The sequence below is a fragment of the Lepidochelys olivacea genome (genome assembly GCF_965140295.1).
Source record: "Lepidochelys olivacea isolate rLepOli2 genome assembly, chromosome: 7".
NCBI classification, from domain to species: Eukaryota; Metazoa; Chordata; order Testudines; family Cheloniidae; genus Lepidochelys; species Lepidochelys olivacea.
In genome coordinates this window covers 20,899,168-21,021,063 of record NC_140417.1, presented here as the reverse complement: position 1 = coordinate 21,021,063, position 121,896 = coordinate 20,899,168, and the positions used below count along the sequence as shown (strand labels likewise).

At 43.2% G+C, this 121,896-nt stretch overlaps 4 protein-coding genes across 6 annotated transcripts; 2 read left to right on the top strand and 2 right to left on the bottom strand.

Moving 5' to 3' along the window:
* Positions 1-946: 946 nt before the first annotated feature.
* CHCHD4 (coiled-coil-helix-coiled-coil-helix domain containing 4) lies at positions 947-20,724 on the bottom strand. Its single transcript, XM_084634013.1, has 3 exons — positions 20,375-20,724; positions 13,952-14,050; positions 947-2,137 (listed from the first exon to the last, which is right to left on the bottom strand). The coding sequence occupies exons 1-3, from the start codon at positions 20,394-20,396 to the stop codon at positions 1,845-1,847; spliced, it is 414 nt and encodes a 137-aa protein (XP_084490139.1). The 5' UTR covers positions 20,397-20,724; the 3' UTR covers positions 947-1,844.
* Positions 20,725-20,833: 109 nt separating this feature from the next.
* TMEM43 (transmembrane protein 43) lies at positions 20,834-38,701 on the top strand. Of its 2 annotated transcripts, XM_084634011.1 has the most exons (12): positions 20,884-21,092; positions 22,018-22,167; positions 23,856-23,990; positions 24,935-25,029; positions 27,967-28,016; positions 29,501-29,570; positions 31,715-31,785; positions 32,003-32,124; positions 33,016-33,090; positions 33,183-33,284; positions 35,087-35,204; positions 36,407-38,701. In XM_084634011.1, the coding sequence occupies exons 1-12, from the start codon at positions 21,081-21,083 to the stop codon at positions 36,607-36,609; spliced, it is 1,203 nt and encodes a 400-aa protein (XP_084490137.1). In that variant the 5' UTR covers positions 20,884-21,080; the 3' UTR covers positions 36,610-38,701. The 2 variants fall into 2 exon arrangements, with proteins under 2 accessions (XP_084490138.1, XP_084490137.1); XM_084634012.1 differs by lacking the exons at positions 35,087-35,204; positions 36,407-38,701 and adding an exon at positions 33,404-35,080 and having other exon boundaries at positions 20,834-21,092.
* A 3,987-nt stretch (positions 38,702-42,688) lies between these two features.
* Positions 42,689-63,075, bottom strand: XPC (XPC complex subunit, DNA damage recognition and repair factor). 2 transcript variants are annotated; one of them, XM_084635345.1, is made up of 16 exons: positions 62,348-63,075; positions 58,885-59,077; positions 57,707-57,825; positions 55,982-56,105; positions 54,951-55,035; positions 53,279-53,436; positions 52,911-53,028; positions 51,157-51,246; positions 49,418-50,317; positions 48,737-48,897; positions 48,520-48,601; positions 47,837-47,971; positions 46,983-47,152; positions 46,493-46,586; positions 45,484-45,573; positions 42,689-44,492 (listed from the first exon to the last, which is right to left on the bottom strand). In XM_084635345.1, exons 1-16 carry the CDS (start codon positions 62,460-62,462, stop codon positions 44,280-44,282), a joined length of 2,847 nt encoding a protein of 948 aa, XP_084491471.1. In that variant the 5' UTR covers positions 62,463-63,075; the 3' UTR covers positions 42,689-44,279. The 2 variants fall into 2 exon arrangements, with proteins under 2 accessions (XP_084491471.1, XP_084491472.1); XM_084635346.1 differs by lacking the exon at positions 51,157-51,246 and having other exon boundaries at positions 62,348-63,070.
* Positions 63,076-63,547: 472 nt separating this feature from the next.
* On the top strand, positions 63,548-68,867 carry LSM3 (LSM3 homolog, U6 small nuclear RNA and mRNA degradation associated). The gene is made up of 4 exons (XM_084635348.1): positions 63,548-63,670; positions 66,117-66,227; positions 67,992-68,087; positions 68,445-68,867. Exons 1-4 carry the CDS (start codon positions 63,650-63,652, stop codon positions 68,523-68,525), a joined length of 309 nt encoding a protein of 102 aa, XP_084491474.1. The 5' UTR covers positions 63,548-63,649; the 3' UTR covers positions 68,526-68,867.
* The last annotated feature ends 53,029 nt before the right edge of the window (positions 68,868-121,896 follow it).

Here is a 121,896-nt window from a genome sequence, read left to right as displayed (position 1 = left end):
TTGGCAACTGTTTTGCTGACTGTTTCATGCACAGACTGAAACTTTCGCACACTTTGCTTCTTTTAAAGTCTGCCCAGAATACTTGCTATTCAGCCCCCCAGGACTGAGTTATTACCAACTACCTAATCCTGAATGAAGATTCAACTACTATTGAAATTCAAAGAGGGCAGACAGTGCTTTAGAGGCTAGCAGAAGAGAATAAATAGGTCCATTTACACTGAAATAACTTAATAAGAAAAGGAGTATTTGTGGCACCTTAGAGACTAACAAATTTATTTGAGCATAAGCTTTTGTGAGCTACAGCACACTTCATCGGATGCTCAGGAAAGCTTATGCTCAAATAAATTTGTTAGTCTCTAAGGTGCCACAAGTACTCCTTTTCTTTTTGCGAATAAAGACTAACACGGCTGCTACTCTGAAACCTGTCATTAATAAGAAAGTAACACTAAACCAAAGTATTGATATAGGGCATATCAACAGTGTTGAGTGATGAAGCCAAAGGCTTTCAGCCCCCCAAGGGAGGCAAGTATCTAAACATTATCACACCTGCTGGAGCGAAACACCTGCTGGAGCGAATTAGTGCTATTGTAAAATGTACTTTGCTATATTTTGGTAACAACCGATTAATGAGCGTAAAGGCAAGTTACACATGGTACTTTCATATTATGAAAGGGATCTTACCCAAGGCTTCAGTATCACATTGACTATCATGGCCGTCTCTTTGCTAGTGGAAAGGGTGGTAAATGTATTATCCCTTTGACCTGCAAGTTGTAATCCAATGTAATTTTTATAATATACTGTCCATATACAAATCTAAAGCAAATCATCATATCTTTCATGTTACATATACTTAACTTCACATGATTCATGGACTATGGCAAGAGGTTCTTGTTGCTTCATAGCCACTATGGACTTCTGGGAGGTGAGTAAAAACAATGAGACAGGCTTCTAAGCAAGGTAAAAAGATTTTGCTTTTTTAATATCTGCTCAAGTCACAATATCTGCTCTGAGGGTGTTACTCCGGGTAACATTTCAATTTTATTGTCAATGGCATATTGTAAGAACATGTCTATACAGAAGGAACAGGCACTAACAGAGGGACCCCAAAAGCTGGGCTTTCAGAACAAAAGAACACAGTGATCAGCATTCTTCCCATTCACTTGATAGTTTTATCAAAAACTGCTCAACACACCACCATTTTCAAAAGGCAAGAGCCATATTCAATTCATAACATTTAAAAAGCCACACATTTTAACTTTAGTTTTCAGGAAATCTTTACCTGGAATCAGTAGTATATGCAGCCAATACCTTTTAGTGCCATTTGAAATTATGGCGTTTGCAACTTTTAAGCTTAGCTCCTTTCCAACTTTAAGGGCTACTCCCCAGCAGAGAAGCTTTAAGAAATTCCACAAAAAGCTTTTCCTATCAACAGCACAGAACACATTGAAAAGGAACAACTACTGATCAGAATGAACTGAAATGGATATAGACCTGACACACTGGCTAATGGAACTTTTTGGTTGAAAAAAGTATGTTTTATACTTTTACAGACATTATTCAACCCAATCTGCAAACTGAGAACTGGATAAATTTTTTTTTAAAGCAGTGGCTGTACCCACTAACAGTTTACACAGTACATACATATAGACTTGCTCTTTCTGCAGTGTTTACTTTTAAGACCACAGGGCTGAGGTCTCTGCTCCTGTAATAAGTTATTTCATACAACACAGTGTATAGAACATTAAAGGTGAAACACTTCTTGAAGACTCAAAAGACAGACACTTTTCAAAACGTCCATGTGTCTGATTTTAAGGAGTGGAGACAAGAGCCTCCATGCATCTTCATTAGCTAGATCCCTTCTCCTCTTTGGCTACTGCAGCCTCTGTAGGAGTAGTTTCCAAATCTTTGCTCTGATTTTCTCTCTCTTCATCATCTTCTTGGGGGTAAAGGTCTGGATACTTCTGCATGCACTCCTGCATAGCCCGGAACTGGTCCACACAGTCCGATCCCTTTATTTCTTCTGTGCTATAGTGGAAACAGGAAAAGGCCGATTTGAATTGTTCCCCACAGGGACCACTAGCCATTCCACCAAGGCACGGGCAATTCCAATTGATATCTCCATTCGGCAATATCAATCCTGAACAAAAAGACAAAAGACAGAATAAAAATTAGGTGCCCTATAGGTTTTCTTCTTTGTTTTTAGGTGAATTTTGTTCTATGAAATGTACTGGGCGACAGCACTGAAGTCTGAGGTTCTTTATTATATCCACAAAACCAGTACAGAATCAACAGTGGCAGTGCAAGCCACCCTTTATTGCCTAGCCTTTGTGCCTCAACTCTGACCTGTATGACTCACTGCTGAGAAAGGGAAAGAGGAGAGGTTAGCTCATGTCCCAATTCAGTCTCTGGGAGAATAAAGAAATGATAGGGAAGGAAACAGAGAAGACAATGTACAGAAGAGAGGACACAATGACAACATCACAGGAAAAAGATATCAAGATCTATTCTAGGAATGAAAACACAAAACGTGAAGGCAAGAAGTTAAACAGCTTAACAATATCAAGAAACGTAAGTTTGTAAAAAAATAAAATAAAGTAAATTGGTAATGTTATTATAGGTTGTGCTACTAGCCTTCATCCCCCAAGAAGATGATAACTTAAGGTCACCTGATACTTACCACTATAAGTCCCTGTTTCCAGTCACTTATTATGTTGCCAAACTTTTAACTGTTTGAACTGAAGTTTTCCTTGATGAGTGTCTGCCTCAGTTGAATTTATTTTTTGAAAATTTAAGCCATAAAGCTTCAGCCATTGCTGAGAACAAGGCTAGGAAAAGATGTTTTGCCCATGTTAAAAAAATTTGGGTGACTTTTTCTTTGAAAAGCTTTAGTGACAGGGACTTGAAATTTGGAAGGACAGTGGCCTTTGTATCAGGGATGTGTCTTTTGCTGTCCCTGTGGAAATCTGCCCAGATTTGGCTGAGTTATATGCTTTATTTATTTATTTGAAGTTTGCACATGCTCAGGAGAGACTTCTTAGAGTTTAAGATTCTCTCTGAAGATTCTATCTGCACAGGGCCTATAGGTTATGTTACCCCAAGTGCTCGAGGGCCACAATTCATGTTTTATTTTTAAAAACAAAAATGAACAAAGTAGGGAAAAAAATAGCTAAGCACTCACTGTAGTATACACACTTAAAACGTTTACTATTTTTTGCTCAAGAATCTTGTGAGTCTCTGGAGTTCACGTCCATTCAACCAGATCAGGCCAGGAGAAAACAGCTTTTACAACTGAAGCAAAGTGGGTTTGGTTCAGCACCCCAGAAGGCACTGAATTCAGACTATCTGTTTTACACTAAGCCTAATAGTAAACTGCACAGTCCCCGTTATACCATTTCTGTGCTGGAAGTACTATTTACTACCCAAAGACTGGAACATTGTCATGCATAGGTCTTTTGGACATGCTCACAGAATTGTCACTTATCCTGCTGGAAAAAATTCAATCTCCTTCATGGACAAGATGTAGCTAGTACAGTACATCATGGCATCTTTGGCAAACTATAGCTGGGGGGTTGGGGGAGAGAAAGCAGGAGGTCATAAAAAAAGGTGGACAGCCTGTTGAAGACTCTCTATTGCTAGGGATGATATCAAGCAGAAAGAATGTAGATTGATCTTGCAGTGTAAAATAAATATGGTTTTGCTTTGTAAATAGACCAAACTAGAATTTGAAGTCACTGAGGGAAATTACGGAATATCAACTGTTAAAATGACTGGCTGTGTCTCAAATACTTTAAGAACATAGAAAAAGTTTTCTGAAAATAACCTGATCAGGGCATTGCAGTAATAAAATTCCTTGTCATATAACTCTCCAATCTGAAACAGAAATTATTAGTTTTAAAACTCAAGACTGCATGGTGATGTAGAAAATTCAATTGTAAATTATGACTTTCCACACATGAATCTTTGGCGCTTACTCCTGGATATTTTAAGAGTAGAAAAATAGGTATAACTCCACTAATCTCATCATTAAAAGACACAAGCTTCTAATACCAACTGCACAGAAACCACATTTTAAAAGAAAGCTGAACAAGAGTAAGAGCTTTGTTCCCAGTGGACCAGAGGCACAGAGGAGTCTCCCTACACTAAAAGTGATATAGTATATTAGCTAGAATTCTACCCAGACACCACTAGGGGCACATAGAACATCCTTTTACATGAAGCAAGTGGGCAGGATTTTTTTTTTTTTTTTAATGTAATCTCTGAACTAATAGTAAATTGCACTTTTTCTTCTGGAGGTAGTCTGCAGCACATTGATCCTCTAATCCAGACCTACTGTTAAATACTAGTTGAGGCTACGCTTGAAAACCACTCAATTGGCATCATAACAGATCCAGGGCTTAGGCTGGCAATTCGTTGCAGAGCTCATCCAACCTAAACCCTCTTAGATAATGGAAATTGATATCACAACCACAAATAAAAATGTCTGCACTTATGGTAATACATGTTTTGTCCTCTCTAACCTACTTAAGTGCCTATAATTAGGTTGTATCAGAGATGCAGAGATCTGCATTAGGATTCCCTTTAACATTATAAATTCATTCTTGGAATATTGACTTTTGTTGCAGTTGGCTTGTAATGTGAGCTTGTATATCTATTATCTATTGCACCTCTAAAGTCTTCCCTTTATTAAATGCTTGTAAGTGGCGTTCTGCTGGGCATCATTTTTTTAAAATCATCCAACGGCGTTATAAGAACATAAGAATGGCCATATGGGGTCAGGCCAAAGGTCCATCTAGCCCAGTATCCTGTCTTCTGACAGTGGCCAATGCCAGGTGCCCCAGTGGAAATGAACAGAACAGGTAGTCATCAAGTGATCCATCCCCTGTCGCCCATTTCCAGCTTCCGGCAAACAGAGGTTGCCCATCCTGGCTAATAGCCATTGATGAACCTATCCTCCACGAATTTATCTAGTTCTTTTTTGAACCCTGTTATAGCCTTGGCCTTCACAACATCCTTTGGCAAAGAGTTCCACGGGTTGATTGTGCGTTGTGTGAAAAAATACTTCCTTTTGTTTGTTTTAAACCTGCTGCCTATAAATTTTATTTGGTGGCCTCTAGTTCTTGTGTTATGAGAAGGAATAACTAACACTTATGTACTTTCTCCACACCAGTCATGATTTTATAGACCTCTATCATATTTCCCCTTAGTCATCTCTTTTCCAAGCTGAAAAGTCCCAGTCTTATTAATGTCTCCTCATACAGCAGTCATTCTATACCTCTGATCATTTTTGTTGCCCTTTTCTGAACCTTTTCCAAGTCCCAATGTATCTTTTTTGAGATGGGGTGACCACATCTGCACGGAGTATTCAAGATGTGGGCGTACCATGGATTTATATAGAGGCAATATGATATTTTCTGTCTCATTATCTATACCTTTCCTAATGATTCCCAACATTGTTAGCTTTTTTAAGGCATTTGACTTGGTATTGCATGACATTTTGATTAAGAAACGTGAATCATATAAAACGAACTTGGCACCCATTAAATGGATTAAAAACTGGCTAACAGAGGTCTCAAACGGCAAACTGCGAATCATTATCCAGCAGATGTGTTTCTAGTGGGGTCCCGCAAAGATTGGTTGTTGGCTATTGAACATTTTTATCAGTGACCTGGAAGAAATCATAAATTATCACTGACAAACTTTGCAGATGACACAATAATCGAGGGAATGGTATATGCTGAAGAGGATAGGTCACTGATACAGACCAAGTGCGATCACCTGGTAATCTGGACGCCAGCAAACAATATGCGTCTTAATACACCTAAGGATATATCTAGGAACAAAGAATGTAGGCCACACTTACACGATGGGGGACTCTATCCTGGGATGCAGTGACTCTGAAAAAGATTTGGGGGTTGTGATAGAGTCACTGCACATGCGCTTCCAGTGTGATTCTATGGCCAAGAGGGCTAATGTGATTCTTGGATGCATAAACAGGGGAATTTTGAGTAGAAAAAGAGTTATTTTACCTCCGTTTTTGGCACTGGTGTGACCTCTGCTGGAATACTCTGTTCAATTTTGGTGTCAATAATTCAAGAAGCGTGTCGATAAATTGGAAAGGGTTCAGAGAAGAGCCATGAGAATGATTAAAGAATTAGAAAACACACCTTATAGTGACAGACTAAAGGAACTCAATTTATTTAGCTTAACATAGAGAAGGTTATGGGGTGACCTGATCATAGTTTATAACTACTACATGGGGAACAAATATTTGATAATGGGTAATTCAATCTTGCAAATGTATAACATGAGCCAATGGCCAGAAGCTGAAGCTAGACAAAACCTCAGACTGGAAAGAAGACATAAATTTTTAACAGAATATAATTAATCTTGGAACAATTTGCCAAGGGTCATGGTTGATTCTTCATCACTTGCAATTTTTAAATTAAGATTATATCTTTTAGAAAAACATCTACTCAATAATTATATTGAGGAAGTTCTATGGCCTGTGTTACACAGAGGTGAGCCTGTATGAACACAATGGTCCCTTCTGGCATTGGAATCTAAAAATTTAAAATACCCAGAATGCAAGAAGTGAATATGAGTTTGGCATATCTTGTATATTTTATAAGGGCACTTAATATTTATGTTTTGTACACCTTTAAAACACAGGAATATAAATTGCAAAAGGTGCAATGATGATGAGTTAACATTCTTAGGAGAACCTTTGTTTTAACTTCCTTACTTCTGAATATTTCAAATTCAAAACATTAACATTTTAGTTTCTCAATCCTCTTCAGACACGCTCCCCATTAAAAAAACCTCAGGAAAACCCCAAAACAATTAGCCTTGAGGAACTTGTAGGCTCTTCAAAATTAAGTTATTGAAGACTGGGAGCTTAAAAAGCTCTGCTGGTTTCTTTAGCAAGACTGGAAAGCCACACAATTCTCTCTTGCAGTGCAAAGAGGAAGTCAAGTCATAAATTTATCCTCAAAACTCACTTCTACTGTCTCACCTATGAAAAGTTTAAAAAACCCACAAAAGCACTAAAGTTAATGGAACTGTCAAGACATGTACCCAACTTGATCTTGTAGCATCCTTTCCTTCCGCTGATTTTTTTTTTTTTTTGGTCTGTTTATGATCCTCGTTTGTTGTGTAATGGGAAATTTAAGGGAAGGGCCTGTGCCTTCACCGGCAGTTTTGGGAACCACTCCTGCCACTAGACAATTATTTCAATACAGAACCTGCTTTTACACTGAAATCTATTTATTTAGAATCTTTTGTGATTAACTAACTCTTTCTACGTAAGACATTAGTTATGCTAACAGTGCTGTAACATTCACAAAAGTCACCTGGCATGCACAAACTATTTAAAAACAATTATAACAGGTTTCTCAATTTTAAATTATATAGATTTTGCAAGTGATAGGAACAGGTCCTCAGTTAGGAACAGTCACCCTGAAAAATTTGACACCTGTAATATTCATCTGTTTGCATGTGGAAGCAAAAAGCAAAGTCTTAGATTGGGAAAAATATTTTTTCATCTTTCGGTAATTCAAATGCTGATGACGAGATTCTTAGGCAATTTGCCCTGCCCACCCCTGCGAAGAAAGGATGTTATAATGAGAGTCACAATGTAACTTTAGGTACTGCTTTTATGTTCTAAAAGCTATAATTAAAATCTCTCACACACTTTGCCATCCCACTTAGTTGGGAATCATCTGCAGCTTTGCCCATTGTACTTTTAATACTTCTGGCTTAGAAAGTGGGCTCCAGACATTTTAATAATTGTAACTGAATCCTCATAACTGACAGTGTAGAAGGGGAGAAGAATAATACACCTATATCTTACCCAAGAGAAACAGCATATAATTAGGATTTTCCTATGCAAACTATTGATCAGAAACTTAATAAAGATAATCTTTGATTTAAAAGAGGAATTTAACAACTGGAGCTACAACAACAATTATGTTTTGCATTGTAATACCATGCGTTAGGAAGGCTGCAAAATAATGATCACATTCTGCATAAATGTAAAGGTTTACATTATATTAGGACTCAGTGCAGATTAATGCCTTAATATAATAATCATATTCCTCTTTAAATGTGATTATTCTGTGTATAGTACAGTAAAAAAAGATCAAAAGGGCCATTACTGTGAATTATGCCACAGAAGTTGAACACTGGAAATCATATCTCCTGTTCAAAGTATAAGCTAAATTAAAAAAACCTGCATGTTACTTTATGATCGCCTAAAGACTTTTCCAAATTTTCTTTTAAATAAAAACCACACAATAAACTAGAGCTCCTGCCCTACAATGCTTCAAAATGTTTTGCCCATGTCTTTCCTCTCCATAGATTTCACTCCACTCAGATACAACTGCAATCTGTGATATGTGAATTGTTTATTTTTTTTATTTGATTGTTTTATTGTTGTAGCTTTGGAAAACTGAAGTGAGAAACTTTGAGAAAACCCTTAAATTTTGGCAGCAACTCACGGCATATTCAAAAAAGCATACTACAGTATTTAATGCAAAAACCACTTTCATGTTGGATCATATGTATTTCTAATGGAAAGGACAAGGATAAAATATCCTTTTCACTGCAAGATTTTCCCAACACAACTAGCTTCTGGCCTTTTCTCTCTCCTTCCCCACCCATAATAGGCCTGGACAGGCCAAATTGGGAATATAAATCCAGAGTACAGCTAGCAGGTGGTCTAAAGTGCTGGAATTACTGCTTTGTGAGAGGATACATATCTCCCTCCCACCAAAGCCCCTCCACATCCAACATAAACATGGCAATTTCACTGGCCCTTCCAGATGAGTTGTCTTGGCCACCTTAAAATTCTGCCCAGGCTGTCCAACTGGGAAAGAATCTAGACTCTATGACATACTAACTTCATTTGTGCAACCACTGCCATGAAAGAACAACACAGAAACTTGTCCTTACAGGTCCCAAGAGAACAACTATGCTCAGAGTTCATGTTCGAATCACTTGCATGGCTGTTCTGCATCACACCAACGCCAAGAGATCCTTTTCTTCCCTCTTTTGATCTGGCACTGACAATACAGCAAACCTCACTGGCTTGCTGGACCATAATTAGTAATATAACTCAAAATATCCTGAACTGTTATGGCTCAGTTCCAATAAGGTAAGTTTAAATTCACACACCCCATTACTAGAGAAGCCCTGGTTGTTGAAGACATGACTTCTAGTGCAGAACAGAAGTGTCACTTAAAAAAATTCCAACACACTGTCTTTACAATGATAACGGGAGATATTCGAAGACTTGAAGCAGCTTCCTATATCCCAAGACTGCATGAATGTAAGAATTTGCCAATATAAGCAGCAGTCTTTTTTGTTCAGTTATACACCACGTAAGGTGACTTATCAGTCTATGAACTGTTAACATGCATTATAACATCTCCAAGAGCTTATATGTTCTCCAGATGTGAGGTTGTGGTGGGATCTTTATTTCTGGTAGTCTAGTTTTGCAGAAGAGAGACAGGCCAGGCAGAAGGGAGTTGGGATCTTACCACCGCTATATTAATCAATGAAAAAGATCACCCATCACAGGCTATTAACACTATACTTAAAACGGCTTTTTCTAAAAATTTGAGACAGCATTTAAATACATTTCCTCATTGTTTTTTCCACAGAGTACAATAACTGGCTGATCAGATAAATTTCTCTCAGAAAATGCTTTTCATATAAGGGTCAACTGTATTACAGAACTGACTATTTGTAGATACTGTGGGCTCTATTCTCCTCTCCATAATCAGGGAGTTGTATATACAGACATAAATTGAGAAGAAAACAGATGCAAATAGTTTGGATTTCATGGCCAGTACCAGATTCTACTTGAAATCTTTAGAAGCTGATGCACTGTTTTCATAGAGGAGATGCTGACAAATCTTATTGTGCAGATTGGTGAAAACAAATCTGCTGTTTGAGCATTGGCTCTTAGCTAGTAACACATCCTGCCTGAAAATATGAGGGGTAAAGGAACTCCTGACAGACACTAAACTTTAGCTTCAACACATCTTTCAGAAAAAAGACACACACACTGGAAAGTTTAAGGGGGAAACCAGCTATTTCTTTTCATCTCAGAAAGGGTGTAAGGTTAACCTCAATCACACCAAGCCTGCCAGTCCCATATATTGAGAAAGCCAATTGAACTTATTTTGAGCACCTTATCTGAGGTACATCATCAAGTACTGTGTAAGAATGTCTGTTTCTACTTACCTGTTACTGTGAAGTTATGTTTAATCATCTTTTATTACTAGCTTTCACAAGAAGTTCCACATGGGCTGTTCTCTCAACCTACCACCTAAACATAACATTGTCTTAAATTCACAGATACTGGGCTAATACTAAATGTCTTGGGTTAAACAACTGCACACACCAGGGTTAAATGTTCTTTCTAACATACATATGCTATCACATCCTTACTGAGCAATACCTCAGAATATCGCCCCACTTCATAGATTCTAGCAGCCTTCTGAGTGGGTGAACTGACTGATGGCCGAGAGATTGGGGTACAGAGCATCTCTCACCGTACTGTCCTAAACTTCAAAAGAAACTTTTGACTTTGAATCAAGAATGCTATGGGAAGGAGTCTGGTAAGTTACTGTTCTATCTGAAAGAAGTCTGTTCACCTGACATACATGTAGCATCTAAAGTCAAAAGATTTCTCTATTCCCTTGTCCCAATTTTCATTTAGATCATTACAAAAGTCAAAGGATCCATGTTGAGGATGTGTTCACTCTGAATACTGCTGTAAACAGGTTCAGAATCTGTGCAGGTATGTAATGCACGCTCATTTTAGCACAAATCTATGTATGAAAACAAAAAAGTTTAATTATACAGGAAAAGATGGTTCAAATTAGATTGTGTACTGTATGTTTGTTTGTACCACCAATATCCTTTTCTGAGTGCTAAATGATGTGTGAATACTGCCCCCTGGAGATTAAAATGCTAGGGGCAGAGTTTCTGCTAACTACTGTATGTTTAGCAGATTTTCAGCTGGGAAAAGAAACAACTTAGCTCAACTTCAGTCAAAGTTGGAGGCAACAAGACTTGATACTTAGTATACCTCAATTCATGCAAACTGAAGTAGACATTACAGCCAAATTTCAAACTGGAGTACCTGAACTTATGCACCCAAATAAAAGCAACCAATTTTCAGAATTGCTTGAGTGTCCACAGTTCCAATTGATTTCAACAGGAGCTGTGAATAGTAATAGCACCTCTAAAAATGAGATTGTTTCCATTCAGGTCCCAACTTCTGGCACTCATATTTCAAACAGTTGCCTTTTGTGCCTGGTGAACATAAAAGCAATCCAATAAATCCCAAATCCAGTCTTAAATTTTCACAGACATTTATTAGCCTGGGTCAAAATATATCCACTCAGCTTTTACCATGACTATAAACTAAGATATTTTACTCACCGATTTTAAGAAAAAAAGATTACTTGCCCAAGGCAACCATGATTTTACAAGGCTTAATCCCATGTTATTCTGTCTCACAAAAAGCAGAATAAATAGCAATAGTAAAAGCAGAGAGTTCTTAAATTTGTTCACTTGCAGATGTGAACGGTTTAGCAACAGTACTGGTTTATCTTGCATGATATTTTGGCAAACTTCAGTTCCAAACGGCAAATGTTAAATTACTTGCCTCTTAAAGCATTAGTGCCAACTGGATCCCTTTAGAGTGGTCATTATGTGACAGGAGGAGGAAAATAGTTTTAGTACTTGTTGAAATGGGTTACTGGGTGTAGAATAAGTAGTTGAGGCTGAAGGGGGACCATTAGAAAACATGCAGAATAAAGAAGTTAGAGAAACACTAAGCTACTGTATGGCATTAAACTGCGTTAACTCCTCCTCTTAGACCTGTTCAAGACATGATTAACGGTCTTTGGGGGAGCGTACTGTAACGCCCATATTCCTCATTTTCATGGAATTGTGATCTCACATATAAAGCATGCCTTGTAAGGTATCAGGGGAAAGGTTATGCTCTGCTGAAAGTCATTCTCTATCCATATTTCCATGATATGCATCTGAGGAAGTGAGCTGTAGCTCACGAAAGCTTATGCTCTAATAAATTGGTTAGTCTCTAAGGTGCCACAAGTACTCCTTTTCTTTTCTTTTATCCATATATGTGTATCATTAATGCATATGAAGTTATGAGAAGTGTGTTGTATGGTGGTCACTAAAACATGCTGTAAGTTGGGGAATCAGCCAGATATTAGCTCCCCAGAGGCAAAAGCAAAGAAAGTAACCAACGCCCAGGCTGGGTGTCAAACAACCCATCAACAGCCATTGTCCAGCAAGGGAGCTACAATGCAATGACTCACCTGCATGAGGCCACACCAGGGGAATTGCTCAACCTTGCCTGGAGAGACTCAGCAATGCCCCCCAGACATGCCTGGACTTGTACTCCCCAAGCACATGGACTGAGGATATAAAACAGACAGAGTGGACACATACTGGGCCCTTCTCCTGTCCCCACCTTCACTGCAAGCAACTAAGGGCTTGGCTACACTTGCGAGTTACAGCGCAATAAAGGAGCCCTGGGCACACTAGCTCACTACCTGTCCACACTGGCAAGGCACGTAGAGTGCTCTGACTCCGCGGCTAAAGCGCTGCTGGTACTCCACCTTGGCGAGTGGAATAACGTTTGCTGCGCCCCCGCTGGAGCGCCGCGGAGCCAGTGTGAACGAGGTGTTGCTTTACTGCGCTCTGATCAGCCTCTGGAAACATCCCATAATCCCCGAAAGTCAAGTGGCCACTCTTGTCATTATTGTGAAATCGGCTGCAGGAATGCGGAAATGCCCTTTCAAAGCTCCATTCTGGAGAAGCCAGCTGCTTATCAGCTCTGAGAAAAAGCAAACATTTACTGTTTGCTTTGAGTGAGGGGGGGGTCTGAACTTACAAGACAGCATGTTGACACACTCTCCCCACCACATACACACAACACACTCCACCCCACCCCACCCATTTGAAAAGCACGCTGCAGTCAGTTGCATGCTGGGATAGCTGCCCATAATGCACCGCTCCCTATGCTGCTGCAAGTGCCACAAATGTGGCCACGCCAGTGCGCCTGCAGCTGTCGGTGTGGACAGACTGCAGCGCTTTCCCTACTGCGCTCTCCGAAGGCGGGTTCAACTCCCAGAGCTCTACTTATGCAAGTGCAGCCATGCCCTAAGACACTGAGAAGAAAACAAGACTCCAACAGAGGTGACTGGCCTGCAATATCCAGTGGGGTGTTGCCCAGTCTAATAGGGTTGAGAGTTTAGACTGCGTGCTTTTATTTTATTTTGGTAACCACTCTGACTTTTTGCCTATCACTTAAAATCTACCTTTGTAGTTAATAAATTTGTTTGTTTATTCTACCTGAAGCAGTGTCTTTGATTTGAAGCATGTCAGAGACTCCCCCTGGGATAACAAGCCTGGTGCATATCAATTTCTTTGTTAAACTGACAAACTCATAAAAGCTTGCAGTGTCCAGCGGGCATAACTGGATGCTGCAAGACGGAGGTTCCTGGGGTTGTGTCTGGGGCCAGAAATATTGGCTAGTGTCATTCGGTTGCACAATCCAAGGAGCAACTTACATGCTAGAGGCTGTGCGTGAACAGCCCAGGAATGGGGGTTCTCACAGCAAAGCAGGGTAAGGCTGGCTCCCAGAGTCAAGGATTGGAGTGACCTAGTAGATCACTGGTCCAGATAATATGAGAGGGGAACACACACAGACAAGGATTATGTCTCCATTTAAAAGTAAAAAGTAAGTTAAAGTTAAAGAGTAAGTTTAATGGTACTGCATTAGGAAAAAGAATGACCTAGCTTTTAGAGATTCTCTGGGGACTTACTCCACTAATTTAAATGGGAGCCACAAAAATACTTTAGATTGTTAAATATATGTCTTACCATCCTCTTACCAAATGTTACTGACCTTGGTCTTCATAAGGGTCATTGGGGTCATCTGCTACCAGTTCTGCACTGCTTGGTGTCTCATGGTCCTCTTTGGTTACGAATATAATTCTGTCTTTTCCTAACATTTTAAGGAAAGACAAAAAGCAAGAGTTCAGAAAAAGGATTAAGCTGAGACAAAACAAGCCACTTACAAAGCCGCTGCACAGTACGAGCTTTTGAACTGTTGTGCATGTAAACAGATGCATTCATTTTAAGAGCTAATGAGTCTGCTCTACTTGACCCTGGTTAGTCTTCAATTGGAGCAGTGTTCGGTTTTGGGCATCACATTTTAAAAAAGACAAATTGGAGAGTGTTCAGAGGAGAGCCGCTAAAAAATGACAAAAAGATTTGGAAAATAAGACCTACAAGGAAAGGTTAAGAGAATCAGGCTACGTTCAATCTAGAAAAAAGGTTGACTGAGGCGAGACAGGATAACTGTCTACAAATACATAAAAGATGGTATGAAGAGGACAGGAATCACTTATTCTGATTAATCAACAAGGACAGAGCAAGACATAATGAGCTTAAGATACAGCAGGGTAATTTAGGAAAAATAGTCACATCTTTATAAGAGCCGTTAGGCAATAGAACTTGATGTCAGGGGAGATGTAGAGGGGTCCTCATTGAAGGGATTCAAGGCTACTATAGGTGTCCATCTATCAGAGATTCTGAGTCAACTCTTAGGATTCATGGACTTGGGGTTAGAAATTACTCCAGGACCCACTATTATTTGTATTTCAGTGACACCTAGGAACGACACTAAAAAAATTAGGGACCCTTTATGTGAAAAGACCTTTCAGAATTAAAGTTATAAAAGAACACAACAATGGCCATACAGGGTCAGACCAATAATCCATCTAGCCCAGTATCCTGTCTTCCAACAGTGGCCAGTGCTAGGGGCTTCAGAGGGAATGAACAGAACAGATAATTATCAAGTGATCCATCCCCTGTCACCCATTCCCAGCTTCTGGCAAGCAGAGGCTAGGGACACTTCAGAACACGGTTTTGCATCCCTCCTCACCCTGGCTAATAACCACTGATGGACCTATCCAGTTCTTTTTGAACCCTGTTATAGCCTCGGCCTTCACAACATCCTCTGGCAAAGAGTTCCACGGGTTGATTGTGCATTGTGTGAAGAAATACTTCCTTTTGTTTGTTTTAAACCTGCTGCCTATTAATTTTATTTGGTGACCAGTAGTTCTTGTGTTATGAGGAGTAAACAGTGCTTGCCTATTTATTTTCTCCATACCAGTCATGATTTTATAGACATCATATCATATCATATCCCCCTTTAGTCATCTCTTTTCCAAGCTGAAGAGTCCCAGTCTTATTAATCTCTCTTCACATGAAAGCTGTTCCATACCCCTAATCATTTTTGTTTCTCTTTGCGGTACCTTTTCTGAGATGGGGCGACCACGTCTGCACGCAGTATTCAAGATGTGAGCGTACCATGGATTTCTAGAGGCAATATGATATTTTCTGTTTTATTATCTATCCCTTTCTTAATGATTCCCAACACTGTCAGCTTTTTTGACTGCCGCTGCACATTGAGTGTATGTTTTCAGAGAACTATCCACAATGACTCCAAGATCTCTTTCTTGAGTTGTAATAGCTAATTTAGACCCCATCCTTTTATATGTATAGTTGGGATTATGTTTTCCAAGGTGCATTACTTTGCATTTTTTAACACTGAATTTCATCTGCCATTTTGTTGCCCAGTCATCCAGTTTCGTGAGATCCCTTTGTAACTCTTCACAGTTTGCCTGGGTCTTAACTATCTTGAGTAGTTTTGTATCATCCGCAAATTTTTCCACCTCACTGTGTCCACTCTTTTCCAGATCATTTATAATGTTGAACAATACTGGTCCCAGTATAGACCCCTGGGGGACACCACTATTTACCTCTCTCCATTCTGAAAACTGACCATTTATTCTTACCTTTTGTTTCCTATATTTTAACCAGTTATTGATCCATGAGAGGACCCTCCCTCTTATCCCATGACAGCTTACTTTGCTTAAGAACCTTTGGTGAGGGACGTTGTCAAAAGCTTTCTGAAAATCTAAGTACACTATATCCAAAGGATCACCCTTTTCCACATGCTTGTTGACCCCCTCAAGAATTCTAGCAGATTGGTGAGGCACGATTTCCCTTTACAAAAACCACGTTGATTCTTCCTCCAACAAATCATGTTCATCTATGTGTGTGATAATTCTGTTCTTTACTACAGTTTCAACGAATTTGACTGGTACTAAAGTTAGGTTTATTGGCCTGTAATTGCCGGGATCACCTCTGGAGCCTTTTTTAAAAATTGGCATCACATTAGCTATCCTCCAGTCATCTGGTACAGAAGCTGATTTAAATGATAGGTTACATACCACAGTTAGTAGTTCTGCAATTTCACATTTGAGTTCCTTCAGAACTCTTGGGTGAATACCACATGGTCCTAGTGACTTATTACTGTTCAGTTTATCAATTTGTTCCAAAACCTCCTTTAATGACACCTCAATCTGGGACAGTTCCTCGGATTTGTCACCTAAAAAGAATGGCTCAGGTTTGGGAATCTCCCTCACATCCTCAGCCATGAAGACTGATGCAAAGAATTGTTTTGTTTCTCCACATTTTGTTTCTCTGCATTGAACTTTAGTGTCCCATTAGACAGTAAAGACAGGACCCAAACCATATTCTCTTGAGGCATCTAGGCAGGATTTCCTCTAGGATATACTAAGGCAGCTAAAAACGGCAAATGTAGTGGCTAATTTCAGGTGAGCTTTGAAGGTCAGAGCCATAAGGCACCACTGGCTTGCTAAGAACACCTGCAAACCCCCTATCGCACTCGCCACATATGAAGATGCAACATAACTTAAAAGCAAAGTAACTAGCTTCCTACTGATCTTTCCCAGATGTCAAACACCAGATAACTTTTTTTTTTAATAGTTAAAATATTAACTAGCTAGCACTGGTTAAAGTTTAGCATAGAAAAAACAATGACCATCAGTCAATTACTAAGAAACTATGTACCACATTACACCATTTATTCATGTAGTTCAATATTCCTCCTCCAACAGAGAAAGCTAAAAAACCCCATAATATATCTAATCAGCTGTAGCCAGATTTTATTAGGGTGCACATCACTGGAGTAGAGTTCCACAATGCTATATGTTTGGAGCTGGGAGATGATGTGGGGCAGACACCACAGGGTTTAGGGAGGAGTTTATCTTATGCCCTGAAGCATTCAAAGTGATTAGTCTTATCTTGGCAAGCATGGCTACCGTCAAGGTGACCTTAAGAATTACTGCTCTTTGTGGAGAAGTTTCTTTCTAATATGCATGTAAGGTAATTTGCTACAGAGCAGGTAGTACTTTTAGGCAGTCTTGACTGTGACTTGTCAAAAATTTATTGATTTTTGCAATTGAGTTACCATAAGAACTAAAACTCAGGTGCACCTCTGTATATATCCTGTTTACAGTCTAGTTAAACAAGAAACTGGCAGCTCTTAATTTGTAACCCAAGGTCACAGCTCATTTCACTGAAGATCAGGGACATTGAAAAGTTACAGGTTTCAGAGTAGCAGCCGTGTTAGTCTGTATTCACAAAAAGAACAGGAGTACTTGTGAAACCTAGAGACTAACCAATTTAAGAATGGCAATACCACAACTTCCCTACAGTAGCCAGTAAAACTAAAGCTTATGCTCAAATAAATTTGTTAGTCTCTAAGGTGCCACAAGTACTCCTGTTCTTTTTGAAAAGTTGAAAACTGGCTTGGATAGCAATATCATCAAATGGACAGAGTTGGCTAAAGGGACACAAACAAAGGGTATTGATAAATGGCACATGTGCCGAGTTCCAGGCAAGTGTCTAGTGGACTATTGAGGGGATCTTTTGTATTAGGGATGGATTTAATATTTTTATTAGTGATTTACATGAACAAAGTAAAGAGCACATTAAATTTGCCGATTATATTAAATTGGGAAGTGCTGTGAACACTATCAAGGATAGAAAAATACAGTCTGCATAAGATTTGAAGGGTGTAAACACTGCAAAGATAGAACTCACTGTGAAGGTCCAAGGGTATACAAGTGAGCTGTAGCTCACGAAAGCTTATGCTCAAATAAATTGGTTAGTCTCTAAGGTGCCACAAATACTCCTTTTCCTTTTACTCTGAAACTAGAGTAATGGAAAGTTTAGGGGAAATTTAGGATGATTCTCAGGGTAAATTTTTCTAACTGAAGTCTATGAGACTGCAGAATAGTCTCCCAAAAGGAAATGTTGGAAACTTCATTGGGAAATAATCTTTCATTTGCGAGGGAAGAGAAAGGGTGATATACAATAGCCTCCTTCTATCTCACATTTCCTTGAAGCTACCACAATGAGTCAACAGGGAGGGTAGGATTAGAAATTAAGGCTTTCCTAGCTCTCGGTAACATGATTGCCATTAGTGGACACATACAAATTACAAGATGTATAAACGTTTGGTGAAATATTTACTAATCTTCATTTCGATGTGTCTGAAATATACCAGTTAGATGTGTGAAGTGTCTTTGTGGCAATTGCTATTTCAAACACCGTAGAGTGCATGACTGCAAACCCTTCACCCTGTCAAGCAAACTTTGCAGCCATGAATAATACTGGAACAAATTATTAATCCATATGTAAGCACCTAGAGGATAACAGGGTTATAAGGAATAGCCAGCATGGATTTTTCAAGAAAAAAATCATGCCACAACAACCTAATGTCCTTCCTCGACAGAGTTACTGGCCTAGTGAATAGCGGTGAAGCAGTAGGTATGATATATAGGGTCCTACCAAATTCCTGGCCATGAAAAACGTGTCACAGACTGTGAAATCTGGCTACTGTAGGAAAGTTGTGGTATTGCCATCCTTATTTCTATGCTGCCTTCAGAGCTGGGTGGCCAGCAGCAGGTCCGGCTCCTAGGCCGGGTTTGCGGGAGGGAGAGCGCGCATGGGGCTCCATGCGCTGCCCCCCACACCAAGCACCAGCTCTGCACTCCCATTGGTCAGTTCCCGGCCAATGGGAGCTGGGGATGGTGGTGCCTGTGGGTGAGAACCACACAGAGCCGCTTTTGAGCCTCAGCCAACGAGCTGGACCTGCTGCTGGTCGCTTCCGGGGTGAGGCGCAGTCCTTGGTGCCACTACAGGCAGGAAGCCTACCTTACTACCCCCGCTGCACTCCTGACCAGGAGCTACGCGAGGTAAGCCTGAGCCCGAACCCTGAGACCCCCGGCCAACCCGGAGCACCCTTCTGCACCCCAAACTCATCATCCCCAGCCCCACCCTCGAGCCCGCACCCAGTAGTGCCATACTAGGATATCAATGTGGAGCCAAACTGGCATGCTCCCGGTATGTCTTACACACCATCCTGTGCAGCTTTGGGGTTTTCCTTGTTCTCCCATTTGAGTACTGACCCAGCTCAGATAGCGAGAGCTACCACAACCACAGTGCAATCTGGCTAAAAGACATAGAAATTACAGTGCCAGATTGAATGAGTGGTCCATATAACCCAGTATTGCATCTCCAGCACAGACAGCACCAGCCCTTCACAGGAAGGTACAAGGTAACCAGATAGTGGACAATTAAGTCTCATCTACACAGTGTGGCAATGCGCACTAGAGGGGTGTGAATCCTAAAATGCTTAGGGCAGAACGTGGGCATGTTTTAGAATTCACCCAACCCCCTGAGGCACCACGTAGACTAGCCCTGAGAGTAGGTTCTTATTTAACGCTTGCTATAAAATGGCTTATGCTGCAAAGTGCAAGGGTTTTATTTTTTACATTGTAGCATAACTGGGTATTTTTACCATGCGTACATATGCCTGAGCCTTATTTGATGCCTACTAAACCTCTGGCCTCAGGGACATCTTGTGCCAGTGAGCGATCAACTCTCATTATTTTATCACAAATCTCATGATAGGCGACGTATTTCTTAACATCGCAATTGCTGGAATGAAGAGACTCAACTATACATATATATATATATATTTTTAATAAAAGAAGCTCCTAGCGGTCATGATTGAGAGGAGGGGGGAAAAAAACATGAAAATGGGACACGAGCAAACCCTAAAGGCTCAAAAAACCGAACGCAAACACGGGGGACGGGCTCCTGGTTTTACCACGCCCGAGGCTAGCCAGCCGCACTGCACCCGTGAATTATGGCCCTCGAAGGAGTACTGCCCGTGACGGCTGCGCAGGGCGCCGCTTGTCCCCACGTGCGGGCAGGAAGGCGGCTCCGCGTGCTCTCTACCCCACGCGGGGTCACCGTGGCCGCCCTCCGCCTCACGAGCCCCCAAGCCGCGCCGTGCCCCGCCCCTGAGAGCGGGCCCTTCACACAACGCCCCCGCGGGCCCCCCAGCACTGAGGGGAGGGCCGGCCCTCCCCCCGCCACGCACCTTCTTGCCTGCAGTAGGACATGGTGAGGGACGGGGTGGTCTCTCCGCAGCTCCGGCCCGCGGCGACTGACTGACCCAGCCAGCGACCCGTCCGTCCCCGCCAGCGCCTGAACCAGCGGCGGCCGGCGCGCCACACTGCGACCTCTCACTCCGCTCCCAGAAGGACCCCGGGCTGCCCGGCTCCGCGCCTGATTGAGAGCCTGAGAGCGACCTCAATCGGTCGCAGCTCAACGGAGGAGCCGTTAGGGAAGCCGGGGCCGCAGCCAGGACCCGGAGCTTTGCCGGCCACCCTTCCGCCTATCCCGGCGTGCTTTGCGTTTTGCCGCGCTTCTTACAGAAACAGGACTGCGTTTCCCATCGGGCCCTGTGACAGCGAGCTGTCCCGGCTCGGATTCGCCCGAAGCACCCTTCTCGCGCGCGTGGACTGCATTTCCCAGCAGGCCCCACGGCGGCGCCACACCTTGAAACTACCTTTCCCAGCATGCCCTACGCCAACTCTCAGTTTGGAACCACGCTTCCCAGCATGCCTTGCTCTGGGGCGTAGCTGCCGGGCTAAAGTTCTGTAGGCGACGTTGTGTCCTAGGGCGGCACGTTTCTCGCTGCGCTCGGAGCCTGCGCCTCGGAGCCTGGCGGGGCGAGCTCAGCGCGGGTGGCCCGTCTCTGCTGCGTTAGCCCGGGCTTCAGCCGCGCCCGGCTGAGGCTGAAGATGTCCGGGCATGTAAGTGTGTGAGTCCGGGTGGGGAACAACTCACGTTCCCGCCCCGTAACCCCGCTGCCGACTCGCCCCTGCCCGCTGGCTGCTTCTCCCTCCGGGCTGCGGTGGCACCTCGGAGTCTCCTCGCCCCTCTCCCGTGTTGTGTTTAAGCTGGGTGGCTTCATGGTGCTGCGGGAAGTGTGTGTGTGTGGATGTAAGAGTCAGTCTGCATGTAGGATATAAAAATGGTGTTCTAGCCAATGCTCAGATCGGAACAGAAAGTGGTGGGAGGGCCACTCCCTTCCTGAGCATTTTCTAAAAAACATCCCCAAACCTGCGAATCTTATTTAGCTACCTAAAGCAATTATCAAACTGTTTCTAGCTATTCCTCACCACCAACATAAATACCGAGTGCCTCCACTCCAATATTACCTTGCTTTTACTCTGAAGACAATAGAATAATATGTGTTTAGATCAAATCAGCTGTCTCCATTTATTGCCCTAGATGCTTCATAAGAGGGAGAGAGGTCTTTACTTTTGAAAAACACTCAGTTATTCCATAGTGATGTAAAATATTATGTGTTAGTCTCAGCTCCACTTTTATATGGCAGGGACACCAGGAATATAATTGAACCTGCCAAGGCCCAAATATGTGATATTGACACAAAATGAGAAACCTAACAAACCGTATCTCAGGCAGCTTTAAAGAATACACTGGGCTATTATTGTGTAAATTACCTTATTCAATAAACCTCTGTTTATTTACAGTTTTTTTCTGGTATAAATAACTAAAAGTAATAAAAGTGAGATGAGACAAATGTTTAACTGGGACAGAGATCAGGTTTGCTCTAAATCAGGAGATGCGCCTTTTAAACAAGGGACCCCGTGAGTGGCAAAGCAATTTCTGCCTTAGCTAAGAAGTTATTTAGTGTTTGTTTTTCTTTATCAGTTCTCTGACACAAGCAGCAAGAAAGAACATGTGAAAATCACAAGTGAGCCCAAGCCAGGGTTTCTGGAGCGACTCAGTGACACTGCTGGAGGGATGCTAATTGGACTTGCGGCATTTTCTCTCTCTTTCTACCTTCTTTTTACCAATGAGGTAAGTAAAACAATATTGACTTTTGAATTCCTTGTTCACCTCTATGCCCAAACTCCAATGCTATTCAAGACAAAGCTCTTCTTGCTAAAATATTTGTAACACTAGGTTGCTGAACAGTTCAGATTGTCTCCAGGATTCATTATTAATTTACACTTGAGAGAGGTGTCATGCATGTGGAAGAGCCTGAATTGTAGCCTGATCCTTGGTCCTGTAACACCCCCTAGAAGGTGGGGGTGTTACAGGGGGATATGATATGGGATGGCAGAGCTGTATATGGAGATTTTATCTAGAACTGAGTGTGGAGAATAGAGATAGGATATGACTGAGTAAAATAAGATCCATTGGCAGAGGAGTGGATTGATTGGGAAGTGGGGAGAAAGGTGGGTCAACAGCACATGACAAGTGTGATTGGAAGAGTTTGTTTGGACTTACATGTGTCTGCTATGTGCTAGTGCACCTCCTCTGTGTATGTAACTTCTGCTTTGTGCTGTACAGCTGAGGGGCAGTTGTAGTGAGAAGGGACTTGATGTGCTGCAGGAGCACAGAATGAATCACTATTGAATATGGGAATTGGAGGTTATCTAGCTGACTTGTTTCACCGGTCTCAGAAAATGACTTACCATCAGCGAGCAGGGGTGATCATTTTTATCCAGCCTGGTTTTTACTCTCTCATTGCTTCCTCATTCTCTTGGTATATTGCAAGGCTAAATTTTCAGCTAACTTCATTGTACTTACATGAAAGGAACTTAATGCACCTAGCCAAACTGGGCAGATCTATTTTGATTAATTCCTAGGATAATCTTGGGCCCTGTCTTCTGCAAACATGCATGTTCTCAACTTTAGTACCATGAGAAGTCCCATTGAAATCAACAGAACTACTCATGGTTGTAAAGTTAATTGCATACATAAGAGTTTGTGGGATTGAGGCCATAATCTGTTATCCTGAAGGTATTTATAGTTAGAGCTAGTTGGAAACTTTGGGGTGGGAGCAGAATTTTGTGAAATTTCATTTCAGATTTTCATCAACATTTTCTAACCATCAATGTATAAATGAAGGAAGGGAACTGTTCACAGGTTTAGGAGATAAGGGAAGAAAAAATTGCTAGATCATAAATCAGAACAATTGGACAGTGGAACAGACTCACAATGGTACCACCATTGCAGTTATTCAAAAACAACAGGTAAGGTAAAAGGTGAGGAATAATTTCAGGGTCCTAGCCTTCAACTTGTATGTGCCTGCAATGTCCATCAAAGTAATTGTGAGTGTTACATACATAAGGATTGCTGGGCTGATAGCTCATGCTAGTGTAAATCGGGAGCAGTTCTGTTTTCTTCAGTAGAGCTACATGTATGGGTAGTGGGTGGTTGTTGTTTTTTAAGGGTGCCACCTGCTACTGCTAGTCTGATTATCCCACAAACTATTACTCATGGGAGTAATCCCTGTGCACATGAGTAGTTCCACTAACATCGGTGAGGTTAGTTTCACAAATAAGTACTACTCTCAAGTATCAGACATAAGATTGCGACAGCTGGGAAGTGCAGATGTGTTCCTTGGTTACATGCATGGAGGCCGAACCTATTAGCACTTAATGGAAGCTGTGGCTCCAACTCCTACTAAACTAACACAAAGTGGCAGTGTGTGACTATACCTCCACATGGTTTTTTTTCTCTTTTTTAATTGACTACAGGGACGAGCCTTGAAGACAGCCACTTCCCTTGATGAGGGGCTTTCTCTTGTGGTCCCTCTTGACAATATTCACAGTGTGTCCCAACAGAACGAGGGAAAACTAGTGCACTTGTCGGGTGCCCTTAGAACATCAAAGGTAGGTAAACAATAGTTGGTTTGAAAATAATGCATGAACTAAAAGGAAGAAAAACTCTTTACCGCCAGATTAAACCCATGCATCCTTGATATGAAATATTACTGTGGGCTGTAAACCTCCCATCTGAAAATGTTCCTCCCCATTCCTGTGCTGTGTGTTTGGGAGCCAGCTGTGCATTCCTGAAGACACAAAGTCCTGAGGATCTTACATTGCAGAGGCTGTGCATCTTCTGGTTATTCCAGAGATAGTGATGTTGTTTGTCAGCTCTTTTTGAAAGAGAGAATGTGATGGAAAAGCAGCTGGCAGAAAAGAATAAAAGTTTCTCTTCAAATGGGTTCATGCATGGTTTAATGGTTAGAAGTGTGAACCAGGATTCCTGGTTCTATTTCCTTGCTGTGCCAATGACTTGCTGTCTCAGTTTCTTCAGGTCAAATTCACCAGTGGTATAAGCAGATAGGGTGTAGTGCTCCCTTTTTAAAAAAGATTTGTACAGTCTGTCCATCACTGAGATATCTCTGTGGCTTCATGGAATTTCACATACTTTTGACAGTGATAAATGTGGTGTCTCATCCACAAAATGGATCTTATCACGTGATTTTGGGAAGCTTAGTTAATGTTTGTAAAATTCTTCCAGATCCTCAGATGAAAGAAGCTACAGCATAGAAATGCAGAGAAATAACTGTTCCTGATGCGTTGTTATACTTTTATTCCATCGTCTGTCTTGCTGCATGTCACCAGGGCCTTTTTCTTTTAATTTTTATTTCAGAGTGTTTTTGAAAGAAAAATTTTACATGACACCCCCTTTACTTTTTCATCACAATAAACTGAGATTTCGCCAAGATAAATTTACAGGTATCTGCTCTGCTGGAATCAATAATAAAAAGTTGGAGTTATCTGAGATACAGCTTTTTAGACTGACTTGTATTTTATTTATATCCTAATAGCCTTTGTTTGATCCCAGCTATGGGCTCTCCATCCACGCTGTCAAACTGAAACGTCAGGTGGAAATGTATCAGTGGGTAGAATATGAAGACTCCAAGTAAGTCGTAGGCTCGTTATTTTTACTTCTTACCAGAATCCAATTACCATTTAAGGAAAAGGTGCTGGCTAATTAACATTTTTTTGTGTGTGTTTTTTTTTGGGGGGGGGAGGGGGTTGTAACGTGATGACCCAAGAGCCCTTGAGTTTTCAGTTTCCTTTAATTTTCCCTACATTTAATTTTGGTTTAGTGATTCTGGCCCCAATCCTGTAATGAGCTCTATGCGGGTGGACCCCATTGCAGGAGCAGAGTCTTAAGAGAATCCCAACAACCTCCAGCAGTAGGTGAAATGTTTTCCCACCCCCTAACCTCATATAGTACTATATCAGACCTCTTGCAATCTAAGATACAGCTGTGGCTTTTACCTTCTATTTTCTGATACAATTCCATAGGCTCCTGGAATATTAATTTGTTGTAGGCAATGTCAGTAGAATCTATACATGCATAATTTATTATAATTTACAAAAACAGTTGAATACACTTTTCTAAAAAGTATAGAAATCAATTTTTTTTTAAAAGTGGCACTAAGGATTTTACAGACTGATCAATGTGGATGTGCCCCTGCGGAACCCTGCTGACTCCCATGGGTCTTTGTGGCTCAGTATTGCCTAGGACAGGGGTGGCCAACCTGAGCCTGAGAGAGAGCCAGAATTTACCAATGTACATTGCCAAAGAGCCACAGTAATACGACAGTAACCCCTCATCAGTCCCCCACTCCCACTTCCCGTGCCTCCCACCCACCGGCAGCCCCGCCGATCAGCACCTCCCCCTCCCTCTCGATCTACTGTTTTGTGGCATGCAGAAGGCGGGGGGAGGGGTGGAGGAGTGAGGGCACAGCAGGCTCGGGGAGGGGGTAGGAAGGGATGGAGCAGGGGCAGGGCCTGTGGCAGAGCCAGGGGTCGAGCAGTGAGCCCCCCGGCACACTGGAAAGTCAGTACCTGTAGCTCCAGCACCGGGGTCGGTGCCTAGACAAGGAGCCGCGTATTAACTTCTGAAGAGCCGCACGTGGCTCCGGAGCCCCAGGTTGGCCACCCCGGCCTAGGACTTCTCCCTGCATTCATCATTTTGCAGCCCCTAATCTCGAAGCAATTGCTCCTGATGTCTTAAGTTTTTTAAGCGCAAAGTCTAGCTGCAGAGTATAGAACGCTTTCTGGTATCACCCAGCTGAACTCTCCCCACTGTTGAACTCTCAAACTCCAGAATGGAGGCACAAGCTCATTTTTGACCTCCTTCGCCAAAAAGTAAATGCATTTTAAATGGCTTCTGCTGGATCTGGAAACCTCTCCATGTTAAACATAGATTCTTCCTTTCCTCCCCTCAAGCTCAATAATGATGAACTTTCTTAGAACAAATAAAAGCCACAATTTAAAATGTGAATTCTGTGGTAAACTACAGCCCTTGATCATTGGCTGGAATGCAATGAATGGGTAACTAGGTGAAACGTAAACAGATTAGATGATCTAAGGGTCCCTTCTGACCTTAAACTCTATGGAAGTGTCTAGTCAATACCATGCTCTGAACATAACCTAAAATGTTTTAAAATATATTTAGTGTGATATACTGGTTAGAAAAGAGGCCTGGGAATCCAGATTCATGGGTAATATTCTCAGCCCTACCAACAGCCAGTAACTCAGTATGTGGCCTTGGGCACATCACTTAATTCCCTCTGTCTCAATTTGCCCATCTATAAAATGGCTACACAGGAAAAACCGTGTCTGAATTTGGGATTATCCAAACTTCTTCTTCCCCTCCCCCCTGCAATTTCAACAGTCATATAAAAACCAAAATTAATTTCTGTAAATTCCAGTTTCTTGAATGTCTCAGGGTCATCCAAAACTTTCAGTTCATTGGAATTTGTCTGTAATAATCTTAGTGGTACCTTCCTCCCAGTGGGCTGTGCAGCTTTCAAGAGTGAATGTAGGAAAGGTCTTTTAGCTGCTTTGCTGACAGGTGCAATAGAAGAGCAAAGCATTATTATTATTATTTATTTTATTATTTTACTGACATGAAACAACAACACGTAATTTGTTATAATAAAAACCTCATTATGGATGTCTGTAGCTTTGGGTGTGGAATCAGGACTCACTGTTTGGGAAACTGTTGTCATAACACACAGAAAACAATCATCTAGAAAATTTTGAAGATGCAGAAAACAAGAGGTCCCCAGTTTAGAGAGAGTCTGCGTTTACGGCACTGTGTAAAGTACAGGCACCACACATGTAGCTACGCACTGCAGTGAAAGGCAGGCTACATCCGCACTTGTCGCTGCAGTGTGTAGCATGCCACAGTGCAGGGCTTCAGCTGCGGGGAAAGGCTCTGGTAGCTCCCCTCTGCCAGAGCCTTTCCCCGCTGCCGGAGCCTTTCACTACAGGAGGGAAAGGCTCTGGCAGCAGGGAGGCAGCAGTGTTAGACCTGGGAGGCACTGGTTGGGTGTGGTATAGAGCTGTGTAAGGTATATCCCTGAACCCTACAGTGTGTAGGAATCTCTGCCCTACTCGCCATAGTTGTGCCTCACTGTCTACTCCGCTATTTATACCTGTGCTAGCTGGGTACTGTCTCTACTCTAGAATAGGTATCTATACTCTACACCTGGCCATAAGAGTAACTACCTATAATGTGCATATGATGCTAATGCCAGTAAGAGTCCTTGGTTTAGGGCAGTGGTTCAGTCCTTCCCATATTGGGCTCCCTGGCACTAATTTAGTGGACGCCTCCCTTCCAGTTAGCTATAGGGGAAAGGCAGGGTGTGTGCCACTTCATGATACCTGTCTGCAGGATCCCCCCAACCTTGCTGTTCAGAATCTATTATTTAGGGAAACGTTTACTTCATTCTAAAGATAAGTTTGGCTTGTGCTTCATTTCCCATGGGCTTCCTGTATGTTTCACTTGTGCGGTGGGCCCTGTCCTGACCTTCATGCTGTGTGTTTTCTTCTGCAGAGAATATGAGGAGAATGGTGAAGTTAAGAAAGAAACAAGATATTCATATAGTAAGTTCATCAGTGCACAGTACAAAAGCATTTCTCCCCCTTTGAATTCAAAATGGGGTTTGCATGCGGATTTAAAAATAAGTCCTATAGTACCCTGCTAGGATGAGAAGAAAGGGGTTTGGAGGAACAGGGAAAGATTCATTCCATGCTCCCTTAGCAAATGGCAGAGACTTTGTTCCATGAGGTAATTGAGATGGGGACCAACTGGGACGCTGTTCATGAATAACCTACAAATCCCAGGTTTCAGAGTAACAGCCGTGTTAGTCTGTATTCGCAAAAAGAAAAGGAGGACTTGTGGCACCTTAGAGACTAACCAATTTATTAGAGCATAAGCTTTCGTGAGCTATGTCTTCAGGCTTGGATAGTCCGAGTGGGTGACTGGGAGGAATGGCATGTGTATTTCATGCTCTATGTTCAACGTATTGAGAGACTGCTCAGGCACTGGTATCAGCCAGTGGAAACGCCCAGTATCTTGAGTGCCTCCGCCTTTTGACAAGCATTTGGCAAAAACTATAATGCCCATCTGGCAGAAGCTGTAGAGAGGATTATTTCCCTCCAATTCTGAGCTACCCGATGGCAGAAAACAAATACTCTGAGTCTCTGAGCCTCATTTGTCCCTGATTCAAGCACGTGGGCATGTAATGTGGGTATGTAACAAGCCATGTACATGATTATAAAAAATACTATCAGCCTGTTGGAATACAGAGCTCCTTGCTATGGAGATATATCAGGACCAGAACTGGTGGCTGTGAGCTAAAGGAGCTGCTTTACATTAGAAGGGAACTAATATAGACTGGTGTATTCCAACCAATAGTTGTCAGTAGGTCACACATGAGAGCATTCCATGCAAGCACCCTCACTTCACCCTTTAATGAGGATCCCTTGCTTTGTCTTTGTCCCTGCATGGAAATATGGAGCTTTCCTTATTCAGCAGATGAGCTACAGAAAGAAGGGGGAAGAGATGATGATGCTGCAGGAGTAAGAAGGAAGCTGCCAGAGCCAGTGCTGAAAATCTCAAGAAGCTGCTTTGTGTTTCTTTGCTGTGAAGACAGTAGCACAACATTGTGTCCTACTGGGGCTTCTTCCCCTCTCTGTCTGCTGTATCACCACACTGAAGCAACTTATTCCAGCAGAACAGTTATTCCTTTCTCAGCCAGCCAGAAATCGTCCAGTGATGGGAACCAGGGGTGGAATCCTGGCTCCACTAAAGTCAGTCTGAGAACTCCCATTGACTTTAGTGGAGTCAGGATTTCACACCAGGTAGCCTTTCCCTAAATCTTTCCATTCCTTTATAAATATGTCATGAGATGCAGGTGTATATATGGTACCTTTTTTAAATATATACCTTGGTGTAAAGAATGTTACTGCAAGTATAAGGCACGTTGCCTAAAACTTGTCAGTCCTTCTGTAGCATTTAAGCAGAACATTCTTGATTTTAGTGTTTTTAACTCTTCTCTTCCCAACTTGTATCCCATTTTCCTTAGACACTGAATGGAAATCAGAAGTTGTGAACAGCAGAAACTTTGATCGAGAGATTGGCCATAAAAACCCCAGGTAATTCTGACTTCTGTAAGATAATATTTTTGAATTTGATACCCATGCTAACTGACTAGTCCTTTCAGCTCTTTGTGAGGTAGGTGAGAATTATCGCTATTTTATAGGTGGGGAAACTGAGGTACAGACAGGGCGGGGGAGGGGATTTTCCCAAGGGTACCACAGTGAATCAACAGTGGAGCCAAGATTAAGTTATTTATATTTTAGCTAATAATTAATAGGCAGGGGTCTTCCTGACTTCCAACTGTATTCTTGTGCCTCTGGAGTGTGCTGCCTCCAAGTAGGAAAACTAGAAAGGATTCCTTTCTGACTTTCATAATCCATCAATGAAGCATGGAGCTATTAAAAATACAAAAATAGAATGACATCTCATGTGACTGTCATGCCAGATGCAGTAGTGCCTGCATCTTTTGACAGAGCATATGCAAGATCACAGACTTGTTTGTGTCAATCACTCAAGGCATAATTTATTTTTAATTACTCCCTGCTGCCACATTTTGACTTATTGACTTATTAACTTTTGAGTTATTCTTATAAGATCCTTGGGGCAGGGACCTTCTTTTTGTCCTGTGTTTGTACGGTGCCTAGCACAGTGAGGTTCTGATTTACAAACTCCTAAGCACTATGGTAATACAAATAATATTCCGTACAGGTTCTGATACCACCTTCATCATGGTAGTATCTGAGCATTTTCCAGTGGTGCGATGTGGCAAAGAATGTCTATAAGGATAGGTGGGAAAAATGGCATTTGGGGTTTTGAAAAATCTCTGCATCTTTGCTTTGGAGATTTGGACTTTCACAAGTGTCCCATAAACTGAAGCATTTTTATGCAAGTGGAATTTTGTTTCCAATATATTCAATGTATTTTTAACAAATTGGCACCCTGAGCTATGCAAATAACTTAGAGCTGGTCAGAAAACATGGCAGGGTGGAGGGACTGTTATGTGTTAGTTTTCCTTTGTTTTTTATTGACATTTTCCAACCATTAATAATAATAATAATATTATATTATAATATAAATTATTATTATTATTATTATAAAATTAATAATTAATAATAACCAAAGATTATTATTTTAAATCAAATCACATTCTGCTTCTAGGGCTGCCACAGGAATAACAATAAAATACGTAGCAGCCCAGAGTCAAATGGTGCAAACCATAAAAGCTGTGAATGCCATTGTAAATGAGTTACATGCCTGACTCAAACCCACCGATTTGAACACTAAAATTTACAGTTCATGCCTTTCTGATGAGAACCTATATCTTTCAAGTCAGTTCTAAATGTGTCAAAGTGCATTATCACCTCATTAGCTATTACAAGTGTAAGAGAGACTCAAATTCTAAGAAACAGTTTGTAGGGAAAAGATGTGGCCTTTGAATTTATTCTTTCTTTTGTAGGGTGGTGCTCAATTTGTATGTATCTTGGGCTTTGATCCTTCAAACACTTATACATGTGGTTTGCTTTACAGCCATGAGTTATCAGTGGAACTACTTATGGTAGTAAAATTAAGCATGTGTAGGTGCTTCCAAAATTACTGGGGCTTCAGCTACTACTATGACTTGATCATGGTTTTTAAGTACCAACTTGAGGAAAAGATTTCTGATAGAGGGCTCTTTAATTTAGCAGACACAAAGGCATAGCAAGATCCAGTGGCTGGAAGCTAAAGCTAGGAAAATTCAGACTTAGAAATAAGATTCATTTTTTAAACCATGATGGTAATTAACCCTTGGACCAAGTTACTTAGGGATGTGATGTATTCTTCATCATGTGAAGTCTTAAATAGCTTTCTAAAAGAGATGATCTAGCTCAACTAGAAGTTATGGGCTAGATGTGAAAAATCACCTGGTATAACTCTCTGACCTGTGTTATGCAGGAATCAGACCAGATGATCATAATTGCCCCTTCTGACCTTAGTAACTACAGTAATAGGACCATTAATAGTATCTGAGCACCTAACAATCTTCTAATGTATTTATCTTTACATCATGGCAGTTATTTAACTCACTGGTACACTCTCACACTCACAGGTTTTTGTCTGTCAGCATGGATCAGTATTTTGTGCTTCTGTGTATTCTATGTTGTTGGTCAAGAGTGTGCTCATAATACTAGAATTTATACAGAGATTATTTCTTTTCCCCAAGTGCCATGGCTGTGGAATCTTTCACTGCAATTGCTCCTGATGTCCAGGTGGGCAGTTTCTTTCTTTCAAAAGGTAAGGGATGTTTTTTACTTATTATAACAAATACACACTGGGTCAAGTTCATCACTGGTGTAACACCATTAAGCTCATTGGAATTGCACTGCAGATGGCTTTTGGTTCATTATCTTTTGGGATGGCAGACTTTTAAATGGCTGTCTAGGGCTAACACAATGGATCCTGAAGTCAATGCACCACCTGAGACCTACATTTGGCTCTTTATTCTGCTTAGGTCTTATTGAGAAAATTGACAGTTTTAAGCAGATGAGCCTGTCGAAACTGAAGGATCCGCATGCTGACATCACTCGAAGAGAAGATTACTTTTATCACAGCGAGAATCCCAGGCGTCCAGAAGTAAGATGAAAGGGCTTTGCAGAGATCATCAAGGCAGCAACTAAAATCTATTCATTGAAGAAAATGTAGGGTTTTATCCTGCAAGATGCACACCACTCTCATCTCCCATTGAAATCAATGCATGTCATAGTGCTGAGCAGCTTGCCCACTTAGCTCTGACTGCAGAGCTAATGGAAGAGTGATTAATTTCTGTATATCAAACGAGCTTCTTATCCTGCCCTTACCCTCCTCTTTCTCTTCTTGAGTGTCTTCTTCCCGTATGTTAGACTGACAGGCTAAGAAGATGCTTTTAACTGGAAAGAAACAGGAGCAGGGCTACTGCTATTCTCACATAGGTGGGTTTCATTAGTGTCTAACTGGTCTGTCTGAGTTAGGTCTACTCAGTGCAAGTGAACTGAACGCAGTAATGAGTGAGCCAGGTCACTGCTGGCTGGCGCTGCCTGCCTGCGGCTGAGGATAGCTAGCTGTAACTCTCTTTGGGAGCCCATCCTTGCCACTCCTAAATCAGACAGGGGAAAGTGGCATAAAGCTTGCTCTCCTTTGGGACTTGAGTTATGCTGTCTCTGCAGTCCTCACTTTCTGCCAACCCAGCCTGGAAAAATCACAAGCCAGGAATCCTACCTGGCTGTCTCATATACTGGTGCAAAGCCTTATGGCACAGCATCCTCTCTTAGAAGTTTTTTAAGGTCAGGCTTGACAAAGCCCTGTCTGGGATGATTTAATTGGGGATCGGTCCTGCTTTGAGCAGGGGGTTGGACTAGATGACCTCCTGAGGTCCCTTCCAACCCTGATATTCTATGATTCTCCCATGATGTTCCCGTGCAGAGTGGCTTCACTGGGAATTTTTTGTTGAAGTAAATTTTTATTAACTTGTGATTTACGTATTTCCAGGTGGGAGACCTTCGTGTTTCATTCTTCTATGCGGGTCTGAGCGGAGACAAGTCCCACCTGGGCCCAGCAGATGTGGTAAATCTTCAGGTTCTCCAGTGATTTGCTCCCTAAGGCCCCAGTGCTGTAACGAGTAAAGCTCTTTGATTGGTTCCTCTGCCTCTTGTAAGGTGTCCGTGATTGCTCGTCAGCGAGGGGACCAGTTGGTTTCATACCAAACTAAGTCTGGAGATGTCCTGCAGATTCTTTATCCTGGTGATCTCTCTGCTAAGGTGAGTTATCCCACAGCATGAGTAAACTATTGGAGACAGCTAGCATTGAAACTGGAGGAGGTAGCAAGAAGCAGGGAATGGGACAGTGAGTTTCCTCCCTCTTCACGTTTCATTTGCAGGGGAAAGATCGGGTGGTAAGTTACCAGTCTGATGCTGGACAGAGGAAATCTGGTCTGAGTATTGCCTCTCCTGCCTCTAATCTCACTGCTGGAGGACAAGACAGTTGTGAGCCTGTGTCCACCTCCCTCATCCCCCCACCCTGGTCTTTGTGTGTGCCTAACATTGACTTTGCCTCAGAAGAATGCAAATGCTGTGTACTCTTACCCTATCAGCAGTAGCCAGTTAGGCTGTTTCATTCCTGCTCATTAAAGTGTGATTTGTGGCAAAAGTTACCACACAAAATAACTTCCTTCTGCTATTGCTTCCTTCTGCTGTAAATGAGAGAGCGACTGTGGGTACAATAATGTCTGTTGTTGGACCGAAGATATTACCTCACCCACCTTGCCTCTCTCATGTCCTGAGACCAACTCAGCTACAACAGCTCTGTTGTAAATGGCATTCTTTGTCCCCCTGCCCCCCCCCAATTGTTTGCCATCTGTTTGTTTCATGATCACCCAAATACTTTCTAAAGGTGATATTTTAAAATAAGTTAGTTTTTTAATTAAAGCCTGTAATTCCATCCTCACCCCTTCCAAAATCCATCCCTTTTAAGGGACCTAAAGGTTTGAAATACAATTATTGTTAGTACAGTTGGGTGGGAACCCTCTGGCAATTAACTGGGTTGCAATAAACCCTGCATGTTCCAGCAGTTTGATGATTCACTTACTCCCCTGGCAGGTTGGCTTCCATTAGTGATTGTTTTGTGCCTTGCTGCAAAGATCCTTGATGCCAAGTATTTGAGTTCCCAAAAGCTGGTGAACTGGCTCTTGCTTCAGGCTGGTCTTGAAAGAGATAAGAAATAGTAACAACTTTTGTTGTAAGATGTGACCCTTAATATATTTTTACTTCAGCAGAAACTGAGACACCACCAATGTAGAGATTGGTCCAAATAGGATACAAGTAGTTTCCAGGAGGTGTCTTCCTACTATAAAATCTTTATAAGCAGTTGCAGAGCATCTCAAAGCATGTATGAACTTAATTCATTAATGTTGTACATGTGGTTCTGAAAATCTCCTTTACTAAAACTGTTTGCTAGGCAGTGTCTTGTTTTTGAAACATGCCCAAATTTCTAGTCAGCAAAACACATGCATCTCTTCTGAATAAAAACAACACAATTAATTAATATGCAAATCTTCTATAATTTTCCCTGGTCCCAGTGGAGGTTGCTGATTTTAGTGCATGTGTTTGGATAAGGAGAGAGAGAAGGCAGCAATCTTTACAGAAGTGTATACAACCATTTAATAAACTAGTGTATCTGATTCTTCCTTGGTAGGGAAATGGATGCTCCTTATTTGAGTTCATCAGCAACAACACGTGTGCACTTTTCAGGTGTGTTCTCACCTTTAATCACAAGGTGTGACAGAAAATGTTGTGGACCAAGTTAGGACTCCACAAAGATGGCCTTGGCCCTGCCCTTTGGCCACTGTTGTAACATGTTGGGCTGCTGTTGAGGGAGGGGAAAAAAGCTACACTTTTAGTAGCCAAGATAGTATTGCAAATGGCCCTGTATCTCTTGGGAAGCATTAATATTGACAAGCATGATCCCCTGTGATGTATTTATTCATAAGGTTCAGGAAGCAGCAGGATTTGGGGCTTGAAGGAACCCCAGAAATGGGCAATGTATAACAGTGTTTGGGTTTCAGGAGGTGTTTCAAAAAGAGCATGAAAGTAACACCATGAAGACCTGGGGTCTCCGTGCAGCTGGCTGGCTGGCGATGTTTGTAGGCATCAACCTTATGACCAGAATCCTTCACACTTTGGGTATGTCTGTTACTAGAAACAGAGCTCGGTTTAGAGACGGGACCTGACTCAAAATGCTGGATCCTAGTGACAAAATGACCAAAACACAAAAATTAATTTTTTGGCGGGTGCAGAATTTGAATCTGGATCTGAACTTTGCAATTGGCTTCTAAATCAATAAAGATCAGAACCAAAATCCCAGATCCAAACATCTGCTTTGTGGATGTATGAAATCTGGATCAGAACTTTGAGATTTGAACCCATGTAATTTGAAATGTGGATTAGGTCACAATTCATAGTCTCGTCTCTCAGTCTAGTCCCCAGCGGATGCTTACCCTGTGCTTACCAGTCACAGACTGATAACACAAGCTGGGCAGGTTCTTTAAAGACTTCCCCATGCAGCTCTATCAGACCTGCTATTGTTTCCAAATACAGAACTGCTATGTACCTGAAGTCTGAATTGTTGTGATTTGTATTGCAGTAATGCCTTGAGTCCCAGGCCACCACTGTGCTAGGCGCTGTACAGACACTGAACTAAAAAATGGTCCTTGAATTTTGTATTTTAGTTTAAGGCAAATTTTACAAGAATAAACTTGGCAAAAGAGCATTTTTTACATTAAACTTGTTTAAATTGAATTCCAGAGCTACCTCTTGCTCTGAAATAGCATCTATCCCATATTTTGAGAGAAACATTCACGATGCTTGAGACTCTTCAGAGAAGTTTATGCAATCTCCAGTTCTCAGTGAAATGTGACCAGTTATACCTAGTCTTTCCTCTTGTGACTTTCACACACCTCTGTCCTATGTATTTTATACATAAGCAGAAGGATGGCCTTGTAGCTTTGGGACAGGCTTGGCCATTAGGAGGCTTTGAATTCTATTCCCAGCTCTGCCATACATTACTGTTGTATCTTGGAACTGGTATTTAACTACTTTCCCTGACTTTCCCCTATCTGAAGAGAAGGGGAATGACACTTAACTGCCTCCCAGAGATGTTGAGGCTTTGCTTGTCAGTGTTTGTAAAGTGATCTGCGATCCTCTGATTGAAAGGACTGTGGAAAGACCTTATCCATTGTTCATTGAAATGGATGGGAGTCTTTTCGTAGATTTCACTGGCAGCTGGATGTGGACTCTAACCACAAATTTTTAGCAGTATAAAAGCTTACAGCTGTTCACACTGTCAAATATTTCATTTTCTGTTTAATTCTTCTTCCCACCCACAGTGGATTGGCTTCCTGTTGTTCGAGATCTGGTTAATATTGGACTTAAAGCTTTTGCTTTTTGTACAGCCACCTCGCTCTCCCTGCTAACTATTTCTGTGGGGTGGCTCTTCTACCGCCCACTCTGGGCTCTACTGATTGGGTTGCTGTCTGCCGTTCCTATTGTGATTGCAAAATCCCGGGTTCCACCGAAGAAGCATCAGTGATGATGGAAGAATTCCTTTTTTTTCTCTCCCCTTGTACTTGAACCCTATTTTTTTAACCCTTTGAATCCTAGTGCATTTATCATGTTTCAAGCTATTATGACATGCTTAAGGCACATTACAGTTCAGAATCTTGACTCCCTGCACCAGAGAGTCCAGTAGGAGACAAAGGTGCAATTTTTTGTATGTTTATTACACATCCATGGGAAAACGTAACTGTAGAAGCTGCAGTTTGGAGTGGGTGATATTCTGTGTATTTAGAGGAGGAAGTAGCATTTGTTACTTAACTGCTATTTGCCAATCTTTACTTATTAAAAGAGCAATGCTGTGCCCTATCCACAGGGGAACAGGGACAGATTTAATTATGCGATCCATGATGTGCAATCTCTACCAGATTTTGTGTGTTTGCCTCTCATTTAACTATTCCCTCTTATTTTCTTATGTACATGGAGAAATATACTTATGTTGACAATGTTTTGAAGTGCATGTTCATAGACAAAATGCTGCTTTCACATGAGTGAAAGCTGTGTTACGCATTTAATTTTTCAGTAGTTAGAAAACCAGGTATAATGTATAAGGTTTTCAAAAGTAACTAGGGATTTCGGCTGCTCAATTTACCTTTTAAACGGACCTGATTTTCAGAAAGGGATGAGCCTTCACTGAATCAGAACCCTGGAAGCGGTCTCATTTGGGCACCTAAAATTGCTAGCATGTCTACCTTGTTTTGTAAAACTTTAAAACTGATTTAAAATTCCATCTGCTTAAAGGGATAGTCTAAGGTCAAAAAACATAACCGGTTGAAACTAAGAACTGATGTAACCTGTAAAACTAATGTAAACTCCTGTACTTAAAAACTGATTATTTCCCCCTTTATTTTTTTCATTTCACTTAGTTTGGCTAAGGAAAGATGTCTGAGAAACAAACTGAGTACTTATATAAGCTGTAGTGTTTGGATTTAAACGTTCTCCTTCGGGGTTTGCAAGGGCCTCATACTTAAAAACCTTAATTGAAATTAATCATTAAAAAATTGGTTAATGTTTTGTAAACCTAAATGTTAAGCTTGGTCATGTTAGGGGAAGAAGCAACTCTACATCTAACCTCTCACTAATTCATGTTTACGTTTTTCTGCTAACACCAATACTTACGTTTTTGGAACCCCTTTTGTATTTTTAAGTGTATTTGCTCCTAACAACTTAGGGCTGTCTTTCAGCCTGCTTTTTTCCTGTGCTTCCACTTTTGTAAGCACAACTGATGTTTAAGAAGAATACCTAATTCCATGGAGGAATATGGTAGCTCATTGACCTCAACCTTGATTTTCAAAATCTTATCCCTTAAAGTCCAGTTAAGAACTTCAAGAAAGGTTCCTTCCCCTTGCTACATTATTTATTTTACTTGAATATATCTGAGAAAGGGTTTTTGTTTGCTCAGGATCTTAAACAGGAGAAACTAAACCAAAGCTGAGGAATGTGGAAGGTATAGACCTTAAATCCACTTAACACATAGTCAACATGTTTAAGGAATCAGACCATGTAATTTTAAAATCAGTTACTATAGTTACCAAGGTTATTAGCATTAGTAACTTATCTAACAGCCCAAGGACTATTTAAAAGTTGACTACAAGATGAGAATCCAAGTCTTTAGTGATGGGGCAATTTTTGAATTTTTTTTGCACAAAACTATTAAAAAGAATGGCTTGTAAAATATAACTTTGGGCAGTTGCTACTTGAATGAACAATAATCATTAGGCAATGCACTTTTATTCCTGTTGATATCCAGCCATTGTCAGTTCAGTTTCAAGGCTCTAGGGCCCTAATCTGCCCCCAATGAAGTCAGTGGGAATAGGCTCTTGGGCAGGTTGCCTGGATATACAAATAGTCAATTAATAAACTTATGCAGTGTTTGTCTGCTACTTAATCATTGCAGTATATCTTCCAGTACCTCAAATGGTGTTCTTTTGGGGAACACTGTGTTGAACTGATACTTTCCAAACTTAAACCCCAACCAGCATTCAGCTACTGTATAATGGAGACTCTTGAAATAGTTTTCTACGGAAGTGCTGAACTTTTGTATGTTTTATTAAAAAAAAATTCTCAGATGGTGTGTGTGTTTGGGTTTTGTAACTGGGCTTTGATGCTAAAGGTGCTGTAACCACAGCTGGTCTGAACTCTTCTGGAGACTATTAAATACAGGGAGACATACAGCTTTTAGCTCCTAGACAAACCAGCTCATTACTAAAACTACACTGAGAAAAAGGCAACTGTTTAGTTGTAGATTTACATTCAAATACTTCACTCTCAGGAGGCATGTTCATATTACCTGAATTACTAGTATCCAGGGTAAGGTACTTTATATATAAAAGGCAGCACAGTGGAGTGGTTTAAGAAGAGCACTAGAACTTGAAGACAGGTTCTGGTTCCTAGTTTGCCACAGACTTGCTGTGAGCAAGTTGCTTAAACCTTGACATTTCCTTATCATAGAATATCAGGGTTGGAAGGGACCTCAGGAGGTCATCTAGTCCAACCCCCTGCTCAAAGCAGGACCAATCCCCCATTAAATCATCCAAAACTTCTAAGGAAGGAGATTCTACCACCTCCCTGGGTAACACATTCCAGTGTTTCACCACCCTCCTAGTGAAAAAGTTTTTCCTAATATCCAACCTAAACCTCCCCCACTGCAACTTGAGACCATTACTCCTTGTCCTGTCCTCTTCTACCACTGAGAATAGTCTAGAACCATCCTCTCTGGAACCACCTCTCAGGTAGTTGAAAGCAGCTATCAAATCCCCCTCATTCTTCTCTTCTGCAGACTAAACAATCCCAGTTCCCTTAGCCTCTCCTCATAAGTCATGTGTTCCAGACCCCTCATCATTTTTGTTGCCCTTCGCTGGACTCTCTCCAATTTATCCACATCCTTGTAGTGTGGGGCCCAAAACTGGACACAGTACTCCAGATGAGGCCTCACCAATGTCGAATAGAGGGGGACGATCACATCCCTCGATCTGCTTGCTATGCCCCTACTTATACATCCCCTAATGCCATTGGCCTTCTTGGCAACAAGGGCACACTGCTGACTCATATCCAGCTTCTCATCCACTGTCACCCCTAGGTCCTTTTCTGCAGAACTGCTGCCTAGCCATCCGGTCCCTAGTCTGTAGCTGTGCATGGGGTTTTTCCGTCTTAAGTGCAGGACCCTGCACTTATCCTTATTGAACCTCATCAGATTTCTTTTGGCCCAATCCTCCAATTTGTCTAGGTCCCTCTGTATCCTATCCCTGCCCTCCAGCGTATCTACCACTCTTCCCAGTTTAGTATCATCTGCAAATTTGCTGAGGGTGCAATCCACACCATCCTCCAGATCATTTATGAAGATATTGAACAAAACTGGCCCCAGGACCGACCCCTGGGGCACTCCACCTGACACCGGCTGCCAACTAGACATGGAGCCATTGGTCACTACCCGTTGAGCCCAACAATCTAGCCAACTTTCTACCCACCTTATAGTGCATTCATCCAGCCCATACTTCTTTAACTTGCTGACAAGAATACTGTGGGAGACCGTGTCAAAAGCTTTGCTAAAGTCAAGAAACAATACATCCACTGTTTTCCCTTCATCCACAGAACCAGTAATTTCATCATAGAAGGTGATTAGATTAGTCAGGCATGACCTTCCCTCGGTGAATCCATGCTGACTGTTCCTGATCACTTTCCTCTCATGTAAGTGCTTCAGAATTGATTCATTGAGGACCTGCTCCATGATTTTTCCGGGGACTGAGGTGAGGCTGACTGGCCTGTAGTTCCCAGGATCCTCCTCCTTCCCTTTTTTAAAAACTGGCACTACATTAGCCTTTTTCCAGTCATCTGGGACTTCCCCCGTTCGCCATGAGTTTTCAAAGATAATGGCCAATGGCTCTGCAATCACAGCCAATTCCTTCAGCACTCTCGGATGCAACTCGTCCGGCCCCATGGACTTGTGCACGTCCAGCTTTTCTAAATAGTCCCTAACCACCTCTTTCTCCACAGAGGGCTGGCCATCTATTCCCCATGTTGTGATGCCTAGTGCAGCAGTCTGGGAGCTGACCTTGTTAGTGAAGACAGAGGCAAAAAAAAGCATTGAGTACATTAGCTTTTTCCACATCCTCTGTCAGTAGGTTGCCTCCCTCATTCATTAAGGGGCCCACGCTTTCCTTTGCTTTCTTCTTGTTGCCAACATACCTGAAGAAACCCTTCTTGTTACTCTTGACATCTCTTGCTAGCTGCAGCTCCAGGTGCGATTTGGCCCTCCTGATTTCATTCCTACATGCCCGAGCAATATTTTTATACTCTTCCCTGGTCATATGTCCAACCTTCCACTTCTTGTAAGCTTTTTTATGTTTAAGATCTGCTAAGATTTCACCGTTAAGCCAAGCTGGTCGCCTGCCATATTTACTATTCTTTCGACACATCGGGATGGTTCGTCCCTGTAACCTCAACAGGGATTCCTTGAAATACAGCCAGCTCTCCTGGACTCCTTTCCCCTTCATGTTAGTCCCCCAGGGGATCGGACCCATCCGTTCCCTGAGGGAGTCGAAGTCTGCTTTCCTGAAGTCCAGGGTCCATATTCTGCTGCTTTCCTTTCTTCCTTGTGTCAGGATCCTGAACTCAACCAACTCATGGTCACTGCCTCCCAGATTCTCATCCACTTTTGCTTCCCCTACTAATGCTTTCCGGTTTGTGAGCAGCAGGTCAACAAAAGCTCCCCCCCTAGTTGGCTCCTCTAGCACTTGCACCAGGAAATTGTCCCCTACGCTTTCCAAAAACTTCCTGGATTGTCTATGCACCGTTGTATTGCTCTCCCAGCAGATATCAGGAAAATTAAAGTCACCCATAAGAACCAGGGCGTGCAATCTAGTAGCTTCTGCGAGCTGCCGGAAGAAAGCCTCATCCACCTCATCCCCCTGGTCCGGTGGTCTATAACAGACTCCCACCACTACATCACTCTTGTTGCTCACACTTCTAAACTTAATCCAGAGACACTCAGGTTTTTCTGCAGTTTCGTACCGGAGCTCTGAGCAGTCATACTGCTCCCTTACATACAGTGCTACTCCCCCACCTTTTCTGCCCTGCCTGTCCTTCCTGAACAGTTTATAACCATCCATGACAGTACTCCAGTCATGTGGTTATCCCACCAAGTCTCTGTTATTCCAATCACGTCATAATTCCTTGACATCACCAGGACCTCCAGTTCTCCTTATTTAACTGCAGCAACATTCCTACCTCCACAACCCTTTGAAAGGCATTATACAATGGAACTGGAACTATTATAATGGTTCTAATTCCATTGGATTAAATATTTAAGAGCTTTAGGCTTAATTATACAATCAGAACAATTTTAAGTATGCATCCACAGTAGCTTACTTTACACACACAAATAATGTGAAGCAAAACTCCATGTTACCAGAGGTGCATTTTTTTTCTAAGCAACATAGCCAGAATTGGTGCTTTTATTGCATATATACAAAAGTTTCTATAGTAACAACTGCAGCAATAAAATTTCTCTTATGCTGGCTGTACAGGTTAGGAACCTCCACCAGTGATACAGTCCAAAATTCAATTTATGTGAAGCTCTGTTAGATCTCCTAGGATATTGGTTGACCATGCAAATGGATTCCATAGTCATCTTCCATTTATTCCTAGCTGTTACTTAATTTCAGATCCATTTAAATTAATGGAAAGACTCACAAATTTCAGTGAGTTGGATTCTGGTCCTTACCCTGAACCATTTTCAGTGTATGAGCATGTCATCATGTATTTGCACAGCATATAGCACAAGAGGACCCAGACCCCAAAGGGACCCTCTGGTAATTACTGCAGTATTGTCAAATCTTGCAATACCTAGAGTTTTTCTTGAAGCCTCATCTGCAGTCAAGTACTTACCTGAGAATCTCAGCTTTCATTAAAAGCATTTCTAGTCTTTGTTCAAAAAAAACTTAACATAAACCTTAAAAAGCTCAAAGAACAGAATGTAAAGAAACGCAAATTTACATGTTTTGAACACTTAGGACTGGTGATACTGCTGCTGTAATACAAAAATGACAACTAAGCTGTCTGAGGTCACTGCTTTTTCCTTTAATAATTGTTCATTGGGAATACAGATAAATGCACTAAAGAATGACCCATAGAAATAACAGGGACCATGCATAGGATTGATCTTTGCAAACACTATTTTTTTCCAAAAATTCAGTATAAAAATATTTTTCTAAATATACATAAGTACTAAAGCTTTTTTTCCTTGCATTTTTAACCTCTCTACTGGGGTTATGAGTTTGAGCCCATGGCATAAGGCAAGGAAGCAGCAGGCTCTTAACATTGCTGCATTCCCTCCATAACCAGGAGTTTTCTTAAAGAGAAATTTAGGTCTGTTTAGGCCCAACTATAGGTTTTCTAAAAATAATTAGTCTAGATCAAGTACTATTTCATTAAAAAAAAACCCCATAAACAGTTTGCATGGATTTAAACATTCTTTTACAGTGTTTAGAATACAAACCCAGAACTATGCTAAAGAGAGAGAAAGTGAAACTTGCTATAGACAATAGGTAACAGTTTCAAAAGTGCTTAAGTCCCACTGACTTTTACTTCTGGCAATGGCGCTCTTGCAAATTTTGCCCCAAACTGAAAGTTCTTGGTCTGCTTTTGTTGTCCAAGCTATGCCATATGCAGACAGTAAATAAACATTAAGGGTGAAAAGTTATTTTAGTTAAATGATAAAGGCGGTGATGTAAAAAATCAATAGCACCTCAAAACCTGGCAGATCGCTAACATTTACATGTTTTGCAAAGGACAGAAATTTCTTAAGTGTAGTTTTGACTTATTTTACTTTTCAGTCCTTGATCTTTTCCCTGCCTCCATAATCCTTTTGAGAGCGCGAGAGAGAAAAGTCTTGAGATAATTTGGGACACTGTCATGTTGCATTTTTTAAAGATTTTTTTTTAATCATTTCCACCCTTGTGATGATGGACTACAAATGGGAATAAAAATTTATTGCACTGCTGATTTGAAACAATATGGGTTAACTACCAATAGCGATAATAGGCCAGTAATAGAGTGCAGGAGGGACTCCTGAATAGCAGCTACACATGCTTCTGTTTGTTGGTAAACAAGACTTGTGGGAAGGAGATTGTGAAAGTGATGCAGCAATAGGTGTACTGCAGGGGTGACAATACTTGTCAAAGGGGAAGAACAGCTGCAATGGGTCACTCTTGTGAGAAGGATATGATATCTACAAATCTGTCCCTCAAAGCTCCACAGATAAAAAGGTTACCCATGACTCCAAAAGAAATGATAAAATAAATCCAGTTTCACCTTTATAGAACTCTCAATGCTAGATCAGAGAGAAGGGCTTGACATTACCCTGTGGAAAGAGTCCACCTTTGAGCATCAGAAATACATATATACAAGAGAGCTGAAAGCACACACTGGTTGGTATGCTCCTGTTGTGATGTATTTTTATCTACCTCCACATCTGCTCTTTGCTCTATTTATATAATTTTGACTCATTCAGTATCAAGCAGGCAACTGGTAGAAAACATCAAACATTTTCTAGCTTTGAAATTATTTACAAGATAGTTTTAAAGAAACCAACCACCTTCATCCTTGCATCAGGAAATTGAACATAAAGAGTTTAGGCCTGGGTTCTGGTCATAACTTCTCAAAGGGGAACAAGTGTGCTACTTCTCCCTTCTTTTCCCGCTTGCTCTTTCTGCCTTTTTTCTCTTTTCTTTGTTCCTCCACTTGCCGATTCAGAGGCCAAGAAACCACCACATCTTCAGCTGGAGTCTTTGAACTTGGCTCCCCTTCTTCATCAGAAGAAAATCCAGCTCCTTTCTCAATCATGGATCCGGATGCCTCACTCTGGAAAAAATAAGCATGAATGTTAGAGGCAAACTTGCCAAACCCACAAAAAAAAAAAAAAATGCAGAAATTGGGCTTGTTTTTGGCTTAATTGATTTGGGAGTTGCTTGTTGGCTAGTTTTTGGCTTATAGCTTGTTTGGCTTTTAGCTTGTTGCTATTTTTTTTTTTTTTGATTGGCTCCTGGCAAGCAGAGGGGAGATAGTCAGCGAGGCACAGCAGGCCCACCACAGTCCCACACTGCACGCTGGGGGGATCTAGTCACAGTGTTGGGGTTTTTAGGGATTAGCTTGTTTTGGCCTTGTTTTGAAATGGGATTAGTTTGATTTTTGCCTTATTGTGAAAGCCTGGGTGCTTATTTACCATGTGAAAGTTGGCAACTGTGGTTAGGGGGTGTTTTTTAAGAGTCCTTTTTTGTCATAATAGTCTCATCACCATGGAAGATGCTGCTCTAGTTATCAGGAGTGATCTATAACAGACAAGCGGTACATTTTATGTAATTCTCTACACAAAGCAGTATCAGTCCATGTCTCGTATGTGCAGCATTAATTCAAGTTCAGAAAGAATATTCACTAGTCAAGAGAGTGTAAGAATAAACCGGCTTTAAAATCTGACTTATCACCGAGCATGATGAAAAACATATTTAAGGACAGAATCATTTCACTTCATAACCCAAACCAACACAGGTCACTTTATGCCTCTGAAAACTACATTTGTGGTTTGGACTAAGAAATCCAAAATATGAAGTGGATATGATGTCAGAACAATAGAGCCATAATATAAAACCATGTTGCCTGGTTGCAGAGTGCTCGTGTTATGTTAAACAAGGATGAGATTTCAACTGACATGATTGAGCTAAATTCTTGTTCCAAACCCAGTACAAATTCCACTGCTACCATTTTCCTGACAGTCTTAGCACTACCTGGCAGGCAAATTCTGCCTTGGAAAACTCCTTAGTCCTTACAAGTAGCAGATATACACACAGATTCTTACCTTTCTGCAGTAGCGTTGCTTCAGTCTCTCTCTTATGAGAAGTCCTTTTGTCAGCAATTTCCAGTTACCCAGTGCTCTCTTCTCTCTTTTCTATGTGGAATTGTTATTTCAAAAAAAGAAATCCTTAAAGTCAGGAATTCTGATATATTCAGAACCATACAAACAGTCTTTGGTGTTTAAACAAAACGGAGAAATTCTGTATATTAATTTAAATGTATTGCATCACTCCTGAGCATTCAGTAGGCCTATTAACCAAACATCATTATATTTTAAGAGGTATCTGTTTGTACAGGAATCATTGTATTTATTCCATCATATAACTTTATACCATTTTACTCACTATCAGCAGCCAACATGGCTTTTTGCTGTCACATCTCACAAACTAAGCAGTGTCTTATATAAGTATTTATGTAGGAGGCCCCAAAAGATCATCAGTAGATGCTGCAGGATATGGGGCATTCGTCTCTGAGTCAATACTGAATTGGGCACTTTTCTCAAAGTCAGTACTGAATCAATGCCCCACTATCCAGGGCTGCTGGAGGGGCCATCATTTGGATTAAATGTAACACCAATATCATGGCCATTTATAATTATTTGTGAATGAGCAGGGTTGCTGACCCTCATTCCCTGGCAAATTCCAACTTGGATAATTATATTATGCCTAAAATTTAGCTCAGGGTATGGATTCTTCACTTTGTTTTGAACAACCGTGTAACGTTGCTGTGTGCTGTTAAACAGCTGCTGTGGTCCACCTCAGAGATGGCTGCATTATTATAATGGATCACGTGCATCCCTGCAGTTTGGATATCAGACAGAGTAAAGTGCTTTAGGAATCCATCTGGACAAGTGGTTCTACTGAAATGTAAGATTGTGACCACTACACATTTACATTGGCTCAGCTCTGTGTTTAATGCTTGCAACCCCGTTTGACTGTTATTTTACATAACTGTAAGTGAAGGTGACTTATTGTTCAATATAAAAATAAGGACCCTGTGAAAACAATTCTCACCTCCTTTTCCTTCTTTTCTATCTCTGCCTGTTCATTCTCCCAGGCTGCGACGAGCACCTCTTTGTATTCTTCACAGACTATGTAGCCATCAGTACTGGAAAGGAGAATACATTCACCTATCAGTTTATGCACCCACAATATAGGCCAAGTGCTGGAGGAAGAAAGGAAGCAGGCCAATACGTATCGATGCATCATAGACCGAAGACTACTGAGTATTGACAGAGAAAGCAGAGTATCTCACATGATGCATTTGCAAGGGTGGTTTCCCTACTCTTCCAGAGCAAGAGCAGGCTGCTAATGGAAATGAAAGGACATGTGTTGAGCTGAATTCTGTGATGTCATGTGCCACAGCTTGCTCTGAGGTGTCCTGCCTCTACAGCAGCTGACAGAGAAAATGGCATGGAATATACCCTTAGCATGGAGCACCCACCATGCAATATACAAAAATCCTCACAGGTCAAACAAAACAGAAAGCAGGCACATCACGTACACTGGGTGTGAGTAGCCACCGTGAAAATCAAATCCAGTGATGGCTTGAACACAGTCAATGTCCAGTTTCCGTGCCACTCTATGCAGATTGGGAAGTTTTAGCTGCACACAGCCTATTGGTAACATGCAGGGCAGGAAGAGATACACGTTTCCATATTCATTCCGGGGAACCTGTTATTGAAAAATGAAAATAAAAAGTGAAGCCTCATGCTCAGTCAGGAGATGAATGGAAATTCCTGCTCTTATTCAGAAATAGATACATTACAAGTATCTGCTTAGTTATCCTTATTCTGAGTGTCTGATTAGCGACACTGGCAACAATTCTTTAATATTCAGGACACAAGCCATATATTCAGACATTGGCCACACTTTGCAACTACATTTTAGCTACATAGACAACCCTGATTTATGGTTACCATCTGTGCTTTGTAACTATGGGCTTGAAAATTAAAAATGAAAATTAATCCAGAATAAGGTAGGATGGGAATTTCAAGCAGATTAACTATTTACAATTTTCTCCATAGGTGGATGCTCTTACACTGGAAGAGAGTGCCTTATTCTGAATTAACTTAATTCACTTACAAAGTTAATCAAGAATAACTCCGCATGTTTGCAAGCCCTGAATTGCAGGCACAGAACTCCATAATTATTTCCAATCATAAAAATGGAGGCCTACTTAAGGTGGGACTAAAATTTGGGCACTTAACCAATATAATCTACAAATCCCAGAACTTTGGGATCCAGAAGCTGATCTACCTCTAACACTCAAAGATGCTCTAGGAAAATAAAGCCTATGTCCTTGTTCCAGATTTTTGCATTCAACACACACACCGCCCTCTCTTCCCTCTTGCCTACCCTTCCATCCACTGCCACAGGAGGCTGGTACTCCTCCGTCTGCCACAGGCCAAACAGCCCCAAATCATCTTTCTCCCTGTTCGAAGGCTCTGCCAGTCGTGCTTTCCTTGCCTGGTTGGAATATCCTTTCACCATCTGTGCAAACACAATGGCTGCATTTGTCACACTTTAGAAACAAACAAACAGACACTAATCTGGGATCTCAGATTTTATTTGGGAGACCGAAAAAGAAGGGTCTGGGAGGAAAGGGGTGCTCATTCCATAGCTTTGACATCTGTAATTTATAGCTTATGCTCGATGCACCTAGGCATGTTGTGAGCAAATTGGGGCCAAATCCTCCAATTCAAGGAAGGGTCCTGGAAGGCTCTGAACAGAATCAAACGAGTGCAGTTCTGCTAGGCAGGAAGCCTCCAAACAGGGATGGTCCCTGAGAGTGTGAAGAACACATAGTGGAGTTCTGGGTAGAGCTGGTACACAGCTGGCTGACGGATCCACAGCAGCAGGGCAGCTCCCTGCAGCCTGGAGGGAAAGAATTGCATCTCTCTGACTCCTCCCACTCCCCTCACCGCCCTGGTCACAGAGTCCGCTGTGCAAATCTTGTCTGTGCAGAAGGTATAAAAGCAATGACTATTTATCCAGAGAGCGCAGTCACATTGCACTGACATGATTCCAAGCTCCCTTACCTTATAGGGCACTTCCCCAATCCTCACCACGCGAGCTTCCTTCAGCCAGGTGTCCCGGGAGTGCAGTGTGTGCACACAGTCTCTAAAGAGGCCAGAACAAAGCAACTGTCTACACTCTTTCAATGGACTGCAAAAATACACAGAACTGTCTTGCTGACATTCAATCAATTTAGCTACCTGTATAATTTTTACAATATGACAAGCAGGTAGGTCTCACCTGGAATATACCGCCTCTCCTCTGCAGTATCCTAGGATAGCAGCAGTCTCAGGGTAGATGGCCTCATATTTCAGGATATGCCTCTTCAATGCATAAAGAGGGTGATTTTTATACTCTCCAATGGCTGTCGGCAGAGGTTGGTCTTGAAGCTTAACTAGAAACTGTGTGAACCATGCAAATAATAGTGAATTCAATGATCTTTTGCATTTTACAAAAATTTACCAGCATTTTACAAAAAGACGACAGATTGTATTATAAACTTGATCGGGGGGAAAAAAAAAAAAATCAGAAACCCATACAAAAGCAGGTAATCCAAATGACCAAAGGCATCCCTGGTGTATCTCCTTTGGTGATGATGGAATTACACCACAGATTAACTTGGTTCAAAGTGTTTCATGACAAGGGCAATGCTATTCTATGCAACAAATTACAAATGGGGTTGTCCTCTGGATTTGTTCTCTCCAGATTCTCTTCTAAACAGCTTCCATTTTATTTTATTTCTTGTAACATACACATATGTTCCCAGATTTAAAACACCCACATATGAATACAGCAAATATTCTGGCACCAAATCCCAGCATCCCTTCCAAGGGAAAATCTCCCAGGGAGCTTTGCCAGACTCAGGATGTCAGAATTTGGCTCTCAGTATGAAATGACACTGAATGTCTGGTGTCCATTTACCTCCCTTTCTTCCTTCTTCTCTCTTTCCACAAAGGGGCTTCTATATGGTTCCAGCGTGTCTTCCCACCACTGAGGATCCACACGACATTTCCTTGTCGAAGTCATCCAGGCTGGGTCGTACCTTTGTGTTACGTCCTTTACATGCCCATTGCTGTCAATTCCCACAATATAGGAAACTGGCTTGGTGGCATATTTAAAACACAGAGAGGGCTGGCCAACGATGCCACGAACACAGTCCACACACACCCACCTGTCTTCCCGCTCAACAAAGATTTCCAACCACTGATCTGTGCCTGTCACTTTCACCACCTCCTGCTCCCCATCATCGTCACTAGAGATTATTTTGTTCCTCTTCCTGGGTGTATTAGAAGAGCCTGGAGAAGCTGCTTTTGCCAGCAATTGCTCATTTCCACCTGAATTCTTGGGCCCTTTTGGTTCGGAAGACCTGGCTTTCCTGCTATTTTCAACTACTACCCTTGCTTTATGGGGCCCTGATGTTCTCTTCTGCCTCTTAGAGACAGTTTCAAAATCCTCATCAGAGAAATGACTGTCTTCCTCCTCCGAAGCCTCAAACTCAGAAACACTGCCCTCGTCACTTCCACTCTCCTCTTTGTAAGACACTTTCAAGGTCACTCTTCGTTGGCATTTGTTTCTGGGCCTGCGTGCTCCTTCCTCTTCCCCCTCCCCCAAGTTGCTTTCATCATCGCTGGATTCCTTTTGTTCCTGGCAATCCTTGATCACCCTTGACTTACTTTTCTTTTTGGACCCAGAGGTGTTTGGTTCCTTGTCAGCTCCTTCACTCCCTGACAGAGTTTCCTGTTGCTTGGCTCCTTTGCAGGAGCTTTTTCTTGACGGAGCCTTAGGTTTTTTGGCAGAGTGCTTCTTGCAGGAGCTCTTGCCCTCAAAACAAAAGAGAGGCGATTTTGATTTTTCTAGAATAAATAATGTTTGTCTAACAAACTCCAACTTCCACTAACTGGGTTAGGTGGAAGCAGAACAAAGTTTTGTGAGTACAGTAGTCCTGTTAATATGCAAGCTTTAGGGAACCATAAACCTAAAGTCAAACAGCTGGGTAGGGCCATTTGGTGGGCTTCAAGAGGCTGTGTTCTGTGTTCCCAACCCAGAGATGAGAACACTGCCTAGATACACAGGCTGGCTGTCTTTAAAGGATCTGAGCTTGTTAATTAGTCTCCATCACAGATGTCAGAGATGGAAAAGACCTATTGGATCATTCAGTCCAACTCTAGTTTCATCCAGCCTAGTTTTAAAAGTCCCAAGCAACTTGGTCTCCAAAGAAAAGTGGTGGAAGACATTCTACAGCTTAAATCCTTGTCTCAGTCGCATCAGTTCAACTTGAGGTGTGGCTTTAAACTTATTCAATTTATATTGGTGCAAAGGCTGTGTGGACACTCTTATTTAAGTTTAAACCTCGTTTATTTCTATTCATCTTAATTTGAAAAGAAACATGTATAAACTAAACTGAAATAAGACATTCAAACCAAAATAAGAGTGTCCACACAGCCTTTACTGTTAGCTAAATCAGTTTAACATCACATTTTACGTTAAACTCTGGCAACTCCGCCCTAATACAGCTCATTGTCAGGAAGATTTCTCTGATATTCAGCCTATTTTTTCCCTCTTCATTAACATCATGTGACTCCTAATGATCACCCTCTGGGCCAGAGTGTGGACTCCTAAAATAGTCAATTCCTTTATTTCACAATCCCAATTAACCCTACCTTTCCCGCTGGCTCTTTCAGGGGAATGGGTCGCAAAGACAGCACAAGCCGGCAGAGCAACTGTAACGCTCGTAGAATAAGTAAAAATATCTGTTTAAGAAAAAAGAAAAAACTTGAGGGTTGGGGTTTTTTTTTGGGGGGGGGGGGTGGTTAAGTATGAACAACTAGCTTAAAACCACATTGGAGCCAGAGTTCAACCCAAAAGTCAAGTTTCATCCAGATCTTTAACCTGGTGCAATGTGTGCTGATAAAGATTCATTTCAATTGTCTCTGGTACTTACATTGCACCCATTACTACAGTGTCTGAATGTCTCACAATATATGTATTTATCCTCACAACATCCCCATGTTATAGATGGGGAACAGAGGCATAAAGAAGTTAAATGACTCCCAAATATTACAAAGGAAGTCTGTGGTGGAACAGGGCCTTGCACCCTGTTCTCCCAAGTCCTAGTCTACTGCCCCAACACTGGACCATTTTTCCTCTCAGTTCCTCATTCCTGAGGTAAACAGAGCTAAAGGAGACAAAGTGGCACCTCTTTTAAGGATGGATTGAATAAATTATGTATGCTAACAAGATGTTACTATATAGAAACATCTGCCATTCATATGGACACTGCAATGGTAGTTTAGTGACTGTAACCTAGTATCAGTGGTGACCTGCTGACTGTTTTGTTATGTGGGAGTTCAGCAGAAATGGGCAAAAATAGATAAATTCAAACCAGAAGTGTTCAAACTCAGGCATGGTTCACTTTGTCTGTGGTCCTCTCCCGCCAGCGTATGTAAGCTTAATTCCTCAGTTCCTAGCTAGAGGTATTTTTACATCTCCAGCCACAGCAAAGACATTCTACAACTAGACGAAGGCTGCAATTTCCCAGGTTTCCAAGGAGCATGACGGAGTTGTGGGCAGAATGCCTGCAAAATGGCAGTTCATATGCTGCTCTCCCAAAGGATGGGAAGCCTTCCCTCAATGTTCGGTTTTCCGCTCATGAATTATTTTTCTTTAACCAGCAACCCCTATAAGAACTGGAAAGACATGACTAGTTTGCCCCTACTCCAGTTCCAAAGTCACAGGCTGACTTATTGCCAGATGTCTTAAAAAGTAGTGGTCAGTTAAAGCCTTCAGGCTACTCTAAATCACATCTGGCTGCCCTTGGCCTCAAAGGGTCATTCTGACTGCTGAGGATTGCCTCAATGCAGTAACACCTTCATCACAACTCTTTTTTCCAGGTAAACCCCCTAAACTGGGAACCAAGAAGGGGCTGTGACCCCCTAGGAATTGCTTCACAAAAGAGGAATAGGGAGCTGGTTAATCTGACTTTGTAGTTGCTTTGCACTGCCAGAGCAGACTCAGGGGTAATGATTTTGAACAATGCACATACTTATTGTGAAGCCACCAGCATCAGGACCAATTACACATTAAGGCAAGTGGATATTGCCTAGAACAGAGGGCCAAAATCATCAGGCCTTCAGTTGGGTACAGCTTAGAATCAAGGGCTAACCACAGCAGGATCCCAGTGGGTGCTTCTTCAGGTTATAAGGCACATATGTCATTCAAAGCACCAGGGCTACGTTCAAAACAGGAAAAAATAAAGAGAAAGCTGAGGCCCAGAGATGATCTATCAGTTTTCTTCAAATCCAGCCCCACTCCTTAAGCCTAACCTGCAACCTCTACAGCAGCAATTCTACCCCAGTGATCTGGCATCCAACCCCAGCAAGTAACCTTGGGAGCTTCCAGACTTCAAGTCACTCACATGGATCAACTCTTCATCATCTCTTGCAGCATAGATGGCGAAGCGCCTCTCTAAAGTGGACTGCAGGCTCTCTCGATCAACAGAGAGTTCAGCGTTGATAGTGAAGGTTGCAACAAACCTTGAAGAATGACAAATTCACCTTAGTGTCTAGTTTCCTGAATAACTTCTTCATAGTTCACCCCTCTTTTAAAAAAAAAAAAGTGTGTGTGGGGTGGGGGGGGGGTGGGATTTTCCCCACACTAGTATTTAACAAGATAAATCACTTGAGTCTGGATGACTACACTCATTCAGCTTGATCTCTCTCCTTGTGCTGCATCAAAAATTCAATAATTAACATGAGAGAGCTAGATTACAAGGAAGGTTCTTACCATTTCACCAAGTTGGAAAGGTAGAGAAGGTCTATACGACCTGCAGGCACTTTAGTGAAGTGGGTGGGAATGATGGAAAAGCCAATAGCCTGAAGATCTGGCTGGTTGCAGACCCTGTTCCTATGGAAACCATTTGCTAGCAAACATAGTAGGTGAACCTGGAGCAGATAGAAAATAGGTTTTAAGATTGTACCAAACACACTGGCTGTTTCAATGAATGACTTTACTCCTCCATCAACAGCCAGGGATAGGGCAAATACAAAGGCTCTTCAGCTAATACAACAAGCCATATTAATTCAGGTGCAACTCCATTACAGTTAACATACCAGTGTGAATCTGACCCAATAGCTATACGAGGAAGGAGATACCAAGATTCTCAAAGGAATTGTGGCCATGTAAGCCAGAGGACAATGTGGCCTTTTGTGACTACAATTTCTGTGGCCTCCGTTGGAATTCTGTCTTCAAATTGTCAGTTCTAAGATCTTTGTTTCAATTCCCTCTCCATGGCACAATTATTAGGGACGTGAAATAAAGATAGCTAAAAAAGGAGGAGCAGATTTTAAACTATACCTGAAATTAATGCAAAATGAAATGCCAGTTAAGTTCCCTTTTTGACAGCCATGCATCCATCTACCATCTGGAAACACTGATGAGCTTTGATTTAAACACTTCACATCGTTTGTTTTCTAGGACTAGGCACAAAACAGATACAAAACCAACTTTGTGTCTTGAACATTTGAAACAACTGTCATTGCTTCACCTGAGAGCAGAAGCAATATTCATCTCCAAAGACAATTTTGAAGTCAAAAGCTAGTCCTTATTTTAAGTACTTTTCATTGTACTGGATTTCCCACCCTTTTCCCATAGCCAGTACAAAAACTGGAACAGAAGCTGGAAGGAGATCTGCCAATAACAAAACAATGGTAAAATTATGTACTTATGCCTTCCTAATTTAACTCAATGTATCTAGGTACTTATCTGGCCGCTTTCATCGTATCTGTGCACTACACAATAATGGGTTTATTCTTGCAATGCTCTTGTGAAGTAGGAAAGTCATATCCTTGGATCTAGCAATAGGAAACTGAGGCACAGAGGAAATCTGTGTCAAAACAGAAATTGAACCCAGATCTCCTGAGCTCCAGTGCTTTGAACACAAGGCCATCTTACCCTGCTCCAGAGGAAGGTGCTCCAGAGGAAGGTGATAAAGGCCCTGATCCTCAAAGGTATGTAAGTACTTAATTCCCATTGATGTAAATGAGAGTTAGGTGCCTACATACCTTTGAGGATCCGGATCAAAATCCCTTTCATGCTCATCAGTATCACCAGCCTCAAATGTGATGAATAGTTTAACTCCATGAATATGAGTGGGAATCACTCCAGTTCAGTAACTAATCCTATATACACCACTGACATCTATTTTGTTCCTGAATTCCAGAAATGCAGATTCTCCAAGCGGCAGGGGATTCCAAATGATGATCAGAGAGAAACCTGTATGTGAATTTGATTGGAACTTTGCTTTCCTTTTTCCCTTTAGTTTCTAGGCATGTCCATGAATCATACAGATTAGAATTGGCTCTAAATGTCATTGTGCCTTTTCAAATCACATACCACAACTGTTCCGAAGTCTTCATGATCTGTACCCTCTCTGCCATGTTGCTTCCGTGACCCTCACCTTATGCGTATCTTCATGAACCTCCTTGTTGAAGCGTTTCATCATTCTCCGGAGATAGGTCTCAAACTCAGCTTTCCTTTTCTCTCTGCAGTGTTATAAAAAAATGAATGCTGTAATACCCTGTGGACCTACCATTCCAGATTCCTGACCAGGACTCGGAATAATCAAAAAAGAGAATGCGTCAGAGAATCAATTCCAGGTTTTATGCTAAGATCTGTGCATGCTTTGGGAGAATTCAGTCAATTCTATGCAAATAGTCATGAGGTGCAGATGTGATTAAAAAACTGTGAGCACTATATACCTTACTATTGAGACTTAGTGCCTTGATTTAAAGAGCTGCCAGTGTAAGGAGGTACAAACAAACAATAAAAAATACTTAATACTTATTTAGCACTTTTCATGAACTACCTACCTACTCAACCCTCCCAAATACCCATGTGAATTAGGAAAGAAAAATTCAGCATACAGGTAACACGATTCCACCTATAACTAGTATTCATATATCTATAAGACCAGATGTAAATTCCTAGCCTCACTACCCAAACTTGTGACAGGATCTAAGAGGGCTGCTGCTAACTGAATTTACTGAAGGGGTACTACTATATTAAAAATGGGAAAAGACAAAGAAGATATATACAGTCATAGTACTGTATAGTTACATTACAACAGCCCCAGATCTCAAACCACTTTACAAAAGTAAGTATCCCTATCCCTATACATGGGGACACAGAAAGGCATAGTGAAGTTAAGGGCTTGATTTTCTAAGGTGCTGTGCACCCTGAGTTCTCACTGACTTCAATTCAGGTTTTGGATGCTCAGCACATCTAAAGATCAGGGGACAGATCCTCAGCTGGTCTAAATGATCATAACTCCAGTGACTTCAAGTCAATGGCGCTATGACCATTTACCCCAGCTGACAAAGTCATACAGCCAGACAGTGACCAGAGTTGGAACCTGAGAGGTCTCCCAACTCCTGGCCCCCCTGCTCTACCCACTGGCCTATGCTGCCTCCTCTGTATAACTGATCTTACCTTCTCTCTCTTTTCTTTGCCTGCTCTGGAGTTTCAATCTCTATCTCAACTGGTTTGCTGGGCAACACTAGCGCAGGAAGGGCAGCAGCTGTTCCTGATTTATCCAGGACAGGATCTTCAAGTTCTGGAAATGTAAAATTAAAATTAATACCCATGGAATCAATGGCCCTGGGGAGTCTCCTCTCTGGTTCACCTGTTCAAACATAGCCAAAGTTGAACTGCCAAAAGTCACTGCCATTTGGTGTCTCTTCAGTAACCTGTGTTAAATGAGCAGATATTCTGTATCTAAGGTATTCATGAAATGCCAGTCGCTTTAGTATCAAGGTATTGACACTGTCCAGTTTCTAGCAGACAGGTCTCCCTTTCACAATACTACCATCACAATCAACCCCCTTTAGCAGAAAGTCCAAAGAACAAATCATTACTTCAGAAGTGGATTGAGGAACACTGGTGGAGCAGCATAAGGGAAGCTTTGCATTGCTATGGGCCATGCTGTGTTTGTTCTGGGGACACAATACTTAGGTTTCAGAGTTGTCTCGATGGCACCTTACAGGAACAATAAATTTAGACAGTTATTTGTAAAATAATCTTCATTAGTATTTTTTGAACTGGGTACTCCACATTAGGTAGGAGCTGAGAATGCAGCCTTCTCTACAGCACTGCTGCCCTATTTAAAGTACCATGTTCTGGGACTCTACCATGTGTTCTGTGGTAGAGGGATATTATTACGTACGGTAACAATGTCAAAATTCTACCATAACTTTGGTATTCTTAACTTCACCCTCTGTCTGTTGGAGCTCCTCTTCCCCTGGCACCTTATTCCTACATTGAGGCTAAATCCTTCTCTATCAGTTCAAAAGCACTGACAAGACTCAGGAGTGTTTTTAAGTAGGGAGTTCACTTTAGTAGGCATGCATTTACAGCTAAAATACAATACAATTCTGGTCTTCATAACCTGGTTTGATGGTCAACTAACTGGTATCTGACTGAATGACTTAACTTGCCCAGTCTCCATCTCGATCTCAGTAAATCACAGTCTGATTCTTCTGTTGGACTCACTGTAAGCTTCTCTCGGCATAAGGTGATATTTCATATTTACAAATAGCTCAGGGAGTGCCACATGTTGGGTAACAGCATTGCTACACGTTAATAGGTATCAGGTGCATAAAGATGCAGAGCTGTTCTGCTCACAGACACTGGCAGCTAAACTAGGTGGGTCTTAGTAACACCAACTACCATACATAAAAGGGTCCCTAGTGTCTTTCTGAGGCAGACTGAATGAGGGGCAGGATAGAGAGGTTCTGCAGGGAGCAATCCTAAACTCAGGGGCAAATTCTGCTAGGAATCTTATGTTATTTAAGTAAGCAGTAAAGGAAATTCTAGAAGAGGGGCAAGGCTGCCCCTTTATCCACTGTTTGTGGATGAATAATAGGAGGCTAAAATGCCACCCGCTGGTAAGTATATTGATTTTAGTTTGGATCCATCTTTAAACACCCATGAACACTGGAATGTTCAAAATCTTGATCTGTATATTAGATTAGATCCTTTATAATATTAATAGAAGAGATTCAATTAAAAAAAAATCTATAGCTGTAATACTGAGTATAGAAACTATCTGAATTCAAGATTGGTGCACCAGAGTCAAATAAATCATCACTGAGAACAACAGTATATGACAATATTTAGAGCATAATAGTTGATAAGGCCACTGTAAAAGACTGTTACCTTCCACATCCTCCCACTCATCCTCACTTCCATCTCCATCATCATCTTCATCCATTTCTTTTTTAATAGTTGATTTTCTCTTCATTGTCGTCTCCTTCTGAGAGGGGCTTGGTAAAGCACTATAAAGATTACAAAAGACAACAAAAAAAGGCTTTAAGAGTTAGTGTAGTTTGTTTGCTAGTTTGTTTAAAAATTGGAGGAAAACAACATTAAAATAATAGAAAAACAAATACAATATATCTGTATTAAAAATAACAGCTGCAAAGCTTTAAAATATTTGACAAGCAAACTACAAATGCAAACAATGCATCTGTACTTGTAAAGTAAAATATCCTACCATAAATAGAGGTAGAACAGTAAATATAGGGAAATATTCTTCCCAGTGCAGTATGTAATGTTAGGTCCCCATTCTGTAAGGATCTCCAGGGAGATGGATACCTGCACCCTCAAAAGATCCCAAATCAACAGGGCTCTACATAGATGCAGAGGTTCTGTCTCCATATAATATTTTGCAGGATCAGGGCCTTAAAGAATTCAAGAACTGTTAATCTTGCTGAAGCATCATCAGTATAAAAAGAACAGGAATTAGAACTGTCTGTTTTACTATTTTAGTAAATTTTGTTCAGGTTGGCCAGTGAAACAAGACTGATCAGTTTCACTTCCTGCTATTAGTCCACACAAAAGCTTCTTTGACATTTTTAAATACAAATGTCATAGAATCATAGAAGTGTAGGACTGAAAGAGACCTCAATAGGTCATCTAGTCCAGTCCCCTGCACACAAGGCAGGATTATTACTTCCTTTGTTGCAATTTAAGCCCATTTCTTCTTGTCCTAGGTTACATTCCTCCTCCCTACCCTCATTTAGGGACAAACAAACCTGAATTTTTGGCCTAAATTACTAGGCAACTTCCATATAAAATTTAAATTATTTGCGCTACATAAAACTCGAAAACGTCTCAAATATTAGCTTTCCACCCAGAATGAATTCCAACAGCCTGATCCTGCAAACAACCATACACCTGAATAATTATGCTCAAGTGCATAGTGGAACTATGAGGTTACTAGTGTGAGTAAAGGAACCTGTGTGTATTTGCAAGATCAGGCTCTAACTAAACACATTTAACAGTGAATACAATATTGTCCCAGACTATTATGCTGATGCTGTAGATTAACTTACCGGCACGTTTCCCCTTTGTTTTTTACAGTTATGTTATTTTCCTCCTTCGCTACTGATTTTCCTCCTTTTTGCCTTGAAGATCTACCTGGTAGGCTATGAACTTCAGTGTCACAATCTCCTTTCTTCTTCTTATTTCCACCAAGAACTTTTGAGAGCTTCTTCTTCATACTGGGCTTTTCCTCTTCAAAATCATCTGCAATGGATCAGAGGGGAAAAATACATGTCAAAGAGCGAAATCCTAGCCCCACAGAACTCAGTCAATAATAAAACTCCCATCAACTTCAATGGAGCCAGCACATCACTCACAGGTTGCAGGGGAAAATGCAGGCTTAAAATGAACACACTGCCTATGAGAATATTTTCATAACAAATGTGAAGTGTTTACCAAAAAGTGCATTTGAAGCAAAAGTATCAGGGAAATTTAGCAGCCCAAAATACACAAGATGGACAATACCTGCCCTTACATATGATGGTGGATGAAAAACAAATATTGTTCTCACCTATCTCAAAAGAGTTACTTTTCCCAGACAAGTGGAATTTTGCAAGATGGATTTAAAGCATTTCTGAAGATTCTCCTGTAACAATAGCAAGATGCTTTCCTCATCACAGTGAAACCACTGAGCCCACTGTGATGGGTGCACTATGTACATATGAGATGGGATTGATGGGCACAATCCCGTCATGCAATGTGCCAGGTTTTCCTCCTTTTTCAGGATATGGCATGGCTCCACAGAATTTATTTTATTTGGTATCCAGTATATAGGAATAGCTATTTTATATCTATAAGAGGTTTCCAAAGCCACTCTATGTAAGGAAAAAAATGCCAGTTATTTAATCCCTTATGGGTTATTACATATTCCAGGGAGACTGCTGGTGTCCAAGCTGACATACACACTGTTCCTGAAAACACTCACATATATAAGTTACTCTAATCATGCATGTACTCCCTCTGAAGTCAATGCATGAGTAAAAGGGCTATTTGCATGAAGTCACTTATGTGCTTAACTGTGTGCAGGATCAGGCCTACAGATCAATGCATTCTGGGTCAGTATAGCAGAGAAACACCAGCCAATGTACGGTAATTTTGAAGGAGATGATTTTTTTTTCCAACGCTACATTTACAGTAATTTACTAGCTGAATATTCCTCTGCCTGTGGCTGTCCGACATTCACCTCATTAGTTTGTAATGATCCCACTTTGGAGAAAGCTTTGAAGGTCACTTTTAAGATCCTCTGCATGTATAGAGCTAGCTAGGATTAGGACCTAGATTTTTATTTCCTAATGAAGTAGAGATTATCTGTTATAAAATTACAGCTTCTGGAAGTCTGAGAGAAGCAAGAAAACTGGAGAGATCTCTGTTGACTCTGTTTATCAATTTTACTGAAACAAGCTTTCTTATTTCAAGTCAATTCACATAGGACCAAGCAATTGCAAACCAGTGCAATTGTAAATACATATCAGAAGCAGAGTTGCCAACTCTTATGATTTTATTGCAAGTCTTGCAGTATCTGCTGCTGAAGGCACAGCAGAACTCACAACCCCGGGGGGAAAATGGGGGGGGGGTCTAAGGTGCCCCTTTGCACCCTCTTCATACTGGACTGCTATGGAAGCTAGAACAACCCCCAGCGTAACATAGGCAGTCAAGCAAAACTTGAAAATGTGACCCAAATGTACGATAAATAATAAGTAACAACAACACTCCAGAAGGCAAACAAGACAACCTTCTTATGTTTTTACAGTCTCATGATTTTTAAGCCAATCCCATGCATTCTGGGGGCCTGAGTCATGGTTCTGAACATCTGAGGTTGGCAATACTGCATGAATTGGTGGGCATCCACAATGGACCCTATTCTGAGACCAGTAAAATTGGTTCAAATTCAATGAAATTTTTAAAAAACAACCTTGTAGAGAAAATTTACTGAGGAGAGAGGCTTTTGTACTTTAAACATTCCATTTAAAAAAAAAAACCAAACACACAAAGGTCCCAATCCTGTGAACTGCTCTGTGACACCACACTCCTGAGCCCACAAAGTAGCCTCCTGTCTTTAATAGGGTTTTACATAGACACCAGGGTCCAATAACATTGTATCAAGACCTACACAGATTCCAAAACCATTATTTCTTAAATGGTGTGTTTATGAGAGGCCTGATTTTCTGAGGCTCTTCAGGTATCCTCAACTCTCACTGAACAGGAGTTAAAGGTGCTGAGCACTTTGCAGGACCAAATCCAATATATTGGACAGAGCAGTCACAAAAAAGCAGGACACCATGTGAAAATTTAGGGTCTCTCTCACAAGTTAAGGAATGATACAGATTGCTTGGAACTCTCACCACATCATCTTCTACACCTATGTGAAATCCAGAGAGAAATTATGCGCACGGAAGATGTGGTGAAGGAGTAGAAGATACCATAGCATAATATTAATTATGAGCCTGAGTGTTGGTTGCACAAGAAATACAGGATCAGGCCTTAAGATTTTATAGAATTTCTTTCAGTTAGCCTTTTCCACAAGCAGATGTACAATCAAACTCTACTATCATTTGATTTAAGAATGGCCTGAATTCCATGCTTATATTTTACACAGAGCATAATGCCCTAAAGATCTGTTGAAATGACATACATTTACTAAAAGCCACCAGCAACAATCCACCCTAGAACTTTCATTCTTCTTAGCTGCACCTGTCAGACCAAATCATTTGATCCTGCCTTCTTTCATTGTGACAAAGGAAAGGTTTAGAAACCTTGGATTGTCTACCGACAGCAGTAAGCACTTCTCTAAGTTCTAGAGAGGAAACTATCTTGCTTAGGTAACATCTGTATAATTTAAATGAGGCGGACAAAAAAATGCTAAATCAGCCATGATCTCATGACTACATACTGTATAATAGACAACAGATCAGCAGATGGAGTGAAATACAAACACTACACTATTTAGTGGATATGAAAACAGATTGTGTTTTTAAAGGGGGTATATCTGCTCTTTAAAATATTTCAAAGGCTCTATTCAGCTCTAAACAGACAAATAGAGACAAAAACAATTCTAAATAAACTTTTACTTTTTTTTTTTAACTCCTACAAAAACCCTACAGGAAAACGGATGTTACAGAATGAATGCAGCTAGAAATAAACACTAAGGGGGAAATTTGGTTTGTTCTTCACAATCTAATTAGAAATGCACTTTGGACAGCAGGCCAAAGGCTTGCAAAAACGGTAACATTTAAATGAGGGGAAAGTCCAAAAAATCAAGTGAGATTTTAAATGTCCTTCAGCATAGAGGGAGCATTTTAAAGTCATTTTTAAAGTAATAACAAAGGAGCATGTTGGGGGAAAGTGGCAATCTCCCTCCCCCACTCTGCAATCTGGTGCCAGGTGCTGCTTCGCCTTCATTTTATATTCTCCATGATGCTTATGCAACAGCTTGTAACAGGCTCTGGCCAAGAGAGAGTCTATTTCTACACTCACCCTCTGGTTCTTGCCTGGGAATTTGGGGGGCCCTGGTGGCTGCTGCAGCAGGCTCTCCCTTTAATTTCTTGCTGGCAGTCTCTTGCTGCAGGGAACCTTTGCGCTTCTTTCCCATGCTGTTTCCTCTTCAAAGCTGCGTCTTTCAAGGGGTGCAACCAGAGACCGGCGGGGGACACAAAGCAAACACGGCGGAGGTGAAGGCAGCCCGCCCCTCCTTTGGCAAGGCCTTTCCACGCTTTCCCCGCCTCCGAAGAGCATGTGCCCCCGAAGTCTCCCGTAGCCGCAGAGAGGCCCTGGGAAGGCCGGGCTGGCACAGCCGGCTCCTACCTCTGCTCTCGCCTCCCCTTCTGCCTGACGTCTCTTCCGGCCCGGCCGGCTGGGCTGCAGCCCGCAAGGGCGGGAGACAGCGCCCGTCACATCCCACTTGCGCAAAGCTGCCTAGGGCAGGATGGCGGGGCGGCCGTTGTTCTGTGCGGGGCGCTGCAGGGGCCCGTTGGACGGTGCTCACTCGTGGCCCCTTCTTGGCAGAGGTTGTTCCCATTGTCTCCGCTCCGCCCCAGTCCGGGCGAGCGCCGTGTGCCCATTGCCTGCCCCCCAGGAGTGACTGCGGGCAGGGGCTGGCGAGCTGCCCCGGTCACACGTGCCGGTCGCCCGGCTGAACAGCCCCGAGGCGGCCTCGCACTAACACGTCCCCCGTGCGCCTGCCGGAGGGCAACGCTGCTGAAGCACTTGGCCACTGCGGGGCAGACAGGCCTTGGGCTGACCCACGCTGGCCGCTCCTGCGCCTACTGAGGCCGTTATAAAGTAATTCCAAAGGAGCCTCAGTTTGCCCATCTGTAACGTGGGTCTACCAGCATTTGCTTCCCTTCGCCACGCCCGTTGGGAGCCCAGCGCTACACCCTACCTATCCCCCTGTGGCGGTCAGGGGAGCGGGGAAACTGAGGCCCAGTGACCGGCCCTGTTCGCATAGAGCGTCTAGGGCAGAACAACGCGGGGGGAGGGGGTTGGGGAACCATTGAGAACAAGCCTGGGCGCCCCCTGGCTTCTCTCTCCCTCGCCCTGCCTGTGGGGCGGGCCCAGACAGCGCCCGCCCCGCCCCGCCTCTGCCAGCCAGGCCCCGCCTCTGCCAGCCTGGGCCGACGAACGGCGCAACTGCCCCTCCCCCGCTGGGAGACCGCGCCACGCCTCCTCCCCGACGCAATGCGTGGCGCCACCCCCCTCCGTTCCTACGCGCCGACTCGCCGGCGCCTCCCGGAGGGGTGACAGAGTCTCGCGAGAGGAGGCGGGGCTGGCGTTTGAAAGATGGCGGACGAAGTGGACCAGGTGAGCGGCTCGCCCCTTTCTCACTGTTTGGCGGGAGCCACGTTTGGGGCCCGTGCGTGGGGTCGAGCGAGGCTCTCCCCTTCCTCCAGAGGCTGGGTCCCCTCTCCTGGGGACTCCCCCCGTCAGCGGGGTCGCCCTCCCGCCTGGTCGCTGTCGCTACACGCCCCCTCTCTTACTCAGCTTCTCCCCTGCTCAGACCGTGCCGGGGCGGTTAATGAATGAGGCTCACCGGGGGGGGGTCCCCTCACTGTTTGCTCTCCCCAGTGTCCCCTGTCTCAGCCCGCCCCAGCTTGCCTCAGACGCTCACTGTCTAGCTGAGCTGCGGCCCTCCAGCAAAGAAGCGCTGGATACAGCCCCCTCCAGAGCAGCGGCCTCCGACCTTTTTATGCCCCAAATCACTTTTTGAATGTAAGGGATCTACCCCCCCCCTTTCCCAAAGCCCTGCCCTGCTCACTCCGTCCCGCCGTTTCTCCCTCGCTGCTTTCCCCTCATTCGCTTTCACCAGGCTGGGGCAGAGGGTTGGGAGAGGGTGTGGGCTCTGGGCTGAGGGGTTTGCGGTGTCGGAGGGGGCTCCGGGGTGGGGCAGGGAGCTGGAGTGCAGAAGGGGGTGTGGGGTCTCAGAGGGAGTTTGGGTGCAGGAGGGGCTCTGGGCTGGGGCAGAGAGTTGGGGTGCAGGCTTGGAGAGGGAGTTAGAGCTGGGGTAGAGGGTTGGGGTGCAGGAGGGGGTGTGGGGTACTGGCTTTGGGAGGGGGCTGGGAGTTGGGGCACGGCCTCCCACCAGGCAGCACTTACTTTGGGCAGCTCCCAGTCGGCAGTGCAGTGAGGCTAAGGCAGGATCCCTGACCCCATGCCACTCCTAGAAGGGGCCAATGTGCCCCTGGGGGAGGGGAGGGCATGTTGCTCTGTGCACTGTTGCTCTCTGCAAGCACCACCCCAGCCGCTCCCATTGGCCATAGCTCCCCGCTACTGGTCAATGGGAGCTTCAGAGGTGGTGCTTGCAGGCAGGAGCGGTGTGGGGAGGGAGACACCCCCCATCCATGGGGCCCGCTGTAGCCGGAGATCGCTATCGACTGGGAGATTCTCTAGGATTGGTGACCACTGCTTCAGAGCATGCCTCCACCACTCTTCAGTCCTTGCTCAACCAGAGGGACTTGCTCAAGAGTGACATGAGATGCTTTTTTCCCCCTGAATTAGTAAGCTAAGGCAGAACAGAAAAAGGATAGTTGCCTTCAACTACCTGAAGGGGGGGTTCCAAAGAGGATGGAGCTAGGCTGTTCTCAGGGGTGGCAGATGACAGAACAAGGAGCAATGGTCTCAAGTTGTAGTGTGGGAAGTCTAGGTTGGATATTAGGAAGAACGATTTCACTAGGAGGGTGGTGAAGCACTGGACTGGGTTACCGAGGGATGTGGTGGAATTTCCATCCTTAGAGGTTTTTAAGGCCTGGGTTGACAAAGCCCTGGCTGGGATGATTTGGTTGGGATTGGTCCTGCTTTGAGCAGAGGGTTGGACTAGATGACCTCCTTAGGTTTCCTCCTAATCCGCTATGATTCTATGTCAGAGTGGAGGCATGACATAAAGAAATAGCAGAAAGCTGCAACCTTTGACGTGAGGCAGACTGAATGTTCCCTATGGAGCAGCAAATCTTTAACCTCTCACTACTGTGTTTTACATCAGAATTTTTTCCTTTGTTTCAGTCTTTACTATGATCTTTATTAAAAAATAAAAATCTAACTTGCATTGTTCTTTGTGGTCTTAGTGCCATTTCAGTGCTGTTTTATGTCTCCTGGAACCTCAGTATTGGCAGTGCTATTATCAAGCTTAAGAAATACATGGCCTTGTTTCCTACTTTTATTGCAGTTTGTTTTGTTGAAAATGAAGCTGAAGGAATAATTGTGAAGGAATATAAAATACAGGACACTTACCCCGGAGACCCCAATGCATTATCTCTTTGGGGCAAGGACCACCATTTTGTTCTGTTTGCACAATGCTTAGGACAGAGGGGTCCTGGTTCATGACTAGAGCTGCTATGTGCTACAATAATACAAATAATTATCCACCAATGAGAACAGCATAGTCAGTGACACTGTAAGCTTCTCTACATCCCCTGCCAAGGTATCTCAGACCTGACCGTGCAAGCTCAACTTTGAGGGTGAAAGGCGTATTTGGTTCCCTTTCTGTTCAGGTTTCTGGCCTGTCACTAAGGCTGCCAGTAAACGGTACCAATTGTGGTGGTAGTGCCTGTCCACTAGGAAGTGGACTGAAATTCGTGTCACTTCATACCGGCCACCAAATGCTCATCTTATGGTAATGATTTTTGATTGTTACCAGCTTGCGTTGGATCAAATGACTGAGATGAAGGTGAGGGGTACTTTATCCTATCCCTGAGAGAGAGAGAGACTGCTTTTGAACATAAGTTACTGTGAAAACTGCTTTCTGTTTTTTTAGCAACAAACAACAAATACTGTAGAGGAGCCACTGGATCTGATCAGACTCAGTCTAGATGAACGAATCTATGTGAAAATGAGGAATGACAGAGAACTTCGAGGTAGATTACATGTAAGTGAAACACTGGAAAGATTTAACACTGGTGTACTTTTAACTATGAAACAGTAGATATAAAAGTCAAGGTAACTTATACTCAAAGGTTGGTTGCTTTGTGGCATTCCATTCAAGTTCATTTTTACGATCTATTTAAAGTGTGTAGAAGTTTTTTTTGTGCCTGACACATTTTCTGAGCATTTCTTGGTATCTGAGTATGGGTACCTGTAAAAGGTATAAATCCTTGTCTTTTATTCTGTTCTTAGAATGACAAGGTGCTGGATTTTCTTTTCTGCCATTACCAGTTGTCTTTACAACATGATGGTTTAGGAAAAATCTAGTTTAAACTACTTTAGAGCAGTGTCGCTTAGTGGATAGAACTCAGGACTGGAACTCAGCACACACTTGGGTTTGTTTCTTGCCTCTGCCACTGACCTCCCGAGTGACCTTGGGCAAGTCACTTCAGCTCTATATACTGCAGTTTCCCATCTGTAAAATAGGGATAATGATACCAACCTTTTTATAAAGCACTTTGAAATCTACCGATGAAAAGAGCTTTATAAAAAGTAGGTATTGAAACATTCTCTAAAAATAATGGTATTTGGGCTCAGGCTGATATCCTACAGAAGTCTAGTCTGTATTCAAGCAACTTTCAGTGATAATGACATGTCCCTTACTCTCACAAGTTGATATCTGGCTTTTTGTCAGTCAAAGCATCCCTCCTGAACGCTGCAATGTGGTATAGTCCTCACCTTCAAAGTCCCAAATGGGCTATCCTTGAAATGGCTTCAGCACCAGTGTGGTTTATGGCATGTTGATGTAATGTGTTGAGAATGGTCATCTCTGATTAGGCCTTCTGAGCGCTATGCTGGGTTGGCCCCAGGTAGATCCAGTTTCAGTGTGCATACTGGAGATTAGGGATGTAAAAGGTTAACCAGGAAGCGTAGTCTTACCAGTTAACCGCTAACCTCAGCTGGGCTGAGCGGGGCTAGCTGCGCTGCCCGCAGCAGCCTGAGCCATGTTGGCCATATGGGCCCCAACTGCTTAAAACGGTTAACCGTTTAAATGACATTTTTAAATCATGTAAATGGTTAACTTTTTAAACTGTATTCACACCCCTAGTGGAGATGATTGTGTGAATTTTTACTGTTCATACACGACTAAATTAAGAGAGCCACTTTAAGGCCTTTGCCTAGGTTCTTTTATGACATCTTGAAAGCTTCAAATCTTCAAAGCACAGAAGTAAGGGTGGCAATACCACAACCTCCTATAATAGCCTTGCAACCCCACCCCCACAACCCCATTTTGGGTTGAGACCCCTACGGTTACAACACCCTGAAATTTCAGTTTTAAATATCTAAAACCAATAAATTTATGATTTTAAAAATCATATTACCATGAAATTCACCAGAATGGAACCTAAATTTGGTAGGGCCCTACCTATATAACTTTAGTAATCTTAAACCTGTGCAACTATAATTTGGTAAAAGTATGTGACAGCTGAAACAACTATTTGAAAGAAAATTAATTTGTAAAAAGAAAACAGCTGTACTGTGTTCACTAGTGCAGGTGAAATTAACACTCCAGTTAAAATACTGGTATATTTGACAGTCAAAGCAATTGATTATTCGTGAGTCCAAGTTGAAATACACTAAGAAAAGTTACGTTCATTTTAGTTAGTTTGTATTTGAACTGCTTTGATCTACAAAGATTTAAACACTTTTTTGTTGTATGTGGTACAGATTATAAAGAAAATAATTGAAACTGGTCTCATTCGCACAGGCTTATGATCAGCACTTAAATATGATTTTGGGTGATGTTGAAGAGACTGTGACAACGATAGAGATTGATGAGGAAACCTATGAAGAGATTTATAAAGTAAGGGTTTAAATGTATTTGTGGTTGAGAAAAGAAAAACTGAAAGTACTTTCTAAATTAAATGTTTTATCTAAAAAACTTAAAATTGACAGATGAAAATTGATTTTTGCTAGCTAGATTTGAGCAGGACTTGATTTAAAGCAACTTCAGGCAAATTGTTATCAAAGTAAAAGCTACAGCAAACCTGCCTGCTAACTGTATTGCTCTTTTCAGTGTGTGGATAAGACTCTAAGTTGTATTTCCTCAAAACTTGCTTTTTATGAACCTTTGATATCTCTTTCTTTGAGCATGAATTTAAAGCTGGTTACATTTCTCAGATGCGTTGTGTAAATTACGTTTTCCTTTCCTTCCACTTAGTCTACCAAGAGGAATATTCCAATGCTTTTTGTCAGAGGTGACGGCGTTGTGCTTGTAGCTCCCCCACTGAGGGTTGGCTGAAACTACAAAGGATTTGCCCTGGTTGGAAGCTGCTCGCTTTGAGATAAGGCTCCTGTTCAGCTCACGCTTCTGTGTAAAACTCTGCATATTTTTATATGATATTGTTGGTTTGTGTTTTGTTTTTGTTTTTTTGTACCTCCTTGGCATGTGGATCTTTGAAAATAACCCTCAAAAATGACGAAAGACAATGGTGTGAGACAGTTTAGTTTTCAAAGAGTAAATTTAAATGCTATAATACAGGTGTCTGTCAAATCAGTAAATTAATCTATTCAGTTTTGCAATCTTGGCAATTGCTGAGTTTTGAATTTTTTTTTAAATAAATATGGTTTATCTTTTGGATTATTGATTTGTCATCAATTTTTGGTATATAAAAATAACCTTCAACATGCATCGTATTTACAAGTTACAACTTATTGTGGAATTAAATGCACTTATAGTTATTTTATGGAAGAGGTTAATTTTTTTAATGTTGCATTGCATCTTTGTTTCCTCTAATTTGCAAGGGTTGCAGCTTGTACTGACTCTTTATACAGGGCACTGTTGTATCAGTCATACAGAGGTGGCTGTTTTGTGCTCAGTTTCTTAACATGTATCCTTGTGTATGCACATACCATTCATGATTTCTAAAGCATGGAGTCTTCTGCTTTACACTGGGATAGTCCTAGTAACTAGTATCCAAAATCAGTTTTGAAAGGATTTGTTGTCTGAATATCAACCATTTGTGTTGTCCAATTTGTATAGGTAGTCACCAGTGTCTTGCAGTCTAATTGGAAGGTGTGATCCTGGTAAATGAAGGGAACTTGCTTTCTTTAGACTCTTAAACCTAGCAAGCACTGACGCATGGGAGTCGTAGCATCTGTGTCTGAAATTGTGGCTTTGTTTAAGCCACAGTGCATAGCAGTTTCTGCAAGACCATTAATCCCCATCTGTAAAATGGGAATCATGATACCAACCAAATTTGTAAAGCGCTTTGAGATCTACTATTGAAAAGGACTGTATGAGAGCTAGGTATCTATGCAAATTTATGAGTTATAAAAGGCCAGCTACCTAATTGGGGTATATTTCCCATTTCAATAAATTTCTCTGGGCTAGATTGAGGATGCTGATTCTGTACTGGGCCTGTTTCTCAAATAGTGTATGTTTAGCATTTTAGTTTATAATATTTGCCAGTACAAGCTGCTGTCCTGAATAGCTTTCTCCTAGAAGTGAACATCCTTTCTGATCTACAGTACCCCTAGTTTATGTGGCCAGAGTAATAAGAGTGCCGGATGTGTGAGACTCTACTTCTGGGTTTGTATTCTAAAAAGAGAAAATGCTGCCTTTTGTGCCAAGGATTGTCAAGAACCTCCAGGTTGCATCTGTTCTGTATGTTTCTGCTCCCCTCATTTCAAGAGAACCTGGGCAGAAAGCCAGTTATAGTTTCAGTGGAATATCTCAACTTAACTTTTCTGTATTTTTCATGATATGAGGAGCTCTCGTATGATTTTCCTACATTTACAGTGAGAGGTGTATCTTCAAGTATGTGAAATGGAAACAATAGCTGAAACGAAGTTCAAATTACTGCAGGTAACTACAGTGCATTAATTATGCCATTTAAAAAATAGAGTCTTCTGTTGACAGCCGTAGAACTTTTAGAATGTGGTGCAAAGAACATGCTAGGTAGGCAAATTGTTCTAGTCCTCTCCACATGCAAGAATAGTTAATCTAAGAATAATGCTTTTGTGTTTAGGCCTCTCATGTAGCCTTATATGCTCTCTTCTACTGAAGGGAAAGGGAGCAGAACAAGGTTGGTGGAGAAGGGAACCAGTGACTTTCTAGCAAGCTTCCCTCTCTATGCTGTGTTTGATTATTGCCTTGGAAGTTCTGCTGCTCTAAGTCAACTCTGTTGTGAGGTAAGGAGAGCAGCTGCAGTCCATGACCTACATCCATATCCATGCATGAGTTAATGCTGTTCAAGTTGCACTGACTCCAATTCACTACCTGTATTGCCTTTGATGAGGTGTAGGATGCCCTGCTCCCATGTGCAGTTGTGGAGAGCTCCTCTTATGGAAGAGTCTGCAGCTTCCTTTTACTACTGATCTACAGTGGAGGCAATATGTCCCATTTCCACTGTGGTTTTCAAACCTTTCCTGCAGGTGAACCTCATTCAGCACAGCAGACTAGGAAATGCTCATAACATGTAAACATCTAACCTTCCTCACTTAATGGCTTCTTCTGGTGCAGTGCAACTCTGCCTTATTACTGTCTGCTGCTGGTATTTAATGTGGTGTTTCAAAACAGGTGCAGCACTTCCTGCCAATTGGCCCCAAAAGGCCTCTCCATAGGATGGGTGTTCGGTTTACAACTGCTTCTTCCCCCATGACTGTTTGTGATTTTTCTGTGTAGATTAATTTGAAGCTGATCTTTGAATTTTAACTCACCCAAAACACTAGATGGTGCTCTGTTCCCTCAGGTTTAAGCTTGATTCACCTTGCCTGATTTTATCAGTGATATATATTTGAGCTGTGCCTATATTTCTCAAATTAGTCATTTGTTTTTAATTTAAAACTGCCATCAAATGTGATTCTAATTACTTATGCTGAGCAGGAGAGTTAGACATCCAAATATGTCTTGATATTTACATAGGCACAAATGACTTCAGGGGCAGAGTAAATATAAAACAGTTTAGTACATGTGCCCTGCATTCATAGGCATAGTTTGACTTCTATATTTGGGGGGACAGCTCCAGTCAGGCCAATGGGACCGTGCGTGGGGGGCAAATTCCATGGCTGCCCAAGGTTTGCAGTTCGGGGCAGGGGGCAACGTCCCCTTCCACCCCATGCCTGCATTATGACTGATTCAAACTCCTGAAATCCTGACTGGCTACTTTGCTAATAGCACCAGTGAAACAAGTACACCATTTAAAAAACAATTGTGGTTAACAGCTTAGCTTGAAGAACGGCAGCACAGAAAGCATGCATGTGCCAGTTGTGCCTATCACCACCATTGACTTCAGTGTTCTGTAGAGAACCAGCCTTGGTGTGATTAAAGCTCAGCATTAGAAACAGGTTAAGTTTCTGAGTGTACATATATCAAATTCTGTTTAAAACATGACAAACACTTGTTATTTCCAGTTACTGTCAACATATTGTTCTTTATTTTCTTTCTGAGCCGATGGAAATGGCTTGGATCAAATCTGGCTTTTTGAAGGAGGAAGGACCAGCATTAAACATTCAGTTGATAACTCTTACCTACAGACAGATTGTATAGGCTATGTTTTGGTTCACCAGAGTTTCTCATTCTGTATCTAAGGTAGGCTCTACTTCCACACTATACTGTCAGAAATATAATTAAGGTGGGGAGGGGCTATGGGTAGGATAGCCTTCATCTTTTAAATATCCTTCCTCAAATCTGGGTTAGATTACATGCGAGTTTGGGTGGGCTAAGTCTGTTACCTCATTATCATTATGGCAGGATTGGTACTCCCTGCAAAGGAGAGATTTGGCTTGAATAGTAAGGGAACATAGTACAGGTGGGTTAATGTGTTGCAATGGCAGAGCTATGCAGGGGCTCAGGCATAGAATAGCAAAGGAGAAATGTGCATGTCATCCACAACAGGGAAGTTTGCAAAGCACTTGGCTGCACAATGCTGTGCTCCAGGTTTCTAAAGAGGATGTTCTTTTTATATACTAAACAAAAAGAATGGGAAAGGCAAATAGAAAGTTCAAATGAAAAATGATAATATATAAGCCAAATTTTTATGCAGGATGAAGGGGGGAAACAAAGATGGGTGAAAGGAAGGGACTAGATGATGTGGCCTGGAGAGGGAAACAAACTATTGAAGGAAAGAGGTGCAGTTACCTGCTTCTGAGGTAAATTTTGCATTGCTACCTAAATATGTTTGAACGAGAGAACGGCCCACTTTCAAAATTTGGATCACCTGGCCTTTTGGGAAAATGACTAACTGCCTCTGGGGGCAGAATAAGGTATTTCAGAAAATTCTGCCTAATCCTATGAAAAGATTTGGTGGGAATCACTTATTCAAATGAGCACTTTCTTTGGGGCAAAATTCTCTTCTACTATCCACAGGACTTCTCTTGACTGCACCACGCATGGAGGATAATAGAATAGTGGAATCTAAACCTACTGTGTGAATCAGAAGGGCGAATTTGACCCTTAGTGTATATAATGCTTTATAGTCAATAATACACATTTGTATTGCAATTACTAAAATAGTTTAAACTTTAGAAAGAAAGCATTAACATTTTTGGACCTCAAATGATTTCTGGAGATATATGAAATATTTTGCAGTGGGCAAGATCCTCAGCTGTAGTAAATTGGCATAGCACCACTGACTTCAATGAAGCTTTATCTGACTTTTGCAAGATAAGGGTCTGGCCTTATAACTTTTATGTAGATATGCTATTGTATATTTTAGATTGTGAACTCTTTGGGGGCACAGAGCTCGTCTTTGTCTAATACCGGGTACAGCCCTAATGCTATTATATAAATAATAATTCTGCATCTCTAGTTTCTTCTTAAATTTTAAAACTAATTGTTCATTATTATTATACTTTATTCATCTGACACCTTAGCAACAGAGTGCTTTACAAGCATAACTTCCTCAAATTATAGCCGGTTGAATCATGTAATCCAACCCCCTGCCAATACAGGATTGCTCTTTACAATATATTCTCTAATAATTGCCTAGTCCACTTTTAAGTGACCCAACCAATGGGGCTTCACCACTTCCTTGGGAATATTATTTATGGACTGATTGTAGTCACAGACTTAGCCAGTGGCAGCACATGGCTCCTCATTTAAAGGGACTCTATGGCAGCCCTGGTCTGTCTTGATCTCCCAGTAGCAAGCCATTTCTCTCCAGCTGGTGCACCTTTGTCATAACACCCCACTGCTCAATTGAAGGGGTGGAGGAGGTGTTCTCTCGGTGGAGGATCTCTAATTTGGGATTGGGTGGGTGCAAAATCCTATAGCTGTCAAGGGTGCTGATGCATTAAGGGATCCTCCATCATTCACTGTCTAACAGACCTCACAACTGAGACACTTTCCTTGCAATTTTAAATTTTCCTTTGCTCTAATTTCATTTTATGAACTTCTTTGGGCAACAAAATCCCCACAAATGCCACACAAGTCATTACGCCAAATGTGTTTGTGAGTGTATCGCTCAACACAAAATGCTTGTCTAAAATTTTGTCATGAATCACTTATTGGCTTCCCCAATGCACTCTATGTAAATTACAGAGAACCTTGATAAAAACAGTTGTTTGATGAAACTGAGATTCTCTCCTTTATAAACTCTTAATTTAAAAGACTCGTAATTCTGAGCATCAGCCTAACTGTAGCTGTGTACCCAGTCTTCCTCTAGACCTTCAAATTATGATTGTAGGGAAGAAACTTGAACCAGGGAAAGGGTGTACTTTAATTCATCTCTGCATTAGGTGACTCTGACTTTGTCATGTTCATCCTTAACAATTAATTGCTATAATCATGTTTCTTCCTAACATCATAAAAGTTGACAGTTTGTTTTTCTTTTCTTTACATAGCAGTGACACAGGTTAGTCACAATTAAAGGAACATGGTTTAATTTTTTTGCCTCAAATAATTCCTGTGGCTTCCATCTCAGACTGTGGCCCTTGCCGTCAGAAAGTCTGTGAAATGATTTGCTATGTTCTAGATTGTCCACTTCCAGGACTTTAAAGTAAAATTGCTACCTCTTCCAGGTGTATAGATGTTGCATGCTTCTGATTAGCAGAAATCTGGGGAAGAACTGAAGTGTTAACAAGTATGGAAGCTAATCTGATTTGTCTTAAATTAGATATGTTTATGATACATTCCTCCAGGCTAAATTTTAGTTGCCTGCTTAATTAAGGCAAGAGAGGAAGTTCTCGTGCAAACCAACAGAAGACACTATATTAAAATTAAACAGTTCTTAACAGGGTCCTTATAATATACTAGTTAAAGTAGCCATAGATCACTATTGCCCTCTGCTGGTGCAATTCAAACCTGCTCAAGTGTTATGTTGCTTTCTAATGGCTGCTCTACATATATGCTAAATGACTTAATACTGGTAAATGGAAATTCTCCTTATAGTCAAATGGAAAGATTTGTAGCAATTACTTGTCCTGGCTTCAGTCCCCAAACCACATCTGTAAGCTTAAATGAAAACCATTGTGTCCTTTTCTTTCATGTGTGAAAATGTGGGTGAGGTAATATTTTATTGGATCAACTGCTGCTGGTGAGAGAGACAAACTTTCGAGCTTATATATTTCAAGGGACCATTCAAGGTGAAGTAGTCCAAAAACACCTCTCCAGTTGTAGGAGGGGGAAGTGTGGGGGGGAGGGGTAGGTTGGGAGGGCAGGGGTAAGTGGATTATAGATTGTTGTAATAAGACATAAATCCTGTGACTTCATTCAGTCCATGATTTTTAGTATCCAGTGTGGCAAGGCACCGCCTCTGCCTCAGCAGGCTCAGTGCTTCCCCCTCTGGCAGTGAGCGCCTAGGGTAAGTAACCTCCACCCACGCTGGAGGGTGTTTACTCTCCCACTTGGCAGTTTATTTCCCGGTATTCTCTAGAGAAGCCTGGGGTGGGCTTGATGGAATGCCCCCTGCCAAAAAAAAAACCACACACAAAAACAAAAAGAAACCAATTCAAACTGAAGACAAGGGAAAATACCTTTTCTTCCCCTCACTCTGAGGGTGGATGGCCTTGTTATTGGCTCTGGGGTGCCAGCCCTTCCCACGGCAGACAGTCTGTTTTGTAGCTTCCCCTGTAAGGAAGAGAGCAGCCCTCCATCCTGGAGCAACCTTTCTTCCTTATTCCTACTAGCCCCACAGCAGCTTGTCTCGCTATCCCCTTCTCTCACCTGAGGAAGAGTTTTTAAAGGTCTCAGGCAGCCCTTAATTGGACTCAGGAGTCCTGAACTGGCCTGAGGTAACCCCTTCTTGGCTTATGGGGAAAAAGGCCTTTATCATTCTGGTGCTAATATATATGCCTTCCACCACCCTCTTATAGCTGCCCAGGCTGACTTTGGCATACTAGCATCTAGCCAAGTTATGAGTTTAAGCTTCCAAGCTCATCTTTGGAAGATGTTGTGTAGGTCTCCTTTGAGGATGGGAATGAGAGCTCAGATAGAGAGTGATCGCTGTATGAAAAGCATACACCTACAGGTGATATGGTGGTTATGTCTTCTATAATTTTCTATGCGAGTTCATTCGAGAGGACAGTGATTGTCTTGTTTCACCCACATAGTAGTTGTTCTCTTTCTACAGCTGGTTAACTGCAGCACAAAGAGATGAAGTGACTTGCCATAGGTAAGAGTCAATGTAGAAAGCAAAGATCTGCTGATTCCTGATCCAGTGCTTTATCCACTGGACCCTGCTGCCGTGTCCTTTAATATAAGGCAGCATCTTGTAATCTCTAATTCCTATTTGAAAAGGAGGCAAATCCTTCACCTTATTCAATACTAGTGATTCTTTTGTCTGATTAACACAGAAGAACTTTTAAGAAAGTAAAGAAAAACATTGAACTAATCTCTCTGGCTCTTTCTGTTGTAGCCAAAGGCTAGTAAGAGTGTTGTCAGCTGCAGCATACTCTGATTGCAGCTGATATAGTCATTCATTTGTGCTTCTCACTCTTCTGACTCATAAGCAGCCAAGGAGGGAGAGCAATCATAAGCATCAGTAAGCACTTGACAAACATCTGCATAGTGATAAAGTTTCTATGGACACTGCACTGATTTCAAAGAAGTGATGTCTGATGGAGTGGGAATCATGGGCAGCCTAGATCTATCACATTAAGCAAATCTCTGAAGCTCTATATAAACTATATACGTAAGAGACAGCTGCTTTCTCAATCTGAACATAATGCTTACGCACCGAAATGCGATGCATGAGGCTGGTGTGACGTTCATGGGGCCCCAAGCAAAAGCAGGGCTCCAGTCTCCCACAGTGGGGAAGGGAAGGAATTATGTAACAAACTGCCGCCTTCTCGGATCCTGTTGCTAAAGAAGAGATCAGCCAGTAGATTGCCTCCCCAGTCCTTTTCTGATACTGAAAGAGAAGATGAGGGAGTGAAAGGTGTCAACTTTCTTTTAGCTGCTCCAAAGGGAGATGTGACAAGCTCCTGAGTTGCAGAACATGCACTGAACCAGTTCTCAGATTGCTTGGCTTGTGCTTAAAGTAGCCCTTCATAGGAATGGCCCTACTGGGTCAGACCAAAGGTCCATCTAGCCCAGTATCCTGTCTTCCAACAGTGGCCAGTGCCAGGTGCCCCAGAGGGAATGAACAGAACAGGTAATCATCAAGTGATCCATCCCCTGTCACTCATTCCCAGCTTCTGGCAGTCAGAGGCTAGGGACACCATCCCTGCCTATCCTGGCTAATAGCCATTGATGGACCTATCATCCATTAATTTATCAAGTTCTTTTTTGAATCTTCTTATGGTCTTGGCCATCACAACATCCTCTGGCAAGGAGTTCCACAGGTTGACTGTACTGTTCCACAGGTTCTCTGTGGAAGCAACCGTCATATCTCGTTCACACTTTATCCTTTTAACACTTTATTTTTTCTGGTTACAGTTAATGATAGCTGAACCTCTGAAGCTGTGACATTTCAGTTCCAAAGAATATCCAGATTTTTGGAAGCCTCTCTGAGCCTCCAGCTGGGAAATCTGGCTTCCTTGTGAGAGCCATTGATACTACAGAAATAGCTTTCTTGCTGCTTCTGCTTCTAGTTGGAGATGAGGCCAACCCTCCCTCCCACCCACACACTTACCTGATCAGAGAGATCCTGCATTTTGGGGAAATTTGAAATCAAACCCAATTTTGCCACTTGAAACCATGATATTGGGGGCACATGATTTTTTAAAAATGCAGAAATCACCAAATGTGTATGAGCTTTAAAAGTAAATCATTCAAATTAAGTGTGGGGTGAAGGTTCACGCAGGGTATTTTATTTATTTCATCCAAGCCTATTCACCCATCTCTAGTCGCAACAGAAATGTGAAAATCTTGCAGCAAGATATTACAGAGCATGAAAATACATGATGTAAATGGCCAATTTGCCTTGAGCACTTTTTCTCTTCCATAAGGCCTCGTTGCATAACTGTTCCCTTCAGTGTCTCTCTTGTGTTTATGAGCTGGATATTTGTGAGGAAATAATCAGAACATTTTCCACTTTAAGGGACCAGTAGGCCCTTGGGAATTTTGAGAGGTTTGAGGCAATAGCAGGCAGATTAGCAGGGGCTGGTCTCCATTGGGTCACTAGCCTAAGTTTCCTGCAAATAAAGATTTGTTTTGCCAGTTTGCGTAAGGGTGGGATATACTCTGTGTTTTGCTATGCTGAAAGCCTGATGCTGTCTGGCTCAGGGCAAGGGGCAGCAAGATTGTCTCACCTCTTGCTTTGGTATTAAATCATCCTACGGCTAGACAATTCCTGACCATCACCTTGTACCTTGGAGGGGTTCCTTCTCAGTTTTAGATTGCTCAGAAAAATGCTAGAGTAGAGTAGCAGCCAGTTTACAGAGATGAAGAGCCCTCACGTGAATAATAATACTAAGGACTTATGCACACTTCATCCATAAACATGAAAGCATTTTACAAAGGTAACCATCATTATGTCAGTTTTTATAGATAGGGTAAATGAGGCACCCAGATTAAAGGACTTGCCCAAAATCACATAGTGAGTCAGTGGCAGAGCTGGGAGTAGAACCCAGATCCAGTGTCCGTAACTGGCACCACTGCCTTCCTCAAGAGAAGTCCTACTGAGTCTTACATGTAAGGGCTGCATTATTAGGTGCTATGTGATTCATTGTGGAATTTAAAAGTTTAAAGGACCTGGAGCTACACTCCTTACAAATTACTGAAGCCACAGTTTTGTATTAGAGCTTCAGTTGGCACCCAGATACCATTGTACTGGGGCCAAGGTTGTTCAAGAGCTAGCCCTGCCTATTTTTCAGATCTCTTTTTGGGTAACTGATCTGTTTTGGAATCAGAACTCTGAGCCTCAATTTTCAAGAGTTAATTTGTCTATCAAAAGTCAGTTAGTGGTGGAACTTGTCATGCAAATAAAACAGCGGAAAATTCTATCTTCCAGCTACATCTGTGTGGATTGTGCTGGGCAACCCTTTCTCCTCCTCTTCTATACATCTTCTCTAATTAGCCCCATGCAAAGGAAAGAATGGTAAGAGATCATCAATATGGCTGCGTCAAGAGCTCTTTACAGACCTGCAAATAAATTTTAAAAAAGTGGAAACAATGACAATTGCTAAGAATGGGTATAAACGAATAGCACAAGCCGGTAAGGACGAAATCAGAAAGGCTAAAGGCAAAAAAATGACTTACAACTAGCAAGGAAAAGAATAGGTTCTATAAATACATTAGGACTAAGAGAATAATGGGGAAAAGAGTAGGCCCCTTACTTAATGAGGGAAGGAGAGCTAATAACAGATCATATAGAAGATGCTGAAGTGAAGTGCTCAGCTTTGCTAAAAAAAAAAAAAAAAGTTAATGGTGACCATATGCTTAGCACAATTAATATTAACAAGGGAGAAGGATCTCACATCAAAACAAGGAAAGAACAAATTAAAGAATACTTAGATAAGTTAGATGGTCTTAAGTTGGCAGGGCCTGATGAAATTCACCCTAGAGTATACATAAACTAGCTGAAGCACTCTGAGCCGTTAGCGATTATTTTTGATAACTCATGAAAGGCAGACATGGTCCTAAACAGGGTCATCCAAAAGGGGAGAAAGAATGCCTTGGGAGTTACAGACCACTCAGCCTAAGTTGGAAAGATACTGGAACAAATTATTAAACAATCAATTAATCAAACCTGGAAGATAAGTAATAGCTAACATGGATTTGTCAATAACCAATCATGGCAAACTAATATAATTTCCTTCTTTTACAGAGTAACTACAATAGTGGATGGAGGAAGCAGTAGATGTGATACAACTGAACTTTATTAAGGTTTTCGACACTGTCACACATGACATTCTCCTAAGGGACACATGACATTCCCTAAACTAGGGAAATACGGTCTAGATGAAATTACTATGAGGTGGATATGCAACTGCTTGAAAGACCCTACTCAAAAAGTAGTTACCAATGGTTCACTGTCAAGCTGAAAGGACATATCAAGTGGGGACCTGCAGGGGTTTGTCTTGGGCCTGGTACTGTTCCATATTTTCATTAATGGCTTGGTTGATGGAGAGGAGAGTATGCTTATAAAATCTGTGGATAACACCAGGCTGGGAGAGGTTGCAAGCACTTTAGAGGACAGGATTAGAATTCAAGATGATCTTGATAAATTGGAGAATTGGTCCAAAATAAATATGATAAAATTCAATGAAGACAAGTGCCAAGTGCTACATGTAGGAAGGAAAATTAAAATGCACAAATACAAAATGGTAAATAACTAGCTAGGCGGCAGTACTGCAGAAAAAGATCTGGGGGTTGTAGTGCATCACAAATTGAATGTCAACTGTGCAATGCTGCTCAGAAAAAGACAAATGTCATTCTGTTCGGTATTAGCAGGAGTGTTGTATGTAAGATATGGCAGGTAATTTTCCACTCTACTCGGCACTGGTGAGGCCTCAATTGGGGTACTATGTTCAGTTTTAGCCACCAAACTTTAAGAAAGAAATAAAGCAATTGGAGAGAGACCAAGGAAAAGCAACAAAAATGATAAGAGGTTTAGACAACATGACCTATGAAGAAAGGTTGAAAGAACTGGCCCTGTTTAGTCAAAACAAGAGATGGCTGAGGTGGAACATAAGTCTTCAAATATGTAAAAGGTTGGTGGTAATCAATTGTTGCTAAGTCCACTAAGGGTAGGACAAGAAGAATCAGCTTAGTTTGTAGCAAAGGAGATTTAAGTTTGATATTAGGAAAAACTTTCTAACTATAAGGATAGTTTAGGCTTGGTAGGATTTGATTTGTACCGTTAATCATCTTTAAACATCAATTTCACACACACAGATAGATGAATCAATGAAAAAAAATCCTTCAGTAGTAATCAAACAGGGTCTCCGCTTCCCTGGAGGGCTCAGCCTCCCCTGTACCGAGCATCTGCAGGGATATGGTAAACTGGGCCCCTCAGCTGCACAGGGAGCCCCCTGAAAACCCCACTTTCACTGGCCCCATAGCTGCACCAGCATCCCCCTTTTGCCCCTCCTGTGAAACCATGACTATTTAAATTGTTTAAAAATAAAAATAAATATTGATATCTGTTGAAATTACCAAAAAAAAAAAAAATCAAATTCTACCAAGCCTAAGGATAGTTAAGCACTGGAACAGGTGACCTAAGGAGGTTTGTAATCCCGGTCATTTGAGGTTTTTAGTAAAAGATTAGACAAACACCTGTCAGGGATAGTCTAGATATACTTTGTCCTACCTCAGCACAGAGGGATGGACTAGATGGCCTCCTCCCTTCCAGCCCTGCATTTCTATGATTCTATGATAGTGGTGAAAAACACTTCTTCTGCAGCACAGGAATTGTCTAACTGCTTATCCCTTTTGACATAATGTCAGGTATTTTCTACACAGATAGGCCAAAACTGAGAATCTGGACCATCTTCAAACACTGAGGAAATTTACATCTAGATCCAAATTTTGCAGCGTGGGGGTCATTTCTAGTATCTTCCAAGCTACCTCTGAAATAATATTTAATTTACAGTTCCAGATGAAATTTTCTGATCTCTAGTAATCTCTGGGCTATATCTGTTTACATACCTTTACGGTAGGGCTGATACTTTGGATTCCACAACAACCCAAATAAAGCTGAATAAATCTGCATTTGTGTTTATAATTTTCATGAGGTATTTCAATGCTTCAAGGAACCAGTTATAAGGACAATATAACACACCATTTTTTTCTTCCCACACTACTTCCACCATCCAGGAACTAAAATACTGTAAGACTACAACTTACATTTTTTATTCCCATACATTTAATGAAAATTACAATATGTAATATTTTAGACCCTACAAAATTACAATCTTGTATCCATCCCTTTTGGTTCTACAGTGGCAATAAACTCACAAATACTATGTGAACATCTGTACCGATATCATGGATGAAGCTGGTGCACCAACAAAGAGGTTCTGGCATGGTAAGGCTTTATAAATATGGAGCACATAAGAAGAATCAGTGGGCTGAAGGGTAGCAAATTTAGTGCAACTAAGATCCCTTTTAGTTACTTGCTAGCTATCTGCGGTTCACACCTAGGGTTCAGTCCTGCTCCCACTGAAATCAGTGGCAATACTTGGTTGTCTGAGTGCAATAAGATGTAGTAGATTGCAAGTGTACTCATTAACTGCAGGGCCCATCATGCAATGCCCTGTTTCTGCTCAGAGCAAGATGGAACACTGCATGCTCAGATCTATAACCTCTGTGGGCTTCTCCTTTGTACTGAAGATTAAAACTGCCACATTGTGGAACTCTGTGTGGGCTGTATTTGGCCCACAAGGTGCACGTTGCCATCCCTCATATGCAGTGGAATGTAAAACTTTCCAGCCTAAGACAGATTTTGTTTTGTTTTTAATTCTTTAACAAAATAGAACTTGAAATGAGATGGATTTAAGTGGGAGTTTTACAATGCATGAGCCAAGGCTAAAGGAATTTTCATTTCACTCAGGGCTTACATTAATCCCTGAACTTCTCTTCAGTGTTGAGAAAACCACCAGCTTAACTGCATGATGAACAGACCACTAGCCTGGTCACATGATAAACTAGATGAGACAAATCAGTGGAGAATATGCTATGGAGAGCAATCCTACATTGCTTGAGGGTGGATGGACTAGGTGAGCCAACAATGAGTCTTTTCCATAACTTCTATGATTCTCTGATCAACAGACCATTCTTACAGCCATGTGATGGGATGATGAAAATGATCCTGGTTTTTTAGAAACTTCTCAGATGTCAAGATTTATAAAGTTCTGGGACTTTTGCCACTGTATTCAGAGGAGCCAAGATTTATTTCAGCCCTTGGCTTATAACTAGGTTAAACAAATAAAAACAATAGATCTCTTGAAAAAAAGTGTAGGAACTTTATTTTAAAATGTTATGAAGATGCAAAGATGCCCTGTGTGTTTTATTCAGGAACTTGAAAATATGAACCAAGAGTGGTGAAGCTAATGCTGAAAGTACCAGGGAAAAGTGAAGATTTAATTATATAATTTATTGCTAAGCATGTATGACATATACAGCAATTCCCAGATCAAAGGGTCTGGTCCTGCTGTCTTTAGTTAGGTGAGTAGTCCCACTGATGCCTGATCTTGTCATATGTCAGATCTATAATCCTGCTGTATCAGATGACTAAAGAAATTTCAGTTAGACAACGTGGATTAGTTATGTTCATCACCTCTCCAAATCTTTTTTGGTGTCTTATATAGTGCAGTTAAAAGATATTTGTTTGGCTTGTAGCAAAACTCACATTTTTCTTCAGATTTAATTCTTAACTGCAGTCCCAGCTAACATTATGGGCAGGTCTACACTACGGGATTAAGTCGACCTAAGTTAGACAACTCCAGCTATGTTAGTAATGTAGCTGGAGTCGACATAGCTTAGGTCGACTTATTGTGGTGTCTACACCATGCTGGGTTGATGGGAGAAACTCTCACGTCAACTTACCTTATGCTTCTCATTCGGGTGGAGTTGGGAGAGTGATCAGTGGTCAATTTAGCGAGTCTTCGCTAGACCCGCTAAATGGACCACCGGTGGATCAATTGCCGCAGCATCAATCCATGGTAAATGTAGACAAGCCCTAAAGACTATTCCCATGATAGGAGCAGCTTATTTCTGAAAGAAAAAAAGTCCATTGTCTTGTGTATGTTTCAGACCCTACATGATTGATCTCCAATAAACCCAATTTACTTATTTATAACCCTTCCCTGATTGATCAGTATAAAAAGTTTCACTTCCAAAGACAGGCCCTACCTAAACAGCGAAATACCCTTTGAGTGTGATGTGCAATGCAGATGCTGACATAAGCATTTGCATTAATTTCTGCTTTTCTTCATTTCTTCCCAGGAAACTGTGCACTCTCCTAAAATTGTCACAAAAAAGCAGTACACTCAGGTTTTCTTACCCTTCATCTGAAATGGCTGTTGTTAATTCACTAGGCTGCTGTAGGCGGCAACAGTAGCTAACACAGACTGTGCCATAGTCATTTCACTTTGCTTGACTTGTTTCTTTGGCAGAATAAGAGAACTGTTGTGAGTGGGAAGAGAGGAGATTGTGCGCTGAGAGGAAAGGAAGTTTTATGTTTGCATCCATCTGTGCAAGTATTTCAACATAGCTTTTTGCAGCATGCTGTCCCCTTACAGCAGGGGTTTTCAAGCTGGGGATCAGGACCCTTCAGGGGATCGCAAAGTTATTACATGGGGGGTTGCGAGCTGTCAGCCTCCACCCCAAAACCCCCTTTGCATCCAGCATTTATAATGGTGTTAAATATATTTAAAAGTGTTTTTAATTTATAAGGGGGGGGTTCACTCAGAGGCTACCTATGTGAAAGGGGTCACCAGTACAAAAGTTTGAGAACCACTGCCTTACAGTAAATGCAACGACATGCAGAATGTAGGATGCAATGGCTAGACGTGGGTGATGCTCAAAATGCCTTGAAGTTCCAGAGTGATAATCAAGTTTTGGGTTCTTATCTGGGCATCTTCAGTCTTGACATAGGGCAGGGAATATCGTCTGAAGAGGTGTTTTTGAGTGATTCCCAACATTTCCTACTCTTGAGGATAACTCTTCTTTCAAAAATCCACTTAATTATGTATAAGACCAAATGTATTCTCAAAATTACTCTAGCTGTTATTTAAAATTATTATTTAATGTAGTATTGAACACTTAAATGGCAGTGTCCAGTGTTGTGTCCCAGACTACTGGGAATTCCTAATTTTAAAATTTGATCGCATTGGTTTGTAGTTAGGAGTATTGTTAATCCTATTTGTATGGCATTGGTCTCCATCAGTGCTTCCTGAACTCCCAAAGTCCTGTCCCAGCATGCACTGGAGCAAGTGTAAACCAGGATGGGTATTCAGGAGGGACACTCTCTAGTTGTTACAAAGTCCTGAGGTAGCATCTTGACCCCTCTAAAGTCAATGAGGCTAAGATTTCACCCCAGTCAGGAATCCCCAGATGATTACATTTTACATCTTCAAAGCACCTTGCAAACATTAACTAACCCTCACAAACTCTTTTCAAATAGACAGGAATTCCCAGAACCAGTCCTAGATATTTTGGCAACAGGCAGATTAGAGGTACAGAAATGAAATGCAGAGGTTAAGTGATTTACCCAAGGCCACAACTGGAGGAACTATATGAACCAGGATTAGGATTAGCCAGACATTCCTTGTATTCAGTCCTATTCTCAGACCACTGAACCATGCATTTTTCTGTTATTGTTATTATTTGTATTCTGGTAGTACCTGGAAGCCCCAGTTGAGATCAGGATCCGATTGTGCTAGACTTTATGTTAATACCTAGTAGGAAGCAATCCCAGTGTTTCTGTTTCTAGTCCATCCTGAATTCAGGAAGTAAATGGAGATGTGTAATAGGTTCCTTATAACATCCCATTATAACAGGTGCTCTGGAAACAACTGACTGCTTGGGGATCTAAGAGGCAAAGGCCCAGAGGTGCCAGTACACTGGGGGCTTGTTTGTGTCCTACAAAAAAATGCCAACAGTAACATCTCTGCGCATAACTTTTAAATAACTGTGCTTCTGCCTCTCTTTCTAACTTGAAGGAGGCAGAAATCAGGACATGTGGCTTTGCTGCTTACATCCCTGCCTGTCAAGAGAAGCAGGCAAGGAAGAAAATATCTTTCCTCACTTGAAATCCTTTTCATGTGATGTTTATAAGGTCTCTGTAAGTGAAAACCTTTGCCATAAAGGAGAGGCATCCAATACTGGCTAGTGCTAGAGGCAGGATGTCAGACTAAATCAGCCTCTCCTCCCCTATTTTTACTATGGTGGTGGTAGCAATGATAATGGAAAAGGGAAATAATGATATTCACATATTGTCCAGCATAACCCGTATATGCCCTAGGCAAGAGGGTGAACACAATTCTTCAGGACTAAATTAGACTGGACAGTGGTCTGACCTGAGATGGAAAATCCTATGATTATTTAAAAAAATTCTGCCATCTCTGACTCCATAAGAAGTGTTATTCTCTAATCTTGTGTAGGGGGCCAGAAGCTTCAAGGCGACCTTGCTGAACAAAGACCACCAGCTGAAAGAATAACACCCATTTACCTGCAGTGTTGAACTAGACTCTTCAGAGAGAGAGAAGGTGAGCACATCAGCCTACTCCAAAATAATATAGGATGTACATGATAATAGACAACTTTTTTCCCTTATGGCTATCAGGCAGGGTGCCCACTAAATTCTGTTATTACCATCTGATAAAGTGAACTGCTTGCAAAAGGGTTGCAGTCCACTTAATCGATTCATAGATTATAAACCCAGAAGGGACTATTGTAATCATCATGCATAATATGAGCCAGAAGACTTCCCTGTATTAATTCCTGTTTGAAATAGGGCATATTTTTAGGAAAATATCCAATTTTGATTTAAAAATTTCTAGTAATGAAGAATCCATCACAACACTTGGTATATTGTTCCAATGGTTAATCACCCTCACTGTTAAAAATCTTCACCTTAGTTCTAGTCTGAATTCTCTAATTTTGACTGGTAGCCACCACTAGATCTTATTATACCTTTGTCTGCCAGATTGAAGAGCCCTTTATTATCAAATTTCTGTTCCCATGTAGGTACTTACAGCCATGGTGTAGCTAGGAGTGGACATTTGGGTGGGCCCCCATTTATAGTGGCTAGGCCATGACCAAAGGTCTGATGTCACAGAAAGCACATGAGCCATGAGGGCCCTAAATCACTGCTCCACCAGGCTGCCCCCCAGCAGTGTGCCAGCCCCACGGTCCCTTTGTGGCTCTCCTTCCACCATGGGTTATTCACACCAAGACCCACAGATCCATGCAGGAGCCACCCCACTCTATGGCCCCCTTACCTGGTACAGGCTAGTAGGGGAAGGAAGGAACTGCTGGTCTGAGGGTCCCAGGATTGGAACCTGGTTTAGCGGGCCGGCCTGGGATCCCCTATGAACTACTGCACGAGTAGTGCAGTCAGCACCATGGAGATAGAGACTGCCTGAGACTTTGAGGAAGAAGATTTTGATAAGACCCCAGAAGGGGAGAATGATAGTGATTTGGCCGGAGGGCTGAGCCATGAAGAAGAGGCACTGCAGCCAGAGCCGTCCTTACCCATACACAAACTACACGGCTGTGTAGGGCACCAGGAAATTTGGTGCCTCAAATTTCCTGGTGCCCTACGCAGCTGCATGCTGCTCCAGCGGCCAGCCCGATCCCCTGGTGACCTCAGCTGGCCAGGAAAGCTGCCCCCACTCCTGCCCCCACTGCACCCCTTCCCCAAAGCCCTGGCCCCTGCTCCGCCCCTGCTCTGCCTCTTCCCACCCTTGCTCTGCCCCAGCCCCACCTTTACTCCACCCCTTCTCCAAAGTCCCGGCCCGTGCTCCATCCCCACCCCGCCTCTTCCCATCCCTGCTCCACCCCCAGCCTCGCCCCCACTCCACCCCTTCCCCTGAGCTATGTCTTGGGGGATTGCAGCAGGAGTTGGGCGCAGCCTGCACTCACGGAGCGGCAGGAAGTGGGGCGACCCGGCTCCAGCCCACTCCACACCACCGATGAGTGCTGGGGGGCAGTTCTCCTGTACCCCCCAAGTCTGAGAGCCAGGGGAGCAGAGAGGAGCAGGCTGGGGCCTGGTCACTCCACTTCCCACCACCCCGTGAGTGCGACCCGGCCCCAACCCACTTCACTCCACTGGCTCGTGATGGGGGGCAGTTTCCCCTTACCCCCCAAGCCTGCTGATGCCCCCAATAGACCTTGGGTGCAGCTTCCCGCTCCCCACAGAGGCCTGGGGACACGCTCCCCGCCTCCGCCCACAGGGGGGTGTTGCGTAGGGCACCAAAATGTCTAGGGATGGCCCTGACTGCAGCTCCTATCCAGAGTGAGAGGGGCCACAGAGTGAATGACTGAGGCAATGGGCTGAGTGACTTCAGGAGAGGACATGGACAGTGGCAAGCTAATTCCCCAGATGACCAAGAGGAGGTGCTGTTGAGCAGTGAGTAGCATGCACCCCATGACAACCCCCTTGTATTGGAGTGCAAGAACTGGCCCCCTCCCCCAAAAACACTGGGTGCTCCCTTATAACAGTGCCCAGCCACACCACCAGTGTGGACCCAGAAGCCGCACATAGACACTTCTCCTTTGCCCCAATGGAGTAACTGCTTCCTGCTGGCTGTACCATGCTTTGCAGACCCAGAGAGAACCTCAGTCAGTGTACAACCTAGCACATTGGCTGGCAGATCAAAGCAGACACCAGGGTCCAATCCTGCTAGCTCATCCCTTGGAGGTGTCATGTTATTGCCACGACTATGCTGGGCCCAAGAAATGCAGACCATGGCTTTCCAGCCCCTTGCGGGGGGTCATGATCCCAGGCTGGTTTGACTTTTAACTCCATCAGCTGATGTGGGCGTGTGGGGGGCACAGGCCGCAAGGGAGAGCAAGCCCCAGATTCCCTTCCATTGACAGGCAGGAAGGGCATGGCACTGCACTCGGTCACCAGTATGCTGTGGTTCTGCGTCATGAGCCAGATTGTCAGGGCTAGACAGGGTGCGATTACAGAGCACCCAGTCTCAGCACCCCAACAACCTACCCCTCGCACTGGATGGGGGTGCATGGTCACAGCCCCATGAGAGCTTGAGATGTCTTGGGCTGTCTCCTTCCACATCCACAGCAGCCTCAGTGACACCAGGGGAAATTGAGGCCAAGAGAAAGGACGTGGCCCAGCCCCAGCACATGCAGCCAGCCAGCAACAGAGGAGGGAATGGAACCCAAGAGTCCTAACGACCTTGCTATCTCTCCAAGAAGGCCAGAGAATCCTTTACTCGGACCCAGAACTGGCACATACAGCAGCTGGGCTGCTGGCATGAACCTCCCTGAGATAGGCATCTCCCGACTTGTGTGTCCTGACGACGAGGAGCGCTCACATGGCTAGGAGGGGGTGTCATCAGCATGGCAGGAGCCCTCAGCCCCAAGGGAGGGAGCTTCTGTCAGTACAGGGAAGTGGGTGATGGAGTCTGCACTAGTGAGGCCAGCCACAAGCCCCAGTGCTGAACTGGGCATGGGGCAAGGCCCTGACAGCACTGGGGGCATCTGGATCCTGGTCCAATGCCCCCAGTCCTGGGCTCATTACACCCCTCTGCCTCAAGAGAAGCTGGATCCCATTCCAAAAAAGCCACTGAGCTGGGCTGGGAGCTAGTGGGAAAGGGCTGTGACTCACTCCAGGCATGCAGCCAGACCACGGCAAGGGCAGGAACACAGCCCAGAAGCCCCATAGCCCAACCCCTAACCACAGGCTGTTGGGAAGCATCACTGGCCAGACAAGGCCTGCTCCCGTAGTATCAAGGTCAGCAGAGCCCAGGGACGAGGGTATGCACAGCGCTCTGTCCAAGGGGACTTGCCTGGAAGGGCCAGCAGGACACAGCACTAGTGGGGCCAAGGAAGGGCTGGCTCCCCTGCTGGATGGCACTTTTTCAGCTGGCATTCATACAGGTTCAGATGTTGGTGGGCTAATTGGTTAGGCCCTGGCCATGCCCCTGACTTATAGACTCTGCTCAAGTCACCCGTTAACTTCCTCTTTGATAAGCTGAGTAGATTGAACTCCTTGATTCTCTCACTATAAAGTATGTTTTCAAATCCTTCAATTGTTCTCGTGGCAATTTTTCAACACCCTTCTTGAATTGTGGGCACCTGAACTGGACACAGTATTCCAGTAGTGATCGTATCAGTGCCAAATACAGAGGTTATTTAACCTCTCTACTCCTTCTCAGTGTTCCTTTGTTTATCCATCCATAGGTTGCATTAGGCCTTTTAGCCACAGCATCTCACTGGGAGCTGCTCTTGTTCAACTGTCTAGCCATCATGACTCCCCAAGTCTTTTTCTGGAGTCATTGCTTCCCAAGGTTGAGTCCCGCTTCTGTAAATATGGCCTGCATTCTTAGCATTTCCCCTTTGGGGATCTGAGTTTGTTTTGTACTACTTTGCATGCCCTTGTGAATTTCCCAGTTGCTGTTTATTTTCTGCCAGTCTCCGTGCTTGTCAATCCCTGGTGACTGGTATTGTGGGTAATGTTCACAGCCATGGGGCAGGGCTATTTTGTTTTGGGTGTTATCTCAACCAGCTGAAATATGTCAGAATAGCACCCAGCCCTTCACACGCACACACCACCCACTCTCCCCGTCGGAAAAACACAGTGCATAACCTCAGGACAGAGGCCAAGGAATGAAAGAGTCACTCAGGCCTACTTGTGCTCTCTCCAGGTATGGTGGAGGTATACGAATGGGGCCGTGTGCATAGGAAACCTGCACTACCGCTGCCTCTGTCTGTCTGCTTGGTGAATAAACAAAGGGCTTTCGCGTGTAGCACTGCCGCTACCGTGAGGAATGCGTATGGGTGCTAGGTTTGTATCATTTTTGGTGGTGCCCAGAACGGGTCCAAGCAGAACAGACTGGGCTGGGAGCTAGCGCCCCGGTCCCCGTTCTTTGTGGGGGGAGGTGCCACGCTTCAGGGGGATGCGGGATCCAGGGCAGCCTGGGGATTTAGCAGGGGTCCTGGCGCTGGCAGCAGTGAGTGACTCAGCCCCAACCCTCCCCACTCCGCTCTGCTCCACCCTGCAGGCTCCCTGTGTTTCTCAGGGAAGGGTGCAGGTACTGGAAAGAGGCAGGGCAGGGGCTTGAGGGAAGGGGTGGAATGGGGATGGGGTGGGGGTGTAGCAGGGACAGGAAGATGCAGGGCGGAGCTGCTGCTGTGGCCAAGCCCCCCCTAGCCCCTCAGACCACCCTGGACTCCGCGTCCCCTTGAAACACAGGGCCCCCAAAGCACGGGGCCCGGGGCGGTTGCCCCAGTCCATCCTATGGACGGGATGGCTCTGAAAATATAAGCCCCAACATTGGTGGAGCTGGGCCCATGTTCCTGAATATTGGTGGAGCACGGGCACCATGGGCCCAAATAACTCGCTGCCTACATGAATGCTTTATAAGTGCTGATGGATGGACTGGTGAAGGGATAGGAAGATAAATGGTCGGGTGCCTCTCCCCAGCACTAAATTCTTGTACAGATTGAAAAATGAAAAGTAATTACCACTCAGATCAAATTCTTTCAAAAGTCAAACCTGGCTAGCCCAACAGCGGATATTTGTTTTTAGGGTTGGTCTTTGTGGTTTTTATTAGCAATGCATTGTTCCCCAGGGTCAGGAGCAGGAAGGGAGGAAGAAAGGAAGAACAGCAGATCTTCTTGAGCTTCCACTGTTAAAACAAACTATGTAAAACCTACGGGGGAGCACTTAATTCCAAGAACATGAACATTGTCAGCACGGTGTCTTCAATAAGTTCCTCCTTGCTTTGAAAAATGCATTAGCCACTGGTTTTAATTATTTATTGGCCTGCTGGGCCACCCTACTGTAATAAAGCTGTGGCATTAGGATGTGATGTGATATGTTTAGGTAGAGAGCGCCTTATGTCTCCGGTGACGGATATGATGATGCTGAGTTTGTTCCTCTTTCAGAGTTTGAGGCAAACAAGTTTCAGAGGGGTAGCCGTGTTAGTCTGTATCAGCAAAAACAATGAGGAGTCCTTGTGGCACCTTAGAAACTAACCAGTTTATTTGGCCATAAGCTTCCGTGGGCTATAACCCACTTCATCAGATACATCTGAGGCAAACAAGTTGAGTTAATCTTGGGCAGGTGGTGACTGTTTTTATTCGTAATCGTGAAGTTTACACACTGAGGTTTATGGGCCCAATCCATCCGAGGTATCACTCAATTAACAAACACAGTGGAGAGGGCAGGATTTGGGCAATAATTATTTGGGCAATAATATTAGCACTAATAGCATCCCTGGACTTTGGGAGGCTTTTTTATCAGCCATTCCCCAGGTACTCATTTGGGGTGTCTCTGTTTGGGTCTGTCTCCTTCAGACAGAGTGCAACTGCCGCAGCTGTCTCTAGTTGGAGTTGTGAGACCTCAGCACCTCAGGTTTCTCAAGCTGGGCAGCCAAAATCAGAGTTTTAAAGAAATTGGGCCTCGTTGTCTTGTCAAAGGCCACACAACAAACGAGCGGGAGAGCCAGGAGTAGGACGCAGAAGTCTCAGTTTCACTACCTGTAAAGTGGCGCGAATACTTCCCGAGCTCCCCCTGAGGTTGGGAGCCTGGCTTAATGTTTGCGAAACACCTCGAGGTCCTCACCTGAAATGCCACGACACAAAAGCGGACTGATTATTACTTGTATTATTATGTCTAAGCCCCATTGATCTATATAGCCATAATTTAGTCACCATCCAACCAATTACAAATATGGTGTACATAACACCCACCAAAAAGCCTTGGTCATGGTGGTTGGTAAACCCCTTTGTGGGACAGAAAGTGTTTAAATGTTTAGAATATTTTGGTTCTGAGCTGTTGCTCTGAAGAGTCCTGCGCGGGCTCGTTTCCAGGCAGAAATAAACAAAACCTTTTTGAAGATGGCTTTATGGATGGATGAGAATAATAGAGGATGAATGGCAGGGAATTCCTGTGTGATATGAAATGCAAGCTGTAAATAAGAAGCAAAGGCATGTTCAGTTGCAGGTGGGTGGCTGGTCTTCCCACTCCATCCTACCTACATAGCACAATGTGCATGGAAGAATGTATTGAGAAAGCATGGCCTGGGTTTCCAATACTTCATTCACTAGATGGCAATGTTGCACAAAGTTTGAAAGTGAGGTCTAAATTGTGCTCCCACTGATATCCGTGAGTTTTGCTACTGATTTTAATAGGAGCAGAAGAGAGCCCCTTATGTATATCTGCCTCTCTGTTCCTGTGGATCAGCTATATAACTGAATGGGGCAGCCATCAGGTAAAGACTGGGGCTATGTCAGCTGTGTAATGTTCAGCTACAGCCATGGGACTGGCTTATTCTTGATTCCATGGCATATGGGTGAATATGCCTACAGGAGGCAGTTAGAGACGATAGGGTTTAAACAGTACCCTGACAACTGCTGCGGCAACTTGTGATACACTGTACTATAATGGCTTGTGTAATGTTCCGTGGCCTCCCACACACAGACACAGCTGGAATTCATGATCTGCAGTTCCAAAAACACAAACCGTTACTCTGTGTGAGTGGGAAATGATGAATACTTCCGCAGGTATAACATTCCAGGGTATTAGAGAAGAGTGGTGCACACACAATGGGTGTCAGATGGCCAGAATTAAAACATAGAAGTTCCTGACACCCAATCCAATATTGAGACAAAAAGACTGATGAATTTTGCCTTTTTCCCCTGTCGTCTCAATTCCCTTTCCCTTTAGTTCAATGCATCCACCTCTTCTGGACATGGGAATGGGTGACAGGGGATGGATCACTTGGTGATTTCCCGTTCTGTTCATTGTCTCTGAAGCACCTGGCATTGGCCACTGTTGGAAGACAGGATACTGGGCTAGATGGAGCTTTGGTCTCACCCGTTATGGCTGTTTTTATGACAGAATTTGAAGATTTTCTATGGTAATGAATATTATAGAGAAGGCATATTAGGATCTTCTATTTTTCCTGTCCCATGCTGCAAGAACAAAGGGATATTCAATTAAATTGCAAGGTGGCAAATTCAAAACAGCTAAAAGAAAATACATGTCATCCAGCACATAATAAATTGTCATCTTAATTAGTGGAGGGTTTTAAATAAAGTTCTCAGTTACACTATAAAGCAAATGTTATATAACTTTGTAAAGAAGCAGAACTGGGTAAAGATTTCAGTACTTTTAGTCTGAGGGCCCTTTTCAAACCTGTTTTGGATATTTTAAAAAATTCTGAAATATGAAAAGATTTAAAAAATATATACACTGAATGACTGCAATTGCACGTACCAGTTGGGTAATCACTCGCATCCATGGCAAGTGCCCATGCAGATTACACATTAACTTGCATTGCATGCACATTTTTGTGCTTGCAGTTTTAAAAGTGTGAGCCTCAAAAGCAAAACAAGACAGCCTCATCTGCATGCCGATATATATTTTTTTCTATCCATGACTAGTTTAGGTTGTTCATTATAATGGGATGGGTGCATGATCTGGAAAGCCACTGTGGCCGATGTAGTACCTTTTTAAGTGAGAGGACAGAGTGTCAAGGTGGCTTTGTAGAATGAATAGGGATCAGTAGTCTCCTACCCATGTTGATTCCTCTAATATTCATGTTAATGAGGCTTGTGTAAGGCAGGGCTGCTGCATGTGTGGGTGACTTCCACTTGCAGATGCAGACTTTCCAAGTGTCATGGGGTATGTCTATACTGCAGCGTCCCAGCCCAGGTAGACAGACTCAAGCTAGGACACTACAAATAGCAACATGTACGTTGCAGCTTGGGTTAGAGCTCAGGCTTTCAATCCTAGAGATTCAGATGGGCCACAACATCCATACTGCTATCCTTAGCATGCTAGCTTGAGTCCCATTAATGCCAGTGTTAACCGGGCTTGGAGGCTCACTGCCAGCTGCAGTGTAGACATGCCCATAGGTTCGTGTTCCTTCTCTTTTCCCTTTCCTTTTTGGCCTTGTGCTCTGCCCCTTCCAGAGCCCAGCTATGCAGTGATATATTGCTCTGGGGAAAACAGTAGTTCAGTGTCAACTGAATGACTGCTAGTTTGGCACATTTCTTCTTTTACAAATAAGAATTTGAGTAGTTGCTGTGTGGTTTGATGGGTTGGGCAGATCAGGGCCCTTCTGTCCTCACATCCTTCCCTGTGACCCATCCATTCTTCATGTCTTTCCCTGTGTCCCCACCTCTTCCTGCCACATTTCTTTGGATTCCTTTTCATCATTGTCTTGTTTCCCTGCGCCCCCCTGCTTATTCCCACCCATTTCCACTTCTAACAGGCTGGAGTCCTGTGGAAAAAATAGTAAGTGATTATATAATTAAAGACTGTATTGTCATGCTGTCACATTCTGGGGAGCAATCCAGACCAGTGAGGGGTTGTCAGATCCTGCTACATTAGGTGCCATGCAGTACAATTGATTTCAGGATCAGCGGAAAAGCCAGGAGAGAGGACAGGAAGAAGATAGGAGCAGAAAGGAGCACATAAGGGAGGGGAAGACAGAGTACAATCTCACATGTATCTAGCGTGACCAGACAGCAAATGTGAAACATTGCGAAAGGGGTGGGGAGTAATAGGAGCCCATATAAGAAAAAGACCCAAAAATCGGGACATCTGGTCATCCTACATGTACCAGGTTTGAGTCCTTACTGGTGCAGCAATGATGGTCAAGTGTGCTCAATGGAATTTCAAGATCTGGTGTCACGGCAACAATCCTTCCAATGCAGCTGCAGTGATGGTAAAATAAAGGTTCTTCTTTTATTGTCCCCCAAAGTCTCTTTTTAAGGGTCCCAAACAGGCAATGGGTGGGATAATTCATGCCCTCATTTCATCCACCAATTAGGCTTAATTTCTAACACACCAATATTGGTTCATTAATTTCCTATCCTCTATTCCTCTTGTTTACCACTCTAATCTTAACACAGTCCTTGAATGATATCAGTAAACCCTTTCTGTTTAAATGAATTCCGTCTTTCTGTCTCCTTCTCACATGTTTTCTTAAACAGTTTTATATAACAAATCATGTGAAAATTTGTGAACCTTAACCACTTTCCATCAATTAAATTAGACCTGCTATGCCCCAATTATTACAACAGGCCCCAGTATGTGGATGTTTATTAGACTGCCCCACTGTAAATATACGCTTGTCTCATGTACCAGCTCTCCATCATCTTTATTTTCTCTCTTTTTTTTCAACATCTTTCTTAAGCCCCACCTAGTGTTTACCAACTCCCGGTCTATTTGGTTAATTAGAAGCAATAATATGGTCCCTGCTAGCTGCTGATGTACAGGACTGTATTTATAAACCAGTTTCCATATTAGTTTGACATCAGGAAAACTTTGCTGTTTAATATTTAAACAAAACCTTTCATGCAGAAGCATGGGGATGGGCTAGATAATCTAACAGATTTCTCACCTTCAATTTCTATAATGCATTAACAGTAAAATTCTTTTCAGAGCAGCAGCCGTGTTAGTCTGTATTCGCAAAAAGAAAAGGAGTACTTGTGGCACCTTAGAGACTAACAAATTTATTTGAGCATAAACTTTCGTGAGCTACAGCTCACTTCATCGGATGCATTCAGTGGATGCTGTAGCTCACGAAAGCTTATGCTCAAATAAATTTGTTAGTCTCTAAGGTGCCACAAGTACTCCTTTTCTTTTTAGTAAAATTCTTATTATTAAGCCACCTTTAAAGTGGGACAGAAAATTATTTTCAAGCTCTTAACAGGCACAGACTCACAGATGTTGCCCATTTCATCTGTCTGATGGACTCAGCTTTCATCCGTTAGGTGCCACAGATGTTACAGGCTCAGATGCTCCAGTTCTAAAGGCAGATAATCAGCTTCTTGTTTGCTTTTATGAAAAAGATTTTTTATTATCTAGAGTCAGGCCTAGAATCCACCCTGTGCGACATTTTGTATCTTGCCTTTGTTCCATGACCACAAACAACCCTGAAATTGTGATTCACGCTCAACATATTGCTTGTCACATTGATGTTTTCCGACAGCATCCCAGAGCCATCGCCTACAGAAGCTGGAATTAGTCACTGATCCTGTGCTGTAATGCATCAAGTTGTATTCATTTCTGTTTTCACTTGATCCTTGTGTGTTCACAATGTCATGTGTTGTCCAGGATTAAAGGAACATGCTACCAGCTAGAGTTTGGGCCCAAGGTTTAGTCTCTTTAACAAAAGTGTTTTACAAAACCTACTATGACAAGAAAAGCATTTGTGAATGTTTTTAAAATGTCAAGGATAAAACGGAGGGGCAGTTTTAGGGGGCAGAGAGGTGGTGTGAATCCAAATCAAAGATTTGTGCTATTGCATGAAAACCAGAAAGTGAAACTGACTCCGGAGGCCTACATTTTCCAATAAGTGCATACCTGGTTAAAGTGCACTAATCAGGTTGTAAATACATGTACATCTGGGATATTCACATCTCAGTTAGGCATGTGCAAAAGTATGCATGGTGCCCTTATGTATTTGTCTCTGAGAATTTGGACCAAACTTTCTATAAATACAAGTGAAACTTAACCAGTCTAGGTTGATAGTCTCAGCCTAATGAAATAAGGGAACCACCAGCATATTAATACTTTAGATTTTGAAAATTCAGTTTGAGTAGTCTATAGTGTTATGAGTTTTTTGTTGATAGTGCCCATTTAAGTATCCCCCAAGTTAAAATGTAGCTTGAATCTGGGGTTTCTAAATGCTCGGCATGCAGGGGACATTGAGAGATTTCTTTTCTCATGCTCTGCTTCTCCTGTTAATTCTAATTACCAAGGGATCTTCATAGAATAACTTAAGAGATCATTAGCTAATATGTGCATAATTTAATCTTTAATATTTTCTCCCTGTTAAGTATGTGATCAGTATGAATTCCTTGGGAGGTCGTTATCACAGCTTTGATCTTAATGAAGTGACTGGCTATTCATGTGTACATTTAGATTAAAGAACACAGTTGTAATTCCATGAAACATAAGAACTGCCTAAGGTACACTTTGTGCTAAAGGACAGATTGAGTGCATGCAAAAATGATGGGCCAGATCCTGGGGAGCATCTGATACACACAGCACAGGCTGCGTGTGCAGTGATGGCTTAAAACTCTGTTATTAGATTTGGAGAATTTTGGAATTATTCTTAAGAATGCCTCTACCTGCAAATATACTACCTCATTTGCCTTGATAGTAGAACTTGAACGAAGCTTCAATCTTATCAAAGTCCAGCCTCAAGACCCACTTCTGCTGCGATGCCCACAAGAAATGAGCTGACGACAGATGGCTAGGTAGAGCAGCCGTTATGGATAGCTGACATTATTCAGAATCATTAAACTGTACAATAGCTAACTTGTGTAACTACCTGATCTTATCGTTACTGGAGCTGGCTGCAGACTTTTTGGTGAAACATTTTTTCAATGGAAAATGCCAGTTTGTTGGGAGAGCTTTTTTCAGGTGCAGGATGGAATTTCTGGTAAAGAGATGGCCCTACCCCAGGATAGCCTGGTGGCTAGAGACTAGGCGGGGCTGTGGGGGACACAAGTTCAAGTCCCCGCTGGGCCTGACTCAGATCAGGGACTTAGAGCTGACCATGGGCCCTAATCACTGGCCTGTTGGCTATTCTGGGGTGGGTTTCTCTCTCTCGGTGACCAGATAGTCTCTCCAAGACCTGCCCAACCAAAGTTTTGTTAAAGAAGTGCTTTGCCTGATTTGGAGCAAGGATTTGAATGCGGGTCCTCCCCATGCCAGGTGAGTGCCCTAGTCCCCAGGCCATTGGATATTCTCTTGCTTTCTCTTTTTTTCATGAACATTGTCAAAAAGTCTTGGTTTTATTCCACATTGGAACCAGAATGAATGTTGAAACCTTTATAGGATCGTAGGACTGGAAGGGACCTTGTGAGATCATCTAGTCCAGTGGTTTTCAAAGTTTTTTTCTGGTGACCCAGTTGAAGAAAATTGTTGATGCCCACCAACCCAACGGAGCTGGGGATGGGGGGCTTGGGGTGTCGGAGGGGCTCAGGGCTGGGGCAGAGGGTTGGGGAGCGGGGGTGAGGGCCGAGGGGTGGGGCCAGGAATGAGCGGTTCAGGGTGTAGGAGGGGACTCTGGGCTGGGGCAGGGGGTTGGGGTGCAGGAGGGGGTGAGGGCTCTGGGCTGGGGGTGCAGGCTCTGGGCTGGGGCCAGGAATGAGATATTTGGGGTGCAGAGGGGGGTCCGGGTTTGGGGGGCCTCAGGGCTGGGGCAGGGGGTTGAGGTGCAGGAGGGGGTCAGGGCTCTGGGCTGGGGATGAGGGGTTTGGGGGCCAGGAAGGGGCTGTGGGTTGGGGGGGCTCAGGGCTGGGGCAGGGGTTTTGGGGCATGGGGTTGGGGTGCAGGCTTACCTCGCATGGCTCCCAGTCGGGCTTCCTGCCTGTCCTGGTATTGAGGACCATGCTGCACCCCAGAAGTGGTCAGCAGCAGGTCCAGCTCCTAGGCAGAGGCACACAAGTGGCTTCACGCGGCTCTCACTCGCAGGCACGCCCCCCCCAGCTCCCATTGGCTGGGAACTGGCCAATGGGAGTGCAGAGACGGTGTTTGGGGTGGGGGCAGTGCATAGAGCCCCATGGCCTCCCCGCATAGAAGCCAAACCTGCTGCTGGGTGTTTCCAGGGCACAGCACAGTGTTAGAAGAGTTAGGGACTAGCCTGCCTTAGCCGGGCAGCATCGCTGACGGGACTTTTAACAGCCTGGTCAGCAGTGCTAATCAGAGCAGCTGCAACCCAGTGCCTGATATTCCGTGACCCAGTATTGGGTCGCGACCCACAGTTTGAAAACCACTGATCTAGTCCACTGACTCTCAACCTTTCCAGACTACTGTACCCTTTTCAGGAGTCTGATTTGTCTTGTGTATCTCAAGTTTCACCTCACTTCAAAACTACTTGCTTACAAAATCAGACATAAAAATACCAACATGTCACTGCACACTTTCTGAAAAAATTGTTTACTTTCTCATATTTACCATATAATTATAAAATAAGTCAATTGGAATGTAAATGTACTTACATTTCAGTGTATAGTACGTAGAGCAATATAAACAAGTCATTGTCTGTATGAAATTTTAGTTTGTACTGACTTAGCTAGTGCTTTTTATGTAGCCTGTTGTAAAACTAGGCAAATATCTAGATGAGTTGATGTACCCGCAGGGATACATGTACCCACTGTTCCCTCTAAGCTGTGTGCATATGCGCGCACACAGATCCTAAACCCTGCACACACGGCGAAACACCGTGCGCACAAAAATTTGCACAGAAGCACAGCAATTTGCACAGAAGAAATTTTTTGCGCACACAGACGGTCAAAAATCAGAGGGAACATTGCATGTACCCCTGGTTGAGAACCTCTGATCTAGTCCAGTCCCCTGCTCTCATGGAAGGACTAATTATTATCTAGACCATCCCTGACAGGTGTTTGTCTAACCTGCTCTTAAAAATCTCCAGTGATGGAGATTCCACAACCTCCCTGGGCAATTTATTTCCAGTGCTCAACCATCCTGACAAGAAGATTTTCATGAAACAGAATTATTGTTTTCCAGCCAGTCCTAACCATTAGCCTCTTCCTTCACCTATTGTTTGTAATCATTGTTTGTTGCATCTTCATTGTGATAAGTCTGATAAAACCTGCATTTCATCCCTACAATCAGCACTCAGCACCCTGTGTCAAGGTGAATAAAACATCTGACTATATCACCCAGAACATATTTTGCCATGATACAATGGCCTTTGTCTTACTAAGTGCTTATACAGTGCTCAGCACAATGAGACCGTGCTTCTGAGCGGAGTGCTTTGGCTACTATTGTAACATCTGGGAAAATTATGTGTCACTGCCCTCTCTTATTGCTAGTCCTCTAATGGATAACAGCCTACTATTGTTACTGGCTAATAGAGTTACTCCTGTAGTTTTAAGGGGCAGAGGTCTGCAATGTGGATCTTATCGTCTTAGGTTAGAATCCTGCTGATGACCCATGCTGATGGTCATTACAACACAAATAATAATACAGTTACTAACTATAACCCCAAACAAGAACCTCATTGGAATTTGGGAATGTTCAAATACAGATCCAAACTTCACCTCTTGGACCTCTCACGATAATGGATTGAAAAAAACCCTGGATCCAAAATCTTGATCTGCCTCTGAGCTTTGTGGCTTTGGTCCCTTGTGTGCTTCATGTAGTGCAAAATGTATTAGCAGCTACCAGCTGCAATGGGCCTCAGCAGGAACCTTTCCCCTTACAACTCTCTGAGGAAAAGGCCATTGTATCATGGCAAAATATGGTCTGGGTGATATCGTCAGATGTTTTATTCACCTTGACACAGGGGTGCTGAGTGCTGATTGTAGGGAGGAAATGTAGGTTTTATCAGACTTATCACACTGACTAAAGGTTACCCAGCTTTCCAGCCACAGACAAGCCCATTCCATTGTTCCTCCCCTCACGTTATTTGGGGCTACGTTCTATGGGAAGCACAAGTGAATTCTATATTTCTATAGCGTCTCTGAAGAGAGGTGGCAAACTAAGAGCTAGCAAAATCCTCTTGAGGTTCATGGGGAGGAAATGAGAGAAAGCTATCCAGCACTTGCATTTTGTTCATTTAGAAGAGTTGAAATGAGGCGACACAACAGGGAATGAGGAGGAGGGGCAATCTGAATGACAGTTATCATTTCAGTCTGGTCAGTTCTTGCAGTTTTACTATGAGTCTCATGATATTTGGTGTCTTTCTTAAAGCCCCAGCTCCTGGAATCATGTTATTTTGTAAGAATCTCATCTTTCATTTAAGAAAAGTTTCTAACCCTTTGATTGCAGAGAAAAGCTAGAAAACATTACTTCTCAATGGCATCAAACCCAGAAGAACTCACATATTGTTTGTTTTTATTTACAGTTTCATGATTTTTAAACCAATTTCACGAATTTTTGAGGTCTGACTCTAGAATTTTGGCCGCTTGGGGTTGGTTGCACTGTGGTTTAGCCTGCTAATCTCAACTTTTCTTTTGGAGGGCAAGAAGCAACATGGGAAAATGAACTGGTAGATGCTGTATTAAGCCTTTAGAATAGCATTTTAGTAGCTCAGTGTAGAACAAGAAATTACTGAGGAAGAGAGGCTTTGAAGAAACAGAGAGAACAAAGACTGCACAGAGAGAGGGAGAACACATGTCAGAGTAGGGGAGAGAAGGAGAGAGACCAGAAGTGGGTGGAAATCAGAGTTGTAAAGATGAGAACATAAAGATGAGAGATACTGCCTGACACCTCTGCATTGTTAGTGGAGCTGTTGCAGCCATGCTGCTTTAGCGAAGGTTTATAATAAGTGGGGCTTGGCACTATTTTCGGAGGGTCAGTATTTTAACTATTGGTGCTTGTCATAAATGACACAGTCTCTTGCCATGCCTGGGACCTTCGATGCACTAAAAAATGTGTAAATTGCCTCTGACATTTATACAGCAGCAACAACAAAAATGTCACCTATGTAGTGTTATTATAACGGGAAAGCTATTTTAATGCAAGTCTGCGGGGACCTGCAATGATGCTATATTTGAGTGTGAAATTATATGGGAAAACCATTTCAATGCTAGTCTGTAAAGACAATGGCATTAAAAAGTAAGATTGCACATGGGGAAACTGTTCCCGTGCAATCTGTGGGGACCAATGGCATTAATATATGAGATATAGAGAAATTATTTCAGTGCAAACCTTCTGGGCCAAGTGACAATGGGATTGTAATGTCAGTTTACATGGAAAAATGATTTCAATGCAAGTCCGCAGAGACCTGCAACAATACAATTTGGGTGTGAGATTCCATGGGAAAACCATTTCTCTACCAATGAACTGAGGTTGAATAAGGTCATTAGATAGTGATGAGAAAATTATTTGAGGCAGAGAAGGTTACAATAGACATAGAACAGATCCTCAGCTGCACTGAGTTTTCACTCCGCACAGCTCAAGAGAGCCAGCGAGGAGGTTGGCTGTAAGACACCTTTCCAGTTCCCCTAAGGGCTGCTTTAGTTCTAGTGGGTGATTGCAGTGATCTCCTAGAGACTGCTCTGCTGGCTGAGGAACAGACAGAGTGCAATGCATTCTGTCCTGCCTGCCACTCCTACCTTAACTTGCCCCCTTCCCAATCTTCTGCTTGTGTGGAGGAGGTGGGGAATGCATGGCTCTCTCCTAGAAGTTCTCAGCTGTTGCTTTATAGCAGTTATTTGGGTGCTTTACTCTTTACAGCACAAAGCAACCAGAGCTGGGTTGAGGATTAAGTGCATAATTAGGGGAATTACTTTTTTTTATGCAATTTCCCTGGGTATGATAAGAGATGACCCAAAATGGAACTTTGGGTCCATCCTCACCCCCACACCTTGTGGAGATTTATATCCAGGCTTCATGATTTAAGGATATTGCTCCAGTGGGCCAAACCATAACCCTGGATTCAAACATATCCAATCTCTGGGAAAGTTTGGCCTCAGATCTAATAATCCTGGCTAAGTACTAACTCTGAAATGGGCCCAAACAAACACAAGTCTCTAGGGTAGCTGAGATTTGGATTCAGATCTGGATTTCAGAACCCACAATTCAGTTATTCTATTATATGATCTTGAAATAAGCTCTAGACTATTTATTTTAATAATTCATAACCAATGTCTTCTCTAATGTGACCTATAAGAGGCTAGTAAAGTCTGTGGATGCATCTAGTACCTGTTTTGTTAGTACAAAGATGGCAATTATCAGTGGCATTATAGTTTAAAGCAGTGGCTTTTCAACTGTGGTCTGTGGACCCCTGGGAGCCCTCAGACAGTCTAATATTTCCAAAGGGTTCTGCATCTCCAGTCGAAATTTTTTAGGGGTCTGCAAATGAAAAAAGGTTGAAAACCACTGATTTAAAGCATTATTGGCTTATTTACTACCATAGTTCAATTAAAGTACCACCACCCCACCTAAACTGATAGCACATCGTAATCCTGCTTTGCTCAGCACATCACTCATAGCCCCTGCAAGACTGAAGCTTGCTAAGAAATCTGTTCACAGAGATCCATTCGTCTGCCCTAATCAACACTGTCTCCCCCCATTGCAGAGATGGGCCTGAGCTGCAAAACCTACTTCTCAGCTGATTTACATTTCAGGGGATGACGCTCATTTTAGTCACAAAGTTACTACCTTCCAGGCAAATCTGATGTGCTCTCCTATTTATTGCTGAGTATTTACATCAAAAATAAGACTCACTGTGCTGATGTTGTAGAAGGAACTCTTTACTGAAGAGGAAGGAATCCCACAGCATTTTATGATTCCTGCATGAATAATTCTTTTTTGTCCCTCATTTTGGGACTTTGTTGTATATTGTCCCACATTGCAGCATGCCACTCCACCTACGATGGCCAGAAAGTTCAGAGCCAGGTTCAAATTTCAGGGATGTTCAGATCCCAGGGTCTATCTCTGCTTTCCAGTAGCTATTGATATTAAATCTGGGGACAGCAGTGTCAGCTAGTTTGCGTCTTGCTATAAAGAATAGCAGCAACAGGAAATGTCATGAGGCCAGTAGTCATGTCAACTGATTGCATTTTTTCTAGAGATTAAAACAAATTCCAATCTCTCTGCTTTACATTTCATCTGATTGATTTAAGACATGGCAGTATTCTCTTTCTGGCTTCAGGATCAGTGTGGAAATAGATTGGCAATGGAAACTGATGAACACTGGCAATAGGAGTCCAGATTCTGATCTCAATTGTATCTGAAGTTGGATTGATGCAGACTTGTTAGCTGTCCACATACCCAAATTTATTAAAGTCCTATTTCAGTGGGATTTTAAATTATTGTTTAAAAAAGTCATCTGCATATCATCACACTTGATTCTTTTGAGGGAATGAGCATCCTGAGGCCTAATATCTAACAAATGTCCCCTCTATGCTGCAGAACCCTCCCCCACTCTTGTATGGGGCAGCAAACAGCTGTGGGGAATCATATCACAGGGTTCCACCAGAACCATTCTGGCAAGGAACTAGGGGCAACTAGTGGGGACTAAGAGGCACCATAGAAGAAGCACCACTAAGAGGCCCCTTATTATGGATAGTCTTGGTCTTGGCTGGATTCACCAAGATCTTGGAGATTGAACACATTCTGGGGGCTGATGCCCTTGCTTCTTACCTTGTGGGAGAGGGAGCAAACCTGCTGTCCCAAAGGAAGACATTGGAAGAAACTGTATGCGGGGAACTGCAAAGAGTCCTTTCCACGAGATCTGAGCCATTGGGCCTCATTTTCATTTCCACCAAGACCAAATCTACACACAGAAATTGCACTGATTTAATGAACTCATTTCTCTAAGTTGATTTAATTATATTGATGCAACACCCTTTTGTGGACTTGCTTAAATAGGTTTCAGAGTGCCCTGCATTGACTTAGAGAATTAAACTAACAAACAAGTCACAGCTAATGATGACTAAGCAAAGGCTTGTTGAATGAGTAACTTCCTGACATAAGGCTCTGTTACTCTGTACCACAGCCAGGGATATAATCCAGATCTACCAGCTGCCATGCCTTCACTATAAATCCACCCATTTGTTGAAGCCAATGGAGTTACTCCAGATTTACACAGCAGTGATTGAGAGCAGAATTTGGCACCTTCCCTTTAGAGTGTCCTGATTCATTGGTGTTTGATTTCTCAACCTTTACAGAGCATTAATATTAATATTTTACTCAAATTAAATAATTTAATTAAATAAAATAAATATTAATCTTTTAATTAAATCTTGATTTATTACCTAGTTAGTCCATTATTTTGCAAGTTGGAAACAGTATATAAAACCTTCTATTATTGCTGAAAAGAGCAAAAGAAGTGTGGGATCTATTATACTTGTTAGCCTATTAGGAGAGAACAAGACAAAATCAGCTTAAACTGTAGCAAGGTAATATGGGTTAAATGTTAAACCTTTCTGTTAGGACAATTAGACTATGGAGCAAGCTGCCAAGGGTGATTGTGGAATCTGTGTAATTGGAGATCAAAGATAGACGAGACACCTATATGGTAGAGAGGACTGTGGAATAAAGAAATCACTCCTGCTGTGCATGAAGCAGGGGTATAGACTAGATGACCCGCTTTGTTGTTATTATTTATTTGTATTACTGTGGCATCTAGAACTCCGAGTCATAGACCAGATGCTATACAAACACAGTACAAAAACCAGACATTCTTTTCAACCCAAATTATTCTATATCCATTCCTATTTAAAATAAAATATCTTTGGATTTCATAAAAAAGGAATTGCTGCCAACTTTCCCTCAAAATGCATGAATCTGATAGGTTTTCAGGATGCTGAATGGTTTATCCTTTGGTGCTAATGCACCACCATACAGTCTCCAGCAGTGTTTCTCAACCTTTTTGATACCAGAGACTGGCTTGTTGCTGCCCTAAAGCATGTCAGGAAAATCTCAGGAACTAGTGCCGGTCCACAGACTGGTTGTTGAGAAACACTGGTCTACAGCACACACACAAACCCTGCAGTCCTTTGTGCTTTTCAGACTTGGATTCCTTCTAATTTTCCAACTATGCGGCAAAGAATTTGGCCAGATGATCTGAGACTAATCAGAATGGTCTCTTCAGATTAGGCTTCTGATATTTACTGAATACCCCCACACTGGCCATCACACAGAAGTCAGACAGGCCCAATCTTTCTTTTAAAAAATGTATCTTTTTTCAAAGATAGCACTGTGACAGAGCTTTAGGCTAATTGACGAGTGAAAATGTGTCCACAGCTATGGACAAAACATCACACAGGCAATTTTCAGTGCAAAAGAAACAAAATTCTGCATCCATCAGACACTGCTGCCTCTCATGAGGCTATGTTCATGGAGACATACCAAACCACCATCTTAGCTGGGGTTTGTTTGTAGGAGAAAGTCTTCAGAGTTTTTTTTTTTTTTGGCAAGATAATATAACAAGCTAGACCCAAAAGCACACAGTGCTTGAACATCATGCTGAGCTTCCACAAAGTAAAATTAATGCCACCTTCTTAAAGCCATGCACATCTTCTCTAACTCCCTTCATGACAGCTGATTGGCACCAATATCCCATCTACAGTTTACAATACCCATTTTATAAACCTGACAAGGCTCACAGCTCCAGTGTGTCAACTCATGAGGTATCTGATCTTTGCTGTCCTGAGGGTCTCCTGACTGGTCCCAGACCCCTCATACTGGCAAGTTACAAATTCTCCAACTTCGTCTATGCGGGGTCTCATGGAAAATGACATTTTGGGGGGATCATCTGGTGATAGTTTCAACATGAGAAGAGCATTGATGGGTTCTTTTAGAGGGTAAACAAGGTTACATTCAAGGCAGTGGTTTCCTGTCTTGTTTTGATTAGATCTTCTTTTGATTAGCAAAGGCCAGCCCCCAGAGTCGCTTTATGCCATGCCTGGCAGTTGCTACCATTTCTGTTCTGAGTCTCCCTCCCATCCTTGTGTATATGCTCTTTGAGTCCCTTCTTGTCTCATTTTTTCTTTTCCTATGTATTTTTATCTACTTTTTTCTTCTTCTTTGTCTTTACCCTTGTTCTTTGATGACCCTCTCCCTGTTCCTTTACTCATCATAAAGCTATGTGCTGCTTGGCTTGGGGAAGGTCATCCAGTGGCTGCTGCATGGGGCCGGATTGAGTGAACTCTCCTGGCTGATGTGATTACAGTGGGAGCAGAGACTCTTGAGCCCCCATGGTATTCCCTGACCATGCAGCTCTGTACCTTTGAACAGCTCCTGCTGCCAACTGCAGTGCTCATGGGAGCAGGGAGGATGGTAGGTAGCTTTCAAGGAATCCAGTACAGCTTAACTCACAGGAGTATGTTTACCCTAAGGGCTAGGAAGGATCTAGGGTCATGCAGCTGTCTCTCTACCCCATTTATGCCCCATGTGACATCACCTCCTCCAGTAAGGTGACCAGATAGCAAGTGTGGAAAATTGGGACACTTTTTTTTTCCGGGGGATGGGGGGGGGGTGACATTGTCTTTTATAGGCAACTAAGCCTCTAATATCGGGACGGTAACAATAATATCAGAACTTCCAGTCACCTTATCCACTACCAAACACAGACAAAGTCCCTCTTTGTGGGACAACAAAAGGGATGGGGGAGAGTGAAGGGAATTGCCTGGGAGGCAGGGAGCTCCAAGTTCAGCATCTGAGACTGAGAAGCTCTATTGTTGCTTCTGCATGTGATGTTGTCCAGTTATTAGAGCCAAGGACTGGCCGTCAGGAGTGCTGGGTTCTATTCTCTGCTCTGCCAATGACTCATGAGCCCTTAGCTTGAATCACTTCACCTCTATGTGCCTTCATTTCCCCTTCTCTAAAAACAAAGATATTAATAATGAATTCCATGATTGTGAAGCATTTTGATGGCATTGGATGAAAGGTGCAATATTAGCATAAAGTGTTCTGATCATTATTATCCACTCAGTGAACACATTCAGGAGAGGCCTAAAAATGTTTACTTAAACCAGCAACACTTCGCCTGATTATTTAATCAGCCACGAATAAACCCACTTGACGCTAGAACAAAAATACTTGGGCCTGGTGCCCGAGTCATTAAAGGTCACAGCAAGGACAGATGGAGCCTCTCTCTCCAGCAGGGTCAAAGCTAGCATATAAACTGATTAATCCCTCTGACAGCCAGGTGGCAGACCTACATAAGAAACCCAGATGCTGGCACATCACAGCTTTTCGAAACCCTAAAAGACAGGTCAAATTGTCATAGGCAGTAGGGAAGGGTCTATAAGCTAGTCCAGAAATAGCTCAACCACTGGACGATACAGGGGGCTGCATTCAGATGAGTCTGTAGGTTCAAAGTACGTTCCCTAGCTCTTTCATAATCTGAACAATCTTGTAAGAGAGAGACCTTCCCATAGACCCATAGATATCTGCACCCAAACACACTGGCTCCCCCCGGTTGGGTTCATCCTGTGACCCTCAGGCCAGGCGGTGAGGATGACTGATGGTTTGAGAACCACTGGGCTAAATTATGCCACATAAGAGGCAGAGCTGGGCTGGTCGGGAGTTGGAGTTTGCTATCGGAGCAGCAGTACCTATGCGAAGCCTTCTAGGTGCTGGGGAAAGTGAAGTAATTCTTACCACACTTAGCCCTGGTCTACACTAGGACTTTAGGTCGAATTTAGCAGCATTAAATTGATGTAAACCTGCACCCGTCCACACGATGAAGCCCTTTATTTCGACTTAAAGGGCTCTTAAAATCGATTTCCTTACTCCACCCCTGACAAGTGGATTAGCGCTTAAATCGGCCTTGCCGGCTCGAATTTGGTGTACTGTGGACACAATTCGACGGTAACTTTTGAATCTCATTTCCTGTTTGGCCAGCATGGCAAGCTGCAAGTGACCATGAAGAGCTGCTATCGGAGCAGCAGTACCTATGCGAAGCCTTCTAGGTGCTGGGGAAAGTGAAGTAATTCTTACCACACTTAGCCCTGGTCTACACTAGGACTTTAGGTCGAATTTAGCAGCATTAAATTGATGTAAACCTGCACCCGTCCACACGATGAAGCCCTTTATTTCGACTTAAAGGGCTCTTAAAATCGATTTCCTTACTCCACCCCTGACAAGTGGATTAGCGCTTAAATCGGCCTTGCCGGCTCGAATTTGGTGTACTGTGGACACAATTCGACGGTAACTTTTGAATCTCATTTCCTGTTTGGCCAGCATGGCAAGCTGCAAGTGACCATGAAGAGCTCATCAGCAGAGGTGACCATGATGGAGTCCCAGAATCACAAAAGAGCTCCAGCATGGACCGAATGGGAGGTACGGGATCTGATCGCTGTTTGGGGAGAGGAATCCGTGCTATCAGAACTCCGTTCCAGTTTTTGAAATGCCAAAACCTTTGTCAAAATCTCCCAGGGCATGAAGGACAGAGGCCATAACAGGGACCCGAAGCAGTGCCGCGTGAAACTGAAGGAGCTGAGGCAAGCCTACCAGAAAACCAGAGAGGCGAACGGCCGCTCCAGGTCAGAGCCCCAAACATGCCGCTTCTATGATGAGCTGCATGCCATTTTAGGGGGTTCAGCCACCACTACCCCAGCCGTGTTGTTTGACTCCTTCAATGGAGATGGAGGCAATATGGAAGCAGGTTTTGGGGACGAAGAAGATGATGATGAGGAGGAGGTTGTAGGTAGCTCACAGCAAGCAAGCGGAGAAACCGGTTTTCCCGACAGCCAGGAACTGTTTCTCACCCTGGACCTGGAGCCAGTACCCCCCGAACCCACCCAAGGCTGCCTCCTGGACCCAGCAGGCGGAGAAGGGACCTCTGGTGAGTGTACCTTTTAAAATACTATACATGGTTTAAAAGCAAGCATGTGAAAGGATTACTTTGCCCTGGAATTCGTGGTTCTCCTGGATGTACTCCCAAAGCCTTTGCAAAAGGTTTCTGGGGAGGGCAGCCTTATTGCATCCTTCATGGTAGGACGCTTTACCAGTCCAGGCCAGTAACACGTACTCGGGAATCATTGTAGAACAAAGCATTGCAGTGTATGTTTGCTGGCATTCAAACAACATCCTTTTTTTTATCTCTCTGTGTTATCCTCAGGAGAGTGAGATATAATTCATGGTCACCTGGTTGAAATAGAGTGCTTTTCTTCAGGGGACACTCAGAGGAGCCCATTCCTGCTGGGCTGTTTGCCTGTGGCTAAACAGAAATGTTCCCCGCTGTTAGCCACGGGGAGAGGGGAAGGTTGAGGGGGTAGCAACGCGGTGGGGGGAGGCAAAATGCGACCTTGTAACGAAAGCACATGTGCTATGTATGTAATGTTAACAGCAAGGTTTACCCTGAAAGAGTGTAGCCACTGTTTTATAAAATGTGTCTTTTTAAATACCGCTGTCCCTTTTTTTTTCTCCACCAGCTGCATGTGTTTCAATGATCACAGGATCTTCTCCTTCCCAGAGGCTAGTGAAGCTTAGAAAGAAAAAAAAACGCACTCGCGATGAAATGTTCTCCGAGCTCATGCTGTCCTCCCACACTGACAGAGCACAGATGAATGCATGGAGGCAAATAATGTCAGAGTGCAGGAAAGCACAAAATGACCGGGAGGAGAGGTGGCGGGCTGAAGAGAGTAAGTGGCGGGCTGAAGAGAGTAAGTGGCAGGCTGAAGAGAGGGCTGAAGCTCAAATGTGGCAGCAGCGTGATGAGAGGAGGCAGGATTCAATGCTGAAGCTGCTGGAGGACCAAACCAGTATGCTCCAGTGTATGGTTGAGCTGCAGCAAAGGCAGATGGACCACAGACTGCCACTGCAGCCCCTCTGTAACCAACCGCCCTCCTCCCCAAGTTCCATAGCCTCCACACCCAGATGCCCAAGAACGCGGTGGGGGGGCCTCCGGCCCACCAGCCACTCCACCACAGAGGATTGCCCAAAAAAAAGAAGGCTGTCATTCAATAAATTTTAAAGTTGTAAACTTTTAAAGTGCTGTGCTTAAAGTGCTGTGTGGCATTTTCCTTCCCTCCTCCACCACCCCTCCTGGGCTACCTTGGTAGTCATCTCCCTATTTGTGTGATGAATGAATAAAGAATGCATGAATGTGAAGCAACAATGACTTTATTGCCTCCGCAAGCGGTGATTGAAGGGAGGAGGGGCGGGTGGTTAGCTTACAGGGAAGTAGAGTGAACCAAGGGGCGGGGTGTTTCATCAAGGAGAAACAAACAGAACTTTCACACCGTAGCCTGGCCAGTCATGAAACTGGTTTTCAAAGCTTCTCTGATGCGTACCGCGCCCTCCTGTGCTCTTCTAACCGCCCTGGTGTCTGGCTGCACGTAACCAGCAGCCAGGCGATTTGCCTCAACCTCCCACCCCGCCATAAACGTCTCCCCCTTACTCTCACAGATATTGTGGAGCACACAGCAAGCAATAATAGCAGTGGGAATATTGGTTTCGCTGAGGTCTAAGCGAGTCAGTAAACTGCGCCAGCGCGCCTTTAAACGTCCAAATGCACATTCTACCACCATTCTACACTTGCTCAGCCTGTAGTTGAACAGCTCCTGACTACTGTCCAGGCTGCCTGTGTACGGCTTCATGAGCCATGGCATTAAGGGGTAGGCTGGGTCCCCAAGGATACATATAGGCATTTCAAGATCCCCAACAGTTATTTTCTGGTCTGGGAATAAAGTCCCTTCCTGCAGCTTTTGAAACAGACCAGAGTTCCTGAAGATGCGAGCGTCATGTACCTTTCCCGGCCATCCCACGTTGATGTTGGTGAAACGTCCCTTGTGATCCACCAGAGCTTGCAGCACTATCGAAAAGTACCCTTTGCGGTTTATGTACTCGGCAGCTTGGTGCTCCGGTGCCAAGGGATATGGGTTCCGTCTATGGCCCCACCACAGTTAGGGAATCCCATTGCAGCAAAGCCATCCACTATGACCTGCACATTTCCCAGGGTCACTACCCTTGATATCAGCAGATCTTTGATTGCGTGGGCTACTTGCATCACAGCTGCCCCAACAGTAGATTTGCCCACTCCAAATTGATTCCCAACTGACTGGTAGCTGTCTGGCGTTGCAAGCTTCCACAGGGCTATCGCCACTCGCTTCTCAACTGTGAGGGCTGCTCTCATCTTGGTATTCATGCGCCTCAGGGCAGGGGAAAGCAAGTCACAAAGTTCCATGAAAGTGCCCTTACGCATGCGAAAGTTTCGCAGCCACTGGGAATCGTCCCAGACCTGCAACACTATGCGGTCCCACCAGTCTGTGCTTGTTTCCTGAGCCCAGAATCGGCGTTCCACAGCATGAACCTGCCTCATTAGCACCATGATGCATGCATTGGCAGGGCCCATGCTTTCAGAGAAATCTGTGTCCATGTCCTGATCACTCACGTGACCGCGCTGACGTCGCCTCCTCGCCTGGTATCGCTTTGCCCGGTTCTGGTGCTGCATATACTGCTGGATAATGCGTGTGGTGTTTAATGTGCTCCTAATTGCCAAAGTGAGCTGAGCGGCCTCCATGCTTGCCTTGGTATGGCGTCCGCACAGAAAAAAGGCGCGGAACGATTGTCTGCCGTTGCTCTGACAGAGGGAGGGGCGACTGACGACACGGCTTACAGGGTTGGCTTCAGGGAGCTAAAATCAACAAAGGGGGTGTCTTTACATCAAGGAGTATTTCAGGCAGGACTTCATGGAGGGTTCCAATAAGAAATGGTGCACCTAAGTTATCGTTCTTATTGGAACAAGGAGGTTAGCCTGGCCTCTCATTGATGCATGGCTAGATTTACCTCGCTGCACCTTCTCTGTGAGTGACTGCAGTGTGACCTAGAAGAATGAGCCCCCTAGACGGGGGCGGGGGGGGAAGCAAATGAATACAGAACAAATCTGGTCTATTTCTTGTTTTGATCCACTCCATCTATCTTTTACATCTTTGGCTGGCAGCAGATGGTGCAGAAGGACTGCATGCCATCCACATCGCATGGCTGCTCGGCAGAAGATGGTACCGTACGACTGCTAACCATCCTCATCTCTTGCCTACCCGGCAGAAGATGGTACAGTACAACTGCTAGCAATCCATATCGCCTGCCTGCTCACCATAAGACGGTTTAATAGGACTGACTGCAGGACTAAAGAGAATGACCTGGTCAAGTCACTCCAAATTTAGTCCCTGCGCCCATGTCTGTCCAGGCACTCCCAGCCGACGTGGCCAGGAGCACCTCGGACATGACGATGACGGCTACCAGTCGTACTGTACTGTCTGCTGCCACAAGGCAAGGGGTTGCTGCTACTGTGTAGCAATGCCGTACCGCGTCTGCTAGCACCCAGGAGACATAGGGTGACGGTTACCTGAGTGGGCTCCATGCTTGCCATAGTATGGTGTCTGCACAGGTAACTCAGGAAAAAAGGCGCGAAACGATTGTCTGCCCTTGCTTTCACGGAAGGAGGGAGGGAAGGGGGCCTGACGATATGTACCCAGAACCACCCGCGACAATGTTTTAGTCCCATCAGGCATTGGGATCTCAACCCAGAATTCCAATGGGCAGCGGAGACTGCGGGAACTGTGGGATAGCTATCCACAGTGCAATGCTCTGGAAGTCGACTCTAGCCTCGGTACTGTGGAAGCGCTCCGCCGAGTTAATTCACTTAATGCACTTAGAGCATTTTCTGTGGGGACACACACACTCGAATATATAAAACCGATTTCTAAAAAACCGACTTCTATAAATTCGACCTTATTCCGTAGTGTAGACATACCCTTACAGTGCTGGTCAGTGCTCAGGGTGCTGGGGTCTAGCTATGCCCAGCCACATGCAGACACTCCCCCTTGGGTTTGGTCAGCTCTAGCTGTCCTTCCACTCTCCTCATGCACTGGAGCTCTGGGGGCTAAATTATAGCTGCCTTATGTGTACACTGATGGGGAAGGGTGCCTGTGTGTCCTGTCATCCATCCCCCTCCTCCCCCGCTCTAGCCCATCAACATATTTACTCTTACAGCGCCAAAGATGGTTCGCTGGGTGAAGCAGCTCCATTAGCTTTCTTTCTTGGGTGGATTCTCTGGCCTGCCTTACATGCACAGAAGGTGGGTCGTAGGCTCAGCAAATTCCAGGCAGCAATTTAATTGCACAAGCTCTGAGAGTTATACTCATTCATGATGACATCTCATGCAGTGGGCAACAGCCCAGAATGTTTGAAGGTTTGAAGGCCAAATTTGAGGATAGGGTGGAGAGATGCCGCCGCTGCTCCGTAGACCCATGCCAGGTTCAGCCTGAACTCCCTGTCTTGAGCTAGTAACCTTCTGTTTCCTGGCTTTCTCTGAAGGGAAAGGTCTGCCTTTCCAATCCTTGCATACCAGTCCAGCTGCTCCCAGCAGGAGCTTGTTACAGACCGATACACTGTCAAAAGGTTCTCTCAGGCAGATTAAATTGTCTGTTTGGAGCAAAAGGAAAAAAGAAATGAGAACTTGCAAGCACAGAAGAACTGCAGTCAGGAATCACAAAGTGCAATTAGCATTTGGAATGAGTATTCTTCCTTCCCCTCCTGCGGCTGCAAGAGACCTACAGTACGTTCCCAGTGGGCGCCCAGCCTGCAGCCCTGATTCATATAAAAGTGGCCCCACTTGGGTGAATTAAGCCTGTAGGAACAGTCCCTAAATGCATGTAGAGAAAAGACAGCGACTGTAAGCTTCACAAAACAAGCTGAATGAGCTGTGAGCCCTGGGAATTCTAAATTATTCAGTGAAGGTGCTAATGAAGTGTATGTGTGTGTACGTATGTGTGCGGGCATATGAGTGTTATGTGAATGCATGTGCATGTAGAGGGTGCAGATTGTTGATCCAATCATGCACACCACAAATCCCCTTTGAAGTGAATGGGAGTTTCATGGTTCACAAGGAATGTAGGATCTGGCCGTTGCTGAGATCCATGAGGGAGTCACAGGAGATTGGCATTTTCATGGAGATGTACAGCATCTGCAGGAATTGTGTAACCTGCAAAGTCTCATGGAAAATGACACTCTGAAAGTGATGCAACTTTTGAGCCTAAATTCTCTAGCACAGACTTCAGAATACTGGGCATAAATATACCCTTAGAAACACGGGTGTAACTCAGGAGCCCAGTTCTACCCTCAGATACAAAGGTGCAGCTTTCATTGGTTTCAATAAGGATTGCAACCAGGTATCTGATGACAAAATTAGGTCCCTTGTGTTGGACATTTGTCAGCATTAATACTAGAGTGCTCCTGTAGGACAATTACTATTAGTCTGCACTCTGTGTTTACGGCTTTTGATTTAAATTCCCAACCTCACAGGGAGATCTGTGTTCTTGTGGGATCCTGTACCTTCAGGCAGGACACAAATGACTGCTTCTGTAAATGTGCTTCTGTGTGAGTGTACCTGTGTGGATGGTGCCTATATAGGTCTAGGGAAAAGGCTGTCATCCCCTTTGATGAGCAGAATGAGGATGGGGTAGGGATGAAAGGAAATGGAGTTGGATATTAACCCACTTATGGCCACCAGAGGTGGGTTTTGCCCTGTGCATTGAACACCAGTGTTGGACTGATTAATCGCATGATTTCCTCCTTACTCTGGTTGAGAAATAACACATACCAAGCAATGCAGAAGGAAAAGTTGCAAGTGAGCTTTTGTTTCGCTATGCACTAATTCTCTTCTCCATTCCCCTTGCAGTGAACTCCAACTATATTGAGTGTTTTCTGTGTTATCTACTGTATGTCCTGGGAGACTGGAAGCAAAACAAACATTTTGTGTCAAGGGCTAAGGAGGGTAGGAGTATTTTCTATTCCAGCAAAGAATCCTGTGATTTAATCAAGCCCAGAACAGGACCTTGCAACACTGTGCAGCAAAATATTCACATTATGCACAGACTTTTCAGGCATGTGAGGAAAAGGAGAGTAACTTCCCTTCCTCCCCCTCATCCTCCTGCCCCCAGATTCAGTGAGTTATGGGTAATTAATGGGTAATCAATATTAACAACAAGGGGTAAGGAATGCAAGTCAAAATAGGGACAGAACAGATTAAAGAATATTTAGATAAATTAGATGTATTCAAGTCAGCAGGGCCTGATGAAATTCATCCTAAGGTACTTAATGAACTAGCTGAAGCAATCTTGTAACCATTAGCAATTATCTTCAGGAACTTGTGGAGGCTGAGTGAGGTCCCAGAGGACTGGAGAAGGGCAAACGTAATATCTATCTTTAAAAACAGGAACAAAGAGGACCTGGGAAATTATAGACCAGTCACCCTAACTTTAATACCTGGAAAGATGCTGGAACAAATTAAACAATCAGTTTGTAAGCATCTGGAGGATAACAGGGTTATAATGAATAGGCAGCGTGGATTTGTCAAGAATAATTCATGCCAAACCAACCTAATTTCCTTCTTTGACATGGTTACTGGCATAGTGGATAAGGGGAAAGCTGCAGATGTGATATATCTTGATTTTTAAGGCTTTTAACAGAGTCCTACATAACGGTGTCATAAACAAACTATGAAAATGTGGTCTAGATAGAATTACTATAAGGTGCATGCAAAACTGGTTGAAAGAGAGTAGTTATCAATGGTTCACTGTCGAACTGAGAGGAAGTATCTAGTGACGTACCGGAGTCTGGCACTATTCAATATTTTCATTTATGACTTGGATAATGGAGTGGAGAGAATGCTTATAAAATTTTCAGATGACACTCTTACATTTTGGGGTGCTAGCCAAACCAGTGAGGGGTTTTGTCACTGCCTGCCCTGCAACCTTGGGTGCTTTGCAATGCTTTGCTTTGGTAGCTCCCAACCAGCCTACCAGCATGCAGGTCACATCCTGAGTGTCTGTGTGCTGTGCAGCCAGCCCTGGTTTAGCAGCTCTGACCTCAGGAGCCCCTCTCTGGCTTCTACCAGCCTTGGTTACAACCAGCAGGGTCACCCCAACACACCCCAACACACCCCAACACACCCCAGTCTCACACTTTCCCCAAACCACGTGCTCTGCAATCTCAAGCTCTTTACTGGACAGTTCAGAGAAACAATATGGTTTGTTTGCTCCTCTAAAGAGACAAAACACATCACAGCTTAATAACTTAACTGGGGGTAAATACACCCTTCCCTTTAAACACAGCACTGAGTTGGTTTAAGGTAAAAATGAAATAAATTTCTTAACAAAATATACATGGAGTTAAAAGAGTTAAAATGTAAGGAATGGATATAGAAAGAGTTACAAGTAAAATAAAACCAAATATTCATCTAAAAGTCTAAAACTTAATCTAGCAAGATACAGGCTTTGTTCAAGATGGCCTCTCTCCTCAGTCATGCTTCTTCTCAGCTATGGCTATCTTTCCCTCAGCCAGGACCTTCCACAAAAGTACAAGATGCTGGCTTCCCTTGTCTTCTTTGCCTAAGGAGGTTTCTCTCCTATATTCTGTTCCAGAGACTTCAAACTGCCCCCCACCTTGGTTGTAGGAGCCATCTTTCTCAGCTTTCAAGAGCTCTGTTACCTGGTGTCTGTCTCATGATGGATGCCAAAGATGGCTTCTGTCCTTGCTTATATGTTCCAAAGTTCAGTGAACTTGTTTCAAAAAGCAGGATCAGCTCATGTTGTTCTTCCCTTCCAGTGGTTTTGGCCCGCAGAAAACAAAGGTCTAGAGGTTAAATACAAAATTATAAAGCAGCGATCCAGAAATAGCATCATGCGTCATAGTCCCCTCTGCTGATCGTGCAGCTACCCACACACCAGATGGACCCTGGGAGTTGAGAGATCAGCTGTTTGTGATGCATGTATTGTGTCCTTCTAAGAGGTTTGGGTTGTCTGCGCTGGCATTCAGTATAACAGTATGGACCGATGGGAGCATCTCTGCCTTCCGCTGTCCATGTTCTGCCAGAAAAAGAATTTGTGAGAATATGTTACACCGGCACTAGGAGTTTTCATATGGTCCAAGACAAGCAGATAGCAACTCCAGGACCTGCTGGAAATGGATGTCATAGAGCATCAAAATACTGAGCATGGGCTGGGGGGCTGAGTTCAGAGTGATCGTGTGTGTGTCTATGGCATGGGTAATGGAACTGGGACCTGGGCTTTGGATGCATATCAGAAGGATTAGTCATGAAGCATGAGGAGTTTATGCTGCCCTGGAAGAGTTTTCTGGTTTTTTGGTCATATCTACCCCCAGAGGCAGAAGCTACAGGGTAGACGAGGAGCAGACCAGTTGGTATAATGGTGGGGGGCGGGGGGTAAGGGAACGGACCCTGACAATGTCAAGCATCTATTTCTTAGGGACACAGTCTGTTGGCAAGAGGACTATGGGAACTTGGATCTGGCTGCACCTTTACTAAAGCTGAATGGTATTGACGGGGCAATGTCATGCCTCTTCAGTTTCATTAGGGTAGAGAATGGGAATTTCCTTTGCTCCTTCTAACTCCCTTAGCAACTGTTGACGGCTTGTCATTTCCCCATCTGCAGCCTCCTCCACTTGTATCATGAATGAAGTAACAGGAGACAGAGCACCAGTCACACCCACGCAGACACCTAATGCATTTGCCTCCTTATCTGACATCCATGGTCCCAAGAAGTGGGAATCCCAGGGGTTCTTCCCACACTCTGGTCCTGACCCAGACTTATGGGTGATGCTGCCAACTTTGCTAACAACAAATTTCTTTATTTTTTCTCCTTGGCAGTGATTTCCAAATGAGAAGGGGACCGTGGGAATCAAGTGGTTGGCTCAAGGGACTAGGAGTCAGGGGACCTGGATTCTATTTGCAGCTGAGCTACAGACTGTGTGAACCTGGGCAAGATCAGCTATGGCTACACTAGCACTTACGTCAGTAAAACTTTTGTTGGTCCGGGGTGTGAAAAAAACACTGCCCTGACAGACAAAAGTTTTACTGACAAAAGCGCTGGTGTGGACAGCATTGTGCTGGTAGGAGACGCTCTCCTGCCGACATAGCTACCCCTGCTTGTTAGTTTAATTATCCTGCTGGAATAGAGCAACTACACAGGAGACCTTACAGCAGCACAGCTGTGCCCCTGTAAGGTCTGTAGTGTAGATGTAGCCTTAACTTCTCCATATCTGCTTCCCCATCTTTGTAAAGTGATTTCAGATCCTTGGTGAAAGGAGACATATACCTCTTGGTGCTCTGTAAGCGCAAGGTAGTCGTATTCATTTGGAGCCAAACTCTGAAGTCCCCACCCCTTTCTTACTCGATCCTTACTTAGGCAAACAAGCCATTAACTTCCTTTTGGAGTTTTGCCAGTCTAAGTACTGAGTAAAGGCTTCAGGGTTGTGCCCAGAGCTACTACTTAACTGTAATGTAGCCCTTTTCATCTTCAAAGCACTATGCAAACATTAACAAATTAATATATTCAGGAGGAGCCTCTGCTTCTGCTCAGCTAAGTTTGTGTTTCAGCTGAGTTGATTTCACCATATGGATTTAAAACGGCCAAGGTTGACTGATATGGCTGATACCTAATAGCACATCAGGGTTGGAGGCGGAGGGAATGTTCTGGGAAAGCTACAGTATCAGCTTTGCCTCTCTAAGAAGGTCTCAAGTGATCCTGAGCCCCACCCAGGAGTCCAATGTCCACTTCCCGACAAAACTGGGGATGTCTGTGTTGTTTAATTCAGATGCCACCATTGCACCACTGAACTTTAATCCTTTTTGCCTTTGTCCCTTCTCCCTTCTTCTGGTTGGACTCTCGCCCACTGTTCTTCAAGAACAGGGAAGATTCCAAGGCTCTTGGAAATGCAAATGATATCATCTGGCCCTGTGGGTCCTGCAGCAAGTTACTATCCTTCCATCTGATACAGTTTCAGCCTTCCTGCTCTCATTGACAGTAATGCTATATAGATGAACAGATGGGAGGGATACTATGGCAGGACTCTAAGCTGACAGCTGCTTTGCCATTATAAATCTGGAATGCGATTTGAGGGTTCTAAGATACTTAGTGGTAGGGCCTTAGTGTGGGGAAAATATACCAAGTAGGTCAGACCATGCACAAAAGACAGAATAAATGCAGGGGAGAGACTGCTGCATGCTGTGGTAGTTCTGTCATTTCATCACTAGGTTTGGGTTTTAATGTAATTCTTGTGCTATTTTGATCATTCATTTTTTAGCTCCTGCTTTTTCTGCCATTCGTCTCTTTGCTTCATTCTTTGTGTGAAGCTTGTAAACCCGAGTGCTCGTGACATGGTAATTCCCATTTCTGATTTACTTAGATACTTACCATATATGGCCCCTACTGCTGTAGTGTCGGACAACCTTACAAACTTAATGGATCTATCCTGGGAAGACTCCTGTGAGATAGGGGAGTGTTAATATCCCTTTTAATGGGTAGGGAACTGAGGCACAGAGAGATTCAGTGATTTGCCCAGGAAATCTGTGACAGAGCTGGGAATCAAATCGAGAGTTCCAGGCTAGTCCTTTTACCACAAGAACACCCTTCCTCCCTGGAAGTACCTGAAATTTAGAGTGAGGCTGAGTGTGGCCAGGCCCAGTGCCAGCTTCATTTCATCCACAGAACCAATCAGGGGCAGCGCCAGCCTCTCCCTAGTGGGATGGGGAGGCTGAAGCGGGTTAGACAAAAAATTGAGGAGGCTGTGCCTCCCCTCACCACAAGGCCCTGCTCCTTTGCAGTGTGGGGTGGCTGCTGCACGAGCTGATGCCATGGTGCGGGCAGCCACAGTCCTCCCCCATCTCCTTCTTCTGCTGCTGCTCCTGAGCTCCCCACCACCCTTTGACTGTTTGCAGCTGGTAAGAAATGGCCTGGTGGGGGGACCTGGCTCTGGGGCCAGGTGTACAATCAGGGAACAGTGACAGCAGGGGGTGGGGCCCAGGAGCCCAGGCCGAAGCAGATCAGTCTGGGCCGCTGTGGGGAGTCTTGGACCCTCCACCTGCCCTGGGTGGTGCACTCAAGTGGGCGGGGACACAGGCTGGGGGGTTGCTCTCCCCCCGCCCACCTGGGTTTACTCCTGCGCTGCTGCTGGTGGCATCGCTGCCTTTAGAGCTGGGCACCTAGCCAGCAGCCACAGCTGTCTCTGCTCTGCCTTCGGGGGTGGATGGCCAGAGAGTGGCGGCTGCTATGGGATGACTACGGGAGGGCTAAGGCAAATTTTGGGGTGGCTATCAGTCCGCACAAGGCCCCCCCACACTGCCCCTGTAACCAATGCACCTCAACCCTGACTTGTAATACTCCTGCATAGTCCAGCTCTGTGGTCCCTTCTGCCAATGCAGCTCAACCTAGTCTCAGTACCAGCTGCAAGTCTAACCCTGGAACTCACTCAACTCTACCCATGCACTTCAGTCTTGACCTGCACCACACCCTGATATGCCAGTCCCATTCCTTTCCAGCACAGAGACTGCAGTTCTTGCCAAACTGCTGTGCTCATCATATGGAAGAAGGCAAGGACACATGGTATGGGTTTAAACCAGGGTGCAACTTTAGTGTTCAAATTACGCCCCAGGTTCCCATCAGGGAATAGCCCAGTGCAGTCACTGAGAGCTCATTGATCCTTTGCCAATTCTCTGCTATGGGATTCCTTCTATAGACTGAAAAAATTAAGCAAATATGGTGCCAAAAGAATTGTAAATCGCACCGGGCAGGGTCTCAGAATGCCAACAATGGAAAGCTGCACTGGATACATGGGCTGCCAGTTCACATCAGCAGAACTATTGGGGTGAGTGCTTTTCACAGGAGGATCACAGTTGCGTCTTGCAATAACCTTCTTCATTTGCAAAGCTTTCTTTAACTTCAGTTCCTGTTTCATCATTTCTGATGTCAATTTCCAACTTCCATTGGTGGCAACAAACAGTGGGATAATGTCTGGTGGTACATTTTGAACTGAAATGATGAGTTACGCAGGGGTCCCTCTAATTTTTCCCACGCATGCGCGGAATGAATTTTGTTATGTGCACCAATATGGAGGGGATGTGTGACACATCAGCTCCATATTGGTGCACATAACAAAATTCATGTGGTGGGGGTGGGGCTGAGGGTTTGGAGAGTGGGAAGAGGGCTCAGGCAGAAGATTAGGGTGTGTGGGGGGGGAGTGAGGGCTCTGAGGTGGGGCTGGGGATGAGGGGCTCAGGGCTCCAGATGGGGGTGCGACTCTGGAGTGGGGCTGGGGATGAAGGGTTTGGGGTGCAGGCTGCCCAGGGGCTACGGTGGGGAGAGAGGACTCCCCCCCAGCTCTCTCTCCCCACAGCAGCACATG

Excerpts from the sequence above, each read along its gene's own strand:
- CHCHD4 (XM_084634013.1), bottom strand. The coding sequence starts at position 20,396 with ATGTCCTACTGCAGGCAAGAAG. Across the intron at positions 14,051-20,374 it reads GTCCTACTGCAGGCAAGAAG|GAAAAGACAGAATTATATTC; the intron begins GTGCGTGGCGGG and ends TTAAAATGTTAG. Across the intron at positions 2,138-13,951 it reads TGACCCTTATGAAGACCAAG|GATTGATATTGCCGAATGGA; the intron begins GTCAGTAACATT and ends CTTTTTGTTCAG.
- TMEM43 (XM_084634011.1), top strand. Across the intron at positions 25,030-27,966 it reads GTAGAATATGAAGACTCCAA|AGAATATGAGGAGAATGGTG; the intron begins GTAAGTCGTAGG and ends TTTCTTCTGCAG. Across the intron at positions 29,571-31,714 it reads ATTGGCCATAAAAACCCCAG|TGCCATGGCTGTGGAATCTT; the intron begins GTAATTCTGACT and ends CTTTTCCCCAAG.
- XPC (XM_084635345.1), bottom strand. The coding sequence starts at position 62,462 with ATGGGAAAGAAGCGCAAAGGTTCCCTGCAGCAAGAGACTGCCAGCAAG. Across the intron at positions 59,078-62,347 it reads TCCCAGGCAAGAACCAGAGG|ATGATTTTGAAGAGGAAAAG; the intron begins GTGAGTGTAGAA and ends GATCCATTGCAG. Across the intron at positions 53,437-54,950 it reads TTCATGAAGATACGCATAAG|GTTCACCTACTATGTTTGCT; the intron begins GTGAGGGTCACG and ends TATCTGCTCCAG.
- LSM3 (XM_084635348.1), top strand. The coding sequence starts at position 63,650 with ATGGCGGACGAAGTGGACCAG. Across the intron at positions 63,671-66,116 it reads TGGCGGACGAAGTGGACCAG|CAACAAACAACAAATACTGT; the intron begins GTGAGCGGCTCG and ends CTGTTTTTTTAG. Across the intron at positions 66,228-67,991 it reads AACTTCGAGGTAGATTACAT|GCTTATGATCAGCACTTAAA; the intron begins GTAAGTGAAACA and ends TCATTCGCACAG.